Source organism: Gossypium arboreum, chromosome 11 (assembly GCF_025698485.1).
Source record: "Gossypium arboreum isolate Shixiya-1 chromosome 11, ASM2569848v2, whole genome shotgun sequence".
NCBI classification, from domain to species: Eukaryota; Viridiplantae; Streptophyta; class Magnoliopsida; order Malvales; family Malvaceae; genus Gossypium; species Gossypium arboreum.
In genome coordinates this window covers 127,581,938-127,719,258 of record NC_069080.1, presented here as the reverse complement: position 1 = coordinate 127,719,258, position 137,321 = coordinate 127,581,938, and the positions used below count along the sequence as shown (strand labels likewise).

Here is a 137,321-nt window from a genome sequence, read left to right as displayed (position 1 = left end):
TAATGAATCTGATTTTGAAATTTTTTTTGGTATAATCATACGTTTTACAATATATAAAAACTATTCATTTTGGAGATTTGTGGTTAGCCGTCTGAATAAGATAGATTCTAATATTCCAACACACAAATTCATATATAATTCTAAAGCGCAGGGATTATATTCATATATTTTATAAACTTCAAGATCGTTATGATATTATGCCATTTTTAACAACCAAATTCATAAGCAAGGCATAGATATCTAAAAAATGTGTAAAGATGCATGATCGTGTAAGGGACATGACATTACATGTCACAAGTGGAACACCTCGGTTCTTGGTAGAAGCTGGCATGAGATTAATGGAGCCACCCGATGTGCAAGAATGGAAGGAGGATCTAGAGAAGATTTCATTGATGAAGAATTGCGAGTTACAAGTTCTTTATCCCTTGAAAAAACCACCGTCAAGATGTCCGATGATCACAACATTGTTGTCGTCTGATTGCGATATTAAGAGTATTGCAGAAGGCTTCTTTATGCATATGCATGGATTCAAGGTTCTTGATCTTTCAGAAAATCCTATAGAGAATCTCCCAAGTTCCGTATCAAATTTGAAGAATCCCACTGCATTATTGCTTGCTTACTGTCAAAATTTAGAAAATGTACCATCATTGTCAAAACTTGGGGGTTTTAAAGGTGTTAAATCTGTTGGAAAATTTAGACATTACATATATAATAAGGATAATTACATGTTATTATTTACTATCATAATAGGTTAGCCCCAATTTAAAAGTGATCTAATTTGGTTAGAATTTTATTGGGCTTTTAATTATTAAATAAAGTATGAGTGTGTAGACTCTCTTCTAATCAAATTCAAATTAATGATGAGCTAATTAGAATTTGATTAGAACTAATATGTTAAGGTTATAAATATTAGGATTATGGTCCCCAAATTATACACAATATATCTTTTCTAATATCCCATCATTAAGAAAGAGAGAGCAAATATTCTCTGAATTTCTTGTGTACTAATTTGGAAGATCAAATCTCTAAGTTCTAGAAAGTTTCAAGGAATCCATGGATTCAGGTACGCTTTCGCATCTAGTTTTGTTCTTGATTTATTATTAATAATTTGACATGACAGATCCTAGTTTATTAAGTTATACTGTAGATTTATTTTATAAATTCTAACAAGTGGCATCCGAGCCTCGTCATATCAAATCATTGGGAATTGATTCAAGTTCTTCATTTGAATAATTGATTCATAAAATTTCATGGGTTTTATATTTCAGATATATATGTTGTTTTTGAAGATTTATATTAAAGTTTTTATTATCTTGAATTTATATAATAATAAAATTGGGTGATTTTTAAATTAATAGATTCAATTATAAAGTTTAAAATATTTGTGTAATATTATTTGATACCTACGTTTTTAAGCTTTATTTGAAAATATTGCGATTCAGTTCCTGTGTATTTGCAAGGCATGTGATTATTATTATTTTAATCCATATGACATTTAAATATATATATATATATATATCTATATATATATATATAAAGAAATTGATTCATATATATGTTTTGTTTGTTTATATAAATATATAACATATGCATGCTTTGATTGGTTTAATGTTTTGGAAAATTATATAAATATATATATATATGTTTTATCTTTTAATTTGATTGAAAGATGAAATTAAGATAAATATTTTGGAACAAATAAATTCAGATTTTGGCTTTTAATTAAGGATATCTAATATTTTAAATAAATTAGTTGAAACAAAATGCCGCCAAAGTGACCTCTTTTGTGTAGACTAGTTTATTTGAAATATTAAGATGGTTATATGTTTTTTTAATTCATGCATTTATTGATTGACCCAAAGGTAAGTTAATATTTGGCAGAATTACAACGACATCTGTGGTGATAAATGTGTGACAATTATAAGGTATTTTACGTGAGTATTAAGTTAGTCCAAAGATTAATTCATTGCTTGCCATAGTTTATTGTCAATGTTTGATTGCTACAATAAGAGTACCGCTTACTGTTAATATTACTGTCCAAAGACTTGATATTAATGTAGTGTTTGGTATCTTGAGATGGGATTAACCATTATCTTGAATTTATTGTTTACTTATGAAGCTTGTTTTGTTCTCTATTCAGCTAATTCATCTTCTGCTGCCACAATATCTGCTAATATAAATTCTATACCCATGCTTAATGGAACTAATTTTAAAGAATGGAAAAGGCACTTACTTATAATGCTTGGTTGTATGGACATAGACCTTGCACTAAGGAAAGAACAACCTGCACCTCTCACTGCGGAAAACACCCCTGATATTAAGAGGGACTTTGAGAGGTGGGATCGTTCAAATCGCATGAGTTTAATGATCATGAAACACAGCATTCCAGAAGCCTTTAGGGGCACAGAATCTGAAGAGATTACTCAAGCCTAAGGTTTCCTTGATGAAATTGAGAAAGGCTTTGCCAAAAACGATAAGGTTGAGATGACATCACTTTTGACTTCTTTGATTTCTATGAAGTATAAGGGTCAAAGAAATGTAAGAGAGTACATTATGGAGATGTTCCATATTGCTTCAAGACTTAAGGCACTTAAGATCGAGCTTTCTGAGGAATTTCTTGTTCTTATGGTTTTGGTATCGCTTCCTGCACAGTTTAACCAATTTAAAATTAGTTATAATTGTCAAAAGGAGAAATAAACCCTAAATGAGCTCATTTCTCATTGTATGCAAGAGGAAGAAAAGTTGAAGCGTGATAAGTCTGAAAGTGCTCATTTGACCAATGCCCCTAAGGACAAGGGCAAGAAAAGAAAATATCAGAATGAAGTTGCTAAGGGTCCAGCTCAAAAGAAACAACAACAAACTATAGAGAGTTGTTTCTTTTGTAATAAGTCTGGACACGTAAAGAAAGATTGTACCAAATATCATGCTTGGCATGTAAAGAAAGGTATAATTCTTAATTTGGTCTATTCTGAAATAAATTTAGCTTCAGTATCTAGAAACACTTGGTGGATAGATTCTGGTGCTACTACTCACATAAGTGTTTCTATGCAGGGTTGCCTGAGTTACCGAAAGTCGAGTGATGGTAAAAGATACATCTTTGTGAGTGATGGAAAATCGGTAGAAGTGGAAGTAATTGGGCATTTTAGGTTGTTATTAGGAACTGGTTTTTATTTGGATTTAAAAAACACTTTTGTTGTACCGTCATTTAGATGGAATTTAGTTTTTGTTTCTTCGTTGGACAAATTTAGATATTATTGTTCATTCGGAAACAATCAATTTAATTTGTCTTTAAATTCAAATGTTATTGGAACCGGTTATTTAAATACTTATGACAACCTTTATTTGCTAGAAACAATTGCATCCTATAATGAAACCTTGCATGTGGAATTACGTGGTATTAAACGCAAATTAAATAAGGAAAATTCAGCATCATTATGGCATAGGTGCTTAGGTCATATCTCAAAAGTTAGAATTGAATGCCTTGTGTCTGATGGTATTTTAAAGTCCCTTGACTTCATAGATTTTGATGTTTGTATCGATTACATCAAGGGAAAACAAACCAAAACCAAGAGATTGGGTGCCAACAGATCTTCAGACGTCTTAGAATTAATTCATATAGATATTTGTGGGCCATTTCCTACGACATCATGGAACGGTCAACAATATTTCATAACATTCATAGACGACTACTCATGTTATGGGTACCTATACTCATTCATGAGAAATCTTAGTCTTTGGACATGTTCAAACTTATAAAGCTGAAGTTGAGAATCAACTCAACAAAAGAATTAAAAATACCAGATCTGATCGTGGTGGTGAGTACAACGGTAAATATGATGGCTCAGGTGAACAATGTCCAGGACCATTTGCGAAATTCCTAGAGGAATGTGGTATTGTCCCACAGTACACCATTCCAGGATCACCAAGTATGAATGGTGTAGCTGAAAAACAAAACAAAACTTTTAAAGATATGGTAAGGAGCATGATTGCTATTCTACCTTACCTGAGTCCCTCTGGGGAGAAGCATTAAAGACAGGAGCTTACATTTTGAATAGAGTACCCAATAATGCAGTTGCAAAAACACTTATGAGCTTTGGACAGGTCAAAAGCCTAGTCTAAGGCACTTTTACATTTGGGGATGTCTAGCTGAGGCAAGGCCTTATAGGCCGCATAAAAAGAAATTAAACTTCAAAATAGTAAGTAGCTACTTTATTGGCTATTCTGAGCGATCTAGGGGATATATATTTTATGATCCCATAATAAGGAATATTTTTGAGACAGGAACTGCAACAATTTTTGAGGATGTTGAGTTTAGAGGGAGAAATAAGGTTAGAGACATTGCTTTTGAGGAGGAATTGGATTCTAACATGATTCCTACTATCACTTTTAATGATGTTCAGGTTCTTATACCTATCATTGATCAAGAAGTGAATCCAGAACCTCTACAAGACAATGTTGAACAATTTTTCATTCAAAATGAGGTAATTGTTCCAGAAGAATAAATTCAACAACCTCAAGAACAAGTGCCATTAAGGAGGTCCACAAGAGAAAGAAGAAATGTTATTCCAGATGATTATATTGTATTTCTCCAAGAACATGAGGATGATAATAGAATGATGGAAGATGATCCAATCAACTTTCAACAGGCCATGAAAAGTTCTAATTCTCAAAAGTGGATTGATGCCATGAGAGATAAGTATAAATCTATGCAAGACAATAAAGTTTGGGAACTTGTCCCATTACCTGAAGGTGCAAAACCAATTGGTTGTAAATGGATATTTAAAACCAAGAGACATGCAAATGGTAATGTGGAAAGGTATAAGGCACGTTTTGTAGCTAAAGGATATACTCAAAAAGAAGGCATTGATTTTATAAAGACCTTCTTTCTAGTTTCATTAAAAGACTCCTTCAGAATAATCATGGCACTTGTTGCTCATTTTGATCTTGAGTTACATCAGATGGATGTTAAGACTGTGTTTCTTAATGGCGACATTGAAGAAACAATTTATATGGTGCAACAAAAAAATTTTGACTCAAAGAATATGGTTTGCAAATTGACAAAATTCATCTATGGACTCAAACAAGCTTCCCATCAATGGTACCACAAGTTTCATCAAATAATTGTTTCGTTTGGTTTTGAGATGAATATTGTTGATGATTGTGTGTATCACAAATTTAATGGGAGTAAGTACATATTTCCGGTTCTATATGTTGATGACATTTTGCTTGCCACTAATGATATAGGCTTATTGAACGAAACCAAGAGATTTTTATCCAAGAATTTTGAGATGAAATATCTTGGGGACGCCTCTTTTGTTTTAGAAATTTAGATACATCAAGATCGATCTCGAGGTATTCTTGGATTATCACAAAAGAGCTATATCGATAAAGTACTCAAAAGGTTTGGCATACAGAATTGTAGACCAGGTGACACCTCTGTCGCTAAAGGAGACAAATTTAGTCTTACTCAATGCCCTAAAAGTAACCTTGAAATTCAAGAAATGTAAAAGATTCTCTATGCATCAGTTGTTGGGAGTTTAATGTATGCTCAAGTATGTACGCGTCCGGACATTGCGTACATTGTTGGGATGTTAGCCAGATATTTAAGCAACCCTGGTATAGAACATTGGATAGCAGCCAAAAGGGTTATGAGATATCTTTAGAGAACAAAAGATTACATGCTTACTTATAAGAGATCAGATCTTTTGGAGGTCATAGGGTTTCTGATTTTGATTTCGCTAGATGCCAAGATAGTAGGAAATCTACATCAGGCTATATTTACCTGTTAGCCGGAGGAGCTATATCTTAGAAAAGTGTCAAACAGAAACTTGTAGCTTCGTCCACTATGGCAGCACAGTTTGTAGCATGCTATGAGGCATCAAACCATGGAATATGGTTGTGGAACTTTGTCACAGGGCTACGCATTTTGGAGAATGTAGAAAGACAACTCAAATTATTTTGTGACAATAAGTCAGCAGTGCTGTATTCCAATAACAACAGGAGTCCATCTAAGTCAAAGCATATTGACATAAAGTTCCTAGTTGTAAAAGAAAGAGTACAAAATGGTCAAATATAAATAGAGCACATTGGGATAAACTCCATGATAGCGGATCCGCTCACAAAAGGTTTACCACCCAAGGTCTTTCATGAGTACACTGCTCACATGGGTTTACATTGTTTGAGGATATCATGATTTAGTGGGAGTTTATATTTCAGACATTTTTGTAGTTGGTTATTTTCTGATTAGAAATGAAGTGTTCAGTTTATTCACTCTATTTATTATTTTGAAATTGACCTCACTTAAGTTTAAGTAGGACCAATTGGAAATAGACATGTTTAGATCATATTGCATGTAATTTCCATGCTACACATCCATACTTGATCTATGTTATTTGGTTGTGTTAATGTACGTGATCATGGATGGATTTAGTTACGATATTTGTAACGAAAGTCACCTTGGTTCTATGTTAACATAATTAATGGACGAGATTGTATGGAATGCCTTTTGGATATGATAGTAAAATTTTGAGCTCATAAGGTTATATAATGACATGTAATTATAAAGTAATTAGTATATATATGTGGTCCAAGTGAGAGATTGTTGAAAAATTTGGACATCACATATATAATAAGGATAATTACATGTTATTATTTACTATCATGATAGGTTAGCCCAAATTAAAAGTTATCTAATTTGGTTAGAATTTTATTGGGCTTTTAATTATTAAATAAAGTATGGGTCAAATATGAGTAGATACTATTCTAATCAAATTCTAATTAATGATAGGCTAATTAGAATTCTATTAGAATAATATGTTAAGATTATAAATATTAGGGTTATGGTCCCCAAATTATACATAAGATATATTTTCTAATATCCCATCATTAGGAAAGAGAGAGCAGATATTCTATAAATTTCTTATATGCTAATTTGGAAGATTAAATCCCTAAGTTCCAGAAAGTTTCAAGGAATCCAGAGATTCAGGTGCGCTTCCGCATCTAGTTTTGTTCTTGATTTATTTTTAATGATTTGACATGACAGAGCCTGATTTATTAAGTTATATTGTAGATTTATTTTATAAATTCTAACAGAATCTTGAATTAACAAATATCAAGAAACTCCCTCATGGGATGAAAAAATATTTGAATCTCAAATACCTAAATATGTTTGATACTCAGAACTAAATGGGATCCCTGGTGGAATATTATCAAAACTTACTCGCCTCCAATGCTTTAATATTAATGAAACATCTATAAGAGGAGAAGAGATTGCTGGATTGAAAAGGCTGGAATTCCTTGAAAAATTTTGCGTACTAAATTGTCCGACACTAAAAAGAATGCCTATTAATCTTCCCAAACTTGATCATGTTCGAACATCTGCAGGTCTCTCTCTTCGTAGTTATCTAAAGCCGAAGGAGCGGTGGGAATCAATGGAATGGGATCATCCTGATGCCAAGATTCTTTTGGAGCACTTCTTCAGGTTCTGGTAGATAAAAAGGAGCACTTCATTACTGACATTGGCATTTCTTTTATTGTCTTTGGTTCCATTGGGCATTCATTTTGGGATGGTGTAGTCTTTGGTGAATAAGACAAGTCTTGGTTTCAAATAAGCGCCAAGGCAGCTTCAGTTTCAATATGAAGAAGATTCTCTCTTGAATAATTTCACTACATCTTCGGAAACTTGAAATTGGCCTTCCCTCTTCAACAACAGTTTGGTGAGTGTTTCAAAATCTTGTTCTTTAGTTCATCCTTTTTCATATAACTTGAATAGTAAACTTGGAAATCTTTGTATGTATGTAGCATCTCGTGTTCTTTATTTTCATGTAAACCATGTAAATATAAATCCACAACATAAATGATTTAATGTCTCAAAATCCTAAATGCTGATGTGATATTAAACTTGGCATGTTGTGTTTATTGAAATGTCTTATGCTCGTATCCTGTTTCCATATTATGTCTAAAATTGCCTAGCATATTTAGCAATAAGGCTCATCTTTGTGCTTTTTTTTCTTCTCCTTATGTTCAAATGTTCTGCTTTTTAGATTCTTGTGTTCTTAGCTGGATTGATGCTGGATACTGAGATAACAACTCCATTGCTTGCAATATGATAGGTTTTTTTTTCTCTTTTTCTTTGTTTCTTCATACATGTTCCTTCACATTTTACCAAGCTTGATCATGGCAGATTCTATATAGTTGCACTCAATGAACAAAGTAAGCTGATATGTATCTGTAACAGGCCAATTTTGACCTGGCCTAATTTATAAAATAAAACCCAAAATAAATAAAATGTCAACTCCAATACAAATCCAAAATTAAAAAATTCTAAAAGCCTAATGGCCCAACAGCTTAAGTAATTTTCAGCCAAAAAGACAGCACCCTAATTGTCGTTGCAGCTTATGCCTCCACGTCAACACGCCGTACCACCACCGCATGCCACAGCTGGCTCAGTACCTACAAGGACAACACAGAGAAAGAGGAAAATAGTAGCAAAAAATAGCAAAACATTGTATTTTTTCTCTTCTTTAGACTATAAAAAGCCACAAACAACCGATGTATGATCTCTTTTTTTTTTTTTTTTTACGAATACACGATTTCGAAAATATAAAAAGAAACATTCAGCATATTAAAGGTTTCCTTTTTATTTTATTTTATTTTTTTCGTTTGATTTTTGCTTTTAGTTTTGAAAGAAACGAATAAAGAGTATAAATGAGCCAAAAACTCACATTTTCTTGTGTTTTGCGCCGCCGTGGGTAATCGAGGTTTGTCGTTTCCGATGAAAAACGATGTCTTCTACTCGGGGAGCCAAAAAAACCAAAAAATTAAACTTTTTATTTTTCCTGGGGTTCGGGTTATTTTCCCATTTGGTCCTCAATAGTTTTCGCAGTCTTCATTTTAGTCCGCTATTCATTTTTTGTATCTTAATTTATTCTTTTAATTTAATTTTGGTTATAATTAAGTCCCTATTCATTTAATTTGGGTTCTTTAGATTATTATTATTTTTTTATTTCTACTTTATTTTACTTATTTATTTATTTTATTTATATTTGTATTTTTTTATCTACGGTGCACTTTATGCTTGTATTGTTATATTAATTTTCAATATTTATTATTATTATTATTATTATTATTATCTTTTAAATTATTTTATTTAACATTTCTTTATTCTTTTATTTATTTGCTTACTTTCAATTTTTTTTATTTTTTTACAAGCTGTTTTATTTGTTTTCTTTATCTATTTTTATTTATTTATCTATTTGTCTTCCTACTATTTATTTAGTAAAATTCCAACCTTTTTTTAAAAATTTGTACTTATTTTAAATCTCTTCATATATTATTTATTTTAAACCATTTTTATTATCACTTTTTTAAATTTTCTTTCACATATTATTATTTTAAAATTTCATATTATTTTATCTTAAATAATTTTATATAATATTTATTTTAAACTGTTCTGTCATATATTTTTTTAAAATTGTTTTATTCATTATTTGCTCTAAGTCACTATATATATTGTTATTTTAAAACTATTTCATTATTGTTATTTTAAAACTATTTCAATTTTCTTTAAATTTAGTCCTTTATTTTCACTATTCATAAACTATTTTCCTCAATATCTTTTTCTGTGATTATTTATTTATTCATTTATCCTATTTGGTTTTGAAATTGATTTTTTATTGATGCCTATTTATTTGTTATTGTTATTATTATTCATTTGTTTTCTCCAATTTTTAATCTTAGTGTTAAATTGATGTATGCTACGTGATTATTGTCATTATGTGCTATGAATCGTTTATTAGCAAACTCATATTATATTGTTATTCGTTAACATAATATTTTATTCGCATACCTCTTTTAAATATTATATTTTCACCCTAAATTCATAAAAAAAGATACTTTAATAAATACAATATTCCGTGTTTGAAAATTCGAGAGATCGTGCCTTAACGTGCTGGGTTTCGATTTCTCTCGTTTGACCTAAATGACTGAATATACTTTTAAAATTAAAATGCATGAGTTTTGAAAATCAAAAGACAAGCTGATTCTCGAGGGTAAAATGTTGTGTCCTAACGTGCTGAATATGATATTTTATTACTTTGGGACAAGAAAGTTTTTAACCCACTTCAACTTATTCAAACATTTTTTGTAAAATTAACCTTAATAAAAAGGGAGGATCGTATTTTTAAATTCTTTACGAATTTTCAACTTTTGACATGAAGATATTAATTAATCAATTAGGTACTAATTTTGAGCGTTACGAGAGTACTAATCCTTCCTCGTATGTAACCGACTCTCGAACCAATTTTCTCGAATTTCGTAGACCAAAATCGTTGTTTTAATAAAACAAAATATTGTATTAAAACAATCAAATTACGAGGTGATTTGATCATAGTTAAACAAAAAAAATTGGTGGCAACTCCCCATATTTATTTTCGTTTTCACAATCAAAGTCGACCCATTTTCAAAAAAAAAAATTCGAGAATATCTATATCTAAATATATACGAAACATGAATACTTTAAAAGAAATAAAGAGTCAAATAACATAATTAAGCAAACTCGAACACCACCATTAACTTAAGAACTTGTATAATGTATTGTTTGTACATTTTATTTAGGTTTTTCTTGGTCACAAACATTAAAAAAAAAAAAAAAAATTCTGGCACAAAAAGCTTTTTGGCATGTAGAAGGCACGCTTGCCTTTTTCATTATCTTATGGTAAGTTGTAGTATTTGTTTAATAAATGCAAGAAATTTATTGCCTTGAGAATTGGATCCATTGTTGATCAGCCAGCTACAACGCATTAGTTTACCTAAGATTGGACCTCTTTGCCCCCATTATTGGACCACTGACTCAAAAAAAAAAAAAAAAAAAGGTTAACGAAGAACAATACTGAAGATTGTTGCTGGCATTGCTGATTTTCAACTGTTGTTAAGCAAAGGGTTTTCATTCCTTGTTTAGTTCGATCTCTTGAAGTGGAAAAGAAAGAGCTAGCCTCTACCATTTACAGCTTTATTCCAAGCCGTCAGATTCAGGTAAGGTTCAAGAGACTGCCCCTAACACACACGCTATACTCTGCTTTTTGTGCTGCCTTTGTTCTTCTAATATTACATCTAAAACCACCAAAAACTGTTACGACAAGTTGTTTTGATTCACATATATACACCCAGAGCTTATATGTTTTATCTATATCATTTAATGTAGTCATTTTATGTGGATCTCATATTATGTTAGTAAGTACTGCACTAATGTGTGTGTAATGAAAGATCTAGCAGTTGATGACTACATCAAATGGCTGGGGCCTATGGTGGCAATAACCAGAACTGTGGTGGGTTCCTGACCTCATGTTGAATTTTATTTGGAGGATTTACAAATTTTGGATATAGCTACAGGATTTAACCAGTTAAACAAGCTTAACTAGCTATCTTTGTATTATTATAACTATAGTTTGATTTTTTTAGAAAAATTCTTGAACTTGATCATCAATATGTTAAATTTGATGCAGCGAAAACTAGAGCTTTTTAATGGCTGAACTTGTTGGACCAATTCTTGATGTTTTTAAGTTCATTGGCAGTAAAGCTAGCAAATATCTGAAATACCAGCGGGAATTTGCTGAATATGTTGGGAATTTCAAACAAGCACAAGCTGACTTGCGTGCTAAGGAGGCGGATATTCAACAGCAATTGGAAGACGAGCATCACTTTGGGAAAAAGCCAAAGCAAGAAGTTGAAGGATGGATCAAGAAGGTAGAGGAAAAGCTTGCTCATGCTCAACATGTTGAAGACAAAGTTAGTAAAGGAAAATATCTCTTTCGTTCTTGTTGGGGAAACTTGTTGATGAATCGATTCAGGCAATGTAGGAAGTGCATGCTGAAGGTCATTTCCCCGGGAGCTTGCTAGTTAATGATCCTTCTACCATAGCGGTTAACCTACCTACAACAGAATTAGTAGGTGCAGCTAATGTTAGAGACGAAATTTATCAGTGTTTAATGGGAGATGATGTTGGAATGATTGGAGTGTGGGGGATGGGCGGAATTGGGAAAACAACCATTATGAAGGATGTCCATAATAGGTTGTTGAAAGAAAGAAAATTTAGAAAACTGATTTGGGTAACTGTATCCAAAGACTTGGATATTCCAAGGCTACAGAAGAACATAGCAAGTCAATTGGAAAGAAACTTGTCAGATGATGAAGATATAATCATCCGTGCAGGGAAGGTATCAGAAATGTTGAGAAGACAGGGGAGACATGTGCTGATATTGGATGATGTATGGGAAAGCTTTTCGCTTGAGGACGTCGGGATTCTTAAGCCAACATCAGAAAATGCAAATTAGTGTTGACAACACGTTCGGAAAGTATTGTTCGATCAATGGAGTTTAAGAAAGTTCAAGTGCCTTGTCTTCCTATAGAGGAGGCCATTAACTTATTTTTAAGCAAAGTTGGACACGACATGTTGCCTAATCCAACTTTAGAATCGTATATGAAACTTGTTGCGAGGGAATGTGATGGACTTCCTCTTGCAATTGTCACACTAGCTGGTTGTATGAGGGGAGTAATTGATCCTCGTGTGTGGGAAAATGCTGTAGATGAATTGAGAGGATACATCAGAAACATCTGCAATATGGAAGATAAGGTGCATGGATGCTTGAAATTCAGCTATGAGCGTCTTAAACAAAGAGACAGAGAATGTTTTTTGTATTGTGCATTATATCCTGAAGATTACAAAATCGGAAAAAATGAGTTAATTGAACATTGGATGGAAGAAGGGCTTATAGATGAAATGGAAAGTAGAAAATCAATGGAGAGTAGTGGTTATTCCATCTTGCAGAATCTTGAAGAAAATTGTTTGCTAGAAAGGGTTGAGAGGGATTATAAGAATAGTGTGCATATGCATGATGTTGTTAGGGATATGGCATTGCATATAACATGGAAAAGATTTATGGTAAAAGCTCGTATGCAGTTGAAAGAGTTACCAAACGGAGAAGAATGGAGTGGAGATTTGGAGAAGATTTCTTTAATGGACAATTTCATCTCAATAATTCCTCAAACTATGAAGTTTCCAAAATTTCCAAAACTCACAACATTGTTGCTTTCACTTAATTCATTGAAAGAAATCCCAGAATCTTTCTTTGAGCACTTCCCGAACCTTAAGATTCTTGATCTTTCTTATAACCCTTTTAAGAGTTTGCCTAACTCTATTTCTAGTTTAGAGAAACTCGAGGTATTGTTGCTTAATTATTGTTACTAATTAGAGAGTTTTCCTTCTGTATTGAAGCTTCAAGCTTTGAAGAAACTGAATCTTCGAAGTACTGCAATCAAAGAAATCCCTCAAGGTTTGGAAATGCTGGTGAATCTTAGATATCTCAATCTTGGATGTACCCGGCGCTTAAAAGAGATCCCTACTGGATTGTTGTCAAAATTATGTCGGCTTCAATATTTGGTAAGACATTCAAAATTAAAAAACACAGAAGAGGTGAGAGAATTGAACAAGTTGGAGTTTTTTGAAGGCTGGTTCAGTAACGTGGGTGACTTGAGCACGTTTGCAGCTCAGAGAAAAATGCTTTATGCATACTCCATTTTGGTGTGCCCCCGGAACAATGATATGTACTACACGGTAGTATTGAATTCTATGAAATTGGTCAAATTTGATGGTATTGAAATCAATTCCGGAGATGCAGTTGTACTTCCTTATGATATTGGGCAGTTACATCTAAGATGGTGTAAGGGTGTGAGAAGTTTAAACGATATTGGATTGAGGGATGCAACTGATCTGAAGAAAATTGTAGTTGAGACTTGTAATGAGTTGGAGGCTGTATTTTCATCCAAATGCCATCTGCTTCAAACACTCGAGTCTCTGATACTAGAACATTTACTAAATCTGAATGTCATAGTTGGAGCCGGTGTCCAAGAATCATCAGTAGGCACATTTTCCTCGCTTAAAGTGATTGCGATAGTGGACTGTCATAAAATAAAGAAACTGTTTGCAGCTGACTGGGTTCTACAGAACTTGGAAAATCTCAACGTTTCAAATTGTAGTAAATTGGAAGAAATAATAGCAGAACCCGAAGGAGAAGGAATGGGTACAAATAACGATTCCATCAAGTTCAATTTTCCCAAACTGACTTTAATTTTGTCCAATCTACCAAAATTGAAGGGCATTTGTAGTGAAAATGCAGTGATGGTTTGTAATTCTCTCCAAGCCATTGAAATAGATTACTGTCTCAAGGTAAAGCGGATTCCTCTCTATCTTCCACAGCTTGAATCTCCTTCTAATACTCTCCAGGAAATCTGCGTGTATCCAACAAACTGGTGGGAATCAGTGGAGTGGAAGCATCCTATTCTCAATGTTAAGAATGTTGTTCAACCTTTCCTCAAGTTCCGTAATCGCTACGAGGATTGGTTTGGAACCCGGTTGGAGCGCACAAGGTACGAATATAAATATTACTAGCTGCATGCATTTAAGGGAAGAATGAAGAGGAAGAGCAGGAGGTTGTGGTGTTGTTTGCTTTGCAATTCTAGAGGTGTCTTATATTCTTAACATCAGTTTAAAATAAGAATAAGATTCTCAACTACTATTCAATATTTAATTTTTAAATTTAGTTCTAACTTCAATTCATTTACTTTTATTTAGTCTAAGGACTGAAAATATTTAATTAACAGAAAATTATTTTTTTAGTAATTTAAACTTTTTAACATGTTTGATAATCTATAACAAAAGTCACTAGTTAAAATTTTTTTTTTACAGGAAAAATGTAGACACGAATGTGTAAATAGGGATCTACTTTTCACTTAATAAGGAAGAAATTCAATTGCTTTTTTATATTTTATTTTATACGAATTCATTTAAGACTATATTATCACTTATCAAATAGATTTTATAACTTAAATTTAACACTTAATTCCTTTTAATACTTATTTTTTAATACCTAAATATTACTCTCACTTGAACTCAAAAGTCTAAAACAAGAAGATTTAAGCAGAGTGTTGATGTACATCATTCCTTAAACACTTTGCTTAATTTTTCAAGTAACTATTTTGTCTTGGCCATATTTCCCACGATTTTTATATTTTCGTAAGCCAATCATGTTACTAATTAAGTAATAAATTTGTCTAGGTTTCAAATTGATCGATATAAAATTTAAGATTCATTCCCTATATTTATAATTATTTTCCCTTTCCTCCTTATACTGAATTTGTTCATTTATATAAAAAAAATCACAAAAAAGTAGAGGTGGTTCCGTTTAAAAAATAGAATTTATTTTTTTTTCAAACACTTTTTTAGGGCAGACTTTTGAGTATGGGCAGGTGACCTGATTCATTATCAAGTTACTTTATAATATTTGGCAATGCCAACAATGCTTGAAATTAGTTCTCCCAATGTCAGAGACATTTAGTAATTAATTTGTTTTCTAACTTCACCATTTATTTGCTTAATCTAATGGGATAAAAAAGTTGAATCAAGAATCGGTGGCAGTACCAGCTTGAAAATAGGGATTGAATCACTTGAACTATAAACTAATACAGATAAGTTGAACCAATTGAATTAGTTTTAATCATTATATATATAAAGATGATGTTTTTTTTCTTTTTACTAAATAAACGTAATAGATTTACTAACTATTGAACTAATAAGGATATCTACTTGAAAAAAAAAAATAAATTTAGGTATTATTTATGGTAAAAAATGTTTAAATACTAAAAAAATATTAAGACTATTTTATAAATAGACTTAATAGTTTTATAAATAGACTTAATAAATTTTAGTGAAATGACGTCAATCAAAATAACGTTAGAAGATTTGACCCATCAACAACCCCCACCCCCCTAAAGCCACTTTTACAGCTATTGGACTGCTGAGTATTGACTCAAAAAAGAGGAAGGTTGAGGAAGAACAGTACTGCATATTGTGAAGCTAAAAGGTTGTGAAGGAGGAGTAGGATAATCAATTGTGCAAATTAGATTTTATTGAAAATTAGGTCAAGGTTATAAATGAATTGCTTGATTACGGTGAACTTGAAACAAAACATCTTGGGACTGTCAAGTTCAAAAAAAATTGATAAATGATGGACATTTGTAACATGGAAATTAAGGAAGAGTGTTGAAAAGTGGCTAACCATGCTGCTGTGATAACTTGCAGCTTGTATGCATGCTGCTGCCCGTATGGTTGCTGCAATAATAAGATTTTTTGTTTAATTACATTGTAATTATTTTGGTTGAAAATGAACTTGATGTGTTAGGTAGATGAAAATATATATATATATATATATATATATTTATATATATATATGTATAATAATTTACAATCATTAATAAAAATTAAAATTGACTTCAACTAAAAACAAAAGGTAAAAACACATCAACACTCTATCTCAATTTTGATATTGAGTAAATTAGTCTTTCTAAAATAATTAGAATAATTTAATCTCTAAAATTTTGAAAGTGAGCAACTAAGGATGATTAAACATAAAATTAATATTTCCCACTAATTATACATAATTTTGATTGATATAATAATAAATTTAACCTTCAACATTTACATATTTTATCAATTTGGTCCTAATTCTAAAAAAAGTAATTTTTTAAGAAGAATCTAAAACATTCAAAAGGAATATATAACAAAATTTTAACTTCAAATATATAAATAGATAAAATATGTAGTGTTCAAAGTCTGCTTCAATTTGATATGAATATACGACAAATAAAATAGTAGAGTCTTTGCAAGTTGTCGTGTTCAAAGTCTACTTCAATTTTTTTTTTTTTTGCAAATTTTTGCAGTCCATGTCCATGGTCAATCCAAAGAACTCTAGTGGATTACCGGAAACTCCAAAGCCATAGATACAGATTAAAGGAAAAAAAAAGAAGAAGAAGAAGAATTTTTTTTACTAACTTAAAAACTCTGCTCTTTATCACATCAATTCAAAAATATAAAACTTTGGGACTTCTTTTTCGTCCAACTTATATTATTTTTTCTTACCACTACAAAATATCAGGTTTGTTCCTTAAATTTCCATGTTTTTCAATATTTTCTTCATGTTAGTTTTAGTTTATATTCATTGACTTTATTTTTAAAATAAAATTTGATCTGCTATAATTATGCTCTATGATCAGTTGTATATTCATTGAACTTTGGGAAACAAAGTAGATTAAAATTTTAAAATAACAATAAGATTCCCAATTAGTATTCAATATTTAAATTTAGACAACACAGTTGAAATGTTCAACTTTAGTTGAATTCATTCACTTTTATTTAGACTAAGTCCTGTTTGACTGAAAATTAAAATTTTTTGATAATCTACAATTAAAATTATTCGATTATTTTTTTTAAAAAAAAGTTAAGCTAAAAGAAAAAGGTTGACGAAGAACAGTATTGCATATTGTTAAGCAAAAAGGTTTCAATTCCTTATTCAATTGGATCTGTTGAAGCGGTTGAAAGAGCTAAGCATTAGCATTTGCAGCTTTAATCCAAACCATCAGATTCAGGTAAGCTTCAAGAGATTGCCCCTAGAGCATACATCTTATACTCTACTACTTGTGATGGCTGTGTTCTTCTCTTACATTGTGAAAAACAAGTAATATTGACACACATATATGCACCCAAATCTTATTTGATCTTAAGTAGGCTATATGTCTATATCATATTATTTAATTTCGTCATTTTTATGTGGATCTTACATATATGTTAGTAAGTGTTGCACTATTGTGTGTGTAAAGAAAGATTTAGCAGTTGATAAGTTAGATCTAGTGTCAACGACCAGATTTTTGGTGTGTCTTGTCCTTTTTAGTGAATTTTATTTGGAGGATTTACACGTTCTGAAAAAAGGATTCAGCCACTTAAAATAGCTCAACCAGCTGTATTTGGATCATTATAATTGTAGTTTGATTTTCTGATTCTTGAATTTAATCAGGGAAAGAAGAGCTTTTTAATGGCTGAACTCGCGAGGCCAATCCTTGAGGTCATTAAGTTCATCGGCCGTCCAGCTAGAAAATATCTAAAATACCAACGGAAATTCACTAAATACGTTGCTGATTTCAAGCAAGCACAAGATGATTTGCTTGCCAAGAAGGCAGATATTCAACGGCAATTGGACGACGAGTGTGACCATGGGAAAATACCAAAGCAAGAAGTTGAAAGATGGTTCAAGAAGGTAGACGAAAAGCTTGCTCATGCTCAGAATGTTGAAGACAAAGTCAGCAAAGGAAAATCTCTCTTTCGTTCTTCCATGGGGAAGCTTATTGATGAAACGACTCATGCATTGAAAGAAGTACAAGCTGAAGGCAATTTCTTTGGTAGATTGGTTGTTAATGATCCTTCTGTTGCAGCGGTTAAACTACCTACACAAAATTTAGTAGGTCATCAGGTCAGTGTTAGAGATGAAATATATGGGTATCTGATGGGAGATGAAGTTGGAATGATTGGAGTGTGCGGGATGGGGGGGATAGGCAAAACGACCGTAATGAAGGATGTGTATAATTGGTTAATCCGGGAAGCTAAGTTCAAAAAATTGATATGGATTACAGTATCTCGAAACTTAAAGACATTCGAAGCATACAGAAGGACATTGTAAGCCAATTAAAAAGGGCATTACCGGATCACGAGAACACAACTGTTAGGGCAGGAAAATTATCAGAAATTTTAAGGGAACAAGGGAGATATGCGTTGATATTGGATGATGTGTGGAGTAGTTTTCCTCTTGAGGACATTGGAATCAATCAGCTAACAAAAGTCAATGGATGCATAGTGTTGACAACACGTTCAGAAGAGGTTATTCGGTCAATGGGATGTAAGAAAGTTCAAGTAGCTTGTCTTTCTATGCATGAGGCGATGGACTTATTCTTGAGCAAATTTGGACAAGACGAAGTTGGACAAGACGTATCGGCAAATCCAACTTTAGAAACATTTATGAAACTTGTTGTGGGGGAATGTGATGGACTTCCTCTTGCACTTGTCACACTAGCAGCTTCTATGAAGGGAATATCAAATCCTCGTGTGTGGAAAAATGTTGTAAATGAACTGAGAGGTTACATTAGAAACATTCAGGATATGGAAGAAAGGTGTTTGGCTCCTTAAAATTCAGCTATGATCGTCTGAAAAAAGGAGACCAAGATTGCTTCTCTTATTGTACATTATATCCTGAGGATCATCAAATCGAAAAAGAGGAGATAATCCAATACTGGATGAAAGAAGGACTTGTAGACGAAATGGGAAGTCGAAAGCAATGGAAGATAACGGTCACTCCATTTTAGAGAAGTTTGAACAAAATTGTTTGCTTGAAAGGGTTCAGAATAGTGCATATGTAAAGATGCATGATGTTTTCAGAGATATGGCGTTGCATATCAAAAGAAAAAGATTTATGGTAAAAGCTGGTAAGCAGTTGAAAGAGCTACCAAATGAGGAAGAATGGGGTGAAGATTTGGAGAAGGTTTCTTTGATGTACAGTTCAATCTCAGCAATTCCTCAACATATGAAATGTCCGAAATTCCCAAAACTCACAACATTGTTGCTCTCACGTAATTCTTTGAGAGAAATTCCAGAGTCTTTCTTTGAGCACTTTCCTAACCTTAAGATTCTTGATCTTTCTCATAATCCTTTTGAGAGTCTGCCTAGCTCTATTTCTGCTTTGGAGAAACTCACGGTATTGTTGCTTAATGGCTGTTACAAGTTAGAGAGTTTGCTTTCTGTATTGAAGCTTCAAGCTTTAAAGAAATTGCGCCTTCGAGGAAGTGGAATCAAGGAAATCCCTCAAGGTTTGGAAATGTTGGTAAATCTTAGATATCTTGATCTTTTAGCAAAGCATCCAATATTAAGAAATCCAGAACAAATGAGAGAATTTAACAAGTTCCAAGTTTTTGAAGGCTGGTTCTGTAACATGGGTGACTGGAACATGTATGTGGGCCAAAGAAAAAAGCTTTATAAATACTTTATCTTGGTGTGTCCCCTGTACCCAAGTAGAGATATTCCTTCGGCTTCTAGTAATCTGGTTGTATTTGAGATGATTGAAATTAATTCTGGAGATGATATTTGAGATGACTGAAATTAATTCTGGAGATGCAGTTATGCTTCCCTATGATATTCAATAATTACATCTGAAGCATTGCTATGGTGCAAGGAGTTTAAATGATATTAGATTGAGGGATACAATTGATTTGAAGGAATGTACAGTGGAGGATTGTTTTGATTTGGAGTCCATATTTTCATCCAAGTATGATCAGATAAAAAAACTCATGTCTCTGACACTACGAAATTTAGGAGATTTGAAAGTCCTAGTTGGAGTTGGAGAATCATCATTGGGCACATTTTCCTCCCTTAAAGAGATTAGTCTATGTAGTTGTCCTAAAATAAAGAAACTGTTTGCAGCTGATTGGGTTCTATACAACTTGGAAAAGATCGAGGTTAACTATTGTTTGCAATTGGAAGAAATAATAACAGAAACCGAAGGAGAAGGAATGGGCACAAATAATGATTCCATCAAGTTCAATTTTCCCAAACTGAAGACTCTAATTTTGTCCAATCTACCAAAATTGTTTGAACTTTGGCCTGTAATGTAACAGGAAACCAGCAGCAGACTAGCATGCACTACAGCAAAATAAATTTTCAGCGGCGTTTTTTTAGGCCTATAGCGGCATTCATAAGCGCCGCTAAAACTATTTTCAGAGCTTTTACAAGCGCCGCTAAAAAAATGCCGCTAATATTTTGTGGCGTTTATGTAAAAATGCCGTTAAAGATTATGGCCTTTAGCAGCGCTTTTCTCCTAAACGCCGCTATAGAACAGACCTTTAACGGCGCTTTTCACACAAACGCCGCTAAAGATTATGACCTTTAAAAAATATTTTTAATTAAATAATATTTATTTTTATGATAAATATTATATTATGTTTTATTTTGAAATTTAAACTTCAAACTATATACTTTTAAGGATAAAAATATTAATTAAGTTAAAATTTTAAAATTTTATCTTAAAAACTAAATATAAAAATTAATGAATTTAAATTTGGAATCTAAAATAATAAATTAATAACACAATTAAAATTCAAAAGTTAGAACTCAAGTTATCTTAAATATTAAAATAAAAATAAAAATTTAGAATTAAAACTAAAATAAATAATAAAAATTAAATTAAATATAAAAATCAATTAAATAAGATATTATAATGAAATTACTTGAATGAAATAATGATTTAAATCATAACCATGTAAAATATAGGATTTGAATATCTATTCCCATGTGAAATATCAACATTGATTATTTAAATTGATTAAGCTACTAATGAATATTCTCTTTTTAAGTCAAAATTGCAATTAGTATTTTTCTTCTTTCAACTCAAATAAAAATAAAATGTTGAAAACAAAACAATTAAATAAAAAAATAGAATAATTAGTTGACATGAGATTATTATTAAATATATGCAAATATACAAGTAGACTATTACAAAACTGGGTGTAGTTTTTGATATGTATATGATAGTAGCAACAGTAGCATATACACATTATTTCCATGGAACAGAAAATGTCTGATCGTTGCAACACCAAACTGTTGGTCTCTTTGAAAAAAGAGAAACAAAGGAATTCCTCTGTTACACATGATGCATAATATAGCCATAATTAGTACTCAAAATCTTTAACTTTCTATTGCTTTATCCTCATCCACACAGCTAAAATATAATCCAAGTGGAGCGTTTCACTGAATGTGGTCAGCTATTGGAAATGCAACATAAATTTCTTAATATGTAGTGCATTTAGACTGCATTCCTATGTTAACTGCAATAGTTGCATCTCAAGCCTAGAGTTCCGAATGTCTTGGGGCATAATTCCAGTATTTAAGGTGGGATATTTGGTTAGAGATCTTATGTTTGAACTTAACGCTCTCTCTTGAACCCAAGAAAAAAGGTCTTAGTTTAATTGTGTCAGAGAACGACTCTCACACAACACATGTCAGCCTAGACATATCATGCAAAACTTAGATTTCATTTAAAAAAGACAAGTAGATAGAAGCAAAAAGTGCCCGAATCATATGATGGCCTAGAGAAAAAATGTTATACTAAGATCAATTTATTGACAATGATTCTTACCAGCCACCATGCCTAGAGAAGTAATCAATATTATCCAATGAAATAGCAAGAGCAACAGCAATTGCTCGCTCTGATAGAGTCAGTGAACGGCTTACATCCAACTCTTGGATTTGCAACAAAACCAATAAATTTGTGAACAAAAGAAGACTTAGAAACTTCCAATCTCTAACGCAGAAATTACCATGCTAGCGGGACCAGTCTTTAAAATGGGATCAGCCTTCCCAAAGCGGATGACATCTTGTCCAAGATCTCAGAATATCTGCATGCAAATCATTTTGCCTATTAGATACCCATAACAAAAAGCTAAGAATTTTAATTCATGTAATAAAATGGATTCAGCCAAAAAAACCAACAATCTGGTAAGTTAGCATCAACCTTTTTATGCAATATCAAATATCATGTGTCTGAATAATGCAACTAGATTAGAAGTGATAGTATAGAAATTGTTGAAGTTAGTTCCCATGCAGCCCATGCAGATTCAAGCACGTGAAAATTAATCCACTTATGTTATCCGGGTAAAGTATGTGCAAGAATTCATACACACAAGTTACCCGGGTAAAATACATGCAACTGAAGGGGTTGATGCTTCTTTTCTGTCTCAGTTACATTTTGTTACCGTTTAACTATGCTTTTGTAATCTAGTTCATTTTGAACTTAGTTTAGTTTATGTTTGATGTAATTTGATGGTGATAGAGCTGATCACCAGCTTTGTTTAGGTTTGCAAGCAAAATCACCTAGTCCCTATGTAATTAGTGGAGTTAGGTAGTGTTTAGGTAAAGGATTTGTTAATCTTTTGACCAGCCAAATGACTGGTATATGTAATGGCTTTAAGCCAATGTTTCAAATGAATGAAATCATCAGATTTTCTTCCATATGCTCCATCTTTCTTTGCCTTCTAAAAACTTCTAAGTTCTATTCTTCATTCTTGACAGTAGCTAAAAGCTTGAACTCCAAGCATTTTTCCTTCATATTTTATCCGGGTATAATACGTTCTTCTGCGGTGCTCTGTTTGAAATTCTTACTTTACCAAAGTTAAAGTGTGTCAAAACCCAACAATTGGTATCAAGAGCTTTCATCTTAGAGGACTGTTGTTGAAAATTAAATGGCTTCATCGAGTTTTCTCCGCTGCACCACCGTCTTTAATGGTGAAGGGTTCCACATATGGCGAGTTAAGATGAGGACTTACCTGCAGGCCTTCGATCTGTGGGAAGTTGTCAACACAGATGCTGAGCCAGCTCCACACAGAGCCAACCCAACAGTGGCTCAAATCAGACAACATGCAGATGAGAGGACCAAAAGGCACAAGGCCATGTCATGCATTCAAAACTGTGTTTCTGATGTTATCTTCACTAGAATCATGGCTTGTGAGACTCCCAAGCAGGCTTGGGACAAACTCAAAGAGGAGTTCCAAGGCACTGAAAGAACTAGGCAGCAACAGCTATTAAACTTGAGAAGAGATTTTGAAAATCTCAATATGAAGGAAGAAGAGACAGTGAAGTAGTACTCAGACAGGATAATGGCTGTGGTCAACAGCATAAGATTGTTAGGAGAACAGTTTAGTGAGGCAAGAATTGTGGAGAAGGTGCTCTCAACATTGCCTGAAAGATATGAGGCAAAGATCTCATCCTTGGAGGATTCGAGAGACCTGGCAACAATCTCCCTAACTGAGCTCATTAATGCCCTCTATGCTCAGGAACAAAGGAGAGCCAGTAGAATGGAGAAGCACCAGGAGAGTGCTTTCCAAGCTAAGGCTAAAGCAGCCTCGAGCACCTCAGCCTATAAAGGCAAAAAGAACTTGAAAAACAGGCCTAAGCCTGATGCTGCAAGAGGAGAAGATCGACTCTGCAGATTTTGTAAAAAACTTGGTCATCCAGAGGCCAGATGTTGGTTCAGACCAGATGCTGTGTGTCAACACTGCAAAAAGAAAGGCCATGTTGAAAGGGTCTGTAAAGAAAAAGGCAGACCTGGCCAAAACCAACAACACAAGGCTGAAGCTCAGATAGCTGAAGATGGCAGTGACAATGAAGAACAGGTCTTTACAGTCTCCTACTCAGCTGCTCAGAAGAAAGATTCAAATGGTTGGCTCCTTGACAGTGGCTGCACCAACCATATGTCACCAGATGCAGCTATTTTCAAGTCCTTAGACAGAAGCTGTAAAACACAAGTTAAAGTTGGCAATGGCCACTTTATCAAGGCAGAAGGAAAGGGAGATGTGATTATTTATACTCCAATAGGTAACAAAATCATTTCAAATGTTTTGTTAGTTCCTGAAATTGGCAGAAACCTATTAAGTATAGCTCAGTTAGTTGAAAAAGGCTATACAGTGGTGTTCAAAGGAAATGAATGTCAGATTAGTGATCCAAGTGGATCCATGCTCATGTCAGTAGCCATGACAGAAAAGAGCTTTGTTGTGGACTGGAATAAAGGCTTTGATAATGCCTATGCTGTTTCTTCTGAAGACTCCAAGCTTTGGCACCAAAGGCTTGGGCATGCCAACTTTAAGTCTATGGCTCGAATGGTCAGTAAGGAAATGGTTGAAAACTTCACCAAAACAATTCATATTGAAGATGTATGTGAAGTTTGTCAGATGGGAAAGCAAGCTAGGCTTCCATTTCCTGCAAACACCACCTGGAGAGCATCAAGCAAGCTGGAACTAGTGCACAGTGATGTTGTGGCCCCATGAGAACTGAGTCACTTAGTGGCAATAGGTACTTTATTCTCTTTATTGATGATTTTACCAAATACTGCTCGGTTTTTTTTTTGAAGCATAAGTCTGAGGTTGCTCAAGTGTTTATGAAGTTCAAAGCTGCAGTAGAAACAGAAGTAGGCTGCAAGATAAAGACCATTAGGTCAGATAATGGAACTGAATACACTTCAGCTTAGTTCCAAGCTTTGTGCAAAGACGCTGGCATCAAACACCAGTTAACCAATGTCTACACACCCCAACAAAATGGGGTTAGTGAAAGGAAAAACAGGAGCTTGATGGATATGGCCAGATGTTTATTGTTTGAGAAGAATTTGCCCAAGACCATGTGGGTCAAGTCATCAACACACTGTCTACATTCAGAATAGGCTTCCAACCAAAGCACTTGCTCACAAGACACCTTTTGAAGCCTGGTTCGGGTTCAAGCCATCATTGGCTCATATGAAAGTCTTTGGTTGCCTATGTTACAGCCAAGTACCAGCTGTTAAGAGGGACAAGTTGTCCAAAAGGGCTGTTCCTGGTATTTTAACTGGGTATAGTATGGTTAAGAAGGGCTACAGGATTTTGGACCCTTTAACAAACAAAATTCATGTAAGCAGAGATGTGATCTTCGATGAAAAAGGATGCTGGAATTGGGAAAAGAATGAGCCAGAGGCTGTTTCTGAAGAGCTGATGGTTGATCATGCTGAACCTAATCAAATTAGTCCTGAAATGGACATTGATGACATGCCAGTCAGAGGCACTAGACCTTTGGCTGAAATTTATGAAAGAGCACAAGTTGCTATAGTGGAGCCATGCAGTTTTGAAGAAGCTGAAGCTGATAAGTGCTCAAAAACCCAACAACAATCGATTGTGGCTCAATCAACAGCAGAAGCTGAATATGTTGCAGCTGCAAATGCTGTAAATCAAGCCATATGGCTGAGAAAAATTCTAGCTGATCTTAACCTATATCAAAGGGAAGCAACAGAGATCTTTTGTGACAACAAGTCTGCTGTTGCAATTGCAAAGAATCTTGTCTTCCATGGCAGAACGAAGCACTTCAGCATCAAGTTACATGTGATAAGGGAGATGGAACAAGCTCGAGAGGTGGAGCTGATTCATTGCAATTCAGAGGAACAAGTTGTTGATATCTTCACAAAGGCCCTTGGTGTGTCAAGGTTTATAAAACTGAGAAAGTAGCTAGGTGTTACAAGCATGGAAACTAAGGAGGAGTGTTGAAGTTAGTTCCCATGCAGCCCATGCAGATTCAAGCACGTGAAAATTAATGCACTTATGCTATCCGGGTAAAATATGTGCAAGAATTCATACACACAAGTTACCCAGGTAAAATACATGCAACTGAAGGGGTTGATGCTTCTTTTCTGTCTCAGTTACATTTTGTTACCGTTTAACTGTGCTTTTGTAATCTAGTTTATTTTGAACTTAGTTTAGTTTATGTATGATGTAATTTGATGGTGATAGAGCTGATCACCAGCTTTGTTTAGGTTTGCAAGCACAATCACCTAGTCCCTATGTAATTAGTGGAGTTAGGTAGTGTTTAGGTAAAGGATTTGTTAATCTTTTGACCAGCCAAATGACTGGTATATGTAATGGCTTTAAGCAAATGTTTCAAATGAATGAAATCATCAGATTTTCTTCCATATGCTCCATCTTTCTTTGCCTTCTAAAAACTTCTCAATTCTGTTCTTCATTCTTGACAGTAGCTAAAAGCTTGAACTCCAAGCATTTTTCCTTCATATTTTATCCGGGTATAATACGTTGCTGCTCGGTTTGAAATTCTTACTTTACCCGGTTAAAGTGTGTCAAAAACCCAACAGAAATGAACCCAACCTGGGCAAAATAAACAACAAAGAGTCGTGCTCTAATAGCCTTAATTTCTCAAAAAGTAGCACCAATTGATATGTCAAGATTTTTCGATTCCAATCGAACATTTTTAGTCTCCGCTTGCTTAGAGAGTAGGGAAGGCAATCTCATAAACATTACTAAGGTTTAGTTCTAAAGTTTGTTTAAATGGATAGGTCAGGGGAGGGAAAATAACAGTAGACAAACGCAAGAGCTTAGAGGAAATACCAATTCTGAGTAGAATTATGACCGAATACACTACAGAAAAAATTCAAAGTTAGCTGAAATAGATAATTGCACTCCCACATTGTCATACAAATGATATGAAAGAAGTCAAAAATGAATCCAATGGATTATGATGATTGAAGTTTTTCCACCGACAAGGTTACTGCTGCATGGAGCAGAGATTCTCTATGCATTGCCTTTCTTCCAGCTACACTAAGTCCTAGAGTCATAAGCTCATTAAATAGTTGCAACCAGTGTGCTTCAAGGAAACAACATATGAAGATCTCATTTTTCACATCTAACATCTTTTACTATTTGTCATTTTTGGTGAAAGAAAAGATGATAGAATTTATCAGGATGGAGAAAAAATAAGATAAAAGAAAGAAAAACAAAAGTTCCAATGAAAAAGGGTAAAAGATATATGGTAAAATGGTAAAATGAGATTTTCATAATTTTTTAGTTAAGCACTTTCGAAAAGATAAGATTATTGAGTCATATTGGATTAACAACTCAATATTGAAAATCAAAAAAGAAAGCACAGATTTAGAAACAGGGAGGAAAAGAGGGTGGCATAAATCATTGTTTTAAAGAAAACTAACCCTTATTCCCTAGAAATGCACAATAAGATCATCCTTTTCATATGCATAAAAAAATGTTTGTCAATGCCAACTATCAGTTTTCACCAACAATTTACCTTTTACAGAAATGAATAATGAATATATAGAACACACTTTACATTTAGAAAATGGGGACTGCAAAATGTATGAATCAACAGCATCCAAGCTAGTTAGGAGAATTAGGACAACTCACAACCTCCCTCTTCTCTCCATTCCAAAACATTGTAAACCAGATTTCTACATTTATCTAGTTTTTCTTATATATCGTATCCAAAATTATCAAATATAATGTTTACTACAATGTTAAATTAGACTACCTATAATATTAACTCTGAAATTCGTGATGACTATAAAATTCCGCTTCGCGGTCCAAAACTGACAGAACATGTCGCAGAGCACTGAAGAGTGGAAAAGAAAAGAAGGAAAGAAATATGTTTTCTACTAATTTTCTTCTTATCAGGCCATGTTGGATGGTTTAGACAAACTGGAGGTTACCTTGTGTGTGCGCATTAGATTTGGCGACCTTTTCTCTCCACCTTTTCTGACGAGCTCTTATTTCCCACATTGCTGACAATTTCATTTGAGTCGACAGTGCTTCTTCAGCTTTCTCCCTTACTTCTTCGCACGTCTCCATACCCGAATTGCATTTGTCCGCTTCCTTTTGATATTGTGATGCTAACTTCTTAGCCTCGAGTAAAAAAAAAACATTTATGTAAAAAATTATAACAATTAAGCATTAGTGACATACAACTAACGATTAAAATAAAATAAAACATATATGTAACAAATAAATTGTTGGTCAAAAAGTTGTAAAAATGAAAAAGAAATGCGATCAAGCGGCTCACTTGTAAACTTAACTGCAGACTTTGAATATGCCATAAAACATAAATAAAACTCAAAATCACCAATATCACCCTGAAATGAAATCATTTGCTAGATGAACGCAGTGGTTTTTGTTAATGCAATACAGAGGGTTATTACATTTAATGTTACATTCACATCCAAATTACTCTCGGATAAAAAAATACCACAACATTTATTATCAAACAATTCCAACCAAAGCAGTTCATCCTGCATACCAAAGCCAAGTTACTACTTTATCTTATGTAGGTGTTATTTCACAATATCAGTCATTTGGAATCAATCTTAAAAACATGGCTTGGTTATGCAATTGTTAGACAGCATCCTGGTAAAAAAAAAACATTGTTACATTAGCAATCGATCATTATTGAAGAGAAAACAAAAGACATTGTTACATCAGCAATCAATCATTATTGACGGGGGGTGGCTTAGGGAAATCATGTGATTAGAGAGTATAACGGCACAAAAACAAAAGGATAAGAAAAACTATGGAATATATTTGTCTCATATAGCATTATATAAGGAAAAACTATGGAATATATTTGTCTCATATAGCATCATATAAGGCATAAAATCTGTTAAAATAAAGTTGACACCTAAATGAAAGCGATAGCAGCAACAATGGTGAAAAAACCCAGCAGAGAGGGATGCTGTCATGCTAAAATTAGAGGTGATCTAAAAGGCATAGAAAAACAAATGTAAAATTTCTTTGTATTAAGTTACTTAGTCCCATATTCCAATAAATACATCCATCCATGACAAAGAAACAGGATTGTGAAACTGATCAAATCCAATATATATGAAACGGAAACAAGAAAGGAGGAGATGAGATCAAGCCAAATTTGGGAATACCTTCAGGGATTGTGAGAAGAGGTTGAAAAGAGCAATCGCAAAGGCAAGGTGGGCAAGTGTTGGAAGTGTGGCTGAAGGCTACTAATCCTTCCATGAACTGCCAATACAGAGGTGGACCCACTATGTAGTCGAATAAACAGAGGCCCAATAGACACAACCCCACCTTCAACGCTGTCGTCTGGTTCACTGCCATCTCTTCTATATCAGAGTCTAATTGGAAACTAAATCAAGACTGAAGCAATTTGATGCAGTAGTCGGCAAAATGTCAAATCCTAACCATGCATTTTGGTTTTATTCAACGATTCTTCGACAGTCGAAAATTTACGGGTGGGTTTGTCAATCTTTCATCAAAATGAGTGTGTGGGAGTGGGAATTCGAATGGGAACAAAGTAGCAAACTATTATGGCAACAACAACAACGCCAAGGAACAAAAAACCACTGATTGCTGGAGAGTTTCTTGATTGAAAAGAGCAATGGAGGGGTGAGATTGGGGGTGTTTTGAGGATGCCGATTTTAGGGGAAAAATTAGGGTTTCAAAGGGGGAAATTTTTGGGGATAAAACCGCACTTTTTTTTAAGTGAAATGATTTTTTGTGGTGTTTTTATAATAGCAGCGTTTTTTATAAAAACCACACAAAAAATCTTTTCATTTTAAATAAGACAACGTCGTTTTGTTTTACTAAAAATTTTTATTTTGTCTATTAAAATTATTAATTAAGTGATTTTATAAAATATTTATTATTATTATTTTTATAAATTGGTTTTATAAATAAAAAAATTAAGTACTCGAAAATAAATATCGTATATTTTAATAAGAAAATAAATAATTAAATGGTTGTAATTAATTATTAAGTTAGAATTATCCAATGTAAGCAATCAATCTCTCACATATCAAATTTCTATTAAAGATTGAGACGTTAATCATGATTTTATATTATTCTTTTCCGATCTAATCTCCATTTCATTAGAGATATTTCTTCCTAACTAAAATATAACTATTTTGCTAGATGTTCGATGTGGAATGATTTTAGTTTTGTATTTCATTTTTATTTGTTATAATTTGGTCCTATCCAAAATAGATAGTTACCTATCCATATCAATCATTATTTTTTTTTAAATTTATTTATCAATGTTTTTTTTAAATCTAACATTTAAATATATCAAATGGTTTAGATTAAATATTTTAAATATAAAAGTATTAATTGATTGTATAAAATTTCATCATTTAAGAAATCTTAAGTAAACCTTAAATCCTAAACCATTTAATATATATAAAGTTTATCTATTATCTCTTAAATAATTTAAACTATAATCATAATTTTAATATATTAAAATTAATATTATCTTTTACAATTATATAAGAAATTATTTAATATATAAATTAAAAAAACACTAATTAATCTAAACCTTAAACCCCTAACCCCTATCCCTTGAACCTTACATAAACCCTTAACCCTTAACCCCTAAACCTTAAACCCCAACCCCTTAAACCTTAAACCCTAACCCTTAACACATAAACCATAAATTATAAACCATAATCCCTAAATCCATAATCCATAAACCTTAAAATAGTAACTAAAGCTCGCAAATGCCACTAAAACTCAACATAAAACGACGGTGTTATGGTTAATTTTTTTGCGGCGCTTTTCAAAAAGCGCCGCTAACGGTCGACCTATAGTGGCGTTTTTCTCAAAGGCGCCGCTAATACTCGATCTATAGCGGCGTTTTTGAAAAAGCACCGCTAATGGTACTAAAGCTCAACATAAAGTGTGTTTAATTTTTTACGGCGTTTTTTAAAAAGCGACGCTAATGCTCGACCTATAGTGACGTTTTTTAAAAAGTGCCGCTAATGCTTGACCTATAGCGGCGTTTTTTATCCAAACGCCACTAAAAACCTATTTTGCTGAAGTGATGCCAGACCAGCATTGAAGCTGAACCAAATGTAGCAACATCATTTTGTTCTTTTGTTCATTTGTAATTTGATTTAGTTCTCTTGTAATTTGTACTTTAAGTTAGTAGGATTTGTTGTTGATGTAATGGTTGAGATGTCAGCAACATTTTGCGTGTAATTCAAGCTTTGTTTTTTAGTCAATACTCTAGTGAGAGCAGTTATGCATTAGGAAACTGTCATGTAACTTATCCTTTTAATGTTAATGAAAATTCATGATGAAGATTAATTTTCTGAATTCAAATTTTGCAACCGTTTTCTCTTTTGCTTCTTTCATCCTTATTCTGTTAAAAAACCCCAACAAATGGTAATCAGAGACTGTCATCTTTGAGGGCCTCCGTTGTTGGTAGTTTTTTTTGTGAAGAAAGCTTAAAAAAAACTGAAGTTGTCGTTTTTGTTGCTGTAAGATGAGCTTCACATGTAATAGTCCAATTTTTAGTGGTGTCGAAAATAGTGATTCGAGATCACTAAATCCGATAAGTGAGTTCAAAAATTCTATTAATTATAATTTATGAGTTAAGTATGGCATTAAAAATATTTTAAAATTAGTGAATTTTGTGAATTAAAAGAATTTATTAGAAAAATTGAGTCAAAAACGAGGTATCGAGACCTCAAAATCATAAACTAAGCCATAAATATTTTTAGAAATATTTATGGAGTGCTATTGAGTTAGTATTAAAGTTTCGTTAGAAAATTTCAACGTTTCGATAGTCAATTAATTAAAAAGAACTAAATTGAAAAAGGTGCAAAACTTGCTAAAGTAATTAAATAGCCTAATAGTAAATAAAGGAGGACTAAAAGGGCAAATGGACCATCTTAAATGGCTGAGGCGGCATAACGTTAAAAAAATCAAAGATATTTATGTGATTAGGGACAAAATTAGAATTAAAATAAAGTTTATATGGCCAAATGTTATTTTAATAGTTTCTAGACATTTTCTTCATCAATCTTTTGTCAAAAACAGCCATTGAAGAGGGTTTGAGCTAGTCTTTCATATTTTAGCTTCAAATCAAGAAATTGAAGATAAACGGGGAAAAGAGAAATTAACAGACTAGTCCTTAAATTTTTATGAATTCTACAAATATGCCCAGGTAAGTTCGTATGGTTGAACTTTGATAATTATATTGAATTGATGGATGATATTATATATTTATTTATACTATTTTTTAAAAACATGAAATATTCTTATATAATGAAATTAAAGTAAATGTTCAGATTTAATGGAGCGCGGGATTTGAGTTCCATCGTTTATAGCAAAGGATGAATTGACGGATAAGACTATGGTTGGACCATGGCAATGTTTAAATGTAAGACCATAGCTGGGCTATGGCATTTTAATGAAAAGACCATAACTGGGTTATGGCACAAAGAGAACGATAAACTCATATCCGTAAGTCGTTATCCGATTCGGAAAGACTTGGTTAGTGACATGGAAAATTCATGTATATGAAACTTGTCTGATAATTATGTACATTCATGATTATGAATTGTTATCAAAATAAATATACACGAAATTCATGAAAATAATGGTATAAGGAATATTGATTGTTATTGAATTGAATGTATGTGGAATTGTGATATTTGAATATTGGAAAATTGTGAAAATTGAAAAGTGAATTGAAACCCTATTAACTGTATCGGGCTGAGTCAAATATAGTTGGCATGCCATAGGATTGGAAGTGTTCAGGGATACTTCGACCTCAAGTCGATGAGACACTGGGTGTCAAATTGTTACTTCAGATAAATTCGATGAGGTACTGGGTACCAAATTACTTCGGCATGGCCGATGAGACACTGGGTGTCAATCTATTACTTCGAATTATCCGATGAGGCACTGGGTGCCAAACTAGTGTGTTTTAGTTGGATCCGTATATCCGTCAGAGTCCGAGTCGAGTTAATAGGGGTAAACAAATAAATTGATAATATAATCAATATTTAATATGAATTGGAATGAGATATTGAATTGAATTATATAAATGAGATGTATGAATCATGAGTTCATGAAATGGACATTGATATTGTTAAATGATAGTGTATTAAATTGTGATAATCTATTTGAGATAGTAAATTGATGAGAATTGTATGTGCTAAGAATGATCTATATATATAATTAATACCGGTATATACCGAAATACTTGGTAATAATATTTACTTGATATATTGAAAGTGACATGTAAATATGTGATTAACTTTGATATGTTGATACAAGGAAATTATGTATATGGTATTGAGTAATAAACCCAAGTGTGGTATGTTGTGAAAATAAGTTTATCAATATTGAATTTATATGTAAGATGTGCAAGTATGCTAACTATTGTTGTTGCTTGATGATTAAGCAAGTGCCAAGCTATTGATTGAATAGTAGTATGTTTATTTGTTTGAATCACTGGAATGGTAAGTATTTAAGTGAAAATAAGTTAGTGCTCATGAAAGAATGGTAAGGCTTAAATTATGGAATTTCTTAGGAAATGACTTATTATGTGTTCAATACAAAATAGGCTTGGTTAAATACACTAACTTACGATCATGGCTATATGATATGCAAATGGAAAAATATAGAAGAGTTAAAGTTATATAAAATTTTACTAAGCTTGGGTAATAAGCTTATGTGTGTGATACTATGGATTTATTCACCTTGTGAATTAATGAATATAGTTTTATGAGTACTAGGGAAAAACAATATGGAAATATTTGGATATATATATAATTTTATATTTGAAAAGAATTAATATGATTAAAGATTAGACGAACTTACTAGGCATTCATTGCGTACGTGTTTGTTTTATTTATTTACCTTACAGATTATCGAAAGCTCAAATGGGTTAGAAGCTTATCGGAGTCATATCACACTATCCATTGGTTCTTTCAGTAATTATGGATGACTTGATTCTGGTTATAATGGCATGTATAGGTTATTATGATTAAATGTTAGTCTATAGGTGTTATGTAGATATTAGTCATTTATTTGGTTTGCGTTTTGGAATTGTGGTATTTGCATGATTTGATTGCCTTATAATGTTGATGTGATTGAATGATGAGAGGTAAGATAGTAGTCGAATATGCATAAGAGGTGCCTAAAAGTATAATGATTATGTATGTCTAAATAAAAGTTAATACAAAGAATCACGAAAGAGTAAAATTAGCATTAAAATAGTTTCTGGACAGCAGTAATGGTTCAACTTTGAAAAATCACCAAAAATTGTGGAAATCGAATTAAAGGTTTAACAACACATTAAATTAAATTTTATTGAGTATAGTTTTTCATAGAAGAAACAGTGTAAGTAAAAAAATTGTAAATTATGAGATATAATAAATTTTGTGAGATAAGGTCAAAATGATTTCGGGTTTCCCTATTCTGACTTTGGAAAATCATCAAAAATTTTAAAAAATAATTAGAGTTTAAATTTATATTTTTAAATTATTAATGAGTCTATTTTCAATAGAAACAAACAGAAACATCATTCAAATCTCTTACTAGGAGATAACTAATTTTTAGTGAAGAAAGGCCGAAGCTGTCAAACAGCAAAATGGAGATAAATTTGAAGATTTTACTGTACTTATTGGCTAAATTATAAATTCTGAAATTTTTATGGTAGAAAGATATTTGAGTCTAGTTTAAAAAACATTAAGCGGATCTTAATTTAGAATTCTTTAGCTCTAGATATAAATAATTTAGTGACTACGACTCAAGTGGACAGCTTTGATATGAAGATAAGGAAATAATGGAATTATCTGTAATTTTTTTGTAAACTCCGGTAACATTTCATAACCCTGTTCTGGCGATGGATGTGGGTTAGGGGTGTTACATTACACCACCACCACCACCTGTGTTTGCTGATGAGAACTACCACATTTGGGTAGTAAAGATGAAAACTTACTTGCAAGCACATGACCTATAAAATATGGTTGAAAATGACATTAAACCAACTCCACTGAGGGTTAATCCCACTATTGTACAAATTATGAAACATAGTGAAGAATGTGCTAAGAAGCACAAAGCAATGGCTTACTTGCAAAATGGAGTATCTGATGTGATTTTCACTCGGATAATGGCATGTAACACACCAAAATAGGCATGTGAGAAGCTGAAGGAAGAGTTTATGGGGTCAGACAAGACAAGGCAGTAGCAACTGATCAACCTCAACCTCAGGAAGGATTTTGAGAACTTGAAGATGAGAGAGTCAGAGACTATCAAATAGTACTCTGATAGGATAATGACCACGGTCAACAACATTAGGCTTCTTGGTAATGATTTTAGTGAGAGTAGAGTTGTTGAAAAGGTCATCACAACTCTCCCTAAAAAATTTGAGTCAAAGATCTCCTCATTGGAGGACTCGAGGGACTTATCAACCATCTCCTTGTTTTAATTGGTAAATTCCCTATATGCACTCGAGCAAAGGAGGGCCAACAGGCTGGAGGAGCATCCAGAAGGAGCTTTCCAAGCAAGAGCCAAAGAAAGCTCAAGTTCGAGCTACAAAGGGAAGAAACCATGGCTTGACAAAAAAGAGAAACCAAAAAGGGATGCTGGAAAGAAGAAATTTCCACCATGCATTCACTGTAAAAGAAGCACACTTGGAGAAGTACTGCTAGTACAAGTTGGATATCTAATGCAGAAGCTGTAAATAGTTTGGTCATATTGAGAAGGTGTGCAAGAACAAAGGAAGGGCACAAGATCAACAGCAAAACCAAACTCAAGCTGCTGAGGATGTACAAGCTTAGGAGGAGCATGTTTTCTCTGCATCATGCTTTGCAACTTCAAACAAAATTAGCAGGAACTGGTTAGTTGATAGTGGCTACTCTAACCATATGGCTTTAGATGAAGGGTTGTTCAAGAATCTTGATAGAAGTTTTTCCTCTAAAGTCAGAATTGGAAATGGAAACCCCATTGAGGCCAGAGGCAAAAGAAATGCAGTGATCAGCACTTATTCAGGTAACAAAGTTATTTTAGATGTTCTATTTGTGCCTGACATAGACCAAAACTTGCTTAGTGTTAGTCAGCTATTTGAGAAGGGTTATTCGCTCATTTTCAAGAATAACTCCTGTGTTATTGAGGATTCATTTGGTCAAAAATTGGTTACAGTGGCTATGACTGAAAGATGTTTTGTGTTGAACTTGAATCAGTTGGAAATGAAGGCCTATACTAGTGCTACTGATACAGCTAGTTTATGGCACAAGAGGTTAGGCCATGTTAGTTATAAATCACTTGGTTTGTTGCAGAAATTGAACCTAGTTGAAGACATGTCCAAAGTTGAAGTTAGTGAAAATGTTTATGAAATTTGCCGCAAGATTGCCTTTTCCAGTTAATAAGGCATGGAGAGCTCGAGACAAGCTCGAATTAGTTCATATTGACATTTATGGACCAATGAAGTCTCTCTCTTTGAATGACAACAAGTATATTGTGTTATTTATAGATGATCTAACTAGGTTCTGCTGGGTCTATTTTTTGAAGCAAAAGTCAGAGATGTTTGAAGCATTCAGTAAGTTTAAAGCTCTAGTTGAGAATCAATCAGGCTGCAAGATTAAGGCTTTAAGATCAGACAATGGAACTGAATATTTGTTTGAGAAGTTCTAGAAGCTGTGTGAGCAAGCTAAAATTCATCATCAGTTGACAAACATCTATACTCCTCAGCAAAATAGAGTCTGTGAAAGAAAGAATAGAACAATACTCGACATGGCTAGATGCTTACTGTTTGAAAGCAAATTTCCAAGCAAATTTTGGGTTGAGGCAGTAAACACTTCAGTGTACCTGCTCAACAGGCTGCCTACTACTGCTGTAAAAGATAAAACCTCTTTTGAAGCTTGGTATGAACTCAAACCAACAGTGTCACACCTAAAAGTATTTGGTTGTGTTTGCTATACACTCATACCAGCTAAAAAGAGAACCAAAATTGGAAAAAGATTCGTGCCAGGGATCTTTGTTGGTTACAGCAGCACTAAAAAAGGCTATAAGGTGTTTGATCCTTCAACAAAGAAGTTTCTGGTAAGTATAGATGTGAAATTTGATGAAGAAAGAGTATGGAATTGGAATGGGATTGTAACAGTCCGATTTAGACCCTATTCGGAATGGTGGTTTTGGGACTATGAATCAGAGTTAGAAAAATATTTTAAAATTATTTTCTATGTTTATTTTGTGTGAATTTATATGTATGAAATTTTCGTGATTTAATTTTGTCGTTGAAGTGCCTGCTTTAATAAAAGGGCTTAATCGCATAAAATGAAATTTTGATGGCTAAATGTAAAGGGCCGAATTATTGTTGTCTTTTTAAATTGAGGCATTTATGTTGCAATTATGCCATTGATTATATGAATGGACGGTAATGACATGTAATATATAGTTTTATTATTAAATCATTAAGGTTAAATATGTAAATTTATTAATATGTTAATATATCATAAAACATAAAATAATCATAATGCATTCATCTTTTGTTTTTGGTGATCGAAACACTAAAAGAAAATAAAGAAACAAAGCCTATGGTATTCGGCCTTTGTTAAGCTCAATCAAGGTATGTAACTAGCTCGATTTTTGATAATTTTTACGTTTTTTGAGATCGTTGCAGTGTAATGTACAAAGCCCATGCTTGAATTTTTTATTTTGATGAATATTTTGAGTTATACCATTGATGAATATTTGAGCTTTGTGATGTTAGTTGATGAAATATGAAATATATGTTTTAGATCAACATGTTTTGTATTGGAATTTTTGATGATTTTGAGTAATTAGGGTTAATTTGTAAAAATGATAAATTGAGGGACTAAAATGTAAAATAAATAAAATGTATGAATTTTTATGAACATAATGAAGATTCGGCCTAAGCATGGTATATTGAAATTTTGCATATTTTGTGTTTTGTGCAATTGGGACTAAATTGTAAAAAGTGTAAAATGTTAGGGGTAAAATGGTAATTTGTCCATTTATGTGTTTTTGGACTAATTTGAGTGAAAATATGTTTGAATGAGTTTAATTTGAATATTTTTAGATCAAGAACCAAAGAAATCGAATTTGGATCGGGGGAAAACTAAAGTTGTCGATTAGCCGTCCTGTTCCAATTTTCATCATCCGAGGTAAGTTTATAAGCAAGTAGATGTTGTTAATTTTAAATAAATATGAACTTTACATGCTGAAATGAATTATGTGTAGTATATATTTTGTTAGCCGAATATGTATAAGCTTGGGAGCTATGTTTACAAATTCATTTCGACCGAGTTACGACGTCTAAAAGCTCCGTATGAACCTTAGGAATAGCTAGGATACATATGTCATGATATAGGATTCTGATTTATGATGTGCGAGTAAGACCAAGGCATCTATATATGTGTGAGAGTAAGACCACGTTTTATATATTGGCATCGATATGTGACTCCGATATATGTGTGCGAGTAAGACCCTGTCTGAGACAGTGGCATCGATGTGTGATTACATGTAAGACCACATCTGGGACGTTGGCATTGTATGATATATGTGATTATCCGAGTGTCCTATCCAATTCTGAATGGTTCATCGGGCAACGATAAGTTGTGATCGAATGTGTAAAATGAGCTAAAATGATCAGGTATGAATTAGCTTATTACCTATTTGAAATAAGGTAACAAAGTTACTTGATATTTTTTGCAAATCATGTATGGTGTAAATAAAAAATGTATGTCCATATAGAAAGTGTATTCAGCCTTTTGATTATATAATGTGAATATTTATGAAATGGTTCATGAATATAAGTATATGAGATTATGTATATTCGGCCAATGTGAAATTGTATATGGAAGTATATGTTATATATGAAATTGTGATCTTGAAAATAAATGTGAATATGATAGCATAAAATAGTTTGGTTAAGTTGAGTTGATATTAACATTGAATGATTTATTTGCTTATGACTTACTAAGCTATGATAGCTTATTGTATATGTTTTTTTTGCCTTGTTTATAGATTTTGGAGTCAAGTTACAAGCTCAGGGATCATCGTCAAAGTTAGTGGTCGCGAAACTAACTAAAAATTCGACTAAGGCAAGAGCACCTATCGAACAGTAGTATAGTCGTGGTGAGACTGAAAATATCATATCCACGAGGACTAAAAGTACTAGTAATTACTCTTTTTTTATTATCTAGCCTTAAGAATTAAAGTGTGTTTTTAACTTAAAACTAATTACTTAAACTAAGAATGCACAGAAAGAAAATTGGGGAAAATACTTTTTAGAAAATTGATTGATTTAGACAATACCTAAGGAGAAATCCGCCTAGACTTCACTTGTTAAATGACTCTGAATTAGATGATTTATTCATTCGACTTGATCTGTAGAAATTCCTAAGTTATATTATTATCTCTCTTGAGACTAACAACGTCTAACCCTAGGTTGTTTAATTGAAATCTCTTTCTAATTAAAACCCCTAGTGTTGTATGGATTCCCTTATTAGGTTTCACCCTAATCTGGAAAAATCTTGTTACCCTATCTCTAGGCATGCAATCAACTCCGCTTAATTATGTTAGATCTACTCTTAGACAGGGACTTTTGCTCCTCTGAATAAGTACATTAGTACTTGAATCAATATCCTGGAATATTAAGACAAGAATTAAGAACTCATACTTAAGAACAAGTCAAATATTTATCATATAATTCAGATAATAATAACAAGATCCATCTTAGGTTTCATTCCCCTTAGGTATTTAGGGGATTTAGTTCATAAGTATAAAAGAAAACATCTTAGAAGAATAATAATAACAAAACATAAAGAAACCCAAAAACTCCTAAAGGAAATTGAAGGGAGATCTTTAGTCTTGAAGGAGAATCAGGTTTCTGAGATGGATCAATCGGCTTTCTTCGAGTAAATCCTTGCTTCCCAACCTGTGTCTCTTGAGTGCCTCCTTGAGGGTGTTTAAATAGGTTTTAGAATGCCTCCAAGCCCTCAAAAGTGGTCTTTTCCGAAAGAACTAAACTTGGGTTCGACAAGGACACACCTGTGTGACACGCCCGTGTACGATTGCTACAAGCCGTGGTCAAGGTTGTTAAATGGGCACGGGCATGTGGTTTACCCGTGTAAGTCATGCTTAGAGTCTACCAATTTAACACGGGCGTGTGGTTTACCCGTGTGAGGAACTCCAGGCCGTGTTGATTTCCCACGTTGGCCCATTTTCTTCGTTTTCGGCCCGTTTCTCACTCTTTTTACTCTCCTAAGCTCACCTAAGTATAAAATATGAAATTAAAGGATTAGGAGCATCGAATTCACCAAATCTAAGAAGAAATCACCCAAAAACGGGCTAAGCATGAGATAAAAATATGTATAAATTACGGTTTATCAAATACCCCCACACTTAATCATTTGCTTGTCCTCAAGCAAAACCCTCAACTCACAATCAAAATAAATTCTTCTCAACTTATAATTCCTATCGATAATATCTCAAAATAATCCATAAGTAATCATATATTGAGAATTCAACTAGAAGAACATCAAAGTTTCAAACATTCTAAGCTGAGCGTTTTAGCACGAAAACATAGGTGTCTCCCCTCATCTAAGCAATTACCTTTGATTCAAAATACCACATAGTTTAACATCCTCACTAAATATTCACTCAAATCACTCGAGGTGTTTAAGGACAACAAATTTAGCATTCAACAGTCAATATGAAAAGCTATTACCATAGGCTTGCATGAAAATCAAATCTCACCACTATAAATTGATATGATACATCAATCAAAAGGTCTTTAGAGGGTTGTAACGTGGCTTTGGTTAGGGGGTGTGGTCACATGCTGAAAGAGAAGGTTAGAATCGAGACTGAATTAAAAAATTACCTAACTAGAAAAATACTAAAACTAACAAATTACAATCCTAATTAGATAACCTAGAATTGAGCTTTTCTTTGTAGGTAACATCGTTTTAATCCGAGCATTACATAACAACTTTGTTTTTTTTTAAGAACAAGTCAAATACAGAAAACTTTGCTAAATATCAAAAATAAAACATAACTAAGCAATATATTCAAATCAACCTCGACAAAAATAGGGATCAAATTAATTTAGAAGATTTCAATAATAATGGGTTATGGGTTCATATTGGGGGTAAATCAATGGATGCCTTGTTAAGCTCAAGGGGGTTTACTAAGGGTTAATTGTGAAGATAGGCTTTTATGGAGTGAGTGGGTTAAACCTAAGTGCCTTTATCATCTTGACATATCAAATCAATGGTGTGGTCTTGGCATGCATAATCGAAGCAAGTTCTAGAATAACAAATCAATATTGATGCACTCATAGCAACAATAAAAGTGAGCATGAAAGAATAATATATGCTATAAATATGGCTTTTTTATGTTAACCCTGTGAATTTTAACTTTAAGATAATACCTACATTTTGGGAAATAACCTAAAATTTTTAATTCTCACAAATCAACTTATCATGCTTGATTCTCTAATTACTTAAAGTTTAAACAATCAATGCATAAATGCCTATGTTTTAATTCAAGACATATCAATAAAAATCACAAATTAATCAAAATTCATTCTAATAGTGATATGAGTGATTTACGTGAGAATAAGACAAAATTAGACAAAATTCAGGGATTTCTGATAATGATATAAATAACCCCCCTCCACACTTAAGATGTACATTTTCCTCAATGTACAAAGACATATGTATGAAAAATATAAATAAAAGTAGAGAGAAAAGTGAAACTTCCTGAATATGGATGAAATCCTTGAATTGGAGTTATGAAAAGTAATTGACTAGGCAAGGGTGATATTAGAGGAGGATACTCCGGTGGTGGTAGAGGTAGGGTTCCACAACCACAGTGTCCAGCGAAAAGGTTATTGTGGTGGTCGAGCAGGACATGGCAGTTGTGGAGGACCTTTCCCTGTGGAGTTGCAAATTCCTAGGTAATAGTGAGCTTTGGAGCTCTTTATAACTGCTATAAAATCAATAATTCTTTAGGAAAGAAAAGGAAGAATGATTACTCATAAAGAAATTACCGAGAATATAAAAATTACTTAAAAGAAATTGTAAAACCTAAAGATAAAGTAAAAATAGTCTTAAAGAAAAATAAAAGGAAAAGTTAGTTAAAAAGATAAATAAAGATAAAAATAAAAATAAATAAAAAGTCTTCAAAGATCTTCGTCACCGGATGGTTCGCGAGGTGGGGGTGGCGATGAGATGTAAAGATGCTGACAAATATGATGTAGAGTTGCATCAATGTGATCAAAGCGCTGAAAACATTGCTGCTCAAATCGAGTAAGGTGCTCAGAGATGTCAGAGTATGAAGCCACCGCATGAACTGGACGAAGAATAGGTGGTGGCTGCGATGGTGGGTCTTCGTGCTGTGAAGGGATAGCATCAATAATATCCTCTGGGTTCTCCTGCTCGGCTGACTAGACGAGGCAGTTCTGAGGAGGATCAAATGCACGTTGTCACTCGATCATCCTCATATGTAGCATACTCGAGATGCCCTGTGGGGGCATCTGGCTGATGAGGGTGAGGGAGGATGCTTGCTTCGTCGTGTTGGGGAGACCGAAGTACCTCGCAAGGCGAGTCACATAGGAGCCAATAGAGATGACTCCTTTCCTATGCCGCTTTGTCTGATGGCGTATAGTAAGAGCGATGAAATAGGCAATGTCTAAGATGTGCCCATGCGCCATACTCCATAAGAAATAGGTGTCGTTAGTGTGAATGAGTGCTCTCTCGTCCCCCTATCAAAGTGTGAGCTAGGATAGCGTGCAAGTACCTCAGTGATAGGGCAAGGGCGATGCCTTGGAGCGGCTAGGATCATAGGTGGCTGAAGTAGGGACTAGTGCATTCCAGCACTTTGAGGGCGAATAGTGGATGTGACGATAGAGACTGTCGAAGTTAGGGTCATTCATGAATTTCTCTGTATACAGTCCGAGTGTGAAAAAAAACTCCGGCATGCTCAACTAGTGCACTAAACCATCAAGACGGAACTGGACCTTTCCAGGATCATCGAACTCTGTCATAACGGTTTGGAAGTGGAAGGTAGAACAGAGTTCCAGTGTAAGCTCGAGGTACGTTGGCTCGATGATCTCGAAGAAAAGTCCCTACGGGTCAGTCGTCAGGAGGGCTCAGACCGCGTCAGCCATTTGGATTTGTTCAAGTGCGGCCCAATCAATGCAGTGGCCCACACTTAGGGGTCGGGACCAAAGTATCTGAAAAAGTTCCTCCTGGGGTCCCAAGGGAAACTGGAGTAATGGGTGCCTAATTTTTGTGGTAGGACCCGACGATGATGCTACTCCTTTCCTCTTTTTCGAGGTGGGGACGGCTGTTTTCTTTCCACGTGGATTTGACATGGTATCTGCAATGGCAAGGCGGAGTTATAGAAATACCCCCCAAGAATAGCATGGAAAGGTATGCAAGCATGTGAAAATTAAAGCAGAATACTTCATAGGCATCATAAGAAAAAGGGAAGATGTACCGATAAGTAAATAAATTCTAATGGAAAGATATATCAAGTCATTAATAACAATAAGAACATGATCATAGTGCTAAATGAAAAACCTAGGGAATGAATGCATGTGGATTGATGATATGTAATATGGTGTGGGTAAGAATGAAATCTATGGAAACAAAAAAAAGAAAAGAAAAGAATGAATGTAGAATAATGTATCAACTAAAATGGAAAATTTCTAACAAACATCATAAGCATTACTATCATTAAAACCATGAATATTAAACAAAATAGTCAAATAAAACAATAAAAATCATAAAAACAGTAAAAGAATTGAAGAGAATAGAGAGAAAAAGAGTGAACAAACGCAATAGCGTGGTAAAGGGAAGAGCTTGGGTAGACGATAGTGGTGCTGTGTTCGGTGCACGGGTGTGGTAGGGAGGGCTTATGAAGGGATTTCGACAACTAGGGTTAGGGATTTGTAAAAGGGGATGATGAATAGTGAGGGGTTTATATAGATTTTGGGTCACACGGCTGTGGGGCATGCCCGTGTGCCCTTATTTTAGTCCGCGTGTATCGCGATTTTAAAATCTGGGAGCGTTTAAAATTCGGCCCACGCCCGTGTCCTTTAGGCATATTGGTACACACGGCTGTGTCGTACGGCCGTGTTCTACTTCATTCGCTTCTCCTACGCCCGTGTATCTATACGTATGCCCATGTTAGTTTGACAGTTTAGACCATGGTTGGTGGCCACGGGTGTGTCGTGCGCCCGTGTTAATTTCTCAGTTTCAACCACGACTTAGAGACACAGGCGTGTCTCATGCCCAAGTTAATTTGGCAGGATTTCCCACGGCCATTTTGCATGACCGTGGCAACGTATCGCATCCTGTGTTTTGGGAAAAAATTTTCTCTATTTTCACACGGCCGTATCGCACGGTCGTGTCACCTCCTGTGGTATGAACACGATCTAAGGCACACCCGTGTGCCGGGCCGTGTGGATTGCTCTACCTATAGAAAACACTAAAAATTGCAAAAATGAACTAGTTAGTGGTGTTAGTACTCAAGTTACCTCCTGAGAAGCTCTTATTTAGTGTCTAAGCTCGACTCTACCTTGTGGGGGTATTCAGGGAAGTTCGTGGAGCCGTAGCTCCTCTTTATCATCTTTAAAATTCTCACCGTTATAAAGTTTGAGATGATGTCTATTTACCTTGAAAGTTCCTTGTGATGGGTGACTTACCTCCACTGTGTCATATGGAAAGACAGTTTGGACTACGAAAGGACCTGACCATTGTGATTTAAGCTTCCTAGGAAATAATTTGAGCCTCGAGTTATATAATAAGATAAGATCTCCAACTTCAAATTGCTTGCGTTGCTTTATACGAGTGTCGTGACAGCGCTTCGTTGCTTCCTTGTATAGGCGTGAATTTCCATATGCATTGGTTCGCCACTCGTCTAGCTCATTCAATTGTATCAACTTGGTTCACCTGCAAGTTTGGAATCAAAGTTTAGAAATTTAATAGCCTAAAAATACCTTGTGTTCTAGCTCGAATGGTAGATGACAACTTTTTCCATAAACAAGTCTGTAAGGTGATGTTCCTATGGGGGTCTTAAAAGCAGTTCTATAAGCCCATAAAGTATCATCTACTTTTATTGCCCAATCCTTCCTGATTGATTCTACTGTCTTTTCTAGGATCCGTTTAAGCTCTCAGTTTGCTACTTCAACTTGTCCGCTAGTTTGAGGATGGTAAGGGGTAGTTGTTCTGTGGTGAACTCTGTATTTTTTAAGGGTCTTGTCAAATTGAGCGTTGCAAAAATGAGTACCCCTATCACTGATAATTGCTCTAGGTGTTCCAAATTGAGAGAAAAGTTTCTTAAGGAATCGCACTACTACTCTAGCATCATTAGTAGGTAGAGCTTAGGCTTCAACCCATTTGGACATATAATCAATGACTACTAAGATGTATTTATTCCCAAATGAACTAGGGAATGGACCCATGACGTCGATACCCCAAACGTCAAATATTTTACATGAAAGCATATATGTTTAAGGCATTTCATCACGTTTGGAAATATTACTTGTCCGTTGGCATTTGTCACAAGAAGTAACATACCTGTTGGTGTCTTTGAATAGAGTGGGCCAATAAGAACCTGATTCGAGTATTTTATGAGTGGTCTTATTCCCACTGTAATGTCCTCTAGTCAGTCCTAACTGGCAGTGTTCCAAGATTATCAATGCTTCTGACCTTGTGACGCATCTCCTAATGACTTGATCTGCACATATACGAAAAAGAAAGGGGTCTTCCCAAAAGTAGTTTTTCACATCAGTAAAGAATCGCTTCTTTTGTTGATTTGTCAACCTTTTAGGTATAACGTTAGCAGCTAAAAAATTCGTAATGTCTGTAAACCAAGGTACCTCAGAGTCAGATATAGCAAAAAAATGTTTTTCAGGGAGGGAATCATTTATTTCAACTTCATCTAGCTCTTCTTGAATTTTCAAGCCTGGAAAGATGATTAGCCACGAGATTTTTCGCTCTTTTCTTATCCTGAATCTCTAAGTCAAATTTCTGCAATAACAAAATCCATCGAATGAGTCGAGGTTTTGTTTCAGTCTTAGTTAAAAGGTAGTGAAGAGTAGAATGGTCAGTATAAAGGACAACTCTAGATAATATTAGATATGGCCTAAATTTATCGAATGCAAAAACCACAGCTAGCAATTCTTTCTCTGTGGTGGTGTAGTTTTCTTGTACGGCTGTCAAAGTTTTGATAGCATAAAAAATAGGTTGAAAATGCTTGTCTCTTCGCTGTCCTAAAACTGTACTTACTGTAAAATCACTCGCATCATACATTAGTTCGAAAGGTAAATTCCAATTAGTTGCGATTATAATTGGAGCATTAATCAATTTATCCTTTAAAGTATTAAATACTTCTAAACATTCTTGATCGAAATTAAAGGGCACATCTTTTTCTAGTAATTTAGTCAAAGGTTAGCTATTTTAGAAAAGTCTTTAATAAATCTTCTATAAAATAAGCATGTCCTAAAAAGCTTCTAATAGCCTTAACCAAACTAGGGGGAGGTAGTTTGTCAATGGTTTCAATTTTAGATTTATCAACCTCAATCCCTTTACTAGAAATTTTATGTCCTAACACAATACCTTCTTGAACCATAAACTGACATTTTTCCCAGTTAAGCACGAGCTTCGTTTCCTCAAACCTTATTAAAACTCATTTTAAATTTTTAAGGAAAAGATGGAAAGAGTTACCGAATACCGAGAAATCATTCATAAATACCTCCATGATATCTTCTACGAGTTCATCAAAGATGGCCATCATGCAGTGCTGAAAAGTAGCAGGAGCATTACATAATCCAAAAGGCATTCTACGATAAGTAAACGTACTATATGGACATGTAAATTTCATCTTTTCCTAATCTTCTGAAGCTATTGGAATTTGAAAATAACCAGAGAGTCCATCTAAGAAGCAGTAGTACATGTGCCCTGATAATCTTTCCAACATTTGGTCAATGAATGGGAGTGGAAAGTAATCCTTTCTCGTGGCATCATTCAGCTTCCTATAGTCAATGCAAACTCTCCAACTTGTGACTGTTTTTGTTGGGATTAATTCATTCTTCTCATTAGCTACAACGGTCATGCCTCCTTTTTTAGGAACAACCTGCACTGGACTTACCCAAGAACTGTCAAAATAGGATAAATAATTCCAGTATCTAGGAGTTTAATTACCTCAGCTTTAACAACTTTTTTCATGTTGGGATTCAGTCGTCTTTGAGCTTGCACACATGGCTTATATTCATCTTCTATTAAAATTTTGTGGGTGCAAAAAGAAGGGTTGATCCCTTTAATGTCAGAAATTTTCCAAGCTATGGCCCTTTTATGCTCTCTTAATACTTGGAGTAATTCCTCTTTCTCCTTGGCTTGCAAATTAGAAGCAATAATCACTGGTAATGTAGAATTATTTCCAAGGAATGCGTATTCCAAGTTATTTGGCAATTGTTTAAGTTCCAGTTTGGGAGGTTCTTCAATAGAGGGTTTTTGGTTAAGTTCATCGTTTACCTCAATACCCTCATATTTTACTTGTTTTGGGAAGGGTTCATTGGATTTTAATTCAGTTTTTATCTTACCTATCTTATACCTCCTCTCCTTGGACAAGACATAGTTCCAACGTGTACTTATGTACGATTTCCTGAAAAAAATCTCGAGTAGCATGATCAATAGAGTCAATAAAATAACATGAGTCATCCTATTCCCTAGAAAATCTCATGGCATCATAAATTTTAAAAACAATCTCTTCGTCACCTACTCTAAGTACCAATTTACCATCATTCACATCAATAACAGCCCTAGCAGTGGCTAAAAATGTACGCCCTAAAATTAAAGGAGCTTCAACATCTTCATCCATGTCAAGCGCAATGAAATCAATAGGAAATATAAATTTATCTACTTTTACAGGTACGTCCTCTAGGATATTTATCAAATCTATCAGCTAGTTAAATACTCATCCTAGTGGGTTTAGGTTCCCTAAGACCAAGTTTTTAAACATTTTATATGGCCTCAAATTAATGTTAGCGCCTAAATCAGCTAGTGCCTTCTCAACATTCAAACTACCAATTAAGCAGGGAATAGTAAAACTTCCTGGATCTTTCAATTTGGTTGGTAGTTTATTTTGGAGTATGGCCGAGCACTCCTTATTAAGTTCCACTGTAGATAAGTCTTTAAACTTCCTTTTATTTGTTAAAAACTCCTTTAAAAGTTTTACGTATGTAGGTATCTGCAATTTAGCTTCAACAAAAGGTAAGTTAATATACAGTTGTTTAAAAAGTTTAAGAAATTTACCAAATTGTGCATCCATGCGGTCTTTCTTCAACTTTGCTGGATATGGGATTAATGGTTTATATTCTTTTAGCATTGGAGTGTCATTGCATTTGGGTTTTACGTCCTCTCATTCGTTTCTGGCAGCTTCTTGTGGTGGCTTCTTTTCAGATTCACTTAACACTTTTCCACTCCTTACTATAACTGCTTTTATATGCTCTTTTGGATTGGGTTTGGTGTTACTAGGTAGACTTCCTGGTGGTCTTTCTGAAATCATCTTAGCCAGTTGTCCAATTTGATTCTCAAGCCATTGGATTGATGCTTGCTGATTTCTAAGTGCGGTTTCAGTGTTTTGAAAACGGGTTTCTGCTACTAAAATAAATTTTGTCATCATATCCTCAAGGTTCGGTTTTTTCTCTTGCTGGTAAGTGTAAGGTTGTTGTTGGAAACCTGAAGGGGGTGGTGGTCTTTGATTCCCTTGGCTTCCCCATGAGAAATTTGGGTGGTTCCTCCAACTGCATTGTAAGTGTTACTATAAGGATTATTTTGAGGTCTAGGACTATTACCTATATAATTCATTTGTTCGTTCTCCATGTTGTGTCCATAGGGTGGATATTCTGAATTGCTCATTCCACCTCCACTTGCATCGCACTGCATTAATGGGTAAACCTGTGAAGAACCAAGTAAACCATCAATTTTTCTATTCAAAAGTTCTACCTGATTAGAGTGCATAGTAACTGAATCAATGTTAAAAACGTCGGCCGCTTTCGTCGGCTTTGTCCTCATAGCTTGCCACTGATAATTATTTAGTGACATTTTTCTATAAATTCATAAGCCTCTTCAGGTGTCTTATTATTGATAGTTCCACCAGCAGCTGCGTCAATCATCTGTCTGGTCGAAGGATTCAGCCCGTTGTGAAAAGTTTGAACCTGTAGCCAAAGTGGTAGCCCATGGTGAGGGCATCTTCTCAATAGATCCTTGTACCTCTCCCATGCATCATAAAGTGTTTCTAAATCCATCTGCACAAAAGAAGAAATATCATTCCTTAATTTAGCTGTTTTAAGAAAAAAAAATTCGGCCATTTGTTCCTAAGTGGTGATTGACCCTTTTGGTAATGAGTTCAACCACTGTTTAGCCTTATTCCTCAACGAAAAGGGAAACAACCGAAGGCTAATGGAATTATCAGAAATGCCATTGATTTTAAAAGTGTCGCAGAATTCCAGAAAATTCACTAAATGAGTGTTTGAATCCTCGTTCTGCAAACCATCAAACTGAAAAAATTGTTGTATCATTTGAATCGTGTTAGGTTTCAGTTCAAAATTATTTGCAGCAATAGTAGGCCTAACTATACTCAATTCAGTTCCTGTTAGATTAGGTTTAGCATAATTATACATAGTACGAGGGGCAGGGTTCTGATTTACTGGGTCTGCAGTAATCGCAGGACGTAGCGGATTATTATGATTATCAGCCATCTCCTCGTTTGTAGTACGAATATTGTCCTCTTGCCCTTCCTCTATGTATTGTAGGCTTCGCCTAATTTATCTTTAGTTTCTGCTAGCTGTGCTCTTGATCTCACTATCGAATAATAAAGGTCCTGACAGGTTTCTTCTAGTCATAAACTATAAAAACCTGCCAGAAGTAAGAAAAAGAAGTTTTAGTAATATTAAAATAAAATTAAATCACAATAAAATAAATGGCTAAAGTAATAAAAATTAAGTGTTCCTAATATCTTAGTCCCTGGTAACGGCGCCAAAAACTTGATGGTTGCGAAACTAACTAAAAATTTGACTAAGGCAAGCGCACCTATCGAATAGTAGTATAGTCATGGTGAGACCGGAAATATCGTATCCACGAGGACTAAAAGTACTAGTAATTACTCTCTTTTTATTATCTATCCTTAAGAATTAAAGTGTGTTTTTAACCTAAAACTAATTACCTAAACTAAGAATGCACAGAAAGAAAATTGGGGAAAATACTTTTTAGAAAACTAATTGATTTAGACAATACCTGAGGACAAATCCACCTAGACTTCACTTGTTATCTGACTCTGAATTAGACAATTTATTCATTTGACTTGATCCGTAGAAATCCCTAAGTTATATCATTATCTCTCTCGAGACTAACAACGTCTAACCCTATGTTGTTTTATTGAAATCTCTTTCTAATTAAAACCCCTAGTGTTGCATTAACTCGTTCTATGGATTTCCTTACTAGGTTTCACCCTAATCTGGCAAAATCTTGTCACCCTATCTCTAGGCGTGCAATCAACTTCGCTTAATTATGTTAGATCTACTCTTAGACAGGGACTTTTGCTCCTTTGAATAAGCACATTAGTACTTGAATCAATATACTGAAATATTAAGACAAGAATTAAGAACGCATACCTATGAACAAGTCAAATATTTATCATATAATTCATATAATAATAACAAGATCCATCTTAGGTTTCATTCCCCTTAGGTATTTAGGGGATTTAGTTCATAAGTATAAAAGAAAACATCTCAGAAGAATAATAATAACAAAACATAAAGAAACCCAAAAACTCCTGAAGGAAATTGAATGGAGATCTTTAGTCTTGAAGGAGAATCCGGCTTCTGAGATGGATCAATCGACTTTCTTCAAGTAAATCCTTGCTTCCCAACCTGTGTCTCTTGAGTGCCTCCTCTAGGGTGTTTAAATAGGTTTTAGAATGCCTCCAAGCCCTCAAAAGTGGTCTTTTCCGAATAGAACTAAACTTGGGTTAGACAGGGACACACCCGTGTGACACGCCTGTGTGTGATTGCTACAAGTCGTGGTCAAGGCTGTTAAATGGGCATGAGCGTGTGGTTTATCCGTGTGAGTCGTGGTTAGAGTCTGCCAATTTAACACGGGCTTGTGATCTACCCATGTGAGGAACTCCAGGTCATGTTGATTTCCCACGTTGGCCCATTTTCTCCGTTTTCGGCCCGTTTCTCGTTCTTTTTACTCTCCTAAGCTCACCTAAGTATAAAACATGAAATTAAAGGATTAGGACCATCGAATTCACCAAATCTAAGGAGAAATCACCCAAAAGCGTGCTAAGCATGAGATAAAAATATGTATAAATTACGGTTTATCAAAAGTCTATCACACTATCGACTATCTTCGGTATTTTATAAGTTGAATTTTTGAACTTATGGCATGTATAGGCTGGATTATATTTTAAAGTGTTGGATTTTGGTTTATGTATATATATATATAAGCCATGCGAAAATGGCTTGTTTATTTAGTTAGAATTGGCTTCAAGGTTTGAACAAGTTATGAGTATGTTTGGTTGTAGTTTTGATGTTCTGGTCAATATATACATATATGTGAATCATGGTTGATACATGTGCTAATGGTAATAAGGTTATGCCAAAGTATATGTATATCGTATATTTGGTTTGAAGTGAAATTGTGGTTGTATGTTTTTGTTAAGCAATTTACATTATTTATAAGTGGGATATATTAGGTAAATGATTATGATTTGAAGTGTTGATATTCAGCTGTGGAATGAAATAGATATAGATAATAGTTTATTGCCTTTGATCATTGAATATAAATGAGATGTTAAACATAATGAATAGCTTGTGAAATGACCATGTTTAAATTTGGCAAACAAGGTGAATTAGCTTTTGGTGGATGTTTGATAATTTGAGTAACATGAATTTGTGATTAAAAGTGGATTGTTTTGACTATATATGTTTATATAAGTATTTAACCGAATATGGCAATAATGAATTAGTTTTGAATATGACTTTTGCTACTTTGTGTAATAAGTGATAATAGCATGTTAAAAAAAATTTCGGTTTTGGTATGCTAAAATGTTGGACAAATAGTTTTTAAGTATTATATATATACATATTTGATGTGTTGATGTGAAAGGTAAAATAACATGCTTGATTATTTGGTTTAATTCTTTAAAATGATTCATGCTTTTAGGTGATACAACATAATGGGAGTTGACATTAAATAGGTATATGTATTTAGCATGTTATATATGTTCGCTAAAGCTTTATAAAATGACTTTATGAATAGTAACTTAAGTTATATATATATATTTTAAACAAAATGATTGATACAAGTTGATATGTGGCTTTGTTATTGTATTTTAATTATTAAGTAAATCTTAAATGACAATTATAATTGACCATTTGAGGATGTTTGGTAATGTCTCTTATATGGATAATTAATAAGTTGTATAATATGGTTTGTTTTTTATTTAATATGCAAATGTACATAATCTTAGTAATAAGCATGCAAAATAGGTGTACTTTTCATTGATATATGTGTTTTGTTAGGTAATACCTCATAACCCCATTCCGGTGACAGATACTAGTTAGGGGTGTCACAGGGATAGATGCAAGTTTGAGTGAAGAAGATTACCTAGACAGCAATCTAGAACCAGCTGAAGAAAGGCTATTTGCTGATAATTTTGATGATGCACCAGTGAGAGGCACAAGAAACATCACTGACATCTATAAAAGATGTGATGTAATAATTAAGCCTTTAAATTTTGAAGAAACAGGCAGAGAAGAATGCTGGGAAAAGGCCATGGAAGCAGAAATGCAGATGATTCACAAGAATGACACTTAGGAATTAGTTGATAAACTAGATCATAAGAGGGTTATTGATGTAAAGTAGGTGTTTAGAGTTAAATACAATACTAATGGCTCTTTAAACAAACACAAGGCAAGATTTGTAGTGAATGGATACAACCAGTAGTATGGCAATGATTTCATGGAAACACTTGCTCCAGTTGCAAGGATAGACACAATAAGGCTTCTGTTTGCCTTAGCTACTCAGAAGAAGTGGAGAATACACTAGCTTGATGTCAAGTCAGTCTTCTTAAATGACTTCCTCAAAGAACAACAAGATGGGTTCAAAGTGCCTGGCGAAGAGGACAAAGTCTACAGGCTAAAAAAGGCCTTGTATGGTCTGAAGCAGGCACCAGGGGCCTAGTATGACTGGGTTGATGCATACCTGTCTAGGCTCGGTTTGAGAAAAGTGTAAGTGAACCTACACTTTATGTGAAGAAATCAGAGAATGAAACCTTGTTGATTGTTTCACTTTATGTGGATGACTTGTTGGTAACTGAAAGCAAAGAAAAGATGATAGATGAATTCAAAGTGCAAATGTAGAATGTTTTTGAGATAACTTACTTGTGAGAAATGACATATTTTCTTGGCATTGAAGTAATTCAAACTGACAAAGCCATCTTTATGAGTCAGTAGGCTTTTTCTCTAAAGATCTTAAACAAGTTTTGTATGTCCAATTGCAAAACTATCAGCACACTAGTGGCTCAAGATGATAAATTAACAAGTAATAGCTGTCATGAAAGAGTTGATGAGAAAGAATATCGAAGTTTGGTTGGTTGTTTGTTTGCTTTACTTAACAACTACTAGGCCTGATATCATGTATGCTGTTAGCATACTGTCCAGATTCATGCATTGCTGTGATACTGTCCATCTTAAAGCAGCTAAGAGAGTTCTCAGATATGTAAAGGGGACTTCAAATTTTGGAGTCAAGTTTGAGAAAAGAAAAGAGCTCAAGCTAACAAGGTATTCTGATAGTGATTGGGCAGGGTCCATTGATGATATGAACAGCACCTCTAGATACTTTTTCACTCTTGGCACAGGTGTCTTTTGTTAGAGCTCAAAGAAGCAACAAACTATTACTCAATCAACAGCTGAAGTAGAATACATTGCAGCTGCTGCAGCTATTAATCAAGCCATTTAGATTTGGAAGTTGCTGTGTGATTTGAATGAAGAACTCATTGAAGATAATGAAATCAGAGTTGATAATCAATCAGCAGTTGCCATAGCCAAAAATCTTATTTTTCATGGCAAAACTAAACATTTTAAAATTAAATTTCATTTTGTTCGAGAGGCTGAACAATTAAAGGAAGTAAATCTGATGCATTGTAGCTCAAAAAATTAGTTTCCTGATATTCTAACTAAGTCACTTGGTGCTACAAGGTTTAATGTTTTAAGGAGAAGCATTGGTGTTTGTTGCATACAGTCCAAGGAGAAGTGTTGAACTTTGGCCTGCAATGCAACAGGAAACCAGCAGCAGATCAACATGTCAGACCAGCATTGAAGCTGAACCAAATGTAGTAGCATCATTTTGTTCTTTTGTTCATTTTTAATTTGATTTAGTTCTCTTGTAATTTGTACTTTATGTTAGTGGGATTTTTTTTTGATGTAATAGTTAAGATGTCAGCAACATTTTGTGTGTAATTCAAGCTTTGTTTTTAGTCAATACTTTAGTGGGAGCAGTTATGCATCAGGAAACTATCATGTATCTTATCCTTTTAATGTTAATGAAAATTCATGATGAAGATCAGCTTTCTGAATTCAAATTTGAGCTTTCACTTTTGCAACTGTTTTCTCTTTTGCTTCTTTCTTCCTTATTCTGCTAAGAAACCCTAACAAAAAATGACGAGAATTTGTAGTGAAAATGCAGTGATGGTTTGTAATTCTCTCCATGTCATCGAAATAAGTAATTGTCCTAAGGTAAAGTGGATTCCTCTCTATCTCCCACAGCTTGAGGCTGATTGTTAGAAGATGGCTTACATGTAGACCAAGGCAGTTCGAGCCATGCAAGTTGCAGCTGAAGCATATACTTGTGTGTTGTTACTTTTCAACAATATTTTGTTGCTTAGCTTGATTAGAACTAAGTTAGTGACATGCTTGATGTAATTTGGTGCTAATAGATTTGATAAATTAGCTTAACCAAGAGTGCAAGCAAGGTTTTACAAGTTTCAAAACTTAGTTAATGGAGTTGGGTTTAGGTAACATTTTCATTTTTTTTACAAGCTAATTGCTTTGTATATGTAATGTCTTTTGTTCTCAATAAAAAGATGATGAATCTTTCAGCAAATTCTTCTTCTTCTTTTAGTTTTCTGTCAAGCATTATGTTCATATAGCTTAAGCTGAATTTATTTATTTGTTTAGCAAGATATTGAAGCTTAAAACTTAAGTTTCAGCTGAAATTTCTTATTTTGTTTTCTTAGTTCTAGCAATTGGTATCGAGAGCTAATTTCCTAGAGGATCTTTCTCTTTTCTATTCTCAAAAGCAATGTCTTCATCAAGTTTCTCTCCAGCAACACCACTAGTGTTCAATGGTGAAGGCCTACTTGTAGGTATTTGACTTTGTGGAAGGTTTTCAATGCTAATATTGAACCACCACCCTTGAGAGCTAACCCCATGGTACCTCATGTAACACCCTGAATTTGGGCCTAGAAGTATTGGGCCTCGAGTGTGGGTTTGTAAGGAGGTTTTATATAGGTATTTAATTGTGCAATGAAAGGACACAATTAAATGTTTGCTTTAGTGGTTAATGGCTTTGAGAAGTGTTGGAGAAATCTTGGGTTCAAACTTGGGCTTTAGTAAAAATTTTGGTATTAAGTGAAAAAAAACCTGGATGCTTGGATGAGGGTTTTTAAATTATTGTGTTAAATAAATGACACAAGGAAGCTTGTAGTCTAGTGGTTGTGGCGTCATTCAAGTTGTATGGGAGCCTGGGTTCAAGCCTTGGCTCTTGCAATTTATTTTGGGTTTTTTAAAAGGAACCTGGACTTTGGCCTTTAGACCTTATAATTAATTGGGATAAAATATGACACAAAAAGCCTTGTGGCTTAGTGGCAAGTAGCGTGTGGAGCATTTAAGGGGAGGCATAGGTTCGAATCCCATGGCAAGCAAAGAGCATTTATTTTGCTAACAGGGGGCGGCAAGAGTTGGTGTTGAATTTAAACTCTAATGTTGGAGGATCCCACATCGGAAGCTAATATAAGAGTGGTTGTGAAGTCGGCTTTAAATAGAGGAACCATGAGGAGAGTAAATGTACATTTCTTGGTGATCCCTTTCATTTGTATGGCGTGCTCGTTTGGGTTGGGTGTCGGCTAAGAGTGCTCGGGCGTGGATTAACTCCAGTCTCCTATCGGTGTGTATTTCTTCTTGCTCTAGGTGTAGGATGGCTACTTGGGCGCGATGGGTAGAAAGGGGTCATGTGGGCCTAATGGGCCTACGGGCCCAATTGGATAAGTTGTTTGATTGTGTAGTAAATATTAGACTAGGCTAGATGAATCTCATATCTGTGGCTAGATTTGGGGCTAAAAGGGCCACACGAGCGTGTGGGCCCATTTGGGCCGAGAATAGGCTTTAGGCCTATTCGTATTGTTATCCCTGTTTAGAATACTTTAGTTTACTAAAATTACCGAAATACCCTTAGTTTGTAAAAAATCTTTGAAATACCTCGATTTGTAAATTTAGAAATACCTTCGACTTGTAAAATTACCAAAGTACCCCCGATTTATAGAATTACCGTTTTACCCCTAATTTACATAATTACCGTTTTACCCCTGATTTACATGATTATCGTTTTACCCTCGACTACAGAATTACCGTTTTACCCTCGATTTATAGAATTACCGTTTTACCTCGATTTATAGAATTCTTGTTTTACCTCGATTTATAGAATTCTTGTTTTACCTCGATTTACAAAATTACTAAAATACCCTTGGTTTGTAAAATTACCAAAATACCCCTAGTTTGTAAAATTACCAAAATACCCTTGGTTCGTGAAATTACCGAAATACCCTCAATTTGTAAAATTACCAAAATACCACGATTTACAAAGTTACTGAAATACCCTTGACTTTCTAAAATTATAGAAATACCATTGGTTTACAAAATTCTTGAAATACCTTTGGTTTGTTGATTTACCAAAACACCCTTGTAGGATGAAATGACTAAAATACCCTAAAAGGTAAAAAGATAGTAAAGCCCTGTAGGGTAAAGTGACCGTAATACCCCTCGTATGGTAAAATGACGAATATGCCCTTATGTTCCAGTATGGTGATGTGCTTAGGATTTACATGTATTGATATTGGATTAGTTAAGTTTGAGTGATGGTGGTGGTTATCGAGGCGATTGATTTTGGAAACGTTTCAACTTCAACCCGTAACGGTGTGTACTAACCTCGTAATAGCTTAGATTAATATTTCTTTGAAAAGTCAAAGCTTCATATTTTAGTGATTCGGAATTAATATTTAGATCTATTTTTCACGACGTTTGAGTTGGATTCTAACGGATATGGGGTAGGAAGGTATTTGGAACGTCTTCAACGAGTAGATCTCTTGGTAAGTATTGAACCTTCTTTCCATTTGTATCTTGTGGTTTAAGAAAAGTGAAAACCCTCGTCGACTAAGGCTAAAAGGGTTTTGGTGTTATTTGGTTTGTTGGTGCTAGTGAGGATTAAAGGCTACCGGTCGAGAGTGTGTGAAAAGCTTGGATCATTGGAGTGACTAAATCTAGTCATCAACTTGCAAAGTATGAACCCAAGGGCCATTGGGGATGGTGGCGAATGTGTAAGTGATGATAATAGGTGGTTTTGATTTGGTTTAATATTAACATGGTCTAATCTGTAAGTGGTTGATTATAGGAGAAATCGCATAGGAGATCTCGTCAAGGAATATTGCAAATCAGGTGTGTAACGAACCCTTTTTCATAGCTTAAAGTGATAAATGCAGAAAAGCTGAAATGCCGAAATTCTGGCATTTCGAGGACTTGTGAGCAAGCGAACGCTCACTAGTTAGTTAGAATCGATGAGATAATGATCGGGAACAATGGAAACAGTAAGGACGTGTTTTTGGCGTTCACGGTAAGTTGGGCCTCGAGGGGCTGAAATAGGGCCTAATAGGCTTTCGAGCCCATTTGGGTAAAAATTGGTAGAAAACAGAAATTTGTTAAATTGCCTGTTAAGACTATTAATACTATTATGGATATAGGCTAAATGGGCCTAGATGACAAAATCGGCTAAGTAGGGCCCATTAGGGGTTTTAGGCCCAATAACTCGGTTTCGTTAAAAGTGGGCTAGAAACGCGGTTTACACAAATGAATAGTTAGTAACTGATGATGAACATGGAAAAATCCCTAATTTTTGGTAAAATTACGATATTACCCTTATAATATGAAAATGACCATTTTGCCCCTAGGTAAAAATGACCATTATACCCCTAGGGTTTATGTATGAACTTAATGCATGGGATTTTGATAAACATGATATGTATGATATGCACATGACATGTATGATATGCACATGAGATGTTCATAAATGCATTGGGTTGGGTTTTTATATGGATGGAGGAAGTGCAAAAGGGCTTATGCCCTAGTTATTAAAGGGCTTATGCCCCAGTTATTAAAGGGCTTATGCCCCAGTTATCAAAAGGGCTTATGCCCCAGTTATTAAAGGGCTTATGCCCGATGATCAAAAGGGCTTACGCCTGATTATTAAAAGGGCTTACGCCTGAGTTATCAAAAGGGCTTATGCCCCAGTTATTAAAGGGCTTATGCCCCAGTGATCAAAAGGGCTTACGCCCCAGTTATTAAAGGGCTTTTGCCCCAGTTATTAAAAGAGGCAAGGCCTCCAGTTATATGATAAAGACTATCTTGCCGGTGGAGAGTTATGGCGGGGTGGGTCGAGTTAATCCCCACATGGTGTTTGGTTGGTATGGGTGGAGAGTAGCGGATGGTGGGTTGAGTAGTCTCCCAAATGGGTTTGCATTCTTTCATTGACATTATATGTGATATTGAAATGGGCCTATGGGCCATACTGCTTTATAGAAAAGGCTTGCCCGAGAATATGAAATTTGAAAAGGCTTCGCCCAATGTTATGAAATATGAAATATGAAAAGGGCTATGGCCCAATACATGTTTGAGATTGGATTTGGGCTTAGACCCAACAGTTGTTGTTGTTTTGGGCTCTGAAAGGGCTTGTTGCACTGAGTTTCCAAACTCACCCCTTTCCTTAACCTTGCAGTGAGCCTTGATGTGGGGACTTGGGCGGAGGGATTGAGTGGCCACGGTGATCGTCTTTGGGCTTTTAAATAAGCATTGGTTTTCATTTAATTTCCTTTAATTATTATTTATTTTTGGGATGTAATAAGGCCATTTTAACTTTTTCTTTATTTCTTCTCGGGATTATTTGTTTTTAATAACTTCAAACCTGGTTGATAATTGTTCAAATGGGCTAGACTTAGGACGTGTTTTCAAAGCAATACATGTTTTCAAAATATCTCAACACCACGATTAATCGATTTATCAAAGACGTCCACTTAAACAAATTTAAACTCAATATAACAAAGTGTGGCTATGGTTGTGGGCATGTCTAGGATTGGATCCAATCAAAGAGCTTGGTACTTAGCGACCTTCATGGCTCACCTCCTCATCTCGGATACCTACCGGTGCCCACTTCCATACACTTGGTTAACTCAACAAAATATATGTTTTTGAAACACTAAACGGAACGTGGGTTTTCAACTCTAATGTGGCACGTCAGATCCGGCCATAACGTCTAGGCCGGGTTTGGGGTGTTACACCTCAGATCAAGCAGCACTTTGATGATAGAGCTAAGAGGTACAAGGCAATGTCTTGTATTCAAAACAGTATGTCAAACTTGATTTTCACAAGGATTATGGCTTGTGAGACTCCAAAACAAGCTTGGGACAGGCTCAAAGAGGAGTTTCAAGGAACTGAAAAAATAAGACAGCAACAACTCTTGAATTTGAGAAGGGGCTTTAAAAATTTGAAGATGAAGGAATCAGAAACTGTTAAGCAATATTCAGACAGAATTATGGCTATTGTGAACCGCATTAGATTGCTTAGGGACCAATTAAGTGAAGCTAGAATAGTGAAAAAGGTTATTTCAACCTTACCTGAGAGATATGAAGCCAAAATCTCTTCCCTGGAAGATTCAAGAGATTTGTCAAGCATCTCTTTGATTGAGCTAATCAATGCCCTTTACACTCAGGAACAAAGAAGAGAGAGCAGACAGGAGGAGCATCAAGAAGGTGTTTTTCAAGCCAAGAGTAGACAATCTTGAGCTCCTCTTGCAAAAAAGATAAGAAAACTTTACAAGACAAATCAAGAAGAGATGGAGCAAGAAGAAGGTATCCACCTTGCTCATATTGCAAAAGAGTTACCCATCCTGAAGCTAACTGCTGGTACATACCTGATGTGTAGTGCAAGGTTTGTAAATAGATGGACCATGTTAAGAAGGTTTGTAGAAACAAAGGCAAGCGGAAGCAAAACCAGCCTCAACAGCCTAGAACGGAAGCTCAAATGGCAGAATAATGTTGTAATCAGGAAGAACAAGTATTTGTTGTCTCCTGCTTAGCTGCCAGAAGAAAAACTACAAAAGGATGGCTGATTGGTAGTGGTTGCACAAACCACATGACACATGATACTGCTATTTTCAAGAGCATTGATAGAAGTTTTAACACAAAAGTAAAATGAGCAATGGACACTACATTAAAGCAGAAGGCAAGGGAGATGTGCTGATTGGCACTCCTTCAGGTATCAAACTCATTTCCAATGTTTTGTTAGTACCTGAAATATATAGAAATCTGTTAAATATTGCTCAAATAGTTGAAAAAGGATACTCAGTTGTATTCAAAGGCAAAGAATGTTTGATTAGTGATCTAAGTGGATCCAAACTCATGTCAGTGACCATAACTGATAGAAGTTTTATTGTAGACTGGAACAAAAGTTTAGACAATGCCTACACAAATATCTTAAATGAGTCTAAACTGTGGCATAAAAGATTAGGTCATGTCAACTATAAGTCTCTACTTCATTTATCCAAAGAATACTTGGTTGAAAATTTCACAAAAATAGTCACCTAGGAAAGCAAGCTAGACTGCCATTTCCTTTGAACAAGGCCAGGAGAGCCTCTGAAAAGTTGCAGTTAGTCCATACTGATGTTTGTGGCCCCATGAAGACACAATCCTTGAATGGTAGTATGTACTTCATTCTTTTCATTGATGATTATTCAAGGTTCTGTTGGGTTTACTTCCTAAAGCACAAGTCAGAAGTAGCCTCATTGTTTTGGAAATTCAGAGCTGCAGCAAAAACTCAATCAAGTTGCAAGCTCAGGAAACTAAGGTCAGACAATGGCATAGAGTATACTTCAGCAATGTTTCAAATTTTTTGTAAAGAATCAGGCATCAAACACCAGCTCACAAATATCGATACACCTCAGCAAAATGGTGTCAATGAGAGAAAAAATCAAACTTTGATGGATATGGCTAGATGCTTGATGTTTGAGAGGAATTTGCCTAAAAGTTTTTGGGCTGAGGTAGTGAACATTGCAGTTCACCTTCAAAATAGGCTGCCAACCAAGGCACTGTTTCAAAAAAACCCATTTGAGGCATGGTTTGGGTTCAAACCATCAGTTGCTTATCTAAAGGTCTTCGGTTGCATATGTTATGCACACATACCAGCGGTAAAGAGGGACAAATTGGCAAAGAAAGCTAGCCTGACATTCTAGTGGGCTATAGCAGTGTCAAAAAGGGCTATAGGATTTTAAATTTTTCAACTTACAAAGTCTTTGTGAGCAGAGATATTGCGAAAGGTCGAGCTGGAATTGGGATAAAAGTGAACCAAACTGTACTGTTAAAAACTTAATGACAGAGCAGACTGAAGTTGATCAAAATAATCCTGAGATAGACATTGATCATGAGCCAGTTAGGGGAACCGGACCACTGAGTGAAATATATGATAGGGAAGATGTGGCTACTATTAAACCAACATGTTTTGAAGAATCTCAAGTTCAAGAAGGATGGAGGCAAGCCATGCTTGATAAAATGAGCATGATTCACAAAAATCAGACCTGGGAGTTAGTTGCAAGGCTAGTTCATAGGAAGGTCATAGGAGTAAAATGGGTGTTTTGAGCTAAGCACAATGCTGATGGAACTTTGAACAAGCTAAAGGCAAGGTTAGTAGTGAAGGGATTCAGTCAGAAATATGGGATTGATTACTTTGAGACATTTGCACCAGTGGCCACGCTTGATACAATTAGACTACTGGTTGTATTGGCTGCTCAATAGATGTGGCAAATACATCAAATTGATGTAAAATTTGCTTTCCTCAATGGCTTTCTTGATGAGGAGATATTAGCATGCATGTCAAGGAGGAGTGTTAGAAGATGGCTTACATGCAGACCAAGGCAGTTCGAGCCATGCAAGTTTCAGTTGAAGCATATGTTGTTGTTTTGTAACTTTTCAAGAATATTTTTGCTTAGTTAGATTAGAACTAAGTTAGTGACATGCTTGATGTAATTTGGTACTGATAGATTTGATAAATTAGCTTAACGAAGAGTGCAAGCAAGGTTTTATAAGTTTCAAGACTTAGTTAGTGGAGTTAGGTATGTTTAGGTAACATTTTCATTTTTTTGACAAGCTAACTGCTTGGTATATGTAATGCCTTTTGTTTTCAATGAAAAGATGATGAATTCTTTTAGAAAATTTTTCTTCTTTTGGTTTTCTGTCAAGCATTGATCTGTTCATATAGTTTAATTTGAATTTCTTTATTTGTTTAGCAAGATATTGAAGCTTAAACCTTAATTTTCAGCTGAAATTTCTTATTCTATTTTTCTTAGTTCCAACATTGATGATGAGGGAAAACTATCTCCTTCTAATACTCTTCAGAAAATTGATAAACCGTAATTTATACATATTTTTATCCCATGCTTAGCTCTTTTACGGATGATTTCTCCTTAGATTTGATGAATTCGAAGCTCCTAATCCTTTAATTTCATGTTTTATACTTAGGTGAGCATAGGAGAGTAAAAAGAGCGAGAAACGGGCCAAAAATGGAGAAAATAGACCCACATGGGAAAACAACACGACCTGGACTTCCTCACACAGGCATGTCACACGGCCGTGTCAATTTGGCAGGATCGCAGCACGACTTACAAGGGTGGATCACACGCCCGTGCCCATTTAACAGCCTTGAACACGATCTTAAGTAATCGCACATGGGCGTGTCACACGGGCGTGTCCCTACCGAACCCAAGTTTAGTCCAATTCAGAAAAGGTCAATTTTGAGGGCTCTTAGGCATTCCAAAGCCTATTTAAACACCTGAGGAGGCACTTAGAAGGGGGACGCAAAGTAGGGAGGAATTACTCAAGGAAAGCGATTGATCCATCTCAAGAGCTGGATTCATCATCAAGACTGGATATCTCCCTTCAAGTTCCTTCAAGAGTTTTGGGTTTTCTTATGTTTTGTTATCTTTATGCTTTTGAGATGTTTTCTTTCATAAATATGAACTAAACTTCCAAAATACCTAAGGGGGATGAAACCTAAGATAAATCTTGTTATTATTATCTGAATTGTATGATAAATATTTGAATTGTCCTTAATTATGTGTTCTTAATTCTTGTTTTAATATTCCAGGATATTGATTCAAGTTAACTCTCTTATTCAGAGGAGGAATAGACCTTGTCTAAGAGTAAAATTCTCATAATTAAGTGGAGTTGATTGCGTGCCTAGAGATAGGGTGACAAAATTTTGTCGGATTAGGGTGAAACCTAATAAGGGAATCCATAGATCGAGTTAATGCAATTCTAGGGTGTTAATTAGAAAGAGATTTCAATTATTCAACCTAGGGTTAGACGTTATTAGTCTCTAGAGAGATAATAATTTAACTTAGGGATTTCTACGGATCAAGTCAAATGAATAAATCATCTAATTCATAGTTAAATAACAAGTGAAGTTTAGGTGGATTTTTCCTTAGGTATTGTCTCAATCAATCGAATTTTCCCAAAAGTATTTTCCCAAGTTTTCTTTCTGTGCATTCTTAGTTAGTAATTAGTTTAGATAACCAAACCTCTTAATTGTTAGGCTAGATAATAAAAAGGAAGTAAATACTAGTACTCGTAGTTCCTTTGGGTTCGACAATCCGGTCTTGCTGAACTATACTATTGTTCGATAGGTACACTTGCCTTAATCGTGGTAATAAGTTAGTCTTAAGAACGATTCATTTATAAATCTTTAAAACCTGTTACGAATATCTCGCAACCAAAAATCCGCGTGCGAACAACAGATTGGTGGGAATCATGGAGTGGAAGCACCCTATTCTTAATGTTAAGAATGTTTTTCAACCTTTGCTCAAGTTCTGCAATCGCTACAATTTGAAGTGGAGGCTAATTGTTGGCTCAAGTTCCGTTATCGTTGCGCATTCAAGTGGCTACACAGTGGAGTGGGCTAATGTTGCAAGTTGGCCAACTATGCAACATCTCACACATATGGCGAACTGACGAAGTGTGAGCTGACTCTGCAAACTGTTAATTGCGAGTTGTTTCATGAAATGAAAAGCTACAACTTGACCACGTGAGCTTAACCATTAGGTTGTAGGGATGAGTATTCGATCAAGTCAAGTTGAATCGAGTCAAAAAATTTCGAGTTAGTCGAGTTGACTAAGTCTATTTTAGCAACCAAACTCAGTTTGAAAATTTTTTGAATCGAATCGAATAGAGTCAAGTCAAGTCGAGTTAATGAATCTTATTATTTATACTTAACGTTGCGTTTACATGGACCGATTATTTAACTAGTAGACGAAGTACAAGATTATTTAACTACATAAACAATATAATAATTTTGCCTTTTAATTTAATGGGTAAACATTTATCAAAACAACGTAGTTTTGCCTTTTAACTTAATGGTTTTGACTTTTCACTTTAGAAAAGGTAAACATTTATCAAAACAACGTAGTTTTGCCTTTTCTTATTCAGATTTTCGGATAACTCGAATTATGTAATTCATATTCGAGTTAAACCAAAAAAATTGATTTTTTATTCGAGTTGATCCCAATAACTCGATTAACTCAAATAACTTAAACTATTAATTCAAAATTTGAATTTTTATCGAGTTTTTTTGAATAAAATCAAATTTTGCTCACCCCTATTAGGCTGCTACTAATACTAAGTAAATTTCCGCTCCAAATTATTCATATTCTAATAGGGTTTTCATCTTAGGTTGCTAAAAATAAAAAAGAAAAGAAAATGGGAGAAATATGGATAAAACCTAAGACTTCTAAGGGGTGCACCAACTACTTAACCATTAAGCCTAGCTCATTTCTTGGTGATTTATTTCATCTAACTCTATATATTTCGAGGTGTTGTACATATTGACTATGATTTTCATCAAATTTGCTTTATCATTCCAACCAAACATCATTTGTTTCTTATATCAATTTTATAAAAATATATTTATTACCTAATTCAAGTTGTATTTGAAAAAGGTAAACTACAAAAATAGTCAAACTCAACTTTGACTATTTTTTTTATCACTAAACTATGAAATGTTACATTTTTATCATTAATGCAATCGAATTATAATATTTTAGTTAGTTATCCGTTAACACCCCTTATAGCCTTAACGAAAAAGTGGTTGGCACATTAAATCAAGGGTTAATATCTAATTTGACTCCTGAGTTATAGTTAAAATATATCATTTGGTCATTTCAAAACTTTTTAAATGCTAATTTTGAAAAAATAATTATCAAAAATTTTAAAAATATAAAAAATCTTTAAAAATTAAAAATATATATTTAATTTTGTGAAACTATAAAAATATTGTTTAAAATTATTGTTCATGGGATAACATGTGGAACACTTGTGCCATGTGCGTTGGAGAAAAAAAAATTTATGACAAATTGTCTGCCACGTGCATTAGAGAAAAAAACTATTTTATGGGAACTTGGGGGCCATATTGATTGGAGAAAAAATTTATTTTATGTGGTAGGGGAAAGATGATTGGGAACCACTTTATTAATATATATGATATAATTTGGTTAATATAATCCAAAATTTCAAACTAAGTTCTATCCTTATCTTTTTCTTTTTTGAGTTTCCTCTCGAGTTTCTTCTTCATTCTTCTCACTCTGCCAACAACTCTGATGGCTGGTGAGTCAGAAATAAAAGAAACATATGAAAATGGCATGAAAATATTGGAAGATTTAACCAACAACGCTCATGAACTACAAGAACAAATGTTGGAGGAAATACTAAGGAGAAATGCAGGAACAGAATATCTAAGCAGATTCTTCCCCGGTGGCCAAGCAGACAAGCAAAACTTCGAAACAAATGTTCCCATCGTTACTTATGAAGATATCAAGCCTTACATAGATCGGATTGCCAATGGAGAGACCTCGTCGATCCTTTTTGCTGATCCCATCAGCCAGTTCCTCCGAAGGTATATATAATCAAATTCTGGAAAATTAAAATAGCGGAACTGATTTTTGTAAAGTAGCGGGATGAAATTTAGAATTAAACCTTTTTCCCTTTCAAAGTAAACCATTAATTTTGGATACAGCGCTGGTACTTCTGGGGGGCAGCAGAAGTTAATACCTATCACAACTTAAAGTTTTGAGAAAGGGAAGTATCATCGTCTTCTGGCTGACATTGTGGTGAAAAAGTAAGTACATTTCATTAGCCGTAATTACAGTGAAGTATCAATAGCAGTCGTAATTCAATGCTAAGATCTTTACTTCATGTGTTTTTTCCTGTTCAATATTCGCAGTAATTACTATCATGTCCGCAATCACGATGCACATAATCAAACAAACAACAAATTACTGTTTTTTTCCTTTCTCTTGGCAGATGTTTTAGTGGCTTAGATGAAGGCAAATCATTCTACCTATATTTTAGCAAACCAGATATGAAAACTCCATCTGGATTAGTGGCATCGCCCTACTCAACATTCTATTCCAAGACCAATACTTTCAAAAATAGCCTGGCTAAGTTTTGCATAAGTCCTATTGAGACCATCTTATGTTTGGACAACAAGCAAAGTATGTTCTGCCAATTGCTTACCGGTTTACTACAGCGCGACGAGGTCGTACGGTTCGGTTCGATCTTTGCATCGGTTTTGGCAAGGACCATCAAGTTCTTAGAAGATTATTGGAGAGAATTATGTTGTAACATTAGAACAGGTTACCTCAGTGATTGGATTTTTGACCCTGGTTGCAAAAATGCCATGTCATTGATCCTTACTGGACCAAACCCTGAATTGGCTGATTTGATTCAACAAATATGTGAAGATAAATCTTGGGGTGGGGTCATTAAGAAACTTTGGCCTAAAATCAAGTATATTAGTTCCGTCTGTACAGGTAGTATGAGCCAATATATTCCATTACTTGAATTTTATGGAGGAGGGATCCCTTTAGTTTCACCAAGTTATGTTTCTTCGGAAGCTTGTTTTGGGATCAATTTGAAACCCCTAAGCAATCCCTTTGACGTCTCTTATACCTTTCTCCCAAATACGGCTTACTTCGAATTTCTCCCTGTGAACAAAGATGGTACTGGAGGAAAGGCTCAAGAAACTAGGACTATAGACAAACCGGTCGATCTTGCTAATGTGAAGCTTGGTCAATACTACGAAGTTGTTGTCACAACTTTGGCAGGTAGGTTTCTTTAACTCGGCATCAAAGCTATACGTCGGTTACATCAAGAGACACGGTTAAAAATCTCACATTGACTACCTCTTTTGCGCACCTAAATGTGTTGTAATCATCTTTTTCAGGTCTATATCGGTACAGAGTCGGAGATGTTCTGAAGGTGACCGGATTCTATAATAAATCGCCACAGTTTCAATTTGTAGAACGACAGAATGTGGTTTTGAGTATAGATGCAGACAAAACATCTGAAGAAGACCTTTCGAAAGCAATCACGAATGCAAAACTCATCCTCGAACCATTTGGCATCATGTTGACTGCATACAGTAGCTATTCCGATACCTCGTCGACACCGGGTCGATATGTATTATTTTGGGAGTTGAAGATGAAAGACAGCAATGATTTACCAAAACTTGATGTCAAGATAATGGAACAATGCTGCTGTATAGTGGAAGAATCCTTTGATTTTACATATAAATCACTTAGGAAAGGTGGTGCAATTTCAGGTTTAGAGCTAAGGGTGGTTAAACGTGGAAGCTTTGATGAACTCATGGATTTCTATATATCAAAGGGAGCTTCCATTTCCCAATACAAGCCACCTTGTTGCCTTAAATCTGAGGAAGCCATAAAGATATTGAATTCAGGGACGGTGGGGAAGTTTTTCAGCCCCAAAACTATGTCTTAATCTGCATTGTTTGAGGATTAATCAAAAATTGTTGAGGTAATCCTGCAGGGTGAAATTGTAGGCATGGACTTGACAAAGGATCTTTTCATGAAAAGATAAATCACCAAACCTACAGTTTCTAAATTTATGCAATTATATGTTATTTACTCTCTCTTAATATTAGTACTTTTGAGTTTTTCTTTTTATGCATCCGATGGCCACGTTAGAGTCAAAACTATTTCGACATTGAGCTGGATCAAAACGTAAACGAATAAAAAGGTCGTTTAGTGGCTATTTAATAATGTAAGTAGTTTATGTACTGATTCTCATTATTTAATAATAAATAATTAAATCTAATGAAAGGAAAGATAAATGAGATTAAATCTAATTAAATCTAATGTAGGTAGTTTATTTCATTCCTTCGGTATATCTCTATAATTCCTTGCGTATATCTCTATAAGCTTTTATATGCCTCTATTTATAGGTCTTCTAACATGATACAACTCTTTAAGTTAAAAATAACGTTTTAAAAATAAGAGTAAAGTAAAAGATTATTCACCCAACTATTTAGTTTGTTTTATTTTGGTTACACAACAAATAATTTTTTATTTTAATTGCTCAACTTTTGAAATTAAATATTTTTGTTATTGTTTAATAAAAGTCTAATGTGGGCCTTATTTTGTTGATCTAATAAAAATTTAGCGCTCCAATGTTTATTTTTCTATCAATTTAATTTTAAATCTAAAAATTTCAACAAATTTATCCTTCAATGTTTACAAGATTTATCATTTTAGTCCTAATTATAAAAATATCTTAAAATTTTAAAATTAAAAAAAGTAAATATAAAAATATTTTTAAGAATTTTGTAGACTTTCAACAGTATCTTCCACTTTGGTATTTCTTTTATTCAATTGACAATGTTGGAAATATCAAATGCTATGACCTTGACCTACAACCTCTCTCCAATGCTTGAGCTAGAAATGATAAAGACATGAGAACACTAGAGTCTGAAATTGGTACTATCTTCATAGTAAAAAGTAAGATTGTTGGAGTTGGTATTCTCAACCCAACCATTTTTTTGGGTTTATAAATTTGTTAATTTGGAGTTTCTTTCTAGGTTTTAATTAAGTATTTGAGACAAATAATGTAAAAAAAGAAAAAATTACTAAATAAAAAAAGATTGAAGCAAGAAAATAAGGTTAAATTTTAGGTTTTGTTTTCACATGTTTAGTTGATAAGAAAATGAGTATGGTTGATGGGAAAAAAAATATGTTACATCCTGCTTGGTGAAGTCCTGACTATTTAAGTGTTGTTTATAAAAGTAAGGCTTAAGGGTAAGTTTCAAGTGCCCAACATTAGGATTCGATTAAGTGTAAGGACTTTCTAAGTGCGCTAGTGATGCCCTAGTCTGGCAGATTCCGAACAAAAGGAAAGGAACCTATGATGAACCCTGATAGAAAAGCGTATAGGATATTCTGAAAGAACAAAGCTTATGGTTAAATCTGAAGAAGGGTAAGTATGACGAATCAAGGAGTACTGGTGAAAATGTATATATGTATATATATGAATATGGCGTATAGTCTAAAAAAGTACTATTGGCAAAGTAGTATTCTCCCAAAAGCCCTTTTCGACGTATAGAACAAGCTACGTTTCAATAGTTGTTCCTCCACATTTCTCATTTGTGGGCCTACACTACCACCATAAAACAACAACTTTAGTAAAATAAATCGAAACAGTGTTTACCATTGTGGCATCATCCTCAATGCCCATCGCTCAAAAGTATTGCTCTAATTCTCACAGGAAGTTGTCCACTTCTCTCACAGACCTAGCCCCTTTGAACCTCTCAAGTTTTGGAACATCCATCTTGCATTGATTTAGTCTCAAAGTCAACATCCCACTTCCTAAGGCAGCTTTTTCGATAGTAAGCTTCTCATTGAGCTCAACAATCACTTCCTTCATGGCCGTCACAATAACCTCAAGAGCATCGTATCTTACCGTCAGCTTGTCTGAAGTGGATCTGAGAGTTTCCCACACAAAGTCTTTAAAATCCTCCCTTATTAAGCTCAGATCCTTGATACGATCCACGACTATCTCGAGTGTCTCATTTATGCCCCCTACAGACTCTTCGAGATTGACCACCCTATTTTCCAAGCTCGATAGTATATCCCTCGATCGACTAGCCTTCCTAGCCCTCCCACGGGTCTCCATTGGTTTATTTTGATCAACAACTTCTTTCGACATCTTGAACGTAACTCTAGCTCGGATACCAACTGTCACTGACTTAATTTTTTTTCCACACAATCTATGCGGCCTTAGGAAATTTCTTCACTCCAAAAATACCTAAGTCAACCTAACACCCAACAATTGAAGATTCAATAAAATTCCTCTAAGGCACAAACACAAAACGGAAGCAACTCAAGTTGAACGAAGAACGAAACAAAATAAAGCCACAGAAAAGCTAAGAATACAAAAGAGAAAGTTTTGAGTGAATGCTCTTAAGAATGAAGGAATTTAAAATGAGGGGGAGAGACCGCTATTTATAGTTGAGCCTCCCCAAATTCAACGATACAGATCAAAATACATCAATGGCTAAGATTAAAAGCTAGCTACAAATCATATCGCTAATATTACAAAATTATATCTTCTAATATTTACAAATCATATCTAATATTGCATATCTTCGAAGATTACGTTCTATATTTGCTAAGCTTTGTAGATGGACCTTCAATCTCTCCAAGCAACAGGCCAGTCCAATTGGGCCAAATGACCTCACTTGAACTTGATGGATCACACAAATATGTCATGGTTGCGGGCTCCCATGCGCAACCCATGACACTTAGCACAGGTAAGAAAACTGCACAGGTAAGAAAACTAGTCTATATTATATATTAAGCTTTTGATTAAGTTTGTGTCAGATTTTGATAAGCACCAACTTAGCTGGTTAATGATTAAAATATTTTTATTTTACAAAGTATATTATATTATTTTAAGAGTGTTTTATTATTTTATATGTTTTTATATACAATTTTTTTAAAAAATGCTTATAAAAACAGTGAAAAGACCTATAAATTTGCGTAACTAACTTTTGATGGATGCAATCTAGATAAATTCCAAGTACGAAATGAATTAATTTATTCTAAATTTTTTTTTCAAGTTCTTCAAGTTTTACTCTCCAATTTCTTCTTTCTTCTTCTCACTCTCCCCATAACTGTGATGGATGGTGAGACAGACATAAAGGAAGACAGACATAAAAGGAATATATGAAAATGTCATGAAAATTTTGGAAGATTTAACCAGCAATGCTCATAAACTACAAGAACAAGTGTTGGACGAGATACTAAAGAGTAATGCACAAACAGAATATCTAAATAAATTCTTCCCCAATGGCCAACCTGACAAACAAAGCTTTAAAACAACGGTTCCCATTATTACTTACGAAGATATCAAGCCTTACATCGTTCAAATTGCCAATAGAGAGACCCATCGATCTTTTTGGCTTATTGCATCATCCAGTTCATCCAAAGCATTGGTACTTTTAGGGGCAACCGAAATTGATACCAGCGACAGCTGAAAGTTTTGAGAAAAATATGTATAAAGCTCTTCTGGTTAACCTTGTGATGAAAAGGTAAGTACATTTGAAGAGCTGCCATTACAGTGAAGTATCGATAACAATCCTAATTTGATATTCGATGCAATAACTATCGATAACAAAGTCTATAGGCTAACAAATGCCTTGTATGGTTTGAAGCAGGCACCAAGGGCCTGGTATGATAGGGTTGATGCATACCTGTCTAGGCTCGGGTTTGAGAAAAGTGTAAGTGAACCTACACTTTATGTAAAGAAATCAGAGAATGAAACTTTGTTGATTTTCACTTTATATGGATGACTTGCTGGCAACTGGAAGCAAAGAAAAGATGATAGATGAATTCAAAGTGCAAATGCAAAATATTTTTGAGATGACTGACTTGGAAGAAATGACATATTTTCTTGGCATGGAAGTGATTCAAACTGACCAAGCCATCTTTATAAGTCAGTAGGCTTTTACTCTAAAGACCTTAAACAAGTTTTGTATGTCCAATTGAAAAACTGTCAGAACACTAGTGGCTCAATGTGAGAAATTAACAAGTAATAGATGTCATGAAAGAGTTGATGAGAAGGAATATCGAATTTTGGTTGGTTGTTTGCTTTACCTAACAGCTACTAGGCCTGATATCATGTATGCTATTAGCTTACTATCTAAATTCATGCATTTATGTGATACTGTCCATTTTAAAGTAGCTAAGAGAGTTCTCACCTAGGTGAAGGGGAATTCAAATTTTGAAGTGAAGTTTGAGAAAAGAAAAGAGCTTAAGCTGACAAGGTATTCTGATAGTGATTGGGCAGGGTCTACTGATGATATGAAGACCACCTCTAGAAACTTTTTCACTCTTGGCTCATGTGTCTTTTGTTAGAGTTCAAAGAAGCAACAAATTATTGTTCAATCAACAGTTAAAGTAGAGTACATTGCAGCTACTGCAACTGTTAATCAAGCCATTTGGCTTAGGAAGTTGTTGTGTGATTTGAATGAAGAACAGATTAAAGCTATTGAAATCAAAGTTGATAATCAGTCAGCAGTTTCCATAGCCAAAAATCTTGTTTTTCATGGAAAAACTAAACATTTTAAAATTAAATTTCATTTTGTTCGAGATGCTGAACCATTGAAGGAAGTAAATCTGATTCATTGCAGCTCAAAAAATTAGTTTACTGATATTCTAACTAAGTCACTTGGTGCTACAAGGTTTAATTTTTTTAGGAGAAGAATTGGTGTTTGTTGCATACAGTCTAAGGAGGAGTGTTGAACTTTGCCATGCAATGCTATAGGAAACCAGCAGCAGACTAGCATGCCAGACCAGCATTGAAGCTAAACCAAATGTAGCAGCATCATTTTGTTCTTTTGTTCATTTGTAATTTGATTTAGTTTTCTTGTAATTTATACTTTAAGTTAGTAGGATTTGTTGTTGATGTAATAGCTGAGATGTCAGTTACATTTTGTGTATAATTTAAGTTTTGTTTTTTAGTCAATACTTTAGTGGGAGCAGTTATGCATTAGGAAGTTGTCATGTAACTTATCCTTTTAATGTTAATGAAAATTCATGATGAAGATCAATTTTCTAAATTCAAATTTGAGCTTTCTCTTTTGCAACTATTTTCTCTTTTGCTTCTTTCTTTCTTGTTCTGCTAAAAAAACCCAACAAAAATTGAAGGGCATTTGTAGTGAAAAATGCAGTGATGGTTTGTAATAATCTCCATGTCATCGAAATAAGTAATTTTCTCAAGGTAAAGCGGATTCCTCTCTATCTTCTACAGCTTGAGGTTGATTGTTTGAAGATGGCTTACATGTAAGCCAAGGCAGTTCGAGCCATGCAAGTTGCAGCTGAAGCATATGCTGTTGTTTTGTTACTTTTCAACAATATTTTGTTACTTAATTAGATTAGAACTAAGTTAGTGACATGCTTGATGTAATTGGTGCTAATAGATTTGATAAATCAGCTTAACCAAGAGTGCAAGTAAGGTTTTATAAGTTTCAGAACTTAGTTAATGGAGTTAGGTATGTTTAGGTAACATTTTCATTTTTTTTACAAGCTAATTGTTTGGTATATGTAATGCCTTTTGTTTTCAATGAAAAGATGACGAATCTTTCAGCAAATTCTTCTTCTTCTTTTTGTTTTCTTTCAAGCATTATGTTCATATAGCTTAAGCTAAATTTCTTTGTTTGTTTAGCAATTAGTAAGATATTGAAGCTTAAAGCTTAAGTTTCAGTTGAAATTTCTTATTTCTCTTTTCTTAGTTCCAACAATTGGTATCGAAAGCTAATTTCTTAGAGTTCCTTTCTCTTTTCTATTCTCAAAAGCAATGTCTTCATCAGGTTTCTCTCTAGCAGCACCACTAGTGTTCAATGGTGAAGGCTACCACATTTGGGTAGTGAAAATGAAGACCTACCTGTAGGCATTTGACTTTATGGAAGGTTTTCAATGCTGATGTTGAACCACCACCCTTGAGAGCTAACCCCACGGTAGCTCAGATCAGATAGCACTCTGATGATAGAGCCAAGAGGTACAAGGGAAGTCTTGCATTCAAAACAGTGTGTCAGACTTGATTTTCACAAGGATTATGGCCTGTGAGACTCCAAAACAAGCTTGGGACAGGCTCAAAGAGGAGTTTCAAGGAACTGAAAAAACAAGACAGCAGCAACCCTTGAATTTGAGAAGGGGCTTTAAAAATTTGAAGATAAACAAATCAGAAATAGTTAAGCAATATTCAGACAGAATTATGGTTATTATGAACAGCATTAGATTGCTTGGGAACCAATTCAATAAAGCTAGAATAGTGGAAAAGGTTTTTTCAACCTTACCTGAGAGATATGAAGCCAAAATCTCTTCCCTAAAAGATTCAAGAAATCTATCAAGCATCTCTTTAATTGAGCTAATCAATGCCCTCTACACTCAAGAACAAAGAAGAGCTAGCAGACAGGAGGAGCGTCAAGAAGGTGCCTTTCAAGCCAATAGTAGACCAATCTCGAGCTCTACTCCCAAAAAAGATAAGAAAACTTCTCCAGACAAATCAAGAAGAGATGGAGCAAGAAGAAGGTATCCACCTTGCTCACATTGCAAAAGAGTTAACCATCCTAAAGCTAACTGCTGGTACATACCTTATGTGCAGTACAAGGTTTGTAAATAGATGGGCCATGTTGAGAAGGTTTGTAGAAACAGAGGCAAGAAAAAGTAAAAGCAGCCTCAACAGTATAGAACAGAAGCTCAAGTGGCAGAAGAAGGTTGTAATCAGGAAGAACAAGTATTTGTTGTCTCCTGCTCAGCTGCCAGAAACTACAAAATGGTGGCTAATTGGCAGTGGTTGCACAAACCACATGACACATGATGCTGCTATTTTCAAGAGCATTGATAAAAGTTTTAACACAAAGTAAAAGTGGGCAATGGACACTACATTAAAGCAGAAGGCAAGGGAGATGTGCTTATTGACACTCCTTCAGGTATCAAACTCATTTCCAATGCTTTTTTAGTACCTGAAATAGACAGAAACTTGCTAAGTATTGCTTAACTAGTTGAAAAAGGATACTCTGTTGTATTCAAAGGCAAAGAATGTTTGATTAGTGATCCACATAGATCTAAACTCATGTCAGTAACTATGACTGATAGAAATTTTATTGTGGACTGGAACAAAAGTTTAGACAGTGCTTACACAACTGTCTTAGATGAGTCTAAACTATGGCATAAATGTAACACCCCCTAATCCCAAACCGTCACTGGAATAGGGTTACGAGGCGTTACCGAACATATTGGTTAATTTACAAATAATTCATGAATAAACAACAAATATATTAAAATTAAATCATTAAGTCTCTTTTATGAACCCTCGAGGCCTAAATCACGTATTTTAAATGAATAGGGACTTATTCAAGTACTCCGAAAATTTTTCGTAATATAATAATAATAATTTTTTTTCAAAAAAATTTCAATATAACCCATTTAGAAACATCTAACCTTCCCTGCAATTTCAAATCTACAACTAACTCAACACAACAACAACTCAACAAATACAATCTTCATCCAAATCACATTCGTCTTATAACAATATCACTAATCCTTATTTTATCTAACATTATATCCATTCATACTTTCAAGTAGTATTTAAACATCTTAATTATTTCCATTCATATCATATATCAACTTATATTAACTTAACTAATATATTCATGAGTTGATACAAAACATAGGCACATAAGCTCCTATACATGTCATATAAACCATTTAAAGTATTTAAAACAAAATCTACCGGAAAAATCGAGATAGTGTGACTTGAGCGTGATGATCCGATCCTCTGACCCTTCCTCTCACGTACAGTTTTTTTTTTTTTGGGGGGGGGAAGGAGCCCGACAGGGTCCCCCCACTGACTTGGCCCGGGCCTAAGTGAAAGTGAAGTGGTGGGCCTACCCATCCCAACCAGGGGTATGCTGGGATTCGCGAAGAGCAGCACCTTACGATGTTCATGACCAATCGGATCTGACGTGTTAATCTAGAAAGAGCAATAAACATTACAGGTAAGCTAACTATAGCTTAGTAAGTTCGTCGGCTTAAACCATAAACCTTACCAATATTAGTTTCAAAAATTCAAATCATATGGACATTTCAAGTAAGTTACTCTCATCCTATAAGTCATAATCTCATTTTAAAAATAATTTATTTAATTGAGCTCAAGAATAATGATAACATTATATTCATTTCTTTTTCCACACATTACAATTACGACTTACCAACTTGTCAGTCTAAGGAACGACTTACGGATTTGAGTACATCGTGATCTGAAAACCGAAATCTAACTGAAGCACATAAGTGCTAAGCGAAGCTTAGAAGGCTAATCAAGCACATAAGTGCTAAACGAAGCTTAGAAGGCTAATCAAGCTCATCGAGTGAATGAAACCCCAAAAGGGTTAGCTGAAACTCATATGAGTTAACGGAAGCTCGTAAGAGCTAAACAGAAAGCAAACACGAGAGTTTGTAACAAATGCTGAATCTCGATTTACTTGGGTAATTTACCGTCAATTCGTCTTTTTCACCGAACGATCGTACTCATTTCCTGCGTTCTGTTCCTCCGAAATACTCAGTTCAATTTCGTAATTTTGTACATGATTTAATTATTTTCAATAATTAACATACATAAATATTAATCACCATTCATAAAATAACATTGAAATTTAATAATTTAACCGCATTTAACTTACGGAATAATTTGCGATGAGTTGTAGAGATTTCTGGAACTATTCTGGAATTTTCTCTTTTCCTCATTTATCCTCGATTTCTTGATCTATAATATAAAATTTTTTACTTATCAGTATTGACTTCACATTCATTCTATTTCACATCCTTAATATTTATAACCCGCTTATAAGTAACATTATCTGCAATTTCACTATTTACCTATGTATATTCAATGTTGTCCATTCGTGTCATAGTCACTAAATTATTTTTATCTTGAGCTACAGAACTCCAAATTAGGATCCGCTAATTTTCCCTGAAACTAGACTCACATATCTTCTTATCATTAACTTTTCAAAATTTTTGGCTTAGCCAATAAGTACATTTTATTCTTTAAATTCACCCCTGTTATGCTATCTGACAGTTCCGACCCTTCTTCACTACAAATTAATTATCTCCTCGTACGGAATTTGGATGATGTTCTAATTTATTTCTCTTGAAAATAGACTCATTCAGTATTCTATACATATAAATTTAAGCCCTAATTATTTTTATTAAATTTTTATTTTCAAAGTCGAGCAGGGAACTCAAATTCATTTTGACCTTATCTCACAAAATTCATTATATCTCATGATTTACAATTCCTTTCTTACATCTGTTTCTTCTATGAGAAACTAGACTCAATAAGCTTTAATTTCATATTTTGTTCATCTTCTAATTCGATTCCTGCAATTTATGGTGATTTTTCAAAGTTAGTCTCTGCTCTTGTCCAAACTGCTTTTAGTGCAAGTCGTTTATTACCATTTTTCCCTAAGCTTTTAATAAATAACAATTTCGTCCCTACTCAATTAGCCTCTCAATTGAGCTGATTTTTCTCAATTAACACTTTATTCTATCACCTTAAACTAGTTTACAACCTTTAGGAATCAAAATTTCAGAAATAGACTTTAATTCCAAACATTTTCACAATTAGGCCTTAAAAATCAATTTCTATTGAAATTACCTAATAGAATCATCTCATAAACAAATTAATGCTTTAATTTCATTCTATTTCATCATAAACTTACAGCACTCAACCATGGTGACTTTCAATTTCATCCATGAAATCAAAAACTAATGAATTTAATAGTAGGACCTAGTTGTAAAAGTCTTAGAAACACAAAAATTACAAGAAAAAGGCAAGGATTAACTCACTTGGTGCAAAAATTATGAAATACCAGCTTATAGAACCCTCCTATGGCACTTTTAGCTGCTGGAATTGAAGAAAAATGAAGAGAAATCTAGATAATTCCACTTTAGTCCTAGCTTTATTAAGTAAATTTTACAATATTCCAAATTTGCCCTTAATTCATCAATTTTCCTGCTGATTTCAAGCCCCTTGCCGTCCAGCCCAAATAGACCTTGGGTCTATTTTCCTTTTAAACCCTATTTCTTTTATCATTTAAGCTATTTAGTCATTCCTCATAATTTTACATTTGTTACAATTTAGTCCTTTTTATTCAATTAACTATCGTAACTTTAAAATTTCTTGACGAAACTTTAATAGTAACTTATTAACACTCCATAAATATTTATAAAAATATTTATGACTCGTTTTAAAATTTTTAAACTCTCGATACCTCATTTTCGATTCTATTTTTTTTTAAATATTAATTTCTAGTACACTAAGCTCAAACAAAAACACCCAAGTATTAGCTGAAACGGATATGGAATAGAAAGTTTGAAACTATTTCAAAAATTTTTCCTAACTTCACATTTAACTTATATTCACTAAATTATTAATATTTTTCTACTCATTTGTCGGATTTAGTGATCTCGAATCACTGTTTCGACACTACTGAAAATTTAGGCTATTACAATTCTCCCCTTCTTAAGAAATTTCGTCCTCAAAATTTGTTACCTGAAAATAGGTTCGGATATTGTGATTTCATTGATTCCTTTGTTTCCCAGGTTGCTTCCTCCACACCATGTCGATGCCACAACACTTTAACTAATGGTACCTTTTTATTCCGCAGTTCTTTAATTTCCCGAGCTAAAATCTTCACTGGTTCTTCTGAATAAGTCATATCTGACTGAAGCTGAATTTCTGTATGCGGAATCACATTTGAAGGGTCTGATCTATAACGTCTCAGCATAGACACATGGAACACATTATGAATCTTCTCAAGCTCTGGAGGTAAAGTTAACCGGTATGCTACAGGGTTGACTCTTTCAATAATCTCATATGGTCCAATAAATCTTGGACTTAGTTATCCTTTTCTGCCAAATCGTAATACTTTTTCCATGGCGACACCTTTAAGAACACTTGATCACCCACATTAAACTCTATTTCTCTTCTTTTCAAGTCAGCATATGATTTCTGACGATCCGAAGTAGCTTTCAGACAATCTCGGATAATCCGAACCTTTTCTTTAGTTTCCCGAATTAAATCGACCCCCACTAACTTGGATTCACTCAATTCTAGCAAATGCAATGGAGTCCTACATTTTCTTCCATATAAAGCTTCAAATGGCGCCATATTTATATTGGATTGGTAACTGTTGTTGTAAGCAAATTCGGCCAGTGGTAAATACTTTTCCCAACTACCACCAAACTCAAGTATACAACATCTCAACATGTCTTCCAAAATCTGAGTTACCCGCTCTGATTGCCCATCAGTCTGAGGATGAAAAGCGATACTAAAATTTAGCTTTGTGCCTAAAGCTTCCTGTGGTTTTCTCCAAAACTTCGATGAAAACCTTGGATCTCGATCCAAAATAATGGATGTTGGAACCCCATGTAACCTCACAATCTCAGAGATATACAGTTCTGCTAACTTCTCCAGTGAAAAATCTGTTCTGACTGGAATAAAATGTGCTGATTTTGTCAATCTATTGACAATTACCCAGATTGAATCTTTCTTCTTTGGGGTCACACGTAACCCGGATACAAAATCCATCGTAACATGTTCCCACTTCCACTCTGGAATCATAATAGGTTGTAATAAACCTGTTGGTACCTGATGTTCTGCTTTCACCTGTTGACATATTAAACACTTTGCTACAAACTCACAAATTTCCCTTTTCATACCAGGCCACCAATATATCTGTTTCAAATCACAATACATTTTTGTACTTCCAGGGTGAATAGAATACCTAATACTGTGAGCTTCAAAAAGAATATCATTTTTCAAGTCTGAATTATTTGGAACCCAAATTCTTTTACGATAGTATAACATACCATTCTCATCAATGTTATACCCTGAATCCTGCTTGTCTCGAGCTATTTGTTTCTTTAATACCAACTTTGAATCTTTATCTTGCAACTCCCGAATTCGTTGGAGAAGCAGAGGTTTGGCTTTCAATTCCGCTATTACAGATCCATCTTCACTAACAAATAAATGGGCATTCATTGACCGGAGTGCAAACAAAGATGATTTCTGACTGAGTGCGTCCGCAACTATATTAGCCTTCCCCGGATGATAATCGATAACAAGGTCATAATCTTTTAATAACTCAAGCCATCTTCTCTGTCTCAAATTCAACTCTTTCTGTGTCATCAAATACTTCAAACTTTTATGATCTGTATACACATAACATTTTTCACCATATAAATAATGTCTCCAAATTTTCAAAGCAAAAACAATTGTAGCCAACTCCAAATCATGCGTAGGATAATTCTTCTCGTGTGATTTTAGCTGCCGAGAAGCATAGGCCACAACTTTTCCCGACTGCATCAGCACACAACCTAAACCATTCAAAGATGCATCACTGTATACAACATATGGCACACCTGATTCTGGTTGAGTCAACACTGGAGCTTTTGTCAACATATTCTTCAATTGATCAAAACTTTGCTGGCATTCATCAGACCATACAAACTCAACATTTTTCTGTAGCAATCGTGTCATAGGCGAAGCAATCATTGAAATTTTTTAATAAAACGGCGATAATATCCAGCTAAACCCAGAAAACTTTGTACTTCCCTTACATTCTTTGGAGTTTTCCAATTTACCACTGCAGATACTTTATTCGGATCTACTCGAATCCCTTCGGCTGAAACAATGTGACCCAAAAATCCCACCTCATGAAGCCAAAAGTCACATTTGCTGAATTTTGCATATAATTGCTTTTCTCGCAAAGTTTGTAACACTATCCTTAAATGTTGAGCATGCTCGGGTTCTGTCTTTGAATAGATCGGTATATCATCAATAAACACAACTACAAATTTATCCAAATAATGCTGAAAAATCTGATTCATTAAGTCTATAAATGCAGCAGGGGCACTAGTTAAACCAAAAGGCATTAGCAAAAACTCGTAATGACCATACCGAGTTCTAAAGGCAGTTTTTGGCACATCACATTCTTTAACTTTCAGTTGATAATATCCGGATCGAAGATCTATCTTTGAAAACACGGTAGCACCTTTCAACTGATCAAACAAATCATCAATGCAAGGCAAAGGATATTTATTTTTAATTGTAACCCTGTTTAGCTGCCTATAGTCTATGCACAGTCTTATAGATCCGTCTTTCTTTTTCACGAACAAAACTGGTGCACCCCAAGGTGACATACTCGGTCTAATAAACCCTTTGTCTAGTAATTCCTGCAACTGTGTCTTCAACTCTTTTAACTCAGCTGGTGCCATACGGTATGGTGTCATTAATATAGGAGCTGTCCCCGGTATTACATCAATCACAAATTCAACTTCCCGATCTGGTGGTAAACCCGATAATTCTTCAAGAAATACGTTAGGAAATTCATTAACAATCGGCAACTGTTCTAGTTTTGGTTCAGATCCTTGAGTATCAAGGATGTAAGCTAAAAATACTTCATTACCCTTCCGCATTAACCTCTGAGCCGAAAAAGCTGAAATAATTTTAACATCATTTGAATTCTCAGGCTTAACCGAAAGTATATCACCTGTCCGACATTTCAAACTGATCCGCTTCTCACGACAATTTACCACAGCATCATATTTTGTCAACCAATCCATTCCCAATATAACATCAAATTCCCGAAAGGGTAGCAAAATTAAATTAGCAGGGAACTCACAGCCTTTTATTTTCAGTGGACAATTTCGACACACTAAATTTACTATCACCTTTTGTCCTAACGGATTAGTAACTTGAATATCATATTCAGTTGGTTCAACAGACAATTTATTTTCTAATGCTAATACTGTGCAAATATAAGAATGTATAGTCAATTAATGTATATACAATAACATTAAAGAGATAGAAAGTACCAGTAATAACGTCTGGAGCCGTGGCTTCTTCTCTAGCTCGGATGGCTTATGTACGTGCTGGTGCTCTAACCTCTGACTGAGCGAGTAGCTCTTGCAGCACTGTTTTGACTCACACGTTTACTTCTCTAAGAAGTAGTCATCTGTTTCTCCTTCTGTTCTTCTTCATCTTTTTGTAATAGAGGACAATTCCGGATAAAATGATCAGTGGCTCCACATTTGTAGCAAGCTCCTATTTTACCTCTGCATTCACCCAAGTGGTATTTTCCATAGTGTTGACATTTAGACCTGGGAGTATTTGTACACTGGATTCACTAGCAATTGATCTGATTGATATTCCACGATTAGGTTGAGTTACTCTAGTCTTCAATCGTTCAGGTACCGATGTAGCTTTAATGGAATCCTCCTTAAACTTTTTAATCGGAAACGCTAAAAATATTTTAGAGGAGATTCTTTTATAAGATTCTTTATTTCTTCTTTCTCGTTGCATCTTTCTGTTGTACACTTCTTCCATCTTTTGAGCTCGATCTGATAAAACCACAAATTCTCGAATTTTCATACCACCTATCATCATTCTGATTTCATTATTCAGACCTTCTGCAAATCGAACACACATGTCTTCTGCTGTAGGAACAATCTCTCGAGCATATCTGCTAAGGTATACAAACTCCCTCTCATACTCAGCTACTGTCTGATTTCCCTGTCGAAGATCAAGAAATTCTCTCTTTTTCTTTTCTAAATATCTTTTACCAACATATTTCTTTTTAAACTTAGCTTGGAAAAATTCCCAAGTAATTTTATCGGCTGGTACCACAGCTTCTATTGTCTCCCACCAGTGACATGCTTATTCTTTTAACAAGGAAACAGCACACCTTAAATAGTCATCTGGAGAACAAGCCATTTCTTTAAAAACTCTTATCGTGTTATGCAACCAATACTCAGCTTTTATTGGATCATCATCTGACCTGCCCCGAAATTCTTCAGCCCCAAATTTTTTGAGTTTTTCTACCAGAGTTCTCTTACTTGATTCAGTTGCCGAAGGAGGAGGTGGAGGAGCAACCGAGGATACTACTGGTGGTACTGTAGGGGGAGGAGGTTGCTAGGTCTGATTCCTTTCCTGCATCCTCTCATTATACCACTGATTCATTACTCCAATAATCATGTTTCTAAGTTCTTGTTCTCGCATCAAGGAAATTGGAACATCACTACTTGTCCCTTGTTCATATGTCTGTACTCTACTATTTGCTTCTTCCTGTTCAGTATGTTCAGGTTTATCCGACATCTTTACAATCTATTAAAAAAACAAAAGTTAAATCAGATCATACACATCACACTATTACAGATTTATATGGCATGTATTTCTAAACATTTTATGTATCATGTCTATTCTGAGAATCGGCTAAACCAGGCACTGATACCAATAAATGTAACACCCCCTAATCCCAAATCGTCACCGGAATAGGGTTACGAGGCGTTACCGAACATATTGGTTAATTTACAAACAATTCATGAATAAACAACAAATATATTAAAATTAAATCATTAAGTCCCTTTTACGAACCCTCGAGGCCTAAATCACGTATTATAAATGAATAGGGACTTATTCAAGTACTCCGAAAATTTTTCGTAATATAATAATAATTATTTTTTTTCAAAAAAATTTCAATATAACCCCTTTAGAAACATCTAACCTTCCCTACAATTTCAAATTTGCAACTAACTCAGCACAACAACAACTCAACAAATACAATCTTCATCCAAATCACATTCGTCTTATAACAATATCACTAATCCTTATTTTATCTAACATTATATCCATTCATACTTTCAAGTAGTATTTAAACATCTTAATTATTTCCATTCATATCATATATCAACTTATATTAACTTATATATTCATGAGTTGATACAAAACATAGTCACATAAGCTCCTATACATGTCATATAAACCATTTAAAGTATTTAAAACAAAATCTACCGGAAAAATCGAGATAGTGTGACTTGAACGTGATGATCCGATCCTCTGACCCTCCCATTAATGTAGAAAGAGCAATAAACATTACAGGTAAGCTAACTATAGCTTAGTAAGTTCGTCGGCTTAAACTATAAACCTTACCAATATTAGTTTCAAAAATTCAAATCATATGGACATTTCAAGTAAGTTACTCTCATCCTATAAGTCATAATCTCATTTTAAAAATAATTTATTTAATTGAGCTCAAGAATAATGATAACATTATTTTCATTTCTTTTTCCACACGTTACAATTACGACTTACCAACTTGTCAGTTTAAGGAACGACTTACGGATTTGAGTACATCGTGATCTAGAAACTAAAATCTAACTGAAGCACATAAGTGCTAAGCGAAGCTTAGAAGGCTAAGCTGAAGCACATAAGTGCTGAGGGCTTAGAAGGCTAATCAAGCTCATCGAGTGAACTGAAACCCAAAAAGGGTTAACTGAAACTCATATGAGTTAACGGAAGCTCGTAAGAGCTAAACAGAAAGCAAACACGAGAGTTCGTAACAAATGTTAAATCTCGATTTACTTGGGTAATTTACCGTCAATTCGTCTTTTTCACCGAACAATCGTACTCATTTCCTGCGTTCCGTTCCTCCGAAATACTCAGTTCAATTTTGTAATTTTTGTACATGATTTAATTATTTTCAATAATTAACATACATAAATATTAATCACCATTTATAAAATAACATTGAAATTTAATAATTTAACCGTACGAACTTACCCGGAACAATTTGCAATAGTTGTAGAGATTTCTGGAACTATTCCAGAATTTTCTCTTTTCCTCATTTATCCTCGATTTCTTGATCTATAATATAAAATTTTTTACTTATCAGTATTGACTTCAAATTCATTCTATTTCACATCCTTAATATTCATAACCCGCTTATAAGTAACATTATCTGCAATTTCACTATTTACCTATGTATATTCAATGTTGTCCATCCGTGTCATAGTCACTAAATTATTTTTATCTTGAGCTACAGAACTCCAAATTAGGATCTGCTAATTTTCCCTAAAACTAGACTCACATATCTTCTTATCATTAACTTTTCAAAATTTTTGGTTTAGCCAATAAGTACATTTTATTCTTTAAATTCACCCATGTTCTGCTATCTGACAGTTCCGACCCTTCTTCACTACAAATTAATTATCTCCTCGTACGGAATTTGGATGATGTTCTAATTTATTTCTCTTGAAAATAGACTCATTCAGTATTCTATACATATAAATTTAAGCCCCTAATTATTTTTATTAAATTTTTTATTTTTCAAAGTCAGAACAGGGGAACTCAAATTCATTTTGACCTTATCTCACAAAATTCATTATATCTCATGATTTACAATTCCTTTCTTACACTGTTTCTTCTATGAGAAACTAGACTCAATAAGCTTTAATTTCATATTTTGTTCATCTTCTAATTCGATTCCTGCAATTTATGGTGATTTTTCAAAGTTAGTCTACTGCTACTGTCCAAACTGTTTTAGTGCAAGCTGTTTATTACCATTTTTCCCCTAAGCTTTTAATAAATAACAATTTCATCCCTACTCAATTAGCCTCTCAATTGAGCTGATTTTTCTCAATTAACACTTTATTCTATCACCTTAAACTAGTTTACAACCTTTAGGAATCAAAATTTCAGAAATAGACTTTAATTCCAAACATTTTTACAATTAGGTCCTAAAAATCAAATTCTATTGAAATTACCTAATAGAATCATCTCATAAACAAATTAATGCTTTAATTTCATTCTATTTCATCATAAACTTACAGCACTCAACCATGGTGACTTTCAATTTCATCCATGAAATCAAAAACTAATGAATTTAATAGTAGGACCTAGTTGAAAAGTCTTAGAAACACAAAAATTACAAGAAAAAGGCAAGGATTAACTCACTTGGTGCAAAAATTATGAAATACCAGTTTATAGAACCCTCTTATGGCATTTTTAGCTGCTGGAATTGAAGAAAAATGAAGAGAAATCTAGATAATTCCACTTTAGTCCTAGCTTTATTAAGTAAATTTTGCAATATTCCAAATTTGCCCTTAATTCATCAATTTTCCTGCTGATTTCAAGCCCCTTGCCATCCAGCCCAAATAGATCTTGGGTCTATTTTCCTTTTAAACCCTCTTTCTTTTATCATTTAAGCTATTTAATCATTCCTCATAATTTTACATTTGTTACAATTTAGTCCTTTTTATTCAATTAACTATCGTAACTTTAAAATTTCTTGACGAAACTTTAATACTAACTTATTAACACTCCATAAATATTTATAAAAATATTTATGACTCGTTTTAAAATTTCAAACTCTCGATACCTCATTTTGGATTCTAATTTTTTTAAATATTTATTTCTAGTACACTATTCGCTATTTCAAAAATTTTTCCTAACTTCACATTTAACTTATATTCACTAAATTATTAATATTTTTCTACTCATTTGTCGGATTTAATGATCTCGAATCACTGTTCTGACACCACTGAAAATTTAGGCTATTACAATAAAAGATTAGGCCATGTCAACTATAAGTCTCTACTTTATTTGTCCAAAGAATACTTGGTTGAAAATTTCAAAAAAAAAAAAAAGTTGAGAAAGAGATGTTTGTCAAGGTGTCAGCTAGGAAAGCAAGCTAGACGGCCATTTCCTTTGAAAAAGTCTTGGAGAGCCTCTGAAAAGCTGTAGTTAGTCCATACTGATTTGTGTGGCCCCATGAAGACACAATCCTTGAATGGTAGTAGGTACTTCATTCTTTTCATTAATGATTATTCAAGGTTCTACTGGGTTTACTTCCTAAAGCACAAGTCAGAAGTAACCTCAGTGTTTTGGAAATTCAAGGCTGCAGCAGAAACTCAATCAAGTTGCAAGCTCAATACACTAGAGTCAAACAATGGCACAAAGTATACTTTAGCAATGTTTCAAAGTTTTTGTAAAGAATTAGGCATCAAACACTAGCTCACAAACATTTATACACCTCAATAAAATTGTGTCAGTGAGAGGAAAAATCAAACTTTAATGGATATGGCCAGATGTTTGATGTTTAAGAGGAATTTGCCTAAACGTTTTTGGGCTGAAACAGCGAGCACTGCAGTTTACCTTCAAAATAGGCAACCAACCAAGGCATTTCAAAAAAAAACCATTTGAGGTATGGTTTGGGTTCAAACCATCAGTTGCTCATCTAAAGATCTTCAGTTGCATATGTTATGCACACATACCAATAGTAAAGAGGGACAAATTCGTAAAGAAAGCTCAGCCTAGCATCCTAGTGGGCTATAACAGTGTCAAGAAGGGCTACAAGATTCTAAATCCTTCAACCTACAAAGTCTTTGTGAGTAGAGATGTTGTATTTGATGAGAGGTCAAGCTGGAATTAGGATAAAATTGAACCAAAATGTACAGCTGAAGACTTGGTGACAAAGTAGACTAAAGTTGATCAAAATGATCCTGACATGGACATTGATCATGAGCCAGTTAGGGGAACCAGTCCACTAAGTGAAATATATGAGAGGGCAGATATGGCTACTATTAAACCAACATGTTTTGAAGAAGCTCAAGCTCAAGAAGGATGGAGGCAAGCCATGCTTGATGAAATGAGCATGATTCATAAAAATCAGACTTGGGAGTTAGTTGCAAGGCCAGTTCATAAGAAGGTCATAGGAGTAAAATGGGTGTTTCAAGCTAAGCACAACGCTAATGGAACTTTGAATAAGCTGAAGGTAAGGTTAGAAGTGAAGGGATTCAATAAAAAATATGGGATTGTTTACTTTAAGACATTAACACTAGTGGCCACGCTTAATACAATTAGACTATTGGTTGCATTGGCTGCTTAAAAGAAGTGGAAAATACATCATATTGATATAAAATCTACTTTCCTCAATGGCTTTCTTGGTGAAGATATATTAGCATGCAAGCCAAGGAGGAGTGTTAGAAGATGGTTTACATATAGACCAAGGCAGTTTGAGCCATCACTACAAGAAAACAAACTTCTAACGGCACTTTTAGCGGCGTTTGAATAGAAAACGCCATTAAAAATTGAATAAATCGGGTATTAGCGGCGTTTTTTCAAAAACATCGCTATAGATTGAGTATTAGCGGCGTTTTTACGAAAGCGCCGCTATGGGTCTACCTATAGCGGCATTTTTATAAAAACACCACTAAAAGATTAAGCTAAACCACGCCATTTATTGCGAGCTTCAATGGCAATAGCGGCGCTTCATCAAAAACGCCGCTATAGGTTTGAGTATTAGCGGCGTTTTTAAGGAAACGCCACTATATGTCGACTTATAGCGGCGTTTGTACAAAAAAACTTCTAAAAGATTAAGCTGAACGGCATCGTTTATTCTGAGCTTCAGTGGCAATAGCGGCGCTTCCTCAAAAACGCCGCTATAGATTGAGTATTAGTGGCGCATTTTAAAAAACGCCGCTAAGGATTTGAGTTTTAGTGGCATTTTTAGAAAAACGCCGCAATAGATTTGAGTTTTAGCGGCGCTTTTTGGAAAATCGCCGCTATAGATGTAAACTATTTTAAAGTTTATAGATTATGGGTTTAAGGGTTGGCTTAGGGTTGATGGTTTATGTTTTATGAATTTGGGTTTTAGATATTGTAGTTAAGGGTTTAAAGTTTAGATTAATTAGTATTTTTAATTTATATATTAAAAAATCTATTATATAGTTGTAAAAGAGATAATATTAAATTTAATATATTAAAAATATAACAAATTATTTATTGAAAAATAAATAAAAAAAGTAGCAAATTGATATGGATAGGTAACTATCTATGTAACACCCCAAACCCGGCCTGGAAGTTTGGCTCGAATCTGGCGTGCCACATTGAAGTGTTTTTCGGAGACCATGTTTCCATTGAAAACCCTTCTTAATAATTAAAAACTTGTACCCTTTTTAAACCTTGTTAGAAAACCTCAATTGAATAACATTCTTAACAACTTTGTAAAAATCCTGGCGATTATTAAGCTTAATTTAAAAACAATTGCGGTTACGTGATGTTTTAAACAACAGTAGTTGCTTTGGAAAACCGTGTTCTAATACTAGCAATTATAAGAACAATAAATAAAATTCCAAATTTGAAATCCAAAAAATTACAACGGCTTTACTACAACCCACATAAAAACATTTAAAAGCAAGAATCAAAACTATAACATAAACAATGTGTGTGGCTTCCTCCAAGCCCCTCGCAGCTCCGATCCGTCTAAGGCTGGAAATTACCTGAAAGGTTAATTAATGGGGTGAGTTTATGAAAACTCAGTGTGAAATCCCCTACTATAAAAGGAACAGTCAGTCATATAAAAGAATTAAAAGTCTGGCCCTAGCCTTACTTATAGTTTCAGTATCAATTGGGCCTTAGCCCACTATAACAGACAGTACCAGATGGGCCTTAGCCCATTACAGAATAAGAAACATTATCAGAACTAGAATCAAAATGAGAATCAGAATCAGAATCAGAATCAGGTGACAAAATCAAAATCAGAATCAGAATCAGAATTAGGTAACTAAATCGAATCGATGTCGTAACAAAATCGAATTAGAACCGAATCGAATTAGGTAATGAATCGAATCGATGTCGTAATGTAATCGAATCGAATGTGAATGCAAACCCAACCCAATCCATCCGTATACACCCTCGTACCAACCTTACACCATGTGGGAAGACAACTCGACCCACCATCCGCTACACACCACAGAATTTGCAGCGAGGCTGCCAGATATTGTGACGAAGTCACCAGATATAGATATTGTGGCTAGGCCACCAGAACAGATATATATATATATATATATATATATATATATATATGTGTGTGGCGAAGCCACCAGATTGCAGCGAGGTTGCCAGATATTGTGACGAAGTCACCAGAACAGATATACGTGGCGAGGCCACAGATTACAATGAGGTCGCTGAATGCTTCCTCCATCAATATAACCCATATCCCATGCAAAGATATACATGTCATGGCATACAACATCTGTAATCGAATATCATATCCATATTTGAATCAAACAATCACATCAAGTCATTCATATCACCAACATATATTTACAATCAAATCATCAACCACACGGTCAAGTCACCACTTGCCCACAAGGGCAAAAGCAGTCATTTAACACCCTAGGGGTAAATGGTAATTTTACCCTACAAGGGTATCTCGGTAATTCTACCCTACAGGGGTATTTTAGTAATTCTACCCTACGTGGGTATTTCAAGATTTCTACCTACAAGGGTATTTGGTAATTCTACCCTACGGGGTATTTTAGTAATTCTACCCCTGTGGGGTATTTGGTATTTCTACCCTCTGTGGGTATTTTAGTATTTCTACCTTACAAGGGTATTTCGGTATTTCTACCCTATAAGGGTATTTCGGTAATTTTGTAAATCGAGGGTAAAACGGTAATTCTGTAAATCAAGGGTACTTTGGTAATTTTACAAGTCGAGGGTATTTCAATAATTTTACAAGTCGAGGGTATTTCAGTAATTTCACAAATTAGGGGTATTTTCGTAATTTTACAAACCAGGGGTATTTTCGTAATTTTACAAACCAGGGGTATTTTGGTAATTTTACAAACCAGGGGTATTTTGGTAATTTTATAAACCAAGGGTATTTTGGTAATTTTACAAACCAGGGGTATTTTGGTGATTTTATAAACCAAGGGTATTTTAGTAATTTTACAAACCAGGGTATTTTGGTAATTTGGTAAACTAAAGTATTCTAAACAGAGATGACAATACGAATGGCCCTAAAGCCTATTCTCGGCCCAAATGGGCCCACACGCTCGTGTGGCCCTTTTAGCCCAAATCTAGCCACAGATATGAGATTCACCTAGCCTAGTCCAATATTTACTACACAATCAAACAACTTATCCAATTGGGCTCAGAGGCCCATTGGGCCCACATGGCCCCTTTCTACCATCGCGTCAAGTAGCCATCCTACAGCTAGAGTAGTGAGAAGTACACACCTGATAGGAGACTGGAGTTAATCCGCGCTCCGAGCACTCTTAGCCGACACCCAACCTAAACGAGCGCGCCATAAAGTGAAAGGGATCAGCCAAGAAAGGTACCTTTACTCTCCTCATGGTTCTCTCTATTTAAAGCCAGCTTCGTATCCACTCTTATGTTAGCTCCCCGATGTGGGATCCCTCCATCATCAGAGTTTAAATTCAACACCAACTCTTGTCGCCCCCTGTTAGCAAAATAAATGCTCTTTGCTTGCCATGGGATTCGAACCCATGCCTCCCCTTAAATGCTCCACACGCTACTTGCCACTAAGCCACAAGGCTTTTTGTGTCACAATTTCTCCAACAATATTCTTAAGGCCTACCTACTACACCCAGGGTTTAATTAACCTTAAACCAAAATTTTTGCTAGAGTCCAAGTTTGAACCCAGGACTTCTCCAACACTTCTCAGCACACTTAACCACTAAAACAAGCCTTCATTAATGAAATTTACATGCACAACAGAATATTATAAGCTGCCTTCAACCGCTCCCATGCTCAAGGCCCAAAACTTCTAGGCCCACATTCAGGGTGTTACAATCTATTTTGAATATGACCAAATTATAACAATTTAAATAAGGTCTTATTTTTATTTTGATTTCGATTTTATTTTGATCATATTTGAAACTGACTTTGTAAACAATATAAATTAACTACACCATTCTCTAAACCCTAACCCAGTAAACCTTTAAATTATCAAACTTTTAATCCCTAAGTCTCAAACCATAAACCCTTAAAACTCCAAACACTACCCTAACCATAAATCTTAACCCATTAACCCTGACTCCTAAACTTTAACCCCTAAACCCATAAACTATAAACATTAAATTTGAAACCCTAAACTATAAACCCTAAATTAATGACACATAGAAAAAATTAAAAAATATATAAAATATATGTTAAAAATGAAAAAAATTATATAGTATATATTATTTAAAAAATTTAAAGCTTTTTGGGTATATGACTGATTGTTTGTCAATTTATATATTAAATAAACTCTTATATAATTATAAAAGAGATGATATTAATTTTAAAATATTTAATTAATTATCATTATTACAGTTTAAGGTTTATGCATGGTTTAGGGTATATATGGTTTAGGGTTTAGGGTTTATATGGATTATGACGAGTTAATATTTTAAGGTTTAGGGATTATGCATGGGTGTAGGGATTGTGGGTTTAGGGGTTTATGGTTTATGGGTTAATATTATTTTAAGGTTTATGGATTATTGATTGTGGATTTAGGGATTATGGTTTATGGTTCAATGGCTAAAGGTTTAGGGATTTAGGGTTTATGATTTAGGGGTTAACATTTAAAGGTTGAGGGTCTATATGGGTTAAAGGGATAGGTTTAGGGTTTAAAGTTTAGGGATTAAGGGTTTATGGTTTAAGGTTCAAGGGTTTAGGGGTTAATGGGACATGATTTAGGGTTTAGTGTTTAAATTTTAGGGATTAAGGGTTAATGGTTTAGGGTTGAGGGGTTTAGGGATTAAGGGGACATGGGTTAAGGGTAATTAGTGTTAAAAAATTTAATTAAAATTTGAAATACTATTATTTAAAATATTTAATTTTAAAGTTTTTTGGGGTATATGACTGATTTTTTAATTTATATATTAAATAATTTCAAATTTTAATGATTTCAAATTTTCAATAATTTTGAAGATTTCAAATTTTATGTAGTTCTTTTAAATATTAGTTAAATTTTAAAAATTATTTATTTAAATGAAAAAATTAAAATACTATTATCTAAAATAAAATTAAAGTTTTTGGCTATATAACTTATTGTTTTTAATTTATATTTTTTATTTATAAATTAAATAATTTAATTTTTTAAAGGCATTAGCGCGTTTTCCATAAGCGGCATAGCAATGTATGCAATAGCGGCGTTTTTGGAAAAACGCCGTAAAAGATCATCATTTTTTAAAATTAAATGGCGTCGTTTTATAGTATTTGTTAGTGGCGTTTCTAAAAAGCGCCGCAATAGGTTCGGATGTAGCGGCGCTAGTTTATAAACGCCGCTAAAGTTGATTTTGTTTATATTAAAACGTCGTCGTTTTATTGGTTTATTAGTGGCGTTTTGGTAAAACGCCGCAATAGCTTACCCTTTTAGTGGCGCTACGTAGGAAACGCCACAAATGTCACATTTTTTTGGTCAGACCATCATCATTTTGCTGCCTTATTTTTTACCTAGACAAAAACACTTAACATTTTCCCCGTTCTCCCCTTCATTTCCCTTATTTTCCTTAGTCCCAAATCCCTAAAGAACTATCATGTCTTCTTCCCCAATTCGACATCCGAAAAAACTATCTTTTTCCCCAATTTGAAATCCCTAAAACTCACCCTTCCTACTGGCCATTGAATTCCCATCTATTAAAAATCGGATTAACAAAGCAACGAGTTTCAGAAGTCGGCTTTGGGGTTGAACAAAATAGTTCAAGGTAAAGAATTAGGGTATTTACTAATATTTGTGTATTAGTATTACTTTTTGTTATGGATTTAGACATTTTTTACACTGAACAAGAATTTGCTGTGAATTTCAGCTTTCGGCCTTTGAAGATTGGTGAGCTTTTGTGCTTTAGAAGAATAGCAGAATGGGGTGTGTTGGATCAACGCTGGCCAAATGAGACGGTGATGGTTTTTCATTTTACTTGCACTTTTTTTTCTTGTCCTTTTGTTTTTGCTGTTTGGTTTATGAGAAAATCGTGGGAAAATTGGAAGCTTAAATGGACAATGACAGCATCGTTGAATTGATTGAGCCCAAGAAAACTTTGAGCTATTCAGTTTAAGTTTCTGATATTTTCTAACCAGCTAAAAGGCTGCACTTTTTTTTTTCCATTTTTGTTTCAAAATTTTTAAATTTTTGTGAAGTTTGAAGAGATTAACAACATTTTGGCTATTGAGTTAGATTTGGTTTTGAATAGTGGTGTGCATTATTTGATGAATTGTTTGAAAACAATTCAAATTTCATCAAAGTTTAGCTAGATTGGTTCATGTATTTATCTGTAATAGATGGTATCTAACAGGTCTGGAGTTAGCTACTTTTGCTGTGTATATATATTTGGAGTTGAAAAAATTTAGAGATTTGTTTGGGATACAATTATCTAAAATGCTTGTCATTAAAGGTTTCGTTATTAGGTTGCTCGATATACATGTTTTATCTGGCTTAAACTCACAATGTACTATATGTCGGATAGCTTGGTTTAGTGACGAATTTAAGCAAAGCTCAACTGTAGAACTAGAATGAAGTAGGTTATTACTGCTGTTTCAATACGATGAAAGTACTCGGTAATGTTTTAGAAGAGAAGAAGAAGAACGATGAGAGGGAATGTTCGATAATAGGGTAAAAGAATTTAGTAAAACTCTAGTCATTTAGATCCTTTATCAGTAAGAAATAGTTGTACCATGTCTGGGAACAAAATTGGCGGTACTTCATGTTTCAATTGTTCAGTAGCTTGTTCTAGCTTCGGTTCCCTAAGAAGATAGTATCTACCTATGCTATTGATAGGATGGGTAAAGTTAGTTTGATAAACATACTTGTTTATTTGTTGAATTGAGAATAGTTCTACAATGGGATGTTGTGGAGGTAGATAATTGGAAGATTTTTGATAAAAAGTTAATTAGTAATTTACATTATTGACTGCCAATCATTAGTGCTTAAAGCCATCATTGAGTTTGCCTATATGTACACATACACATACATAAACAAGACTCTAGTTACCTATGTATATGATGTAGGACACTTGGCATGTAGATTTTACATTCGGTCTGATTTTTTTTCTTAAAGGTGTTGATTAAAATTGAATAACATGAGCATAAGAAACTTTTAGCTTTGTATTTTCCTTGACAAGATTTTGCCGATTGCTTAAAGGTATAATACTTTGTCATTTATGAAGCATTTGTAATGGTTTCTTAGAAAATTTACTTCTTCTTGTGAAAGCTGGTTGAGGAGTGTTTATTATGGTGTTATGGTACTTTCACAGGACTAGTACTCTAAACTACTACTCTGGCTTGGTTCCAAAGTATTTATGTTGCTTTTTTAACAGGTATTTGGCTCTTCTAGAAAAACATCCCGTGTTGACAAAAGCAGTGACATCTGCACTTTTGACTTGTGTTGGAGATTTGATTTGCCAAGTAAGTTTCTAAGTTCCATTTAGAATGACAATGCACTATGAGTAATTTCCTCCTTTTTTCTGGTTTTCCATCTGGTTTTCTAGTTTCACTTGATTTTATTTTCTTTGTTGAGTAAACACAACAAAACAATTACTTTTCCTTCTTTTTTTTTTCAATTCAAAGTGCTGTTTTTTGTTAAAAAAGTGTATTATTGACAAGCAGTGTTAAGAGTACAGTTTTATCCATGTCAGAGCCATTGTTGAATAAAATAGGCAAAATTGGTGATTAGTAAAAAAGAACTTGTGCTATCATCTTGCCGGTTGAAAGCAATTGAAACAGTACTTTAATGTGTCTTCCCTAAGGAATACGATATATTAGGTTGTTTATGTGCTTGCTTGTTAGTCCCTTTATTGGAATAAAACTAGTCATGTAATTGAATATGCATTCTTACGATATATTAGGTTGTTTATGTGCTTGCTTGTTAGTCCCTTTATTGGAATAAAACTAGTCATGTAATTGAATATGCATTCTTCTAGTTATATGTTGGAATTTGGATTTGGAGAGTTATATCACTGGTTCTTTTGGGTTCATTGAACACATTCTCTGAAATTAAAATCATAGCTTTTTTGTTGGAATGTAGGTAATCTCCGTCCATTTTATAGTCCCTGATACTACTGTCCTTCCTAAGACTTGTTAGTTATATGACTATGAAATATATTCAAAAAGTATATTTAAGTTCTTTCATATGCTTAAAAAGAGCCTCTAAAAATAGGCTTACCGGTATGTCTAACAAGGGAGATGTCTTGTTTTCTTCAAGGAGGAGGGACGATGACATCATTTTCCACTAATTAAGGAGTCAATAAAGCTATTTTAACCTTCAAACTAATTAATATAAATAATAATATAAATTTGGTTTTTATCCTTAAATTAAATAATTAATAGCTTTTTGCTTTGGAAAATTCGTTAATGGATCATGTTTTTAATTCTTGTTTAAACTTAGATTATTTTTTTTATTTCATGGCTGTTCATTGTTTGCAGGTGTAATTTAATTTGCTAGAATTGACTCTTCCATCCAATTTACAATTTCTAAGAGGTATGTATATTTAATTTGCTAAATTATTCCATGAGCTAAGTATAAGGTAATTACAATTTCAAATAGGTATGTATATTTAATTTGTTAAATCTGTTTTTAACTTATTTTTTAATGGATCATTAATGGATTTTTTCTACCGTATTTTTTTCAATTTGCAACCTTTTAATAATATTATACCTCTCGACATGTATGCTTGCCACGTGAATTTTTTTACCATCTTTTCGTAATTTGTGATTTAATATTTCTATATTTCTATCACAATTTTTAATAAATATATTTATTGATATAATATGTCCCATCTAATATACAAATATTTCTATGACGATTTTTAATAAATTTATTTATTGATATTGTAGCACCCCAAACCCGGCCCAGAAGTTATGGCCGGATCCGGCATGCTACATCAAAAACGTAAAAAAAACAATTTCCTTTCTAAGTCCAGAAAATCGTACTTGATGTTCAAAAGATTAATTCATTAAGGGTTAAAGTGAATGGAAGCTATGCACCGGTAGGAAACCGGAAAAGAGGTGGTGAGTCCATCGGATTGCTTAATACCAAGCTCCTTCGGATCCAATCCTAGACATGCATACCGCCATTGCCACACCTTAACGTCATGGATATTTCTAGGAAACCGATTCGATTAAGTCATTTTTAGGAAAAGTGATTAATTTTGGAAAATACTTTCATTGCGAAGCTTTGCTTGTTGTCGTGTTATTTTGAAATCAACGTTGTTTTTGAAAACGCGCCTAAAGCTATCCAGTTTCAACAGTTAAATATAAGTATTACCTATCTTAGTAATACATATTAAAACCATCAAAAATAATTAAGCGGCCTTATTACATTTAAAAGCCCAAAACTTCAAACGTAAATAAAAGGATGTCCAGTTCACGGAAGAAAATCAAACTTTCGAGCGGGTGGCCACTCAATTCCTCACAGCTCCAAGCCCACTATGGTTGGGGATTTCCTGCGTGGATGAAAATAAAAGGGGTGAGTTTGGGGAAACTCAGTGTGTAAGGAAAACCCATTCAAAGCCCAAGTCAGCTCAAGCCCATTGGGCCTAAGCCCATTCAGGTAACAGTGGTACTGGGCCAGAGCCCTTTTCAGATTACAATAAACTGGGCCTTAGCCCCTTATTCAGATAATAGTATGGCCCATAGGCCCATTTCAAAATACATGCAACATCAGTAAACATATGCAAGCCCATTTGGGTAACAGTGGTACTGGGCCAGAGCCCTTTTCAGATTACAATAAACCGGGCCTTAGCCCCTTATTCAGATAACAGTATGGCCCATAGGCCCATTTCAAAATACATACAACATCAGTAAACATATGCAAGCCCATTTGGGGAGACTACTCAACCCACCAACCACTACACTCCACCGTACCAGCCATACACTCCATGTGGGGATAGCTCAACCCACCCAAATTTAACACTCCACAGATTAAAGATTGCTGCTCGATTAACGAAGAATTGAGGCAAAGCCTCCAAGATCGTGGACAAGCCACTTTCGGTACTTCCTCTGTCAATATCCCAATCCCATGCATCGATAATAACAACATGGCATGCGATAAATAACAACAATCAAACATGCATTTAAGTCAATTTAACCTAGGGTATTTGGTAATTAATCTCCTAGGGGTAAAGCTGTAAATTTTCCACTTTTAAAGGTATTTCAGTAATTTATCTATTTTAGGGTTTTTCATGCATTTTCCTACTTTTCGCGTACTAACAGAATGACGTACCGAGGGTTCTTACCGAATTGGGCTCGTTGGCCCATCATTCTAATTTTGGCCCATTAAGCCCAAAAATATCGAGGGCACAGAAATCATGCACTTTACAGTCCAAATTTTGCAGCTTACCAAAAACATTAATCGATTTACCTCACGAGCATTCGCACACTCGCAAATCTACAAAATACTGGTTTTCGGCATTTCGGCTTTTCGACTTTTGCCGATCCAGACTAAGAAAGAGGGTGTTAGTTACACACCTGTTTGCGATGATATGCTGACGAGATCCACTCACGAACCGCCTACAATTGGATTACTAACACGTTAATCTAACTATTCAAATACAAACTACGTATTAACCCCTTACAATATTCGGCCAACCACACCTACAGATCATAGTAAGCTTATAAGAAATCAATAAGCAACTCATTAACAAATTTTTGTCAATGTTTACCACATAATCATAATTTCACTGCAAGCTGTCTTCCTGAGCAACAGTCACTAAATCATTTATAACCGGAGCTACGAAACTCCAAATCAAGTTTTGTTAATTTTCCCTGAAAATAGACTCATATATCTTCTATCCATAAAATTTTCAGAATTTTTGGTTTAGCCAATCAATACCAGAAATTTCTCAAAGTTTCCCATGTTTCACTGTTTAACTAATCTGACCACCCTTCATTACGAATCAAATTTCTCATTGTACAGAATTCGAAATATGTTCTTGTTTATTTCATTATAAACTAGACTTAATAAGCTTTAATTACATAATTTATTCAGCTTCTAATTCATCTCCCACAATTTATGGTGATTTTCCAAAGTCACGTTACTGCTGCTGTCCCAAGCAGATTTATTACCAAATCACTCTTTCATACACCTACCTTGCATGCATGTTATTTAAACATGTATATCACCAATCAATCATCACATATCTATGATTTTTACTTAAACATAATCTCCATTTCATCATTTTAAAGCACATGTTAGCTGATTTTTTCCCTTTAGCATCTAAGGCACATGCATGCTCATTTGTTTGGCTCAACTTCACATATCTTCCATTTTTCATCAAAAGAACATGAAACAACAACCATTTCCTTCATTTTAATTCATGACTAAATGCTCACAACACAACTAAAAATCAAAATATACTTCAAGAGTTAAGGTAGAATCAAGAAGAACTCATGAACCTCAAAATAGAAGCAAGGTACCAAGAACTTACCTTCAATTTTCCTCCTCCTAATGACCGAATACTCAAGAGCTTTCTCCTCTCCTTTCTCTTCTCTAACTTTCAGCTATGATGAACAAAGATGGACAAAACTTTGTTCCTTTCACCCCTTTTTCTTTTAATAAAACTTCATATTTCATCCATTTAATTCTTTAATACAAAAGACATGAATTTCTTATCATGAAACATTTACCTAAACCATTATCATGGAATATTTACCTAATCCATTATCATGGAACATTTACCTAACCCATTATCAATTTGTATCAATTTGTACCATAAATTATGGATATCAAGTACTCATATTGTCTGTAGCACCCCAAACCCGGCCCAGAAGTTATGGCCGGATTCGGCATGCCACATCAAAAACGTTAAAAAAAATTTCCATTCTAAGTCCAGAAAATCGTACTTGATGTTCAAAAGATTAATTCATTAAGGATTAAAGTGAATGGAAGCTGTGCACCAGGTAGGAAACCGGAAAAGAGGTGGTGAGTCCATCGGACTGCTTAAGTACCAAGCTCCCTTCGGATCCAATCCTAGACATGCATACCGCCATTGCCACACCTTAACGTCATGGATATTTCTAGGAAACCGATTTGATTAAGTCATTTTTAGGAAAAGTGATTAATTTTGGAAAATACTTTCATTGCGGAAGCTTTGCTTGTTGTCGAGTTATTTTGAAATCAATTGTTGTTTTTGAAAACGCGCCCTAAAGCTATCCAATTTCAACAGTTAAAATAAGTAATACCTATCTTAGTAATACATATTAAAACCATCAAAAATAATTAAGCGGCCTTATTATATTTAAAAACCCAAAACTTCAAACGTAAATAAAAGGATGTCCAGTTCACCAGAAGAAAATCAAACTTTCAGAACTGGTGGCCACTCCGAATTCCCTCACAGCTCTAAGCCCACTATGGTTGGGGATTTCCTGCGTGGATGAAAATAAAAGGGGTGAGTTTGGCGAAACTCAGTGTGTAAGGAAAACCCATTCAAAGCCCAAGTCAGCTCAAGCCCATTGGGCCTAAGCCCATTCAGGTAACAGTGGTATTGGGCCAGAGCCCTTTTCAGATTACAATAAACTGGGCCTTAGCCCCTTATTCAGATAACAGTATGGCCTATAGGCCCATTTCAAAATACATGCAACATCAGTAAACATATGCAAGCCCATTTGGGGAGACTACTCAACCCACCAACCACTACACTCCACCCGTACCAGCCATACACTCCATGTGGGGAATAGCTCAACCCACCCAGCCCAACACTCCACAGATTCTTGACCTTGCTGCTCGATTAACGATAAATTGAGGCAAAGCCTCCAGTATGTGGACAAGCCACTTTCAGTACTTCCTCCGTCAATATCCCAATCCCATGCATCAGATAATAACAACATGGCATGCAGTAAATAACAACAGTCAAACATGCATTTAGGTCAATTTAACCCTAGGGGTATTTCGATAATTTATCTCCTAGGGGTAAAACTGTAAATTTTCCACTTTTAAAGGTATTTCAGTAATTTATCTATTTTAGGGTTTTTCATGCATATTCCTACCTTTCACGTACTACAGAATCACGTACCGAGGGTTCTTATCGAATTGGGCCCGTTGGCCCATCATTCCAATTTTGGCCCATTAAGCCCAAAAATATCGAGGGCGCAAAAATCATGCACTTTGCAGTCTAAACATTGCAGCTTACCAAAAACATTAATCGATTTACCTCACGAGCATTCGTACACTCGCAAATCTACAAAATACTGATTTTCGGCATTTCGGCTTTTCGACTTTTGCCGATCTAGACTAAGAAAGAGGGTGTTAGTTACACACCTGTTTGCGACGATATGCTGACGAGATCCACACACGAACCGCCTACAATTGGATTACTAACACGTTAATCTAACTATTCAAATACGAACTACGTATTAATCCCTTACAATATTCGGCCAACCACACCTACAGATCATAGTAAGCTTATAAGAAATCAATAAGCAACTCATTAACAAATTTTTGTCAATGTTTACCACATAATCATAATTTCACTGCAAGCTGTCTTCCTGAGCAACAGTCACTAAATCATTTATAACTGGAGCTACGAAACTCCAAATCAAGTGCCGTTAATTTTCCTGAAAATAGACTCATATATCTTCTATCCATAAAATTTTCAGAATTTTGGTTTAGCCAATCAATACCAGATTTTTCTCAAAGTTTCCCATGTTTCACTGTTTGACTAATCTGACCACTCTTCATTACGAATCAAATTTCTCATTGTAAAGAATTCAAAATATGTTCTTGTTTATTTCATTAGAAACTAGACTCAATAAGCTTTAATTACATAATTTATTCAGCTTCTAATTCATCTCCCACGATTTATGGTGATTTTCCAAAGTCACGTTACTGCTGCTGTCCCAAGCAGATTTATTACCAAATCACTCTTTCATACACCTATCTTGCATGCATGTTATTTAAACATGTATATCACCAATCAATCATCACATATCTATGATTTTTACTTAAGCATAATCTCCATTTCATCATTTTAAAGCACAACATGTTAGCCGATTTTCCCTTTAGCATCTAAGGCACATGCATGCTCATTTGTTTGGCTCAACTTCACATATCTTCCATTTTTCATCAAAAGAACATGAAACAACAACCATTTCCTTCATTTTAATTCATGACCAAATGCTCACAACACAACTAAAAATCAAAATATACTTCAAGAGTTAAGGTAGAATCAAGAAGAACTCATGAACCTCAAGATAGAAGCAAGGTACCAAGAACTTACCTTCAATTTTCCTCCTCCTAATGACCAAATACTCAGGAGCTTTCTCCTCTCTTTTCTCTTCTCTAACTTTCAGCTATGATGAACAAAGATGGACAAAACTTTGTTCTTTTCACCCCTTTTTCTTTTAATAAAACTTCATATTTCATCCATTTAATTCTTTAATACAAAAGACATGAAATTCTTATCATGAAACATTTACCTAACCCATTATCATGAAACATTTACCTAACCCATTATCATGGAACATTTACCTAACCTATTATCATGGAACATTTACCTAACCTATTATCATGGAACACTTACCTAACCTATTATCATGAAACATTTACCTAACCTATTATCAATTTGTATCAATTTGTACCATAAATTATGGATATCAAGTGTTCATTTTGTCTACAACAACATGATGGCTAGCCACTTCATGTAAAATGAGAGGTTTGTCATGCAAATCCTCCTATTTTGCACTCCTATTTATTTGGCCACTTCAATTTAGCCTATAGCATTTTCAAACATTTTCACATAGGTCCTATTTCATAATTTCACCCCCTTTTTCTTATGGAACAAAAATTAACTAAAATTGTCGGGTTCTATCTTAAGTTTGGGCTTTCTAGAGGCCCACTAACATAATTAAACCTATGCCAACATTCACAGGATTCCCGAAAATTGGGGCGTTACATTGTCTACAACAACATGATGGCTAGCCACTTCATGTAAAATGGGAGGTTTGTCATGCAAATCCTCCTATTTTGCACTCCTATTTATTTGGCCACTTCAATTTGCCTATAGTATTTTCAAACATTTTCACATAAGTCCTATTTCATAATTTCACTCCCTTTTTCTTATGGAACAAAAATTAACTAAAATTACCTGGTTCTATCTTAAGCTTGGGCCTTCTAGAGGCCCACAAACATAATTAAACCTATGCCAACATTTACAGAATTCCCAAAAATTGGGGCGTTATAGATATAATATGTCTCATCTAATATACAAATATTTCTATCACAATTTTAATAAATTTATTTATTGATATAATATGTCTCATCTAATATACAAATATTTCTATCACGATTTTTAATAAATTTATTTATTGATATAATATGTCCCATCTAATATACAAATATTTCTATCACAATTTTTAATAAATTTATTTATTAATATAATATCAATAAAATCTTTTTGAAAATGTGTTAATTATATGAATAAGTGAATATTTTAATATTTATAGGAATAAATATTAAATTTATACATAAATATTGATCAAACTTATAATTTGATACATAAATTTTCATTTGGTGTTATTATATAAATGAAACTTAAATTGCGGTTCATATGTATGTATAAAACTTTGATTGATTTCAATTGTACATGTTTAAAAGAAATAAATACATACATTTTTTTGTCATATTGAATTAATATAATTGTGTGTATGTAATATAATTGAATAATTATAAAATGTGTTAAGTTTGAGCATAGTATAAGTTAGTAATGTTTTAATTATGTAATTGAATAATTCATCTCGTTATGTGCACAAGTATTTAAATGTTCATGATAGCAGCTGGTTTTTTTTTTTTTTGAAGAGAAATTATAGCTCTAATTAATTTATATGGAGGGCAAATTTAGAAATATCTGCTAAGGTAGGTCTCTCTCCATACTTGGTATGATTTATACTGTTGTTTGTTTTGTGTTATAATTTGCGGAGCATTGAACAATTATATAATTGATGGTCATGCCACTGGTAAGATCATTGTGAAGCCTTAGTCTATAAAATATTACTTTATTATAGTAACTGCAGTTATAAGCAATTAAAACAATAGCTGACCTTCTCTCCAACCTTATTCTAAATATTTTAAAGATTCAAAGTATATAGGCTGGAAACCTGACGGGTTGCCTTATATCGAGCTGTAAGATATAATGGATCCTCCCTAGGTGTAACAACGCCACGTATGATGAATCTTAAAAAATTCAAAAAGACTTGAAAAAAGTTCTATTGAGCTCATTTACTATTGAATATTTATTACCATGTAGCTTGCTTGTCCATTAAAATTACAACAATAGCTGACCTTATCTCCAACCTTTTTAAATATTTTAAAGATTCAAAGTATATAGGTTTGGAAACCGACGGGTTGCCTTATATCGATGTAAGATATAATGGATCCTCCTAGGTGTAACAACGCCACGTATGATGAATCTTAAAAATTACTATATTTAAATTACTATTTTTATATTAATAATGTTCGATTTTAATATTTAATAATTTTAAATGTCTTTAAAAGTTATAACTAATTTTTATCAAAATAGTATTAATATTGATAATTACTTAAATAAATTACGTAACTTACATAACTCACATAACTTACATAATTTACATAACAACTTACATAACTCACATAACTTACATAATTTACATAACTCACATAACGTACATAACAACTTACATAACTTAACTAATACATGTAGTGTAATCTATTAATTTCCTTAAAAGCATATAGTTTAAAGTTCAAATTTCATAACTTACATAATCTACATAACTTACATAAAACATAAAATATATAATATCGGATTTATATAATAAACAACTTACATGTAATTTATTGTCAACTTTAGAATTCAAGAACTACAAAATGGATAGGAGTTGGATGAAATTGTCAAGGGTAAGCAACGCCTATCGAAATGGAGTACAAACTTTTCTGAATTTTGCATTTCAAAATGCAAGCCAAGAGAATATGATTCTTTGCCCGTGTAAGAAGTGTGGCAACATCAATTGGCATACTCGTAAAGTTGTCTACGAACATCTAATTGTTGATGGCTTTATTCGGGGGTATAAAAAATGGATTTTCCATGGAGAGTGTACATCTAGTGGAACTTCTTCAACGATTAATCGACTTATCCCGACATCGATTACCATCGAGACGTTAGACAAGATGACATGGAAGGTATGTTGCGGGATGCATTTAATATGCACAGTCATGGTGAGCAATCGTTTCCACCTAACTTTATTGCATCCGATGATTGTAATATTGGTGGAAATGTTTTTGGCGAAACGGGAACAAGTGCACCTTATGAGGAGCCAAATGAAGAAGCGGCAAAGTTCTACAATTTACTTAATGAAATGAACGAAGAACTTTACGAGGGATCAAAATATTAGAATTTGTCCTTCTGAATTCGTTTATTTCACTTAAAATTTTTGGGAGGGTGGACTGGAAATTCTTTTACAATGCTACTAGAGTTTCTGAGAGAGATGTTTCCTTTTGCAAAAATCCCCCAATCTTGTCAAGATATGAAGAGACTAATAAAAGATTTGGGCCTTGGGTACGATAAAATTCATAGTTTCCAAATAACTGCATGTTGTACTAGGTGATCAGAAGAACCAACAGTGTTGTCATGTTTGCGGCAAGTCTCGTTGGATGAATGGGAATACAGAAGATGTGAATGCGGATGAAGGTGGGGCACAGTTAAGAAAGAAGCCAGTCAAGGTTTTGTGATGCTTTCCCCTAATACCAAGACTTCAAAGGCTTTTCATGTCGTCAAAGACGACCGAATCTATGATGTGGCATCATGATCAACGGACCGATGATGGATTATTAAGACATCCTGCGGATTCTTTAGCTTGGAAATCATTTGACATGTAATTTTCAAGCTTTGCAAGCAATCCTCGAAATGTGAGGCTTGGGCTAACAGCTGACGGCTTTAATCCATTTAAAATCATGAGTACTTCATACAGTACTTGGCCTGTGGTGCTTGTTCTTTACAATTTGCCTCCATTGATTTGCATGAAGCAGTCTTCGTTTATTTTATCAATGATTATTCCTGGAGAGAAAGGTCCCGGAAATGATAGACATCTATTTGCAGCCACTTATTGAAGAGTTAAAACAATTATGGTCGGGTGTTGAGACATATAATATATTAAAAAAAGAGAACTTTTATTTACGTGCAGCTTTATTGTGGACAATTAATGATTTCCCGGCTTATGCTAATTTATCGGGTTGGAGTACTAAAGGACGTTATGCTTGTCCTTGTTGTGCTGCGCAAACTTGTTCGAAGTGGTTGTACAATGGGAAGAAGTTCTCTTACATGGGCCATCGTCGGTGGTTAGATGGAAATCATAAATTTAGATTTCAGAGGACTCTATTTGATGCTTGAAGAGTCTGAGAAGCTCCTCAACAGACCGTTGGATCTGAAATCTTGTTTATGTTAAAAGATATCAACTTCAGTTATGGGAAGATGAATCAACCACCTAACACGCAATCAAAGAGAAGATCGAGGGATGAATCCGATGATGAATCTGACGAAGAGGATGATCCTAATGAGGCAGACTTGTGGAAAAAAAGAAGTATTTTTTTTTTGAGTTTCCTTATTGGGAACATAATATTACGCCACAATCTTGATGTCATGCATATTGAAAAGAATTTCTGCGAGAACATAATTGGGACAATTTTGAATGTCGATGGAAAATCAAAAGATAATCTTCAGAGTCGACTTGATTTAGTTGACATGAGAATTCGGCGTGATCTTCATCCTCAAGTACTTCCAAATGGGAAATATCGGTTGCCATCTTCTATTTTTTCAATGTCAAAGGAAGAGAAAGAGGTGTTTTGTATGGTGTTGAAGGATATAAAGGTCTCAGATGCGTATGCGTCAAATATATCTCGATGTGTGAGTCTTAAAGATCGAAGATTATATTCATTAAAATCACATGATTACCACATCTTGATGCAAGATTTACTCCCAATTGCTTTATGGTGCTGCATGTCAAAAAATGTGACGTCCTGTATAATTGAACCATCCAATATAATGAAAGCTATTTGTGGCAAAGTTTTGGATGTTGAAGAACTTAAGAAAGTACAGGATCGAGCTGCTTTGACTTTATGCAATTTGAAAAAGATCTTTCCACCTTCCTTCTTCTCTATTATGGTGCACTTGGTAATCCATCTCCCTCAAGAAGCAATACTTGGTGGACCGATTTTTTATCGATGGATGTATCCAATAGAAAGGTGCTAATTTATTTGTCAAGTATTTATTTATTCGCGTCAATACATTTAGTTACAACTTTTGATAAATATTGTATATCGTATTTAGGTTCCTAAGCAAATTGAAATCTTATTATCGCAATAAGCGTTATCCAGAAGGATCAATTGCTGAAGGCTACTTGGTAGAGGAGTGCATGACATTCTGTTCTAGATATTTAGAAGATGTTGAAACATGATTGAATAGACCAAATAGAAATGCTGGGTTCAATGATCATAACTTGGTCGAAACTTATTTATTCCAAAGTTATGGAGAACCAATCGGCAAAGTTGAAATTGCAGAATTAGATGATATATCGTGGATACAAGCACATCGATATGTACTTTTTCACCACAATTTAGTTGAACCATTACGCAAGTAAGTTCTAAAATTTCCTCACATATTCGCCGTTTTGATATGTTTATCTTCTAACCAATTACACTTGTTTTTAACATAGTGAGTACAAACAAATTTTAAGATCTCATGCACGTTCTCGAAGATTACAACATCGAGAGATTAATAAGTTATTCACAGAATCTTTTCATGAATGGTTAAGTCAAACGGTATGTAACTAAAGTTAATAAGTTACATATAATCCCGAAATTTAGTTAATTATTTAATTTACTTTCGATTCAATAGGTTTGGAGTGGAAAGGACGTCAATGATGAAGTTAAATGGCTTTCCCAAGGTCTAAACAGAATAATAAAAAGATATAGTGCCTTCCTTATCAATGGATACAGATTTCATACAAAGTATCGTGAGAGAATGAGGAGAACTCAAAATTGTGGAGTTGTTGTTAATTCTTCAATTACAAGTTATGCTAGTGCTAGCGACAGTAATCCGGTTGAGGGTAATGTGGAGTATTACGGACTTCTTACCGACATTATTGAGTTGGATTACTATGGCAGATGGAAAGTTGACTTATTTCAGTGTGATTGGGCTGATGTTAATACTGCTCAAGAAATTAAAGAAGGTCAAATTGGTTTTACAATGTTGAATTTCTCTCGCTTGATTCACACTAGACAACAATTGATGGACGAGCCATATGTATTTTCCTCTCAAGTGAAACAAGTTTTTTATTCGAAAGATCCAACTGATGAGGGTTGGTATGTTGTACTCCGGAACACCCCTAGAGACTTGTTTGACATGGGTAATGGAAGTAGAGATGACATCGTCGAAAGATCAGAAACATTACCTTTTCCAGAACAAAACTTAGATGAAAATATCCCTAGTACTAGTACACAACATCATTGGGTTCGACATGATGTGGTTGAAGATATTTACGAATAATGATGTAGTAAGATTTTACAATTTTTTAACTATATGTAATATTATAATTTTAATCTTTGTCATGTTATATAATTTAACTATTTTATATGTACTACTATTGTTGTAATTTGTTACTAAAACTTTAACAATTTTATGTGTATTGCAGGAAAAATGCGTAGAAGAAGATTACGAGATTTAAGTATTGTCCAGAATACTCCAAATTTGGAAGAAGGAAATAGTGAACAATGAGACAGCTTGTTGGATCTTCGAATGTGCGAGACACTTGATGAGCTGAAGAATTTCAAAGTAATGTTATGTTCATTTTATATGTGTTGACTTTTATTATTGAATTATTTTTCAATTTTAATATAATAATAGTATATCATTTTCAATTGAAAGTGGTGGGACCTTGCAGAGTTCAAGGACGTCTGTTGCTTAGAGATTTATCGACTTAGATCTGTCGAGCGTGTTAAAGTAAGTAGAAATACTCATGGTCACTGTTGGATCTGAAGCTCGACTTTTAGCAGGCTATTTGGGCATTTTAGCATGAAATGCAAATATGTTGCCTATCAACTACAAATCATGGTATCACATGCCTGATAGCAACAAAAATCAGGCTCTCGCTAATATTAAGGTAACAAAATGTGAATGTAATTTATAATACTTTGGTTTAAGTTTCATTTATATTTACATTCTAAACTTATGTTTTTTTAGGAGAGATTTGCTTTAGAAGTCTCCGATGATTATATCAAGAAGGCATTAGGTAAAAGATGGAGAGACAATAAAAGCACTTTAAAGAAACAATATTTTAAGAAAGACATAAGCCTCGAGGAAAAATTGAGAAATGTCCTGCCGGGAATGCTGAGGTATCAATGGGAAGATGCGGATAGATTTTGGAATTCAAAGAAAGGAGAGGTATTGCATATTTCCAAACTCTTATATATAGTGTTTACTATATACGTAATAATAATTTTATTATGTAGGACCGTGAGCGAGTTGGAACAAGCGGTGAGGCAAAAACAAAAATTCACGCTACCTGCAGGTCGAGAAGTTTTGCTACAGAATGAGACCGAGGTATTATGAATTTATTAATTATTTCAAATATTAATAACTTTCTATTATTAAATAATATTTTTACTACTATATTGTAGGAAGTCAAATCCGGACAAAAAGTTGGACGCCTTGACTTTTTGAGATTACGATAGGAAGAAAGATGGATCTCCTATGACATCCAAGTTGGAGAAATTATGGTATATTTACTTAATAATATTTTATTTATTCTAAATATTTATAATCTTTAATTATAATTGTTTAATTCAATTCATTATTAATAGTTTTAAATAATGTTAAGTTATGTTGCATTCCTTTTTATTATATATTTCGTTTCTAACTCTTTAATTGATTTTTTAGGAGAAACTAAAGGAGAAGAAGGCGGAATATGAAGTGATTGCTTCGAGTGATAGTTCTATTAATCTTGAGAACATTGATAATAGAATTATCACTGAAGTTTTGGGTCCTGAAAGGTACGGTCGGGTTCGATTTCAAGGATCTGGTGTTACCCCGACCCAATATTTTGGATCCGGCTCCCAGCAATACATGCCTTCCGGAAGTTAAGCTCGAGCTAAAGTTCAGAGGTTAAGAGACCAGATAGCTCAGATGCAAGCGAACATGGTTGAGCAAATTGCCGAGGTTCAACGAAAATATGAAGAACTCCAGCAACAACTTAGAGTGGAGGCAGAGAGAGGAGGCGTGCGGCTGCGGAGAGAGGCGTAAGCACGAGCGATGGTAGCAGAAGCGAGCAAAAAGTACGATGACCTCCGGCTACAACTTCAAGAGATGATGCATATGTTTCAAACAATCGTAAAAGCCGCCATCTTAGACATTAGTTTTCTTATTATAAGAATGTTTTTAAGTTTTATCACGTTTACCATTATTGTAAGAATATTTTAAATTATACTTTATTTATTAATTACATCATATATCTTTAGTTAAATTTAAAGTACCATTTAGAATTATTGTTTTTGGTTGTATTTTTATGCTAAATTTGATGTTTTTGGCTGCATTTTATACTATATTTGTTGTATTTTGGTTGGATTTTAATGCAGGAAGGGCTGGATATTGGTGAAAAAAAAATATTGCAAATCTGCCAAAATTAGCGGCATTTGTGGAAAAAGCGTCGTTAAAAGTCACGTCTTTTAGCGGCACTTTTCCCACAAACGCCGTTAAAAGACATGACTTTTAGCTGCGCTTTTCCCACAAACGCCGCTAAAAGACGTGACTTTTACCGACGCTTTTACCACAAACACCGTTAAAAATACGTAACTTTTAGCGGCGCTTTTACCAAAAACGCCGCTAAAAGATGTGACTTTTAGCGGCGCTTTTCCCACAAACGCCGTTAAAAAGACGTGACTTTTAGTGGCGCTTTTTCCACAACGCCGCTAAAAGTCACGGCTTTTAGCGACGCTTTTCCCACAAACGTTGCTAAAAGCCGTGACTTTTAGCAGCGTTTTTTTCAATAAACGCCACAAATTTTTGTGGCGTTACCTATAGCGGCGTTTTTTGCGGAGTTTTAAAAAGCGCCACTAAAGGCTAAAAAAAGCGCCACTAAATGTCTATTTTCTTGTAGTGCATGCAAGTTGCAGCTGAAGCATATGCTGCTATTTTGTTACTTTTCAACAATATTTTTTGCTTAGTTAAATAAGAATTAAGTTAGTGACGCGCTTGATGTAATTTGGTGCTGATAGATTTGATAAATCAGCTTAACCAAGAGTGCAAGAAAGGTTTTATAAGTTTCAAGACTTAGTTAGTTGAGTTAGGTATGTTTAGGTAACATTTTCATTTTTTTGACAAGCTAATTGATTGGTATATGTAATGCCTTTTGGTTTCAATGAAAAGATGATGAATCTTTCAGCAAATTCGTTTTCTTCTTTTGGTTTTCTATCAAGCATTTTGTTTATATAGCTTAAGCTGAATTTCTTTGTTTGTTTAGAAGATATTGAAGCTCAAAGCTTAAGTTTTAGCTGAAATTTCTTATGTTGTTTTCTTAGTTCCAACATTGATGATGAGGGAAAACCATCTCCTTCTAATACTTTCCAGGAAATCCGTGTCCAAACAATGGATTGGTGGGAATCAGTGGAGTGGAAGCACTCTATTCTCAATGTTAAGAATGTTTTTGAATCTTTGCTCAAGTTCTGCAATCGCTACAATTTGGAGTGGAGACTATCTGTTGGCTCAAGTTTTGTTATTGTTGCGCGTTTGAGTGGCTACACAATGGAGTAGGCTAATGTTGCAAGTTGGCCAACTATACAACAGCTCACACGTATGGTGAACTGGCAAAGTGTGAGCTGACTCTGCAAACTGTTAATTACGAGTTGTTTCATGAAATGGCAAACTGCAACCTGACCACATGAAGTGTCAAAGTGCTAGCCGGCTCTACGAAATGGTGTACTGCGAGTTGCATGCATTGAGCTATAAAATGCAGTTAATCCTTTGGTGCATGTTGACTCTATCGAGTTGCATGGAAAATTTGTTTAGTTACTTAGTTGAAAATGAACTAAATTGATAATGTTTTGATGTGTTTAGGTGCTGATTGAGTTGATTAGTCAGCTTATCTATCTCTGCAAGTAATATTTTTCAAGTTTCAAAACTGATTAGTGGTATTAGTTAAGTATTAGGTATGAAGACTTGTTATATATTGTATTGTTTTATGTTGAAAAATATAGCAGGTATAGCAAATCAGTTTTACTGCTAGCTTGCTCGTTTTCACTACTGTCCTTTTGCTTCCTTTCTTTATGGTTTATGGTTTTCTTCTTTTTGGAAAAATGTTCATATAATTAAATTTTAAAACTAGAAGATTAAACTCCAGTCCTAACTAACCTATAGTTAAATTTTACTATTTCCAGACATACTATCATATTTGCAATGTCTTACCATATTACTCACAAAAAAAAAACAATTAATGAATTTAACGACTATCATTTTCATCAAAATTGAATAAGTATAATAACAAAGAATGATCCAATTGAAGATTATAAACTAAATCTAAAGACTAATATCAAATTCAATCAAACATATTTAATTGTTACCATTTGATCAGGACTACAATTTTAAATATAAGGACCCAAACGTATGAAACTGAAATTCTATTTGCAGTACCCCTGAAAACTCTGACTCAATTCAAAAACAATATCAATTTATTTAAAGTTTATCGATTCTAAATAGATCACATTTTAAAGATATTTTTAAAAGGTATAAACCTCCACTCAACACCAATATTGTATAAAAATAATTATAACTAATATGGATAGCTGAAATAAAGATTTAATTCACATATTATACTAATAATACTCTGGAATGACATATTTTTATGCATTAATTACATATTTATTTTGAGTATGATCCGACTAATTTGAGTTATTTATGGTTTTTTATTTGGTATGGATTAAATTGATGGCAAAAGGAAATTTGGGGGCAAAAAGCGTAAATTTCAAGACAAAATGGGCCAGCGTGTGAAATAGGAAAGATATGGTGCCAAAAATACAAAATATGAAAGACTTGAGGGCAAAAGTTCAAAGAAGAGATTTTATAAATACAAGACTCTATTTAAATTTGAATTTTATTAGGATTATTGTTAAGATTATTATTTATATTTAATTTCACTTTTATATTTATTTATCTTTATTTATCTTTTAGAATTTAAATAGGAACAAACTAGGTTTTCTAAGTACTATGAATAAGGGATTGAGTAACACAAATTATACTCATCTTTTCTCTAAAATCTCCTTCTCCCAAAAAGCTCTAGCTTTTTGTTCTTTTTATTATTCAATAAAATTCTATTTGATTAAACTTATTTCTTTTTTCCCAAAAAGCATGAGCCACTAAACTCATCTAGCCAAAGGTTGTTGACATTCCCCCAAAAAGGTTCATGAGGGTTAGAATCCGCACTTAGCCTTCTCAACGAGTATTAATCGTTCCTCCACATTACGGGACTGACGCTTCCGTCCATGTCCTTCCAAAAGAGATCTTTTCATCTTGTGCAAAGGCGACCACTTTGTATATTTTAGGAAGGTTGCATACTAAGTTCATTAGCTTACTGAGTCAGTGGTTGTCGAGCCTAAGAGACAAAATGGCATGGCATTCACCATTGAAAAGTGATGATCTAGTGTAAGACGGCCCCACAAAAGTGACAGTTGGCTAGAGTTAGGTTGCTCTAAATCATAAGGTTAAAATCTAAGTGGACCTGGTGGTCGTAAGCGTCCTCTTCCACTATAACTGACTTATTCTATCATGAGAAGGATCACCTAAAAGCCTAAGATTGAACCCAAAGAGGATTGAGATAACCAGAGGCTAGAATCCTTCAATCAAAGAATCTCTTCTCTCAATTCTGTTTATTTTTACAATTTCAATTTCAATTTATACAATATCAATTTGTCCATAATTTTAATTCTATCTTTTTTATTCTTTTTAGATACGTTGTTTTTCTTGGGCACGACTGTGCCCGGGATCTCGAGGAACAAGAAGTTGTGTAAATTTAGTCTCTAAGGATTTGACCCTATTTCCCTTATACTGTTCTTTTCGTTATTTCATAGGAATAGGTTATTTTTGGTGCTTTCAATGACATATCATATACTTTAAATTTTGTACAAAATAAAGTTTTCTGTAACGCCTCAAATTTCTTATGTTTGCTTCTGTAATATTTTGACACAAGTATGTATCTACTTCAGTGGTTAAGTTTCTGAGTGTGTGTGAAAGGTCTTGGTTTCAAGCCTTAGCTTTAGCAAATTTGGTTATTTTTGGAATAAAGTCCTATCTCTGTTCAGTGGGCTTATATTTAATTACCTATTATTTCATATCAAAATGAGCCTGCTGGTTCAGGTGGTAAGGGAATTGGTGTGCTGAAGATCTTGAGTTTGAATCTCTGCGTTAGCGTGGGTATTTATTTTTGTTCGGTTGTTTAAGAGAGCTTCGGTAGAAGTTAAATTCTGGAGTGGTTGGGATTAAAGGGTTAGTGAGAAGTTGAGGGAAATCAATTATGTTAATTTTTTAATTTTATTTTTTATCTTTTCCCAAAATTCCCTCTGCTTCTGACGTTTCTTTCTTCTCTTCCAAAACCAAGAATCCCCAATTTTGTTCTCCGTTGTTTTCTTTACTCTCTGAAAAAAATTGTTAAACCCTTTTCTTCCGTTCTCAGTCCTTGTCCTTAATCATTACTGTAGAGCCCAAATTTTGCTCGGGCCTAACAAGCAGAGCCCAAAACACCAACCGTCCAATTAGCACCCTACTAAACCACCCCACTAACTCTAACACCCCACTAAACCGCCCACTAAACCACCCCACCAACTCCATCACCCCACTTGCCTGCAAAAAGAAAAAGGAATCAATTGTAAATTTTGGCTATAAAAGCCATTCAAAACTATTGTAAAGGGGCTTTTTTTTGGAGAAAAAAGGAGGAGATACTAAATACGAACACAAAAACAGCGATTGAATATCGGTTTTTTATTTCGAATGATTTGTGCATCGTTTCAATTTGCTCCTCATTTAAATACTGTCTTTTATGAGTTGGAATATTTGTATTTTAAATCCCTATTCATTTGGGCGCATTTCATTCTAGTTCTTATCTACGCTTTAGGAATTCTATTTGTCTACAAATTCATGTTTTTATTTCCATTGAGTTCTTTAAAATTCATGTTTTTATATTCTTTATAATTCATTCATTATTTCTTTAAATTCATTTAGCATTCATTTTTTTATGTATACATTTTGAATTACCTTGATAAGTTGCGTTGTTTTTTTATTTTTGTTAAGTTATAAAATTATTATTTTAAAATTTAAATTTCCTTTTATATAATATTGTTTAAAAATTTTGTATGATATTATATACTCTTATATATGTTACATGCTTATAATTTATGAAAATTAGCTCTATTCTATATACATTATCGTTTTCATGTTATTGTATGTAAATATTTTCTTTTAGATTTATTATATATATTTTCTTTAAAATTTATTTATGTACAATTTGGCTTTCTTTTAGGAATCTTTTTGATTGTATATTTCGTTTATTTTAAATACTTTCATATATTAGTCTTTCCGAATATCGTTATTTACCTTATTTTTTCATTTTACATATATCGCTAGTCAAATTAATTGGTTTTATTTGAAATTATGTTGTATGTTATTTATTTTGAATTTCTTCTTGCATATTATATAATTTAATAATCATTTATATATTATCGATTTTATGTACATATGAGGTATTTCAAATCTAGCGTGTGTTAATCCTTTGTAAATTTTTTCATATAGGTTTTAAATTGTTTTTTGTTATGTCGGTTCCAAATTTTCATATTGTTTTGTGTATTATGTGTCATTTTTTGTTTTCATATTATAGTTACATATTATTGTTTCATGCAAGTAATTATGTTTGTATTTCTTGTTAATGCATCATGATTATGATTCTCGTATTCTCTAAATGTCAATTGTCTTTTATTTCTAAACAAATCGAACAAGTATATTTTGATACGGTTTTTATAATTGTTAACTTGAGCCCCCCTCAACATGAGGAAATCTTTCATGTTTGGAAGTTTGAGAGATCGTGCCCAATCGTGCTGAGTTTCGATTTTTCATTCGACTAAAATATAGAATATCCTTTTGAAATTTCGTCTATGTTCTCTTAAATTAAAGCAAGGCAATATTTCGTATTTGGAAGTTCGATAAATCGTGTCCAATCGTGCTGGGTTTCGATTTTTCATTCGACTAAAATACGAAATATCCTTTTGGAATTTCATCCACATTTTCTTAAATTAAAATAAGGCAATATTTCGTATTTGGAAGTTCGATAAATCGTGCCCAATCGTGCTGGGTTTCAATTTACCGTTTGGCCAAATAGCCAAATATCCTTTTTGAAATTTCAAATGTATGAGCTTTGGAAATTATGGGATGATCTCGTATTAAGGGTTTGAAATGTTGCATCCAATCGTGCTGGACATGATATTTTATTCCTTCTGAGAGAATCTCGACATCCAATTCAAGCTATCTAAACGCTTTCAAAGGAATTGTATTTTAAAATCTTTTCCAAATTTTCAACATTAGGACGTTAATTGATCAATACGGTACCGATTTTGGGCGTTGTGATGGTGCTAATCCTTCCTCATGCATAATCGACTCCCGAACCCGTTTTCTAGTCTTTCATAGACCAAAAATACTGTTTTAATAAACCAAAATGCTTTATTAGAATGATTGATCAAAAGGTGACCCGATCACACCTAAATAAAAAGGATTGGTGGCGACTCCATACCATGTTTTAAAGTCGATCCCCATTTTCCAAAATAAAATGTTTCGACAATTGCTTTTGTGCGCTTCAAACTTTTGATTTCTGTATAATCGGTAAGTGAGTTCAGTTGCATTTTGTTGCCATTCGATTTCTTAAGGTTGATTCTTTGCTATATCTTTCGCATAGGAGAATGGGTGGAACAGCAGCTTCTATTCAACAGTTGAATCAGTATGAGTGAACGGGTGTGTTGGTGGTAAGTGTGTGTGTGCATCTTTCAGTTTAGTTTTGAAGGGTTGAGAATTGTTGGCTAATTTCATTATGGGTATTTTGTTTTTAGGTTTTGAAGGACTCGGGTTTGGTTTCACATCAAATCTGTACTAGGTGTGTACCTGACACACAAGAAAATGAGGTTTCAGTAAAAGTCGAAAGACTTACTATCGACACCACACGGCCATATGGTAGGCCGTGTGCGACGACACAGCCATGTGATCGACGAAGGCTTGCGCACGGCCGTGTGATGGCTAGGGTGTAACCGTGTGGGCCATATAGGCGTGTAGGCCCACACGTGCACGTCATACGAGCGTGTGATATTTGGGCTAGGCCGTGTAATCCACACGGGCAAGGCCAATCTGGGCGTGTGGGCTCACATGGGCATGTGGGCCCATTATACTAAAATTTTTCGTAGGGTTGCACGAGTCATCCTAATTGACTGTGGACCTACTGTAGGGTCGGTAAAGGCTTACTAACCCTAAAATTATGTATTCTGCTAAACTGATGTACTGTTCTGAGCATGTCTGTGCTATGTATATCTGCTATCTGTTTTTTATAAGCATGTTAAGCATGTATTATCTATAATTCTGTATGCATGTTCTGTTTTGTTACTGTTATTAGGGAGGGATTGTTATAATGGAGGAAGTGTTTTGAAAGGCAGTTTTGCCTATTATCTGGCAGCATGGCTGCGTATATTTGTTATGTGCCGCATCGGTACAATATAGTGTGTAGGGCTAGGTGGGTGTTTTAAATCCCACATGGTCTGTTGGGATGGTTGGAGATAGTGTGTAGAGGATAGGGGTAGGATATCTAATTTCTGATGATGACTATATTTCTGTATCTGTATCTGAAATGGACTTAGGCCCGAACGTGCATTTGTGACAGTAATGGGCTTAGGCCCGAATTTTTATCTGTCCGATTCCGATTTTCTGGTTGTGTGCATGCTTAAATTTGTTGGGTTATATACTGAGTTTACGTAAACTCACCTCTTTTTCTGTTTGTCTGTACAAGTAACCCACAGTCTTAGGTGGATCGGTGCAGCGGAGGACTCGACGGTGACCACCTATTTTATTGTTTTGTTTTGTTTTGGGTTATTAAGTTTTGGCATTGAAGTTGTATTTTCTGGGACTTTGGACTCTTTTAAAATTTTGATGTTGGTTTTGGGTTTTTGGTTTTTTTTACTTATTTAAAACTGTGATGGTTTTCTAAAAGCTTGAACGGATTTTCTGAACACAACGGTTTTTACAAGCTTCCGCTACAAACATGTTTTATCTCTAAAGGTTTAAAAGCTTTGAAAATAATAATAACTCTAAAGGCTAATGAACTGGGAAGGTTTTAACTTAACGACAATGGCTTTTCAACCCTCTTCATCTTCGGATTCCGCCATAACGTTTAGGCCGAATTTAGGGTGTTACATTTTCAGTGACAATAATAAAAGAAATAAAGAATAGGAGGCGTATTCCTTCGTATCACGTTTCCTTCTATATATAATCAGAATAAATTTATTAAATTTATTAATATAAATATGTTGATCACATCGTCTATATTTTTTCTAGGACCAAGTCCAATAAAAAATAAAGGTCCAAATGTTAGTTCAAACACATCTATATTTGCAAATACAACAACTTAACATATTTTTAATTATAATATAACATATTTAATTTTTATAGAATAATAAAATAAAAGAAAAAACAAGATGTAAACTTGTAAAGAAGTCAAGGTCAAGTCGAGTTCTACTTGGTTCGATTCTCGATCTTTCCATGATAATGATTTATTTTAGTTTTTAGACTTAAAATTTCAAAGTTTTTTTCATAAATATTTTTAAAAAATAATAATTTTTAAAAATTTAAATTATTTTCTCTATTTTAAATATAAAATATTTATTTTTATATCATAAAAAATTAAAACTAATTATATATTATGTGAAATCCTTTTCTATAAATCGACTTTTTATTTTAAAATGAAATGTAGCGACGTAAAAAATTTTAGTTTCGCTTGGTCGCTAATTGTGGCGATTTATTAAACATTTGAAAACCAACTTTCGATTTTATTAACAAAGGAGTCGCCACCGATCCTTTTTATAGGTGTGATCGGACACCTAATAAAATTATTTTAAAACAAAAGAAGGCCAAATTTAGGTCTACGTGAAAGTCCGAGAGAAAAATTGGGGTTCGGGAGTTAGTACTGTGAGGAAGGTATTAGCACCTCGCGACGCCCAAAATTGGTATCTCATAAACATGTGTTGACTTGATTTTCAAAATACGAGTTCAATATAATATTTAATCGTGATCCGATTGAAAAATGAGAATTATTAGTTTTGATTTTTTTAGAAAGGGTGTCCTGTTTTTAGCACAGTTAATTTAATTTCACCCAACATAGCGATGAAATCGATGGCTTAATATTAAATCGGTACATTGCCTTAATTTTGAAATTAATTAAAACATGAGAAAAAATATTCCTAAAGTGAGAAATTAAAATAGATAAAGGACCTTAAAAAATGATATCATTAATGAAAAATATTAACATGGAATACTAGAATATTAGAATAACAATAATAATGATATTTACAAAATAAAAACAAATCATGTACTAATAATAAAATAGGAAAAATGATATATTTGGTAATAATAATATAAAATAATAATATGTACATAAAAATACATATATATATATGCATATAATAAAAGTATGTAATAATAATAATAATAATATCTACAATAAAAGAAAATATTAGGAAGCGTACATAAAAAATATATACATAAAAATTTACAACAATAATATAAAATAATGATATGTGCAAAATATATATATACATATGTACATAAAATATACACTAATATAATAATAGTTATAATAATACTAGCAATAGTAATAATTTGTAATAATAATCTATATACAATATGGTATTTAAAATATATATATATATATGTATATAATAGTATTTAAGAATATATACATAAGAAATATATAACTAATGGCATTAAAAAATATATACATAATATATATAAAATACCTAAAAAAAGGGGAAAGAAGAGAGAGGGAGGGGGAAAGAAATCCGCCAAGGGGGGGGTCCTCGGTCGATCGTCGATCGTCGCTTCGTCGTCGACCATCGCCGACCACGCCTGATGGTAGGAAAAGGTAAAATTTTTTAACAATATATGTATATATAAAGAAAGAAAAAAGACAACACAAAAAAAAGAAAAAAAAGATTCGAAAGAAGAGGAAAAAAGAAAAAAGATGCAACCTTTTTATTGATGTTTCTTTTGTGTTCAAAATTTGAAGGGATTTTTGTGTTTTTTTTTTCAATCTTTGTAAAATCCCCCCCTTCTCCCTTACATGATTTTTGAATGGCTTTTTATAGCCATCTTTTACATGATTTTCTATTATTTCTTTTTCTATTTTGTAGGTGGTGGTGGTAGACAATGGATATCAAAAATGGGAGGAAAAATGGGGCAAGTGGGAAAGTGGTTAGGTGGCTAGGGTTTCTTGGTTTTTTTTGGGGGGGGGGTTAGGTTTTTTCTTTTTTTTTGGGGGGTTAGGTTTTTTCTCTTTTTTTTTTGGTTAGGTTTTTTTTTGGGGAAGGGCTTAATGGGCTTTTGAATTGGGTTTAATATTTGGGTTTTGTAATGGGTTTGGGTAGATGTAAATGGGTCATGGGTTAAGGGTTTTTAGTGGGTTTAGAGGTTTGGTTGGGTTTTGATATAATCGGGCCCGGGCAATTTGGGCTTCTATATTGCCCTCTTTGCTCATTGTCGTGCAACGATAATAGAGCAAAGACTTTCAAGGAAGACCAAACTTGCCCAGTCTTGCTAGGTCTTGACTTGCTTTGGAACTCTTCTTGTTTAGTTAGTCCCTTTTCAGTCCACCTCATCTTGTAGCTTTGGTTCAATCCACTGCAAATTCGGAGATATGCCTTGTAGTTTCAATCTGTTCCAATGTAACTTCAAGGATATGAGATTTGTGGCTTCGATCCGCTTCACTGTAACTTCAGAAAGATAAGATCTACAACTTCAATATGCTCTTCTATCGCTTCAGTGAGATAAGGTTTATGGTCTTTTCTTCTGCGACTCCAGAAAGGTAAGATCTGATACCCTCGATCAACTCCACTGTAACTTTAAGGAGACAGAATCTGACGTCTTCAATCAGCTTCAATCTTTATTCTCTACTCGGCATGTGATCCTGAGCTCAACTCATTTTTCGCAATATGAATTGACTCTCTCGATATGTGACTGAAGGTTCAACTCACCTCTCGCAATATGAGTTGATTTTTGAAAAACAGAAATTAAAAGACTCAACTCAACTCTCGCAGAAATTAAAAAGCTCAACTCACCTCTCGCAATATGAGTTGAATTTTTTTGAAAAAAACAGAAATTGAAAATAGCTCAGCACGTGAGTCAAGGCTCAACTCACTTCTCGCAATATGAGTTGATTTTTCAAAACAGAATCTGAAAAATAGATTTTGAAAATACTCGACATGTGACCCGAGGCTCAACTCACATCTCGCAATGTGAGTTGATTTTTTTGAAAAATATAAATTGAAAAAATACCACGCAGTGTGATCTCAAGCTCAACTCACCTCTCGCAATATGAGTTGATTTTTTGAAAGACAAATTGAAAATAGCTCAGTAGCGTGAGCCAAGGCTCAACTCACCTCTCATAATATGAGTTGATTTTTTTTGAAAGGCGAAATTGAAAACGGAAATTGAAATTACCTCGGCGTGTGACTCGAGGCTCAACTCGCCTCTCACAATCTGAGTTGATTTTTTGACAACAGAATTGAAATTACCTCGGCGTGTCTCGAGGCTCAAATCACCTCGCAATATGAGTTGATTTTTTTTTGAAAGGCGAAATTGAAAACGGAAATTGAAATTACCTCGGCGTGTGACTGAGGCTCAACTCGCCTCTCACAATCTGAGTTGATTTTTTGACAACAGAATTGAAATTACCTCAACGTGTCACGAGGCTCAACTCACCTCTCGCAATATGAGTTGATTTTTTGTAAAAGCAAACTGAAAATACCTCGGCATGTCTTGAGGCTCAACTCATTTCTCACAATATGAGTTGAAAAGCAGAATTGAAAATAGCTCGGCGTGTGAGCCAAGGCTCAACTCACCTCTCATAATATGAGTTGATTTTGAAACTTATCTTGGAAAGCGATTTTGAAAATACCTCGATATGTGATGAAGGTTCAACTCACCTCTCGTAATATGAGTTGATTTTTGAAAAAGAAATTAAAAGACTCAACTCAACTCTCGCAGAATTAAAAGCTCAACTCACCTCTCATAATATGAGTTGAATTTTTTGAAAAAAAAGAAATTGAAAATAGCTCAGCACGTGAGTCAAGGCTCAACTCACATCTCGCAATGTGAGTTGATTTTTTTGAAAAATATAAATTGAAAAAATACCACAGTGTGTGATCTGAAGCTCAACTCACCTCTCGCAATATGAGTTGATTTTTTTGAAAGACAAATTGAAAATAGCTCAGCGCGTGAGCCAAGGCTCAACTCACCTCTCGCAATATGAGTTGATTTTTTTTTGAAAGGCAGAAATTGAAAAACGGAAATTGAAATTACCTCGGCGTGTGACCTGAGGCTCAACTCGCCTCTCACAATACGAGTTGATTTTTTTGACAACAGAAATTGAAATTACCTCAGCGTGTCCTGAGGCTCAACTCACCTCTCGCAATATGAGTTGATTTTTTTTTTGAAAGGAAAAAATTGAAAAACGGAAATTGAAATTACCTCGGCGTGTGACCTGAGGCTCAACTCGCCTCTCACAATACGAGTTGATTTTTTTGACAACAGAAATTGAAATTACCTCAGCGTGTCCTGAGGCTCAACTCACCTCTCGCAATATGAGTTGATTTTTTTGTAAAACAGAAACTGAAAATACCTCAGCATGTCTTGAGGCTCAACTCATTTCTCACAATATGAGTTGAAAAACAGAAATTGAAAATAGCTCAGCGTGTGAGCCAAGGCTCAACTCACCTCTCGCAATATGAGTTGATTTTTGAAACTTATCTTGGAAAGCAGATTTTGAAAATACCTCAATATGTGACTGAAGGTTCAACTCACCTCTCGTAATATGAGTTGATTTTTGAAAAACAGAAATTAAAAGACTCAACTCAACTCTTGCAGAAATTAAAAAGCTCAACTCACCTCTCGCAATATGAGTTGAATTTTTTTGAAAAAAAACAGAAATTGAAAATAGCTCAGCACGTGAGCCAAGGCTCAACTCACTTCTCGCAATATGAGTTGATTTTTCAAAACAGAATCTGAAAAATAGATTTTGAAAATACCTCGACATGTGACCCGAGGCTCAACTCACATCTCGCAATATGAGTTGATTTTTTTGAAAAATATAAATTGAAAAAATACCTCGGTGTGTGTGAAGCTCAACTCACCTCTCGCAATATGAGTTGATTTTTTGAAAGATGAAATTGAAAATAGCTCAGTAGCGTGAGCCAAGGCTCAACTCACCTCTCTTAATATGAGCTGATTTTGAAAAAGTAGAAATTAAAAGGTTCAACCCACCTCTTGCAATATGAGTTGATTCTTGAACAACGTAAATTGAAAATGAATTGAAAATACCTCGGTGTGACTGAGGCTCAACTCACCTCTCGCAATATGAGCTGATTTTGAAAAAGTAGAAATTAAAAGGTTCAACCCACCTCTCACAATATGAGTTGATTCTTGAACAACGTAAATTGAAAACAGAAATTGAAAATACCTCAGCGTGACCTGAGGCTCAACTCACCTCTCGCAATATGAGTTGAAATTAAAAAAGTAGAAATTAAAAGGTTCAACCTACCTCTCGCAATATGAGTTGATTCTTGAACAACGTAAATTGAAAACAGAAATTGAAAATACCTCAACGTGACCTGAGGCTCAACTCACCTCTCGTAATATGAGCTGATTTTGAAAAAGCAGAAATTAAAAGGTTCAACCCACGTCTCGCAATATGAGTTGATTCTTGAACAACGTAAATTGAAAACAGAAATTGAAAATACCTCAGCGTGACCTGAGGCTCAACTCACCTCTCGCAATATGAGTTGAAATTAAAACACAGAAATTGAAAATACCTCAGCGTGACCTGAGGCTCGACTCACCTCTAGCAATATGAGTTGATTTTGAGTCAATTTAAAACTAAAAATACCTCAGCATGCCCCGAGGCTCAACTCACTTCTCGCAATATGAGTTGATTTTGAAAAAGTAGAAATTAAAAGGTTCAACCCACCTCTCGCAATATGAGTTGATTCTTGACAAACAGAAATTGAAATTACCTCATCGTGTCCTGAGGCTCAACTCACCTCTCGCAATATGAGTTGAAATTAAAACACAGAAATTGAAAATACCTTAGCGTGACCTGAGGCTCGACTCACCTCTAGCAATATGAGTTGATTTTTAAGAACAAAAATAAAAAGGCTTAACTCACCTCTCGCAATATGAGTCAATTTAAAACTAAAAATACCTCAGCGTGCCCCGAGGCTTAACTCACTTCTGCAATATGAGTTGATTTTGAAAACAACAATTAAAAATACCTCAACGTGTCTTGAGGCTCAACTCATCTCTCACAATATGAGTTGAGTTTCCTTGAAAAGCATGAATTAGAAACATCAAAATACCAAAACCTGTCCTTTGGTAGAATTCGGGTGTCTTTTCCTTTGATTCAGTGCGACTCTCATTCAAGATTTCTTGCTCGTTGAGTACCTGTATATGCCATGTATGATGTTATCATGATATGCATATGTTTGTCTTAAATGCTTTTATGCCTACATGATTATGCAGTGCTCCTTAAGCATGTTTATCGTATGTCCATTTAGCCACGATTGTTGAGGATCTGTGTTCATTGCTTTGATTCTCGACTTTCTCTTGAGCCTTATACTGTCTTCAAGCTTCACGAGTAATCGATATTTCTCGATATCACTCTTACGCCTTCGATTGAACTTTGTTCTTACTTTGAGACTCTTGTGCTTATCAAATTTTCATCCGTAATGCTTAACATTTCTTTTGTTTAGAGTATGTCATTTCACCATTTATCATGTAAATAAACACATAATGAGATGCATGAAAAGGTCAAATAGGGACAAAATGATATTTCATATTCATCTATTTCAAATGTGGCAAACAAAGCAAGTTAAACAATGAGAGTAAAAATGTCAAAAGAAAGAAAGGATCGTATTCAATGGATACAAATGCTCTAGATATTCAACACATGAACTCTTCCTCGTTCCTCAATCAAAAATCTTTTCGAGTGCGGCTTCTTGCGTAGAAGATTTCGAGCTTTCAGAAATGCTTCAAATACTGTCGCTTCACTGCTTGACCTATCATTCGACCGCCAGGTTTGTTTCATTAGGACGCCCTCTCGGGTTTTCATCCTAATCTTTTTGTACTAATCAAGACGCCCTTTTCAGGTTTTCGCCTTGATCTCTTTTTTTTAAGATGCCCTTTTCGGGTTTTTATCTTAAGCATAATATTTCTTCACAGCATCTGAGTTCACTGGATTCGATAACTCTTTCCCATCCATCTCGGTAAGGATCAAAGCTCCTCCTGAGAATGCCTTCTTTACGACGTGCGGTCCTTCCCAGTTTGGTACCCATTTCCCTCGTAGATCTTTTTGTATTGGGAGAATTTTTCTCAGCACGAGTTCTCCTTCATGGAATTCTCTTGGTCGTACCTTCTTGTCATGGGCAGCGATCATTCTTTTTTGGTACATTTGCCCATGACAAATTGCCTTGAGACGCTTTTCTTCAATGAGGTTCAGCTGATCATATCGAGCTTATACTCATTCTGCTTCTTCTAACTTCGATTCCATTAAGACTCGTAGAGAAGGGATCTCAACCTCAATAGGTAGCACAGCTTCCATTCCATAAACCAGAGAGAAAGGAGTTGCTCCCGTAGATGTTCGTACATATGTGCGATATACAAACAAAGCAAATAGAAGCTTCTCGTGCCAATCTTTAAACGTCTCAGTCATTTTCCCAATGATCCTCTTAATATTTTTATTGGCTGCTTCAACAGCCCCATTCATCTTTGGGCGATAGGGCGAGGAGTTATGATGCTTTATTTGGAATTGCTCGCCTACTTCCTTCATCATCTTGTTATTCAGATTCATGGCGTTATCTGAAATGATTCTTTCAGGCAAACCATATCGACAAATGATTTCCTTCTTCAAAAACCTGCAAACTGCAGTCTTGGTCACATTGGAAAATGAAGCGGCTTCTATCCATTTTGTGACGTAATCAATGACCAAAAAAATAAATCGATGTCCATTAGAAGCTTTCGGGAAAATAGGCCCTATGACATCCATGCCCCACATAGAAAAAGGCCACGGAGAAGTCATGACGTGAAGGGGCGAAGGGGCTATATGAACTTTATCGCCGTAGATTTGACATTTGTGGCATTTTCTGGCAAAACTAATGCAGTCGCTTTCCATCGTCAACCAGTAGTAACCGAGTCTCATAGTCTTTCTGGCCATACTGAAACCATTGGCATGTATCCCACAGATTCCCTTATAGACATCTTCAAGTATCTTTCTGGCTTCAACATCATCCACACATCTCAAAAGTACTTGATCCTTTCCTCTTTTATACAGGATATCCCCATCAAGAACAAATCCCGCTACCATTCTTCTGATTGTTCTTTTGTCGTTCTCATTCGCTTATTCGGGATAGCTTTGATTCTTGATATATTCTAAGATATCATGGAACCATGGCCGTCCGTCTGCCTCTTTATCAATGCTACAACAGTGTGCAGGGACCTCGTATATGCTCATTTTGAGGGGCATTATTTCTGCTTCTTTACTTGCTTTGAACATTGAAGCCAAGGTGGCCAAGGCATCAGCCAATTGGTTTTCTTCTCGCGGGAAGTAATGAAAAGTTATTTCTTTGAATTCTTTGATCAATTCAGCTACTAAATCACTGTACTTAATCAATTTTGGGTCCCTCACTTCCCACTCTCCACGGATTTGGTAAACCACTAGGGCTGAGTCCCCGTACACCTTTAAGATTTTGATGTTTCGTTCAATAGCTGCACGAAGTCCCATGATACAGGCCTCATATTTTGCTATGTTATTGGTACAGAAGAAATTCAGTCTTGCAGTGAACGGATAATGATTCCCATCTGGTGATACCAGGATTGCTCCAATTCCATGCCCTAAAGCATTTGACGCACTATCAAAGCACATCTTCCATGACTTCTCTTTTGATGACTCGGATTCCATTTCTGTGATGCACATTAATTCTTCGTCTGGGAAATCAAATTTCAAGGGCTCATATTCTTTCGTCGTTCGAGTCGCTAAGAAATCAGCTATTGCGCTCCCTTTTATCGACTTCTGACTTACATAGGCAATGTCATATTCTGATAGGAGGATCTGTCATCGTGTCATTCTTCCTAAGAGTTCCGGTGATTCCATCATGTATTTTATTGGGTCTAGCTTTGAAATTAGCCATGTCGTATGATACAACATATATTGTCTGAGTCTCCGAGCTACCCAAACCAGAGCGCAATAGTATTTTTCAATGGACGAATACTTTGCCTCATATTCAGTGAACTTTTTACTGAGGTAGTAGATCACCTTTTCTTTCTTTCCTGACTTGTCGTGTTGCCCCAGTACGCAACCCATTGAATTTTCAAACACAGTTAAATACAATATCAATGGTCTTCCCAGAGTTGGTGGTACTAGCACTAGAGGACTAGACAAATATTGCTTTATTTTATCAAAGGCCACCTGGCATTCCTCATTCCATTCTCCAGGGTTATGTTTTCGAAGAAGTCGAAAGATTGGGTCGCATTGGTTGGTAAGCTGAGCGATAAATCGGGCGATGTAATTTAATCTCCCTAAAAATCCTTTAACTTCCTTTTACGTGCGCGGAGATGGTAACTCTTGAATGGCTTTTATTTTATCTGGATCAACCTCGATACCTCTTTCACTGATAATGAAGCCTAGCAACTTCCCCGAGGTAGCCCCAAACGTACATTTGGCTGGATTGAGCTTTAACTGGAACTTTCTCAGCCTGTCGAACAACTTCTTGAGATTCACTACATGCTTTTCTTCCCTTCGGGATTTAGCAATCATATCGTCGACGTAGACCTCTATTTCTTTATGCATCATGTCATGGAATAACGTCACCATAGCCCTCTGATATGTTGCCCCAGCATTCTTTAACCCGAATGGCATCACCTTGTAGCAGAACTTTCCCCATATTATTATGAAGGTAGTTTTCTCCATATCCTCATGGGCCATCTTGATCTGATTATACCCTGAGAATCCATCCATGAAAGAAAATAATGAATGTTTTGCTGTGTTGTCCACCAACGTATCAATATGTGGCAAGGAAAATTATCTTTTGGGCTTGCTCGATTGAGTTACTGATAATCCACGCACATTCATACTTTGCCATCTTTTTTGGTACCGGACTATGTTAGCCACCCATTCGGATATTTGAGGCTTGTAGGAAGCCGACATCAAATTGCTTCTTGACTTCCTCTTTTATTTTCAACAGCATTTCGGGTCTCATCCGTCTTAATTTTTGCTGGATAGACTTGCATTCTGGCTTTAATGGGAGCTTGTAGACCACTAAATCTTCATCTAGCCCTGGCATATCCTGGTATGACCATGTGAAAACATCTTTGTACTCGCGGAGCAAAGCGATCAAATTATGCCTAGTGCTCTCTGAAATAGAAGTCCCAATCTTCACTTATTGTTTCCTTTCTTCAGTGCCCAAGTTTATTGTTTCCGCAGATTCTTCATGAGGCATAATCTGTTTATCCTCTTGTTCCACCATTCTTAACAATTCAGGAGACGAGACGTAATCTTCAGCATTTTCTTTGGTTTCAAATTCTCCCAAGCAAACAGCCTTCTCAAAATCAATTTCAAGATTCGTAACGGGCTTATTCATGTCGTCAATATCTGAGCACCTGAAAGTTGAATGGAAAAGGAAACTATAGAGGGGCATCCAAGTATTGGAACCAACAAAGAAATGTCATGTCATGGCAATGAGGCAAATGTGAGTATAGGCTATGAAATGAGATGCGAAAAAAATCGTGGCAAAATGCATCTTCATTGATATTCATTTGAATGATAAAGAGTGAATGCATGCTCTTACAAAAGAATTCTATTATATCTAAGGACACAATAGAAGGTTAATGTTTGGCATTACTCTGAAGACTTATAAACTACAAGAAGCTTCTCGGCAGTCCAATTGTTCAACATGAAACCAGGGGGACAAGGGCGTATCCTCGAGACGTCTTTACTCACATCAGCCCTTTGTCAATAACATTTATCGACATTTTAAAGACCCTTTTCAATTAACCATAGCGTTTTTGTGGACCATCTTGTCCAGGTACATCATTCCCGCAGATGTAAATGTTTTTGACAAAGGAGGGTACTCTATTGGTTCCCATTCTGGTTCTCGGCCCAAAGTTCTTGCAATCCTTCTTTCCAGATCTTTTTTCCACTGTCTTCTTCTTTGACGCATGTCAGGCTGGAACCCCAAACCGTATCGGGCCCTGTGGTGCACTGGCTTTAAAGCCCTAACTATTCCTTGCAGATATCTCCCTAAACCTCTTCTCGTTCGAGCTCCCCTTCCTACGGTTAATTTGACACCCATTCTAGTATTTCTCGACAGTTTTGGCACTGGAATTCTGTTTCCTTCAACAACAAAAGTGGCATTGACGAATTCAAGGGATCGGAAGGAACATTCCAATGCGTCTTTGTTCACTTCCAAGTACGGTGCATCAGCAGAGACAGATGCGACAATGTCTTCTTCTCCCTCGACAGTGACCAAACAACCGTCCATGATAAATTTCACCTTTTGATGGAGGGATAATGGACCGCTCAGCGAGAATGGATCCGTGGTCTTCCCAAAAGGCAGTTATAAGAGGGTGTAATGTCTATGACTTGGAACTCGACATCATAAATATAAGGGCCCACTTCCAAAGGGATTTCAATCTTTCCCATGACTTCGTGCCTCGTTCCGTCGAATGCCCTTACCATGGAATGACAGGGCCTTAAGTAGGACAAATCCATCGGTATTCTGGAAAGCGTGGCCAATGGCATAACATTTAACGCTGACCCATTATCGATGAGTACGTTCGGTATTATGTAGCCTTTGCAGCGAGTCGTGATATGCAGCGCTTTCACCGAGCCTCTACCATTTAGCGGTATCTCATCATCACTAAAAGAGATGAAATTGTCCGCATTTAGATTATTTACCCATCTATCAAGCTTCTCAACGGATATGTTGTTGGTCACATAAGCTTGATTTAACACCTTCAATAAAGTATTCCAGTGTGGCTCTGAATTCAACAGCAAAGATAATACCGAGATTCGCGCTGGCTGTTTACTCAATTGTTCTACCACGTTGTACTCACTGTGCTTGATAAATTTTAAAAATTCCTGTGCTTCTTCCTCATCCACAGGCTTTTTAGCTTCTTGTTCAGGCACAGTTTCATACTCATCTTCAGTCACATGCATCGGTGCTTTTCGTTTCTGTTTCAAGTCACTGTTCTTTACTGATTCGACCTCTTTTGAATAACATCTTCCGCTACGAGTGAAATGACCTACTTCCCCAACGCTTCCAGTCATGACTTTGGGTTTTTCATCTTCAGGTGTGACGATATTAACGTCATATTTCCATGGTACTGCTTTATTGTCCTTATAGGGGAAAGGAGATGGTACCTCGATTATTACTTTTGGTTTTACTAGTTCCTTCTTTGCGTCATAATAAATTATTAACGGTCGGTCGGTGCTATACGGGAAACCTGATGATTGATTGTCAGAGGCACATATTTCTCCACTATCGGCCTCTTTGGCTTTACAAAAAATCCCAATCTCCTTGTTATCCATCATATTTTGCAGTAAATTTCTGAATTCCTCGCAGGACTGAATGTCATGCCCTTCAATGCCATGGAACTCACAAAAACTGTGACCTTTTGCATCTTTTCCTTCAAATATTCCGTTAAAACGACAGAGCAACCCTTTTTCAACTAGTACCTCCCAGATTTTCTGTAGAGGTGTTCTTATTTTAGAAACCCGTCTTCTACTTTGTCGTTTATCCTCCTCTCCTACTGCGCTCACATTTCTTTCGGCGTGGTTTGGGAATGGGTTCCCGAATGTACCGCCAGTGCCATCAAATCGCAGAATACCCGCATCGATAAGTCCTTGAACTCTCCTTTTGAAGGCCAGACAGTTTTCCATAGAGTGCCCCTGGTTCCCGGCATGGTATGCACAACTAGCATTTGGATCGTACCATTTCGGGTATGGAGGTTTAAGGGGTGCCATGTAATGGGGAGATATTAATTGCTTCTCTAGAAGTTTTGGGTACAGTTCCCCGTATGACACAGGAATAGGGTGAATTGCTGTCTCTCGGGATTGGGCCTTGCTGGTCTTGGTTCATTTCTGGGCTGGCTTTGAGCGGGTACCGTGTTTTATGGGAATGTGGTGACGGGTCTTTGGTTATTCGTGGCGTATACAGGGTAGGAAGAGTAAAGAGGCGGTGTTTGGTAGTAAGGGGTTTGAAGAGGATAATGGAAATTTGGAGGTGGGTAATTTCGAGGTCGGGGTTGGTTAAGATACGAATTGGGAATATAACGACTCCTAGTTCCCACCATGTGGGCTTCTGGCTCTTTCTTCCTTACGGGTGCTGCTTTTCTTGAGCCTTCTAATCCTTTCATTCTACCGCTCTTGACGGCATTCTCTATGAGTTCACCGGATATTACAATATCCGCGAAATCCTTCGTGGCACTTCCCACTAATTTGTCATAAAATGGTGCCTTTAAAGTATTGATAAAGAGAACGGTTATCTCTGTTTTTATTAGTGGGGGTTCCACTTGAGCTGAGACGTCTCTCCATCTCTGCGCATACTATCTAAAAGTCTCTGATGGCTTTTTCTCCATCATTTGCAAGGTCATACGGTCTGGCACCATATCCGATACATGCTTGTACTGCTCGCAAAATGCTAACGCCAAGTCCTTCCAAGATCGAATCTTTTCTCTACTAAGTTGATTGTACCACCGAAGAGCTAACCCTGTTAGACTATCTTGAAAGCAATGTATGAGTAGTTTATCCTCGTTCACATAACCGGTCATTTTTCGACAGAACATAATGAGATGTGCTTTTGGGCACCTTGTCCCATCATACTTCTCAAAATCAGACACTTTGAACTTCGGAGGCAAAATTAGATCAGGTACCAAACTGAGTTCCTTGGCACCTAGTGCGGAGAAGACTTCAGTGCCTTCTATTGCTTTGAGTCTTTCCTCTAGACTCCTATATTTTGCGTCATGGTTATCCAATTTCAACTTGGCTACCTCTCTTTGGGTCATCCAGATCTGGAACTAGTAGATCGCAGGACTAGCCCACAGGTTCGTGTGAATATTCCTTGCCCCAAATTAGTGGGTGGAGCAGGTGGCATAGGTCGATGTTCCAAGCCTGTGGGTTCCCCTTGAGTATACCCTCTTTATGTTGTATATGCGGGCGGTGGAGTGAATCCCGGGGGATAGAGTGGATCCTGATCGTGGTGAATTCTTGACTAAGGTTCCATAACATCGGGGTTCTGCATGGGTCCTTTTCCTTTGACCAAAGTTGTCATCATCTCCATCATTTTAGCCATCTGATCTCTTTGCTCGAGTGATTCCTCTCGAGATCTCACCATTAGGTCTCTCGTCTCTTGTTGCGATTTGGCCAGTTGCTCTTGTAATTCATTTTGAGCCCTTTCCATCCTTTCAATTCTCTCATTGAATTCAGCTTCCATTACTCTAGTTTGTCGGTGTGTTTCATACGAATGACGTGGTTCCAGTCTTGTGGTATTGCAACTGCGAATTGTACGTTTTAACCTCAGCGAACGAGTATGGGATATGCAATGAATGAATGGATGCATCAATGAATGCATGAATGTCAAATGAATGTCAGTCATGAATGAATATGCAAAAATTTGGTGTTAATTTCAAGATAGCCCCTATTTAGGCATTTCCTTAATCAAAGGAGTCTATTACACAAAGTTTCAGTCACTCGTATAATTGACTCCTCCATTAGAAACCCGTTTTTGGCAACCAATCTCTAATCAACACTTTCCTAACAAGATGCTTTCGATGCATGATGAAAAATAGAAATACAGACAAACGACCTTGGTTAGCGCAACACATATAAACAGAGAAAAACTGTGGAAAATCTAACAAATTAAGCTACTTGGTCCATGGACTCGATTCCTTGCTTAGAAAGCACAAATGTAAAAGAAATAGAAGGTAAGATGTGCTTTTCCCATGTACTTATTTGGTGACTACTAAACGAGTGGAGGTTCGGCATGGCTCTAGTTGGATGGCTCGTATGGTTCACTATATGCGGTTTTGGTTCTAGATGGGTTTTCGAATAAATGCGACTTTGTCATCTACTAAGGTTAGTCTGAGCCTCGGTCATGGCCCATCATAGGCTTACGAGATCAATTCGAGGATTACATTTACTTATGCCTATGCGGAGGACAAGTTAACTCACGAAAGCATAAGTCATATGTAACCGAAAGTATTCACTAGCTTTGTCGGAGGAACGAGTTAACTCACGAAGGCGTAGCGTTTACTTTCATTTAACAGGACCGAGCCGGGTATAGAGCTCATGTTATGCAACAAAAATGCACGTGCATGGTGTGTGGGGAGAAACTGCAAACCTTTACGTTTTATTTAAAAAACTAAAACAAAACTAAAATCACAAAAATTTAAAGCTGAAAAACAACCTGATAAAACAAGTTAGAGTATATACAACACGATGCAAATGCATGATTTTTTTGAAAACAAAAAATTTGAGAATCACGACTAAATGTTAATTTGAACAAGGAACTTTGACAACGCGAGTTTAATTCGACTCGACTCTCAAAAAGCATCCCCAATGGAGTCACCAGCTGTAGCGACGTAAAAAAAATTTTAGTTTAAGCTGGTCGCTAATTGTGGCGATTTATTAAACATTTGAAAACCAACTTTCGATTTTATTAACAAAGGAGTCGCCACGATCCTTTTTATAGGTATGATCGGACACCTAATAAAATTATTTTAAAACAAAAAGAAGGCCAAATTTAGGTCTACGTGAAAGTCCGAGAGAAAATTGGGGTTCGGAGTCGATTCTGTGAGGAAGGTATTAGCACCCTCGCGACGCCCAAAATTGGTATCTCATAAACATGTGTTGACTTGATTTTCAAAATACGAGTTCAATATAATATTTAATCGTGATCTGATTGAAAAATGAGAATTATTAGTTTTCGATTTTTTTAGAAAGGGTGTCCGTTTTTAACACAAGTATTTAATTTCACCCAACATAGCGATGAAATCGATGGCTTAATATTAAATCGGTACATTGCCTTATTTTTGAAATTAATTAAAACATGAGAAAAATATTCCTAAAGTGAGAAATTAAAATAGATAAAGGAACCAAAAAATGATATCATTAATGAAAAATATTAACATGGAATACTAAAATATTAGAATAACAATAATAATGATATTTACAAAATAAAAACAAATCATGTACTAATAATAAAATAGGAAAAATGATATATTTGGTAATAATAATATAAAATAATAATATGTACATAAAAATACATATATATATATATATGCATATAATAAAAGTATGTAATAATAATAATAATAATATCTACAATAAAAGAAAATATTAGGAAGCGTACATAAAAAATATATACATAAAAATTTACAACAATAATATAAAATAATGATATGTGCAAATATATATATATATATATATATATATATACATATGTACATAAAATATACACTAATATAATAATAGTTATAATAATACTAGCAATAATAATAATTTGTAATAATAATATATACACAATATGGTATTTAAAATATATATATGTATATAATAGTATTTAAGAATATATACATAAGAAATATATAACTAATGGCATTAAAAATATATATACATAATATATATAAAATACCTAAAAAAAGAAGGAGGAAAGAAGAGAGAGGGAGGGGAAGGAAATCCGGCCAAGGGGGCGGTCACTTGATCGATCGATCGTCGATCGTCATCGTCGTCGTCAATATCGCCGACCACCACCTACTGTGGCGGAAAAGGTAAATTGTTTTAACAATATATGTATATATAAAGAAAGAAAAAAAAACAACACAAAAAAAAAGAAAAAAAAGATTCGAAAGAAGAGGAAAAAAGAAAAAGATGCAACCTTTTTATTGATGTTTCTTTTGTGTTTAAAATTTGAAGGGATTTTTGTGTTTTTTTTTTCAATCTTTGTAAAATCCCCCCCTCCTCCCTTACATGATTTTTGAATGGCTTTTTATAGCCATCTTTTACATGATTTTCTATTATTTCTTTTTCTATTTTGTAGGTGGTGGTGGTAGACAATGGATATCAAAAATGGGAGAAAAAATGGGGCAAGTGGGAAAGTGGTTAGGTGGCTAGGGTTTCTTGGTTTTTTTTGGGGGGGTTAGGTTTTTTCTTTTTTTTTTTGGGGTTAGGTTTTTTCTCTTTTTTTTTTTTGGTTAGGTTTTTTTTTTTGGGAGGGCTTAATGGGCTTTTGAATTGGGTTTTGTAATGGGTTTGGGTAGATGTAAATAGGTCATGGGTTAAGGGTTTTTAGTGGGTTTAGAGGTTTAGTTGGGTTTTGACATAATCGGGCCCGGACAATTTGGGCTTCTATAGAAAAATGAGAGTCACCACCAATCCTTTTTTTATGAGATGTGATCGGATCACATCGTAATTTGATCATTTTTGATAAAAGGTTTAATTTACTAAAACAATGATTTTTGGTCTACAAAATTTCGGAAATGGGTTCGGGAGTCAGTTACACACGAGGAAGGATTAGCACTCTCGTGACGCCCAAAATTGGTACCTAGTTGATTACTTAATGTCTTAGTGTCGAGAATTGAAAATTTAAAGAGAATTTAAAACATGAACCCTCTTTGTATTAAGATATTATTTAGCTAAATTAAATTAAATGAAAAAGGGTCTTATTTCAAGTTGATCGAGAAGGAAGGCCATGTCCCGTAAGTTAGAACATGATACTTCGAATTCTCGAAAACGAGAATAAACGTCGTTTGATTGTTACCTAAATTTTGTTATTTTAAATAGGTTATTTGATTACTTTAATTCTAGAGAAATGTCATACTCCGTAAGTTAAGAACACGCCTTTCTCAAATCCCAAGAGTAACGAACATTGCCTCGATTTTAAATGTTTTTTGTACATTAAATATAATGAAAGTAGCTTTCAAAACGATATTGCCTTTTAGTTTATTTGAGTATAATATAAAGATGAATAAATAAATTTAGCAAGATGGCATGGAAAATCGCAAAATGAAATACATAGTGGCAAGTAGGAACGATGATATTAACATAGTAGATGAATAAATAAATAAATAAATAAATAAAAGGTAAAATGCTATGCTAATAGGTAACAATAATGCAAATATAATGAAAGTAAAAAAAAAAAACAATACAAATTTGGTAATAATAGAGATATTGCGTCATGATCGTTACTATAATATTGATTTAAAGGATATGAATAATAATAATGATAAAAGGGATAAAGCGAAATGCATAATAAAGAAAATAAATAACAAGGATTACAAAAAATAAAAACTACGAATAAATAAGCAACATTTAACGAAATGGGGATTAAATTGAATTTTAATGACATTTAAAGAAAGTATTTCGGAAAAAAAAAGGCATAAATAAACGGGTAAATGAAGAAAAATGAAATAAAAGGCTAAATCAAGAACATAACAAAATTAACAGTGTAAATCACAAAGAAAAAGACAATAATAGGGCTAGATTAAAATAGGATGAAATATATTGGGACTTAAAAGGCAATTTTCCCCCAAAATTCACACTTGTCCTTCCCTTAATGGGTATACAATAATCAAGGGACCAAATTGCACAAAAACAGAATAAAAGGGTGAAATTAAAAGAAATAATAAACAGTAGTAGGATGAGATTGAGAAATAGTGAAAAAGCGGAAGGACCCAAGTCAAAATTAGACCATTTTACGAAAACACGTGGATCCTGCTGAATAAACGGGTAGGTTTTCAGGTTGGTCTCCAAAACGACGTTGTTTTGGGACTTATAAACACCGACCAAAATAGCGTCGTTTAACCTAGCTTATAAAAATAAGAAATTCTTTAAAAAAATCATTCTATCTACTTTTTTTTTTTAATTTTGAAAACCATCTTTTTTTTTCTCTCAATTGTTCAGTCTGGCATTTGAGGTCCGGCGAGTCCCACGACGGCCACCGGTTGCCAGCTACAAGCTCCGCCGTTCTGGGTGGCCCGAAAATCCACCGAACTACAAAAATCTTGAAGAAACCTTTCGGTTTCTGAGTTTAAAAATCTTTTTGTCAGAGT

At 34.5% G+C, this 137,321-nt stretch overlaps 1 protein-coding gene, 2 long non-coding RNA genes, 1 other non-coding gene and 2 pseudogenes across 5 annotated transcripts; 4 read left to right on the top strand and 2 right to left on the bottom strand.

Moving 5' to 3' along the window:
- Positions 1-10,761: 10,761 nt before the first annotated feature.
- On the top strand, positions 10,762-14,601 carry LOC128283572 (probable disease resistance protein At4g27220; annotated as a pseudogene).
- A 2,729-nt stretch (positions 14,602-17,330) lies between these two features.
- LOC108472340 (probable disease resistance protein At4g27220) lies at positions 17,331-111,695 on the top strand (annotated as a pseudogene).
- LOC128284628 (small nucleolar RNA R71) lies at positions 49,257-49,363 on the top strand. The gene has a single exon (XR_008275051.1). It is a non-coding gene; the product is annotated as a small nucleolar RNA R71 (small nucleolar RNA).
- On the top strand, positions 65,873-68,356 carry LOC108473002 (indole-3-acetic acid-amido synthetase GH3.17-like). The gene is made up of 4 exons (XM_053020988.1): positions 65,873-66,343; positions 66,464-66,565; positions 66,751-67,553; positions 67,673-68,356. The coding sequence occupies exons 3-4, from the start codon at positions 66,809-66,811 to the stop codon at positions 68,227-68,229; spliced, it is 1,302 nt and encodes a 433-aa protein (XP_052876948.1). The 5' UTR covers positions 65,873-66,343; positions 66,464-66,565; positions 66,751-66,808; the 3' UTR covers positions 68,230-68,356.
- On the bottom strand, positions 89,247-91,274 carry LOC128283571 (uncharacterized). The gene is made up of 2 exons (XR_008273947.1): positions 91,170-91,274; positions 89,247-89,426 (listed from the first exon to the last, which is right to left on the bottom strand). It is a non-coding gene; the product is annotated as an uncharacterized LOC128283571 (long non-coding RNA).
- Positions 97,346-102,359, bottom strand: LOC128283569 (uncharacterized). 2 transcript variants are annotated; one of them, XR_008273945.1, is made up of 5 exons: positions 102,144-102,359; positions 101,186-101,227; positions 99,357-100,293; positions 98,398-98,439; positions 97,346-97,373 (listed from the first exon to the last, which is right to left on the bottom strand). It is a non-coding gene; the product is annotated as an uncharacterized LOC128283569 (long non-coding RNA). The 2 variants fall into 2 exon arrangements; XR_008273944.1 differs by lacking the exon at positions 97,346-97,373 and having other exon boundaries at positions 98,104-98,439.
- Positions 111,696-137,321: the final 25,626 nt, after the last annotated feature.

Bases quoted from the DNA above. Each gene is read 5' to 3' on its own strand.
- LOC108473002 (XM_053020988.1), top strand. From the start codon at position 66,809: ATGAAAACTCCATCTGGATTAGTGGCATCGCCCTACTCAACATTCTAT. The intron at 67,554-67,672 runs GTAGGTTTCTTT...CATCTTTTTCAG, and splicing joins TGTTGTCACAACTTTGGCAG to GTCTATATCGGTACAGAGTC.